Genomic DNA, 121,896 nt, shown 5'->3' with positions numbered 1-121,896 from the left:
TGGTGCAATCTTGGTTCACTGCAACCTCCGCCTCCTAGGTTCAAGCGATTCTCGTGCCTCAGCCTCCCAAGTAGCTGGGATTACAGGCATGCGCCACCACATCCAGCTAATTTTTGTATTTTTAGTAGGGACGGGGTTTCGCCGTGTTGGCCAGGATGGTCTCCGTCTCCTGACCTCGTGATCTTCCTGCCTCGGCCTCCCAAAGTGTTGGGATTATGGGCGTGAGCCACCGCGTCCAGCTATCTCTCCCAGTTTTAAAGCTTTGTGGACAAGGATTTTTTTTTTTTTTTTTAATTTTCGAGACGGAGTCTTGCTCTGTCCCTTGGGCTAGAGTGCAGTGGCATGATCTCGGCTCACTGCAACCTCCGCCTCCCAGGTTCAAATGAATCTCCTGCCTCAGCCTTCGGAATAGCTGGGATTACAAGTGCACGCCACAACGTCTGGCTAATTTTTGTATTTTAAGAAAAGACAGGATTTCACCATGTTGGCCAGGCTGGTTGTGAACTCCCCGACCTCAGGTGATCCGCCCAACTCGGCCTCCCAAAGTGCTGGGATTATAGGCGTGGTCTGCCGCACTTGGACTGTGATCAAAGATTTTTTTTGCCTGTTTGTTTATATTATTTATTTATTTTTTGGAGATAGAGTCTCAATCTGTCACCCAGGCTGGAGTGCAATGGCGCAATCTTGGCTCACTGCAACTTCCACCCCACTGGGTTCAAGTGATTCTCCTGCCTCAGCCTCCCAAGTAGCTGGGGTTACAGGTGCCTGCCACCACGCCCAGCTAATTTTTTGTATTTTTAGCAGAGACAGGGTTTCACCATGTTGGCCAGGCTGCTCTCGAACTCCTGGCCTCAGGTGATCTATCCGCCTCGCCTCCCACAGTGCTGGGACTATAGGCGTAAGCCACCGCTCCAGAGATTGCAATGAGCTGCGTTGTGCCACTTCACTCCAGCCTGGGGGAAAGAGTGAAACTCCGTCCCCGCCCCCACCCCCCAAAAATAAATAAATAAAATAAATAAATAAATAAAATAACTGATATATGATACTGAAAAACTGGAAACAACTTCAATGTCTTGAAAAGGGGATTGGTTTTTAAAAATGATATTGGGGCTGGGCTTGGTGGCTCAAGCATGTAATCCCAGCACTTTGGAAGGCTGAGGTGGGTGGATCACCTAAGGTCAGGAGTTCAAGACCAGCCTGGCCAACACGGTGAAACCGTCTCTACTAAAAATACAAAAATTAGCCAGGCGTGGTGGTGGGCGACTGTAATCCCAGCTACTTGGGAGGCTGAGGCAGGAGAATCGCTTGAACGTGGGAGGCAGAGGTTGCAGTGAGCCAAGATGGCGCCACTGCACTCCAGCCTGGGTGACAGAGCAAGATTCAGTCTCAAAAAAAAAAAAAAAAAAAAAGATATTGACCGGGTGCGGTGGTTCAGGCCTGTAATCCCAGCACTTTGGGAGCTGTGTCGGGCAGACTGTTTGAGCGCAGGAGTTCAAGACCAGCCTGGCCAACACGGCAAAACCACATCTCTACTAAAAATACAAAAATTAGCCAGGCGTGGTGGCGGATGCCTGTAGTCCCAGCTACTCAGGAGGCTGAGGCATGAGAATCGTTTGAACCTGGGAGGCAGAGGCTGCAGTGAGCCGAGATTACCCCCATTGCACTCCAGCCTGGGCGACAGAGTGACATCCTGTCTCAAATAATAGTAATAATAATAACAACATAAATCACATGTCAACCAGACCCGACAGACTCCAGGCCTCTCTGAGTAAGTGCTACATAAAACATACAACAAAGAAAAGACAGGGCCTGGCGCGGTGGCTCACGCCTGTAATCCCAGCACTTTGGGAGGCTGAGGCAGGAGGATCACGAGGTCAGGAGGTCGAGACCATCCTGGCTAACACGGTGAAACCCCGTCTCTACTAAAAATACAAAAAAAATGTAGCCGGGCGCGGTGGCGGGCGCCTGTAGTTCCAGCTACTCAGAGGCTGAGGTAGGAGAATGACCTGAACCCGGGAGGCGGAGCTTGCAGTGAGAGCCGAGATTGCGCCACTGCATTCCAGCCTGGGCGACAGAATGATACTCTGTCTCAAAAAAAAAAAAAAAAAAGAAAGAAAAGACAGGGCTGGCATGATGCCTCCTAGCATTTTGGGAGGCCAAGGAAGGAGGAATGCTTGAGCCCAGGAGTTCAAAACTAGCCTGGGCAACATGGTAAGACGCTGTCTCTACAAAATATTAAAAAAAAAATTAGCCAGCGTGGTGGTGCATGGGCTCAGCTACTCCAGAGGCTGAGGTGGGAGGATTGCTTGAGACTGAGAGGTTGAAGCTGTAATCATCCGGGATCATGCCAATGCACTACAGCGTGGGCAACAGAACAACACCTCATCTCAAAAGAAAGAGAAAAAAGGACAGTCTATTTGCTTGTCCTGGAAAAATGAAAATTTCCCTTGAAAAATAAAAGTTAATGGTTAATATTTTATTAATTTATTAATAGGTAGTAAACAAGGAAAATATATTGAACAGTAAGAATTAAACTCTGCCATCAAAAAATCTTACCATTCAGGAAGGGAGAGAAGAGGAGTGTAAAACTCCCCACGGTGCTACGCGGTAATTTTAAATAAATTGCAATGTGGCAATTGAGTCGAGGCTTTAAGCACTCATAGGATATTCTCCCTCTGATTACTTGCTCAAAGTAGATGATTTGGAAAATATAGAAAAGTACAATAAGGTTTTAAGGCCGGGCGCGGTGGGTCACGCCTGTAATCCCGGCACTTAGGGAGGCTGAGGCGGACGGATCACGAGGTCAAGAGATGGAGACCATCCTGGCTAACATGGTGAAACCCCGTCTCTACTAAAAATACAAAAATTAGCTGGGCGTGGTGGCACGCACCTGTAGTTCCAGCTACTCGGGAGGCTGAGGCAGGAGAATCGCTTGAACCCAGGAGGCGGAGGTTGCAGTGAGCCAAGATGGCAGCACTACACTCCAGGCTGGTGACAAAGCGAGACTCCGTTTGAAAAAAAAAAAGTTAAAAAAAAAATCACATGTAATTTTCCCACCAGGAGAGAAACACTACTAACACTTTAGTGTATACTTTCTCCCATATTTTTCGTCTTTGCTTTTTAAAATAGTTTAAAGTGGTCTGGCGCGGTGGCTCACGCCTATAATCTTATCACTTTGGGAGGCAGAGGCGGGCGGATCACCTGAACAGTCTGGCCAACATGGCGAAACCCCATCTATACTAAAAATACAAAAATTAGCTGGACATGGTGGCGCGCACCTGTAGTTCCAGCTACTCGGGAGGCTGAGGCAGGAAAATCGCTTGAACCCGGGAGGCGGAGGCTGCAGTGAGCCAAGATCGCGCCACTGCACTCCAGCCTGGGCGACAGTGACTCTGCCTCAAAAAAAAAAAAAAAAAAAGAAAAAAGAAACCACTCCCTTAGTAGAGCTGATGCTACTCCACTGCGTGCGCAGTTCCTATAATGTAACCAGAGGGACTGGCAGGTGACGGGGGTAGGTAGGAGACAAGCCATTTCAAGAGGAGGGAAATTAAGGGACCAGATTTGGAGGAATGGGCCAATTTTGCTGGCACTAAAGATATTAGTGAGATGCCCTGGGGCCAGAGGCCAGGATTTTGCACTTCCTTTTTATATTGGAGAGGAATAAGGAAGTCAGTTGGTTTCGATGGAACATGTGTTGTCTGAAGAAGGGTTTAATAGGCTGAAAAGCAGATGTCTACGAGGTAGCTGACACTCGAATCTGGAACTGAGAAAGGGTCTGGGGTTGGAAAAAACGCAGGGCTGGTTAGTTTTCTACACACTTTAACAAGGCCTAGTCACTGCTGCTCCCTCCTCATTTTAAGAAAAGTCCTTTCTTTATTCACGGAGGATTCATTTCGCGCTTTTTTTCCCCCTAGGCCCGGGGCTAGGGCAGGTCCTTTGCGCCCGTCACCTAACAACGCCCCTCAACCCTTTCCCCGCCCCCGCGCAGCCGGAAATCCGAGGTCTGGGCGGACCTTCTACTAGGCACTCTAAGGGGTAGCGATAGGACGCCGCGGCCGCCAATCAGGCCTCCCAGATACCCGGATGTGAGACGGTGAGCGATACAAAGGCAAGTTTCCACCCAGAGGGTCGTCCGTACAATAGCCAATAAGCAGTCTCCAGGTGATAAGTGACAGGAAAACCAACCAGTTACAAGCTAGTTTCTCTCACGCATGTGGAAATTCTCCTGCTTAGTCTAACCCACTGCTAATTGTGATTGGATATCATTGTGAGGAGCGGGTGAACTGTCTAATTAGGAGCGGGAGCGAAAAAACGCACAGCCAATAGGAAGATTCTCAGGAATGGGGCGGGGACTAGGCCTTCGCCTCGGCGGCAGAGGAGACTCGGGGGCCATTTTGTGAAGAGACGAAGACTGAGCGGTTGTGGCCGCGTTGCCGACCTCCAGCAGCAGTCGGCTTCTCCACCCAGAACCCGGGAGTAGGAGACTCAGAATCGAATCTCTTCTCCCTCCCCCTCTTGGTAAGTGGAGAGGGCGGACGCAGGGAAGGCGCTGGGTTTTTCGAGAAGCGAGAGGGGGTGTGGGAGAGAAGATGAGGGAATCCTTCCCCCTAACTAACCGGGCCCTTATTTATTCTGTTTGTTTTGGGGGATTAGGTTGAAGCGGGGGGCAGTTTTACAGCCCTCAGCCTCTGCGTAGGTTTAACCTGGTGTCCTGTAGGCCACGATCGCCAGGGAAAATGTCCTTTTTTCGTTCTTCCTGTGTTAACGGCTGCTTTCCTTTCATTTTCTACGACCGCGAGGACTCCGGGATCATGAAAATGAAGATCGCGATGCTCATTAATATAGTCGAAGTTAACGTAGCGCCGATGCCTTCTATTACCTCCGTTCTTCTTACATGTAAAAAGTGGGGGAGGGGAAGGGGGAAGGTTACCAAGTAGATGTATCGCGAGCCTTTAAATCCTGGATCGTGCCGCGTGGCCTACGAGAAAGGTTTAACAAAAGACTTAGCATTTTACTGATAACTTTTTATTTTATTCCTCTCTATGAGCAAATGATGGAGCTCGAAGTAGTTATTTTCACGTACATTTGTAAAAGGAAATATTGTGATATAACTATATTAATATTTACAGCTGACTTTTCATCTGCAGGTTACAAAACACTTGAAATATATAAGTTAGTGGAACTTTGCTTGAGGTAGGTATTAACTCTCTTTCTCAGACAGAAACTGAGGCAGAAAAGTGTTGGTTGCTAGGGTCATATTAAGTCAGTAGCAGAACTAGTAAGGAATTTGACCACGAGGTCAGTCGAGTGGTTTTTACCTAGTTAATGGAATACCGGGTTCTAAAACTCTACTATGTTGCAGTCTTTGCCAAGAACCTGATGACGGAAACCACGAGGTAACTGGAAATTCCCAAATTGCGCTTAAGAAAAATACTACGAGACTTGAGAATTTTTTAACGTAACTTCCTAAGTGTAAGATGACAAAATTTGACTTTCGGGATATTTTGGCGTTAATTTTCCCATCCACCGAAACTTGGGCAAAAATTCACAGCTACGTTATATTAAGCAAATACTAACAGTGCCTATTATTTGCTGGGTGCTGAAATTTGATAAAAAACTTAAAAGTTAAAAAAATTGTATAGATCTTTAGTGTCACATTGACTTATCTGGGAAATCGCTTTTTTTAATCCTCACATGAGATTTGGCTAAGTTTATTTTTCACAATCTGTTAATCTCAGAAAAACTAAAGCTGTTAAGCACAGTTTAAACCAATTCTGCAGGGCAAGAAATTCATCTGTAAGGCAGCCTATTTGATAGGAAGTAAAATAAGGGTCAAAAACATCGCGACCCCTTTCTTAAGGCTTAAACATTTATATTATTACAGGAACTTAAAACTAAAGTTTATCATTGTGCTGAACTGTTAGAAATGAGGTGAGGGCAAAAATAGATTAATTGGGAAATCATATGTAGTAAAAATGTTGGCAAAGAGAAATGTCAGAAATTAGTATTTAAGAACAGTTAATGGTAGTTGAAATTGATTGACCGGCACTTTTCTTTGAGGTGTTAGAAATATGGGTTCCTTCCGGTCAGCATGTATATCAGCGTACCAAAAATTCCTTGAGTTAATATCCGAAACTGTTTGCCACGGTATTTATATCACAATTCTAGGTGTGTTCTCAACTAGATAGGCATTTAGTAACATTTTCATATTGGCTAGGGGGAAAAGTTGAAGAAGGATGGCCAGGTTGCAGGTTTTCTGACCTTTTTTTTTTTTCCCTCTCATGCCAGTGCCACTCTCGGGAATACTTGGTGGTTGATGTTCCTTCTGTAGAGAATTTAAACAGCTTACGTTTGTAATTAAATCTCTAGAGGATTTGACATGGCATTCGACCTTGTTTTGGATGGAATGGCTGTGCGAAACAAGCAAAGAATAAACTCCAAAATAGCTAGTTGCTCTAATTTTAAAGACTAAGGGGCAAATTATTAAATCTTAATATTTAAGTGTTGAATGTGAGAGGTGTTGGCTGGAGAGTAAGTTTGCCTAGAAGTTAGGAGAAACAGATTTTAATCCTCCTTAGGCAAATAAGGGGACTTAGACTTTTTTTTTTAACCTGTTTGAATTTTTAGTTTCTAATTCAAATTTTTTGTTGCCAGAAGACTAAAAACTGTACAGATTGAGTTTTATTAAATGCAGTGTTTTTTTTTTGTTTTTTTTTTTTTTTTTTGAGACGGAGTCTCACTCTTGTTGCCCTAGGCTGGAGTGCATGCAGTGGCACAATCTCGGTTCACTGCAGCCTCCGCCTCCCGGGTTCAAGCGATTCTCCTGCCTCAGCTTCCCGAGTAGCTGGGATTACAGGCGTGTGCCACCGCACCGGGCTAATTTTTATATTTTTAGTAGAGACGGGGTTTCCTCATGTTGGCCAGCTGGTCTTGAACTCCTGAGCTCAGGGAGTCCTCCTGCCTCGGCCTCCCAAGGTGCTGGTGTTACAGGCGTGAGCCACCGCACCCGGCCCCAGTTTTCTAAATTGGTAGTTATTATTACTATTCTTAACCACATTATTTCAGTCTTCAAATACTTTATTAGTAGTTGTCTCTGGGGAGCATTATTTGCTCTTAATACTCATATTCATGTATTCTCATTGGAAATGGGAAGATTTTGGTTTTGTGCATACTAGATTTACTAGAGGATTGGTGAGAACCAGAACTTTGAGGTGCAGCATAACTACAGGTGTTCTCGATATTGGAAATTCTGAGTTTATTAACATAAAAGGAAAAAAGGTTTCTTTGGTGCATTCACTATCATAGGTTATGTGTTTTTGGATTTATTTATATTGTATCAGGAAACCATTATTTGGTGCTCTAACTTGATTCTGTCACAGTACACTGGAAGGACAGGCACTTTGTTTAAAGAATTGATTTTAGAGGCCGGATGCGGCTGCTCATGCCTGTAATCCCAGCACTTTGGGGAGGCTGAGGTGGGTGGATCACGAGGTCAGGAGTTCGAGACCAGCCTGGCCAACGTGGTGAAACCCCCATCTCTACTAAAAATAAAATTAGCTTGGCGTGCTGGCGCTCGCCTGTAGTCCCAGCTACTCGGGAGGCTGAGGCAGGAGAATCGCTTGAACCTGGGAGGTGGAGGTTGCAGTGAGCCATCGCACCACTGCACTCCAGCCTGGGCGACAGTGAGACCCCATCTCAAAATAATAATAATAATTGATTCTAAACTGGGGAATAGAGAGATTCCCAATTTAAAATCTTCACAGTGGTTCTCAAACGTTAGCCAACACCAGAATCAATAGGGCTAGTTAAAACAGATTGCTATGATCTCTACCACCAGGGTTTCTAATTAAGTAAGTCTGGGGTGGGGCCTGAGAGTTTGCACTTCTAGTAAGTTCCAGGTGATGATGCTCATGCATCACTCATTCTGAGAGGTACCCCTTTAGAAGAAGGGATCCAAACCTCAGGCAGGTTTTGACAAAGAATAACCTGGAGATACTTTTTTCTAAAACTATCTTTGAGCTTTAGGTAAGGATACTTTTTTTTTTTGAGAGCCTCACACTGTCACCCAGATTAGAGTGCAGTAGCGTCATCTCAGCTCACTGCAACCTCTGCCTCCCAGGCTCAAGGGGTGCCCTCAGCCTGCTGAGTAGTGCTGCTAATTTCTTGTATTTTTGGTAGAGACAGGGTTTCACCATGTTGCCAGGCTGGCCTTGAACTCTTGAGCTCAGGTGATCCACCCGCCCCAAGCCTCCCAGAGTGCTGGGATTACAGGTATGAGCCACGCTGCCTGGCCTCAAGGAATATTCTTGATTGAAAATGATGCTAAAGTTGGTCTTTTTATGAGTGGTAGCTCTTCAGTTTAACATAAATAACATCTTGGGAGATATCTGAACTTTTTGATATTGAAAGATAGAATTGGTTTCTTTTCACATTTTTCTTTATTTTTAAGCTCATGTCTTATGGCACCTGAACAAAGGATTTGGTTGTGGTTGAACTATAAAGTTACGTATCTTGAAAATTGATTACCAGGTTTGGGCTGTGGCTCCAAATAAGAAAATGAAATGTTTCACCATGACTGTATTTCATAAACAGGAAAAGAACATTCAGATGTATATTTCTTACAATTCTTCACAAACTTTTTCCGCAGTTTGTACATTCATACAGTTTTCACACATCAAATGTAAAAATTAACTGTCGTTCCTACTGTTCTTCTTTTTAAAAATTTATGGTACTTGCTGCTGTGGTCATTCATGTATAGTTGGCTCAAGGAACACTTCTAAAAGCTCAATTAAAAATTTTTTTTTTGAGACAGGGTCTCTCTCTGTTGGCCTGGCTGAAGTGCAGTGGCATGATCAGAGCTCACTGCAGCCTCGAACTCCTGGGCTCAAGTGATCCTCGCTCCTCAGACTGCTAAGTAGCTGGGATTACAGGCTACCACACCCTGTTAATGTTTTTTGTTTTTAGTAAAGTCTCGCCATGTTTCCCATGCTGGTCTCAAACTACTGAGCTCAAGCCGTGCTCTACCCCGGCCTCCCAAAGTGTTGGGATTACAGGTGTGAGCCACCACACTTGGCATTAAAATATTTTAATTTCCTCAGATTTACAAAGGAGAATAAGACCTCATGGCTAAATTGAAAAGTGAGTGCAGCTAGTTCATTGTTTGCACAAGGAGCTACAGTCTAATTGCAGTTCTTATTTTAGCTGATGAAACAACCAGTTTGTCATGGAAATTATTTTAGTGTGGTATTATGTACCAGATTTTTAGAATCCATAACTTGAAATTAGCTTTACATGCTACATAGTAAACAGTGGACTACAGAAACAAAAGTATTAACATAAGGACCTTAATTTTTTCACCTATTTTATGACCTTAAATATTCAGTAGCCATAATAGTCTTTTTTTATTCCATCTGTATTTTCATTTTGTCAGTGAGTGGAATAATGTGCTCCTTATTTAAAACATCTTTTCCCCTAACAGTAGAACCTATTAGGTCTTGTGGTTTGATCACTCACTGGTTTTGAGAATAGATGAGTCATCTCTAGTATAGATCTTTCATGGTAGGCCATTCACCTTTAGTCTATTACTCATAGCAAAAACTCCACTGACTTTAAGTTTAAAACCCATGAATCTGCTTAGGTTTTATAATCTCAATATTTGACATTTGCTCACTATTTCATCTCTATTTGTTGGCCCGGTTTTTCTGTATTTTCTGTGCCCAAACTGCTCATTATCAAGATGAATATTTGGATATACTCTTTTTGAGACCCTCAAGGTCATATTGACATGGATTTAGTTAATTTTAGTCATCTATTGATGTTGAAAAATTGTGAAGACAGTCACTGGTAGAGGTGATTCTATGGAGGCTATCCCATCCCAGTAGAATGTTAATGCTTTACCAAAATGTGTTAGCTGCAGTAGACAGATGTTTCTGTCTTGGGGGTTTAGGGCACAACATTTCTGAGGAACTCTGACTCAATCTGTCCCTTCTCCTTTCACAGGGCAGCAAGGCGAACCCCATCCCTACTCACTGGAGCTCAGCTTTGATTTTTAACCTCCCTTCCCCACCCTTCCAGAACACACACACATTCCATTCCAAAACTGATTTTATAAAGACATTTTAAACATAATGATGCAACTTGGTGTGCACTACGGCAAATGTACAGGTGTTTTTTTTTTAATTGTTTCCAAAACCGGGACCTGGATTTAAGATGTAATTTTTAAAATTTCTATTTCTATTTTTTCTGCAGCAGTTGGGTTAGAGGAGGAGGAGCCTTTTAGCCTCTCATAAACTGACCTCTCTACTTCCTCGTGTATTTTTAAGATTGATTGATGATGTGGAAAGGGCTTTGCTTGTCTGCTACTGAAAACTTTATCCTTGCGGTTTTTGTGGAAACTGCTTTTGGAAAGAGAAAAGAAATGAACTTTACTGACTTGACATTTTTGCACCTCCCGTTTTTCTAATCTGGGCTATTTTTATTTTTGTTTTTTTACAGTGAGATTTTTTTGATCTTCAGCTACAGTAAGTTATTCCAATTTTTTTTTAACATTTTTCCTGACTTTCCGCTGATTTCCTTTTTATTGTTGTTACTAGTTACTATTACTTATTATTATTATATTAATACTTATGATGGTGATGATGATGATGATAATGACACTGATGATTTTTAACCGGATTAAAATCGAGTTTTTCTGAATGTTTCTAAGAATTTCTCCGGCCTCCTGATTGACTTTGGAGTTTTGCATCTTGGGAGAGAAAGCGAAGGCATTAGTATTTTTAAGTGGTTTGATCACATAAACCTTTTCTCTCCCAACCCCACCCTTGCCCTCATCCCCTTCCCCACACTGAAAAGAATTTTACTGGCTGTTAAGTCTATGACCTTATTTTTCCTGATCTTTAACTTAACTGTTTTAGAGCATCTCTGGACGTCTGTATTTTTAATTTTTTTTATTTTTGTTTTTTTATTTTTAATCTTTCATTTGTTAAATTTTTAAACTGTGCTGCAATAAAATGTGTGTGGTACTACTTAACACTTATGATCGTGATGGCATTTTCCCTGAAAGCCATCTTCCTCCTGTTTCCCTTGAAATCCCATCCTGCTTTTCCTGTACACTACCCTTCACAAACCACAAGCTGCAGCAACATGGATGCCCAGCCTGGAGCAGCAGCAGCCAGGATGACCTGGAGCCAGGGGGGCCTTCGGAACAGATGCACACCCTTCCTGGGTGATGGTAAGAGGTGTGAGGTCCACTTGGATTCATTACAAAGACTAGGAAATAAACCCGTTTAACAGTTTAGCTGATGTGTATAGGTCATAGCCTCTGGAAGTGTTTGGATTAAGCCTTTTGTGTGTGCATCTTGAGGTGTTTCCCAAGGGGGACCACCTCAGTTATTTGTAAACTAGTGGAATAATATGAGTTGCTAATTAACTTGGGCTGATTAGAACATTTTGGATACTTGGAAAGAGCAGCTGAAGTTTAAAATGAAAGTGGCTTGTTTTAATGATTAGCAACAAGACAACATATTGGGGAGTCCTTTTTTTTAGATTATTACAAATTAGTAAACATTTTCTGTCATTTAACATATTCCTTGGATTTGTGACATTTTTGGATTGTATTAGACTTTTTATCTCATTAAAATTTCACAAGAGTCAAACCATAAGAGATACAACATAATATTAAAATGCTGTCTCACTGGAGGGTTTTTAAAAATTTGAAAAAAGGTAGGCTTTTTGACCTCACAAAGCAGGGAAATCTGTTTAACCTCTACATCCAAATCAGGAACCGTCTAAGGCTGACCCCTTTTACAGTGGTGACTCAAGGCCCAGCTAGATTTTGGGAATTCTAATGAGAATTCACAGAGTTCTAATGCTAGATTAGGAACTCTAATGTGTTCTGATGGTAAGAAGGAATGAATTCTGTGTTATTCACAGGAATGGTGTAGAGATTAGTAAAGATGTGGACAGCCAAAGAGTAAGAATTTTAGCAACCTGTAGTATTTTACTCACTACAGCAAAATGTTTTGATAACCGTTTTTAGAGTTGCTCTGATAGGTTTCAAGCTGGGGGATAATTAGATTTTATTTTAAAATATTTCTATTTTTTTGTAGAAACAGGGTCTCGCTATGTTGTCTAGGCTGGTCTTGAACTCCTGGGCTCAAGCGATCCTTCTGCCTTGACTCCCCAAAGTGTTGACATTACAGGCATGAGCCACTGCACCTAACCTGGAATAATTTTTTGAAGGCATATTCGGTACTGTTGTATTAGGGTAAATCACAAACTTGCCCCCTTATACCATACTCGGATGAAAAGTAAAATCTAGTTAAAGTAAACACCAAAGGTACACTCAAAACAGAATGGGAGAAAAAGCAAAAGATTCCTGGAAGTTATCTAGAAAAAGAGTGGGAATCTTTTTATTTTTTAAATAGGTGCAAGTTTTATTGATGCCCTCTATTGTATGAGAGCTATTTTTTCTTTTTTGCTGCTGTCAGTGTATGGAAGCTGTTCACTATAGGTTCAGTTTGATTTATTCCTTGTTGATTCTACAAATTTATTATTTTTATGGGACATGTTCTGTTTGGGGATATAAAAAATAGTTTATTATGTTTAAGGGCTTCGCAGCTTAGTGAGGGAGACACATGAATGAAATAATGTCTATGATGAGAGGTAAACACATATCCTATAGAAGCATGCCGAAATAAGCTGGGGGCATTGGTACCTGCCTGTAAGCCTGTAGTCACAACTAATTGGAAGGCTGAGGCAGGAGGGTCCCTTGGCCCAGGATTTGAGAGGCTGTAGTGTGTGATGTGATTATTCACTGCACTCCAGGCTGGGCAACATGAGACCCCATCTTTTTTTTTTTTTTTTTTTTGAGACAGTCTCGCTCTGTTTCCCAGGCTGAAGTGCAGTGGCGCCATCTTGGCTCACTGCAACCTCCGCCTCCCGGGTTCAAGTGATTCTCCTGCCTCAGCCTCCCGAGTAGCTGAGACTACAGGCGCGGACCACCATGCACGGCTAATTTCTGTATTTTTAGTAGTGACGAGGTTTCACCATGTTGGCCAGGCTGGTCTCAAACTCCTGATCTCATGGTCTGCCCGCCTTGGCCTCCCAAAGTGCTGGAATTACAGGCATGAGCCACCGCACCTGGCCTTAAATTTTTGTATTTTTAGTAGAGACAGGGTTTAGTAGAGATGCCATGTTGGCCAGGCTGGTCTCAAGTTCCTGACCTCAGGTGATCCACCCGCCTCAGCCTCCTGAAGTTTTGGGATTACAGGTGTGAGCTACTACACCCAGCGATACCCCATCTCTTTTTAAAAAAAAGCATGCAGAAATGGTTACCTAACTAACCCTAAGAGGTCAGGGCATCCTTTTTTTATTTTATTATTTTTATTTATAACTTTAAATTTATAAATTTATCCCTTCTACCTTAATCACATAAAGGGATTTTTTTTTTTTTTTTTTTTTTTTTTTTTTAAATAAGACGGAGTCTTGCTCTGTCACTTAGACTGGAGTGCAGTGGTGGGATCTCGGCTCACCACAACCTCTGCCTCCCGGTTTCAAGCAGTTCTGTCTCAGCCTCCCGAGTAGCTGGGATTATAGGCACCTGCCACTATGCCCGGCTAATTTTTTTTTTTTTTTTTTTTGAGATGGAGTCTTGCTCTGTTGCCCAGGCTGGAGTGCAGTGGCATAATCTGGGCTCACTGCAAGCTCTGCCTCCCGGGTTCATGCCATTCTCCTGCCTCAGCCTCCCGAGTAGCAGGGACTACAGGCGCCCGCCACCACACCCGGCTAATTTTTTGTATTTTTAGTAGAGACAGGGTTTCGCCGTGTTAGCCAGGATGGTCTGGATCTCCTGATCTCGTGATCCACCTGCCTCGGCCTCCCAAAGTGCTGGGATTACGGGCGTGAACCACTGCGCCCGGCTATCCGGCTAATTTTTGTATTTTTAGTAGAGACAGGGTTTCATCTTGGCTGGGCTGGTCTTGAACTCCTGACCTCGTGATCAGCTCACCTCAGCCTCCCAAAGTGTTGGAATTACAGGCGTGAGCCACTGTGCCTGGCCGACGGGATCCTTTTAAGAGAGGTAGTGTACTGAAATGAATCTTAAGGCCAGAGAATAAAAGTTTGATTGCTGTACATGCCAAGGAATTTATATTTTATCCAGAAACCAATGTTGAGCCATTTTAGAAATATTCTAAACTGGAAAGTGACATCAGATTTTCCTTTTATTTTCATTTTTTGAGACAGGGTCTTGTTCTGTCACCCAGGATGGACTGCAGTGACATTAACAAGGCTCACTGCAGCCTTGACCCCCTGGGTTCAAGCTATCCTCTGGCCTCAGCCTCCTGTATAGCTGGGACTACAGACATGCACCACAACACCTGACTTTTTTATTGTTTTTTTTTTTGGTGGAGACAGGTCTCATTTTGTTTCCCAGGCTGGTCTCAAAAACTGGAAGATTTTAATTTTTAGGAACGTCTTTCTAATAACAGTATGGAAATGGTATAGAGGAAATGAGATTGGAAGTAGGAGATAAATAAGGGAGATATTAAAATCCAAGGAAGAATAATGACCTGGCTTGGACAAAGGTAATGCTAATGAGATTAGAGATTAGGAGGTAAAATTAGGAGCATCTCAGGACGGATGTGATAAGGTAGACAGGAACACAGATTTGGCATGATTGCTGGTTTCTAGCTTCTGGGATGGGGATAGATATTGGGGAACGAATGAAGGGAGCAGATTATAGTTTGAGGGTGGGAAAAGGAATATTTTAAACATCTTGGAGGTGTTCAAGGAACATTCAAGTATAAGATGTTTTATTAAGTATTTGAGTACTTATTTTGAAAATCATTATTAGGTTTGGGCATATAGGGATGAACAAAACATGTCCCCTGCCCTCTTAGGTATTATAGATCATTGAGGGAAGAAACAAAGTAAACGGCACTTTTCACAGTCAGGATTGATGAAGGGAAAGAACAGCATGGATAAGAAGATAGCAAGGGAACCAAAATTAGAACATGGAATTTGGGGGCTGCTGCCAGGGAAGCTTAGCTACATGGCGATAGCTAATGGTGAAGTTCATTCTGTAAGAAAACCATATGTGAAAGCACAGATAATGTGGGGGAACAAGACCTGGCCTCCAAGTAAGAAATAATACTGGAAAATAATTACCAAGAATACATAGATGAGGGATGGAGTTAGAGAGGTAGGCAAGGACCAAACATTCATAGCACGGGACCTTAGAGGGTCTTGTTTAAGATCCTGTCTTGGGCACAAGTAGAATCTATTGAAGGATTTTGAAGAAGAGGTCTGGTTTATCTTCAGGCTGTTGTGTAGGGAATGTTAGTGATGAGAACTAAGAGGGCAAGTAGGGCAGTAAGTTCGGAGACCTATTAGAGTAGGCCACTGTCTCAATCTCTTGAAGAAAATAATCATCCCAGGCCTAACAATAACTTGCCCTGGTTTTTCAAATGAATTTTTATTGGGTGTATTAATGAGCAAAATCAGTCTGAGTAAGATAGGTTGAGAACTGATCAGGCTCCAGGAAATTTCTAATTATTTCTGTGATACCTTGTTGGGTCATATAATGGCTTTCTGATTTGGCAGAAAAAAGTAGCAGGACATTAATTTCTCTTATGGAAGTATTCTGAACACTTGACTATGTCCACCACTGTCGAAGTTGTGAGTTTGTGTTAACTTAATCATCATCAAAACCTTGAGTAGTAGATACTGTTATTCATGTTTCAGAGGTGAGAATATTGGAGTACAGAATTTAAATAACTTGCCTAAAGTTAGACTGCTTTAGTGGTTTAGCATGGATTCAACCCTGGGATTAAGGGTGCAGATTTCAACACTTAATGATAGTACTCCTTTCGTCACTTTGATCTGTTGAACTTTTTTTTTTTTTTTTTTTTTTTTTTTTTTGAGACAGAGTCTTGCTCTGTCACCAGGCTGGAGTGCAGTGGTGTGATCTCTGGCTCACTGCAACCTCCGCCTCCTGGGTTCAAGCGATTCTTGTGCCTCTGCCTCCTGAGTAGCTGGGATTACAGGCATGCACCACCACACCCAGATAATTTTTATATTTTAGTAGAGATGGGGTTTCACCATGTTGGCGAGGCTGGTCTAGAAATCCTGACCTCGTGATCTGCCCACCTCGGTTTCCCAAAGTGCTGGGATTACAGGCCTGAGCCACTGTGTCTGGCTGAGCATTCTAGAAAAACAAATTTTAGTTTGGTTAAAGTTCCAAAGAACAACTTTGGACTTTTATTATTAAAATTTTAAAACTAAATATGTTTACATTTTTGCCCTTGAATTCCCAACACCTTAAATGGCGTAAAGATGTGTATATGTGCAAGGTAGTAAATTGTTTAGGTAGATGTGTCTTGGTAAAATGTTACCGTGGTTGTGATGGCATTGTTAATAGGGAAGCAAGCACATTTTAAAAGTGAACTTTAGGCCAGATGCAGCAGTTTATGCCTATAATCCCAGCACGTTGGGAGGCCGAAGTTGGAGGATAGCTTAAGGCCAGGAAAGTTTGGCAGCATAGCAAGACCCTGTCTACAAAAAGCTGGGCGTGGTGGCACACAGCTGTAGTGTAGCTCCGTGGGAGGCTGAGGCGGTAGAATTGCTTGAGTTCAGGAGTTTGAGGTCAGAGTGCGTTAAGATTGCACCACTGTACTCCAGCCTGGGTGACAAGAATGAGACCCTGTCTCTTAAAGTAAAAAAAAGTGAGCTATCTTTTTTTTTTTTTAAGACTATTATAAAACAGCAGTGAACATTAGTTGGAAAAAAATTATTTATGGTTAAAAAAAAAAACCACGGAGAGGGATGCGTTAACTAAGCCCAGGGGTCCTTTTTCAATCCTCATCTCACTTGACCTGTTGGTTCCATTTAACCAGATCTCTTCCTTGAAACGTTTTTATTTTTTTTACTTTGCTTCCAGGTTTTTGTTACATGTTTCTGACTGTTAAACCTCTTTCTGTTGGAGTGCCCCATGGTTCAGTCCTTCCACTTCTCTTTTCTGTCCACACTCTGGGTGGACAGATTCATGATTTAATATACCACCTATAAGCTGATTTTGACACTTAAGATCAACAGCCTATACTTTTCTTTTGAATGTCATACCAATTCAGTTACCTGCATGACAACTCTGTTGAATATCCAATATGTCAACTTAAAAGTGCAAAACTGCTCCTGATGTTCATGCCTCAAACCAGTCTCTTGTGTACTGTTGCCTTTTTCAGTTAATGAAACAATTTTTGTGTCTCTTGGGCGAAAGATTTTGGCTAGCCATCCTTGACTTGTATTCTTCTCACCTTTGGCCTATGGGAAAATCATGTTGGCCAGGTGTGGTGGCTCAGGCCTGTAATCCCAGCACTTAGGGAGGCGCATCGCTTGAGCTCAGGAGTTTGAGACTGGCCTGGGCAACATGGTGAAACCCCGTCTCTTCAAAAATATACAAAAATTAGCCAGGAGTGGTGGTGCGTGCCTGTAGTCCCATCTACTTGAGAGACAGGCATGAGAATCGCTTGAGCCCAGGAAGCAGAGGTTGCAGTGAGCCGAGATCGCACCTGCACCATTGCACTCCAGCCTGCGTGATAGAGCAAGACTTACCACAAAAAAAAAAGAAAATCATGCTGTCAGCTCTTCAAAATATACCACTACTCATATTGTCGACACTTGGTCCAATTTCAAGCCACCATTGTCTCCTGTGCATTATTATATATAATGTTTGTATTCCTTTTGTCCCTCCCCACTAGTTTTGTTCTTAAAGTGATAGCTAGATTTAGCCTAAAATGTAATGTTTGAAATTTTTTTTTTTTTTTTTTTTGAGACGGAGTTTCGCTCTTTTTGCCCAGGCTGGGGTGCAATGGTGTGAGCTCGGCTCACCGCAACCTCCGCCTCCCGGGTTCAAACGATTCTGCCTCAACCTTCCAAGTAGTGGGATTACAGGCACCAGACACCACGTCCGGCCAATTTTTTTTTTTTATTTTTAGTAGAGACAGGGTTGCACCATGTTGACCAGGATGGTCTCGATTTCTTGACCTTGTGATCCGCCCGCCTCCGCCCCCCCAAAGTGCTGGGATTACAGGCGTGATCCACCAAGCCTGGCCATTGAAAAATGCTTCACCTGAAAACAAACAACCTAATGGCTGCATTTTTCAGCATTGAAGTCAGTTTTTCTGTGATTTACAGGGCATCCCACATGATTTGTTGTGTCCCTTCCCTTGCTGTTAATATACTGTGCTTCAGCCACACTGGCCTTCTTAACTGTATTGAACACGTTGGATATGTTTCCACTTCAGGGCTTCTCCTTGGAATTTTCTCTGACTCATACAGTTTGGTTCCTCAGTTCTTCTGAGATTTTTACTCAGAAGCTACCCCCCTTAGTGATGTGTCTTCCCTCATTTAGCGCTGAAAGCTCCCCTTCTCCTAAATACTCTTTAGCACTTATCACCAACTGTAGAATTTGTTTTTTTCTATGTAAAGACATAAGAGATAGGTCCAGAAATACATATGCCAAACAATTGACATTGATTGCCTCTGGGCAAGAAGTGGGATTTAGGAGATTTGAAGCTTGTGCACTATGTGCTTAAGACTGAGTGTTATAATGATCAACGTGGTAATATTTTCCTTCTGATTAAAAAGCTTAAAAATGTACATCAATTCTTGTGATTCTGTGTGGGTATAAATAGCATAGCTAGTCTGTGTAATAGGGGTTTAGTAAGCAGTGTTAATAGTTGAAGAAACTGCTTTAAAAGGTTTAGCTGTGATAAAATGAGTCGAGTTAGCATTTGAGCACATAGACTACCGTGTTGCCTGTATCAACATTTGGGAGAACTTGACCATTTTAAAAATATGTATTCTCTACTGAGAAAGCATGGCTATTTGTAAGAGGTAGAGTGAATTAGAGAACTTTTTTATTATTTCTGCCTAATTTGATTCTGACTTTACCAGTCTGAAATATTCTTCCTGTTTTCTAATTATATTGACCTATGGCTTCTGAGTTGATTTTAAAACTGAAAAAACTCCGGGAGTTCATTGAACCAGATTAGGCTTTTCTGGCTAGTCTTGAATAACATTTAGGAGTAGTTTAGTAGAGTACATTTTGAACAAAAATTTTCCTCCAGCCCTCTTAACTAAAATAGGTATTCTGAAGAGGATAAACTAGTCATAATGCATTGTCACTCCCTATATTGATCCTTTAAATAAGATCATCTTCACATAAGTGGGTTTTCTAGCTTCAGAGCTAGAAGAAAAGTTTTCTCTTGCTATTACCCTTAAGTTTGTGGAATTCATGCTAGAGTTATGGCTATGCTGTTTAAAATGGAGTTTTTTGAGACTAGAGTCTCTCTGTTGCCGAGGCTGGAGTGCAATGGCGCGATCTTGGCTCACCGCAACCTCCACCTCCCGGGTTCAAGTGATTCTCCTGCCTCAGCTTCCCGATTAGCTGAGATTACAGGCGCCTGCCACCATGCCCGGCTAATTTTTGTATTTTTAGTAGAGACAGGGTTTAACCATGCTGGCCGGGCTGGTCTCGAACTCCCGACCTCAGGCAGTCCTCCCGCCTCGGCCTCCCAAAGTGCTGGGATTACAGGCGTGAGCCACCACACCTTACTAAAATGGAGTTTTATTACTCCGTTGAAAAGGAATACTAGTCAAGTGACTGAAGATTGATGTGGATTTGTAAGAGGAGGTACCTCATCTTTATCTTACTTTTGATCCCAATAAAGTAATACATGTTCATAGAACATTTTTAGAAAATACAACTATCCAAAGATAACATTTTGGGTGTTCTTCCAGGCTTTTTGGGGCTTATATAATCTTCCAAAAGCCCTGTCATACAGCATATATATTTAAGTAATAATGTTAAATTTAACCTGAATAGCTTATGTTAGTAGATACAGATGTCTGAAAAATTTGTAGTAGTTACATAGTATTATATACTCTATAATAGTACATGGTACATTGCATACTTGTACTATATTTTATTTTACCAATACACTGTTGTTGTACCCTTCCCCATTTTTTTCTTCTGTAAACAAAGCTTTGGACAGTCAAAACTACAGTTGTGCATATCTTTACTTTCTTATAATTAAGCCCCAGAAATATAACTGCTCAAGGCTATGCACATTTTACTTTCTTGCCAGGGAGGTGGGGGAGGTGGGCAGAGTATGCACTTTCTAGCCCAGGCTGGAGTGCAGTGGCGTGATCTCACTGCAAGCTCCCTCTCCCAGGTTCATGCCATTCTCCTGCCTCAGCCTCCTGAGTAGCTGGGACTACAGGCGGGTGCCACCACGCCCGGCTAATTTTTTATATATTTTTTAGTAGAGACGGGGATTCACCATGTTAGTCAGGATGGTGTCGATTTGCTGACCTTGTGATCTGCCCGCCTTAGCCTCCCAAAGTACTGGGATTACAGGCCTGAGCCACCACGCCTGGTTGCACATTTTAAAAAGTTCTTAAGTTTGCTCTCCAGAAGCTAATAAGTTTAGCAATTTATTGGCAGTATTAGTGGCCACTAATACTTAATTTCTAGTTTTGTGAATTACTTTGGATCTTTTGCTTTAAGATTTGACCGTGTATTATTCTGAAGGGTTTGATAAGTTTTTAAGTTGAATAGTAAAAATGTTGATAGATTTTGAGTGAAACATTGATACAATGTTGACTATATTTCTGTGTATAGTTTGAGATTCACGTGTGATTTTTGTTTTCAGGTACATGCACATCTTTGGTGCTATCTTTTTTTTTTTTTTTGAAACGGAGTCTAGCTCTGTCACCCAGGTTGGAGTGCAGTGGCGTGATTTCGCTCACTGCAAGCTCCGCATCCCGGGTTCACGCCATTCTTCTGCTTCAGCCTCCGGAGTAGCTGGGACTACAGGCATCCGGCTAATTTTTTGTATTTTTTTTTTTTTTTTTTTTTTAGTAGAGATGGGGTTTCACCATGTTGGCCAGGGTGGTTTTGATCTCCTGACTTCGTAATTCGCCTGCCTCGGCCTCCCAAAGTGCTGGGATTACAGGCGTGAGCCACCGTGTCTGGCCAGTCTTTTTTTTTTTTTTGTAAAAAAAAGACGGAGTCTTGCTTTGTTGCCAGGCTGGAGTGCAGTGGTGCGATCCCGGCTCGCTGCAACTTCCACCTCCCAGGTTCAAGCGATTCCCCTGCCTCAGCCTCCTGAGTAGCTGAGATTACAGGTACGCGCCACCACGCGTGGCTAATTTTTGTATTTTTAGTAGAGACGGGGTTTCACCATGTTGGCCGGGATGGTCTTGATCTCTTGACCTTGTGATCCGCCGGCCTCGGCCTCCCAAAGTGCTGGGATTACAGGCGTGAGCAACTGCACCCAGCTGGTGCTATCTTTTAATTGTGAAAAAATTTCACATACACAAAAGAGAATCGTATAATGAACTTCCATGTACTTGTCCCACTTTAATAATCCTTGGCCAGTCTTTTTATTTGTATCTACATCTCCCCATCCACCCTCTTCCCATGTTATTTTGAAGCAAATTCTTGATATATTTCATCTGTAGATATTTCAGTATGTATTTTAAAAAGAATTAGGACTTAACCACAATTATCCCACCAAAAACATTTAATAAATTAACTATTTTAATACTAAACACATTTAGAGGCCTGGCATGGTGGCTCATGCCTGTAATGCCAGCTCTTTGGGAGGCCAAGGCGGGCACATCACTTCAGGCCAGGAGTTCAAGACCAGCCTGGCCAACGTGGTGAAACCCTGTCTCTACTAAGAATACAAAAAAATTACCTGGGTGGGGCGGCGCATGCGTGTAATCCCAGCTACCTGGAAGTCTGAGGCAGAAGGATCCCTTGAACTCAGGAGGCAGAGGTTGCAGTGAGCCAAGATACTGCCACTGCACTCCAGCCTGGGTCATATAGTGAGACTTAAAAACAACAACAACAAAAGACCAACAGATCCATTTAGTATCAAAAGTACTACCCTGAGAACTGAGTAAGGCATTCCTCAATGCTGTTTTATTTCTACGGGGATAACATGGTTGGTGGGGTGTTTTTGTGTATTTGTTCTTTTGCTAACATAGTCCTGTATGGAATTTTGGAAGTGTTGTTTACTAAAGGTAGGTTTTGAAATTTTCTTAAGAGTGGGGGTCTTGTGGTTATACTCATTGGTGAGAAAAATCAAACCTTTTACTATTCTCAAATTTAGATACAATTTCCTGTTTTGGCTGTTTAAGAGAATACTGTAATAACTTTAAGTCAGATATCCTTGTTAAAAATTTCTGGGCTGCTAGGTTATTGTTACCTGTCTAAAATCTTTTTTTTTATTGTTATTATACTTTAAGTTTTAGGGTACATGTGCACAGTGTGCAGGTTAGTTACATATGTATACATGTGCCATGCTGCTGTGCTGTACCCATTAACTCGCCATTTAGCATTAGGTATATCTCCTAATGCTATCCCTCTTCCCTCCCCCCACTCCATAACAGTCCCCAGAGTGTGATGTTCCCCTTCCTGTGTCCATGTGTTCTCATTGTTCAATTCACATCTATGAGTGAGAACATGCGGTGTTTGGTTTTTTGTCCTTGCAATAGTTTACTGAGAATGAAGATCCAATTTCATCCATGTCCCTACAAAGGACATTGAGCTCATCATTTTTTATGGCTGCATAGTATTCCATGGTGTATATGGAATCCAGTCTATCATTGTTGGACATTTGGGTTGGTTCCAAGTCTTTGCTATTGTGAATAGTGCCGCAATAAACATACACGTGCATGTGTCTTTATAGCAGCATGATTTATAGTCCTTTGGGTATATACCCAGTAATGGGATGGCTGGGTCAAATTACACCTGTCTAAAATCTTATCCATAATTTAGAAATTTTAAAATCTCTGACAAATTTTGCATTTGACACCAAGACTCAATTTGGCAAAAAAAAAAAAAAAACAAAAAAAACTGATCTTAACTGATGTGAGATTATTTATGTTCTATGTGTGACATTTACTGAAAATTTATATGTATTCCTGCAGAAATATTTGATGTGATAACTGTGCTCTCCTAGATGCTACACAACAAAAAAAGCATAGTGTTCTAAAATCTGAGACTATTTTTCCTAATACATGTGTCTTTTTTTTTTTTTTGAGACGGAGTCCGTTGCCCCGGCTGGAGTGCAGCAGTGCAGTCTTAGCTCACTGCAACCTCCGCTTCCCGGGTTCAAGCAGTTCTCCTGCCTCAGCCTCCCAAGTAGCTGGGATTACAGGCCCCCACCACCACCACGCTTGGCTAGATTTTGTATTTTTAGTGGAGACAGGGTTTCACCGTATAGGCCAGGCTGGTCTGGAACTCCTGACCTCAAGTTATCTGCCTGCCTCTGCCTCCCAAAGTGTTGGGAGTACAAGTGTGAGCCACCACACCTGGCTGCAAGCATTGTAGACCAGAGACCAGAGTAGACTTAAAAGTATACTTTGTTACAACTCATGCTCAGTCTGAGGTCACTGATAAAATTGAAACTTTCTATAAAATAACAAGGAAATGAAGTCTTTTTTTTTTTTTTTTTGAGAGGGAGTCTCTCACTGTCGCCCAGGCTGGAGTGCAGTGGCGCGATCTCCACTCAGTGCAAGCTCTGCCTTCCAGGTTCCCGCCATTCTCCTGCCTCAGCCTCCCGAGTAGCCGGGACTACAGGCGCCCTCCACCATGCCCGACTAATTTTTTGTATTTTTAGTAGAGACGGAGTTTCGCCATGTTAGCCAGGATGGTCTCGATCTCCTAACCTCGTGATCCACCCGCCTCAGCCTCCCAGAGTGCTGGGATTACAGGCGTGAGCCCCCGAGCCCGGCCGGAAATGAAGTCTTGAGAATGAATGTTGGCCCTTTCTATTCAGAAAATAGCCTGTGCTCCAGCATAGCATCATCACCATCTGGGAGCTACCTAGGAAGAGTCTCACCCTACCCCAGTAGTACCGATATGCGCATTGTAAAGAACAAATCTAGAACACTTTTCACTCCTTTTTTATTACTTTGATTGGGAATTACAAATTTTGGTGGATTTTTTGGCAGGAGTGGTTTTTGATGTTTATGGCGAATGTTGAAGACTACAGTGTAGCCACATTTAATTTACATTGGAAATAATACAATATAAAACATGACATTTTATTTGCAAAATTTGAAATAATGACTTCTAAATTACAAAATAGAATTAAAAATTTCGAAGCTGGCAGGCTGGAAATACATATGCTATTCTGAGATACGTGCTTTGAATTATCTGAACTCTTAATGCAGATCATATTATATCTTGGTGTAATATAACCATTCTTGGTTATAAAAGCTGAGATTAACATTCAAAATACCTTGCAAATCAAGGTAGATCTGTCATAGTTATGACAATTTTTTTTTTTCAGCGTTTTAAGGAAAATATGTAAACATACAGAACAGTCTAATGAATTCTTAATATACCTTCCACCAGGATTGCCATGTTTCATTTTAGTTTTTTGCTGAACCATTTGCAAGGAAATTGCTGGCTGAAGACAAAAGACCCCTAAGTATTTAAATGTGCATTTCTTTTTTTTTTTTTTTTGAAGTGGAGTCTCGCTCCTTTGCCCCGGCTGGAGTGCAGTGGTGCTATCTTGGCTCACTGCAGCCTCTGTCTCCTGGGTTACAGCGATTCCCCTGCCTCGGCCTCCCGAGTAGCCTGGACTACAGGTGTGCGCCACCACCCCCAGCTAATTTTTGTATTTTTTAATGGATGTAGTATACAGGTAGACATACTAACCATGCTGTTATTTTCATTCACATAGATTATCAGTTATATTACAAATAAGACCTTCCTGTGTTTTATTATTTTTGCATATTGCATATTCTCTTGATGTTTTAGTTCTCAGTAAAGATATATTGATCTTACTGAAGTCATTTTGAAACATTAAATCTTAACCTAGGTCAAGCATTCTTTAAAATATTCCTGATGTTTGTTGGATACTTACAGATTCTGGAACCTTTTCTTTAAAAAGTGTTTTCAAAACAAATTACTCTAGGTTAGAGTATGATGGACTTTTATGTCGTAACACCCTACAACACTTTAATGATGGCACAGTTAAATGTGAAGGTTGAGAATGTAGAGAGAAATTTCTATGTATCTTGGGACTTCCAATGGCTAATAGACCCCAAAATATGTAATACAATGTTCAGTGAATCTAGAGGTACCCAATTCCTTGATTCTTTTTTTTTTTTTTTTTTTTTTTGTTGGAGACACAGTTTTCGCTCTTGCTGTCCAGGCTGGAGTGCAGTGGCGAGATCTAGGCTCACTGCAATGTCTGCTTCCCGGTTCAAGCAATTCTCTAGCCTCAGCCTCCCAAGTAGCTGGGATTACAGACACGTGCCACCACACCTGGCTAATTTTTTTTTTTTTTTTTTTTGTATTTTTAGTAGAGACGGAGTTTCACCATGTTGGTCAGGCTGATCTCAAACTCCTGACCTCTGGTGATCCACCTGCCTCAGTCTCCCAAAGTGCTGGCAGGATTACAGGCGTGAGCCACTGCGCCCAGCCCCAATTCCTTGATTCTGTTTAGTTCTGAATTGCTCTTGAGGAAGAGAAGGGCCCAATTTTTGCTTAGGGTTTTGCAGAAGAGCTTTCCTGACTCAGTTATCTGTATATCATGATGACTAAGTTTCAGGGTAGCATTTTGCTATCTTTGCAGAAAGAAAAATTACAAAAGCATTATGTATTATTAGTGAAAAGTTGAGAAAAATTTAAAAAACTCAAAACCCCATCCCATCCTTAGATGTCACCTTGGTATGTAATCTTCTAGATAACTTGTACACACTTTGGTTATGCTTCTCCACGTCAATGTCACGTGTCATTTACATTGTATTCCATTGGATTGGTGCACTGAAATAATTTGTGCTCATTCATTGTCAGGCACTTGTTTTCTACTTTTTCACTGTTAATGTGTCCACACCATTGTTTCTTTCAGGTGAATTCTCAAAGGTAAAATTACTGAGTTTTAATAAGTTTTAAAACTTTTGATGAAGTAATCCCATTTTCTGGAAATGCAGTATGAGTTCACACGGACCATTGATTTTGACCGTTGCCTGCAGTAGATACTGTAATTGTTTGCTTGTTTCGTAGGTGAAACATGGTACTGGGTTTAATTTATATTTCCTTGGTAGTGTTAATCTTTTTAATCTTCATATACTTTTAGTATTGTTAGTCACCTGTTTGTGTCCTTGGGCCATTTTTTGTTGGTATGTACCAATAACAGTAAATGATAACAGTAGTAGCAGCAGCACTTGATATGTGCCAGGTACCATCATTTCCAGTGTTTCGTGTACCTTGTTTCATTTATGCTTCATTCCTATCCTGTGAGACAAATACTATCAATGATACTTATTTTACAGATAAGGAACCTGATTTTCAAAGAGATTGACTTCCCAAAGAAAGTGCATGCCACTAGCAAGTTGTTGATCTTGAAACCACGTGTGTCTAGGCTGGTTGCAGTGGCTCATGCCTGTAATCCCAAACTTTTGAAGGCTGAGGTGCGGAGATACTTGAAACCAGGCATTTGAGAGCAGTTTGGGCAACATGGCGAAACCCCGTCTTTACTAAAAGTGCAAGAAAGTTAGCTGGGCGTTATTTTATTTTAAATTTTGGTGGAGATAAGGTCTTGCTACGTTGTTGGTCAGGCTGGTCTCTAACTCCTGGGCTCAAGCAGTCTCCCACCTCAGCCTCCAAAAGTTTTTTGTTTATACTCTATTTAAAATGTGACCTCATTTTAAGGTTCGGTCATAGTGGACATGGCTTGAATTTGTGAGGATACAGGCTTTTTTTTTTTTTTTTTTTTTTGTGATGTAGTCTTACTCCATCGCCCTGGGTGGAGTGCAATGGCGTGATCTTGGCTCACTGCAACCTCCGCCTCCCATGTTCTGGCTATTCTTTCTCATGCCGCAGCCTCCCAAGTAGCTGGCATTACTGGCGCTTGCCACCATGCTTGTCTAATTTTTTTTTTTTTTTTTTTTTTTTGTATTTTTAGTAGAGATGGGGTTTCACCATGTTGGCCAAGCTGGTCTTGAACTCCTGTCCTCAAGTGATCCACTGGCCTCAACCTCCCAAAGTGCTGGGATTACAGGTGTGAGCCACCACACCCAGCCAAGGATAGGTATTTTTGTATCCACTTTCAGTTTACTTCATTTTGGAAGTTTGAGTTACCTAAAATTTTGATTTATATTTTTAAACATACTTACTCAGTTGTACTAAAAACTAAACCAGAGTGTAACTTTTCAGGGTACAAAAAATAGAAAACTAAACCAGAGTATAACTTTTCAGGGTACAAAAAATAATGCAGGACAGCTTCTCATTTGAGATTGACTTTACTAATTATTATTGTTCAAAAATTGAAATATATCACGAAAAACTTTTGTATTGAAGGAAAATTGGGTAATGATGAGACTCATGAGGTTATGTCCTATCAGTGAAGGATACATAATTGAGAGGGGTTGTTTATACTTTACAGCAAAATCAAAGGCTGAAATTTTCTTAACGCTGGAGTTACATGTGATCTTTAGTGATTATGAACTAGGTAGAAGAGGATAAAATATGAACTGCTAAGCCCTGTACTTAATAAAAAGTCCAACAAAAGAGTTGTCAAAACATAGAGGTTCGGATTACATTGATAAATAAGGATTCTTATATTTACAGTTGACCCTTAACACAAGGGGTGTTAAGGCACCAGCTGCCAGCACCCCCCTCAAAAATAAAAAATCCATGTATTACTTTGAACTCTCCAAAAACTACTGATGAGCTACTGCTGAGTAGAAGCCTTACTGATAAACAATTAACCACAGATTCGGTATATTATATATTATATACTGTATTCTTAGAAGAAAGTGAGTTAGTGAAAAGAAAAAATTATTAAGGAGCAGAAGATACATTGACTTTGTTAAGTAGAAGTAAATCATCACAAATGTCTTCTTCATTGTCCTCACATTGAGTAGGCTGAGGGGAAGATGAAGGCTTGGACTTATTGTCTTGGGTGGTTTAGGCTGAAGAAAGTCTATGTATAAACCCATATTGTTCAAGGGTCAGTTGTAATTGATTCTGTATGTGTTGACAGTGCCAAAGTAGCATCTGGAGAGCATCCAGAATATTCCTTTCTTTTCCAAGGGAACTCAAAATTTGGAGTACTGTGTTAAAGGGAAATTGGCAGACTAACTTTTGTTATAAGACAACATTTCATTTTTTTTTTTTTTTTTTGAGACAGTCTCACTCTGTCTCCCAGGCTGGAGTGCAGTGGCGCAATCTCCAGCTCACTGCAAGCTCTGCCTCCCGGGTTCATGCCATTTTCCTGCCTCAGCCTCCCAAGTAGCTGGGACTACAGGCACCCGCCAACACGCCCGGCTAATTTTTTTGTTTTTGTATTTTTAGTAGAGACGGGGTTTCACCATGTTAGCCAGTATGGTCTTGATCTCTTGACCTCGTGATCCACCAGCCTCAGCCTTACAAAGTGCTGGCATTATAGGCATGAGCCACCGCGCCCGGCCTATAAGGCATCATTTATTTTCATAGATGGCTAGGATGGGGAAGAGTTTGAATGAAATGTTTTGTCAAAGAAAAATATAGAGCCATGTGCTGCATAGATGTTTTGGTGAATGACAGACCACATATATTATGGCCCCTTAAGATTATAATGGAGCAGGCCAGGTGTGGTGGTTCATGCCTGTAATCCCAGCAATTTGGGAGGCCGAGGCAAGCAGATCACCTCAGGTCAGGAATTTGAGAGCAGCCTGGCCAACATGGTGAAACCCCGTAGCCAGGCATGGTGGTGCACATCTGTGTTCCCAGCTACTCAGGAGGCTGAGGTGGGAAAATCGCTTGAACCTGGGAAGTGGAGGTTGTAGGGAACCAAGATTGTGCCACTGCACTCCAGCCTTGGTGACAGAGGGAGGCTCCTCAAAAAAAACTAAAAAGTAAAAGAGATTATAATGGAGCTGAAAAATTTCTGTTGCCTAGTGACATCTTGCTGATCCTGAACACCTATAGGCTTAGGCTAATGTTTATGTCTTAGTTTTTTCAAAGTAAAAAAAATTACAGTAAACTAAATAAGGTTAGTATATTAAAGAAAAGAGAAATTTGTTTTACAAACTTAGTGTAGCTTTAAGTGTACCATGTTTATAAAGTCTACAGTAGTGTATGGTAATGTCTTAGGGCATCAAACCCACCACTCACTCAGTACAGTCACCAAAAGCAACGTTCAGTCCTAAAAGCTCCATTCATGGTAAGTGCTTTATATAGGTATACCGTTTTTGAAATCTTTTATACTGTATTTTTACTGTACCTTTTCTTTTTTGAAGTACACAAATAACATTGTGTTAGAACTTAGACTCAGCCCTTGTTTTCTCTTTTGCTTTTTTTTTTTTTTTGAGATGGAGTCTCGCTCTGTCTCCCAGGCTGGAGTGCAGTGGTGTGATCTTGGCTCAGTGCAATGTCTGCCTCCAAGATTCAAGCGATTCTCCTGCCTCAGCCTCCTGAGTAGCTGGGACTACAGGCGCATGCCACCATGCCTGGCTAATTTTTGTTATTTTAGTAGAGACTGGGTTTCACCATATTGGTCTGGTTGGTCTCAAACTCCGTGTTGTGATTACAGGCGTGAACCACCGTTCCCGGCCTGTTAGAACTTCTTATAGTGTTCAGTACTGTGCATGCTATGCAGGTTTGTAGTCCGGGAGCAATAGGCTATATGATACAGGCTAGGTGTTTGGTAGGCTACACTATCTAGCTTGGTATTGGGTAAGTACACTCTTATGACATTAACACAGTGACAAAATTGCATAATGATACAATTCTCACGCATTTCCCTGTCATTAAGCAATGTGTGATTAATAATTGGTTTACTGATGAATGTAATTCCAAGAATAGAGCTAAGGGAAGAATTAAGAGTCAACTGTGATTTAGAATTGTGTATCATTAGATTGCGAGTTCTCTGACTTTGGCAATTCAAAAGCTCCACCATTGGTAAGTGAGAAAGGATACCTTAAATGGAATTTTTATCATCTTTTGAGGGACCTCGGGGGAAATTAAACTACATGAATTAGTTTTTTACATTGAGATGTTTTAAGACCTTAATTTTTTATTTGTTGCATTACATCACTCATTCATACATTGATAGGAAACAATTTTGATTATAAAAGTGCTTTATAGAGAGAACTTGCGGTCAGGCGTGGTGGCTCACGCCTATAATCTCTGCACTTTCGGAACGTGGAGGTCGGCGGATCACCTGAGGTCAGGAGTTGGAGACCAGCCATGGTCAACATGGTGAAACCCCGTCTCTACTAAAAATACAAAAAATTATCCGGACGTGGTGGCGGGCGCCTGTAATCCCAGCTACTCGGAAGGCAGAGGTTACAGTGAGCCAGGATCGCAACATTTCAATCCAGCCTGTGCAACAAGAGCTAAGCTTCGTCTTAAAAAAAAAAAAAAAACAAACAAAAACTTGCAGAAAACATGCAGATAAAAATAGTATTTACTCATTTACTTATGTCATCAGTACTCAGAGGTAGCCACCATCAACATTTTTATGTTTTGTTCTTGTACTCTGTCTTATGTAGCTACAGGTATATATATGTATATTTTACTAATATGTAATTATTGTAGTGTTAGAACCTCTACGTGGCAGATGTTTGTTTTCCAGTCAGTAAGTATTCTACCACGTTTTTGTTGAATGGCTGTCAAGTATCTTTTGTCACAGATTTATATAAAAGATGACATTTTCAGTTCCAAGCAAACATGGGAGTACTTGAAATTGAATATCCTCACTTGCTTACTGAATACAGATACAGGGACCTGCCGTCCCATTGCTTGATACTTTTTATTGAGAATTTTCATATGAGCCTACAAAACATGTACTGGTTTACTTAGTTAAAACAATGGAAATGCCAGTTTCTTTTCCTTCACTTCATTGCATGATCATTGTTACATAAGCAGATTTGACAGAAAAAAAGATGTAATCTTTGGAAATCTGGTGAAGTGTGCAATCTGGTATATATCGTTTTTGGAAATTTGATGAAGTGTGCAATCTGCTATATATCAATTTTGAATCTGCTATATATAGCATCTTAAGAAAACTTTTGAACACAATATATACATACATAGAATAAGCCATTCCTGTGTAAGCCCCACTCTTCGGATAGCAACTGCCATGTTTGCTCTCTACACTTTTCTCCTGAATGATTTCAAAGTTTGTTGACATGATACTTCAGCAAACATGATACGCACTGAAGTTAGGAGCTTCCATGTGGCTGCATCTCCTAAGATTAAAGGAAATATATGCCACCAAAATATTATCAAAACAATAATGAACATCAATTCAGTAATTAAACAATTCATAGTAAAATTATCTAGATAAAAATGTCTCTTTTCCCCAGTCTAGTATTCAATCAGAATTCACACACTGCCCCCCCCCAACCTCCCCCTTTTTTTGAGACAATGAGGTGGCTTGATCTCAGCTCATTGCAGCCTCCACCTCTACAGTTCAAGCAATTCTGTCTCAGCCTCCCAAGTAGCTGGGACTACAGGTATGTGCCACCACACCCAGCTTATCTTTGTATTGTTAGTAGAGTTGGGGTTTCACCACATTGGCCGTGCCGGCACTGCTTTTTTAATCTAGAAAAAGGTGCCCCTAGTTTTTGTTTTTTGAGGTGTCCAAACCAGTTGTATTGTGATTTTCCACAAACTTGAAATTGTCTGATTGTTTCCCCCATATATAGATTCAAGAAAGATAGCTTGCTGAGAATAATGCGTAGGTGATAATGCGTGTTTAAGTGTGTCACATCAGGAGGCATGCAATGTTAGGTTGTCCTACAACTTTCTAATTATGATCCCTTAGTTTAGGTTGAGACCTCCAGGTCTTCGTTGTAAAGGTACATTTTCCCCCTATGTAATTATAGAGAGTAATCTGTTTGCAAATCCTGGTACTCCACTCACCAAGTTTTACCTGGTGCTTTTAGCATACATTGACGGTACTCTCATATGTTAAATTGGTGTAATCCTCACCAATGTAAATAAACGTTAAATAATGTGTCTTAACATCTTTTTGAGATGGAGTCTTGCACTGTCAACCAGACAGGAGTGCAGTGGCATGATCTAGGCTCACTGCAACCTCCGCCTCTTGGGTTCAAGCGATTCTTCTGGCTCAGTCTCCAGAGTAGCTGGAATTACGGGTGCTTGACATCACGCCCGGCTAATTTTTAATATTTTTTGTAGAGATGGGGTTTCACTATGTTGACCAGTCTGGTTTCGACCTCTTGACCTCATGATCTTCCTGTCTTGGCCTCCCAAAGTGCTGGGATTACAGGCGTGAGCCACCTTGCCTGGCCCCACACCTTCTTCTTATATATTATTATTATATTTATGATCCATTTCCTGCCGTTTTTAAATTTGTTACTCTTCCTTTTGAAAATTGTTTTATTTCATTTGGGTTTTGGCCTTTGCGTATGCAGTTTTTTTTACATGATTTGTATTTATGTTAGGATTTAGAGTGAGGTTGGTTCCAATTTTTGAAAAAGATGGCTACCTAGTAGTACCCTTTATTGAATTATTCATTTTCCCCCATGCTGTACAAGGTCTTAGGTATTCTTAGTTCTAATACTTAAACATAGCAGTTAGCATAATGTTTTCTAAAAGTAGCCAACTTTGTTTCTTCATAGGCTGAAAATGTCTTAGTAATATCACCAGGTACTACTGTTTTCTCAGAGATTACTCTCACAGTGTTTGCCTTGAGATACTGTTTTTGATTAAATGAGCTAATGAATGATTCTTGGCAGTTCAGCAAATTAAAATGCACATATTTTTCCAGGCATTGTTGGCCTCTGAAGAGGCCAGAGGGAAGTAGTTGAAAGCAATAAGATCCATAGGGAAGCAGGGTACAAAAATGGTGACCAGACAGAGTAATGTGGGATAGGGTAGCCGGACCTAAATAGGCAAAATAAGACTAGAAGTGTGTTCAACAACTTAGATCAAATGATGATTATCCAAGTATGCAGAGGAATTTATAGTATCCAAAGAGTATTCAGAAACTTAAGAAATTGTGAATGACTGAAAACTTTGGAATACAGAAGATTTAGTAAACCTTTTAGAAAATTGACAACTCATTGCTGCCATCTAGTGTCACTTTTGTCTTCGAAATTCTGCAAAGAAGGGAAATTTTACATATATAGCATATTTAGTATATAGAATTGGCATTTAATTTGAATTGAATGCAGGGGTTAGTTTAGGTTTTTTTTGTTGTGGGTTTTTTTTTTTTTTTTTTTTTTTTTTGGGATGTAGTCTTGCTCAGTTGCCCAGGCTGGAGTGCAGTGGCGCTATCTCTGCTGACTGCACCTCCGCCTCCCAGGTTCAAGCAATTTTCCTGCCTCAGCCTCCCGAATAGCTGGGACTACAGGTGCATGCCACCTTACCCCGCTAATTATTTTCATAGTTTTAGTAGAGATGGTGTTTCACCATGTTAGCTAGGATACTGTCTCGTTCTGACCTCATGATCCACCTGCCTTGGCCTCCCAAAGTGCCTGGCTGGAAATGTAACTAGACTACTGCTTCACTTTTGAAGTATTTAACCTTCTGATTTACAAATAATGGAAGCTGGAATATTTGAACTGTATGTTTGTTTTTGAGACAGTGTCTCCTTCTGTTGCCTAGGCTGGACTGCATTAGCACGATCTCGGCTCACTGCAACCTCCTCCCATGTCCAAGCGATTCTCCTGTCTCAGCCTCCCGAGTAGCTGGGACTAGAGGTGCAGGCCACCACGCATGGCTGATCTTTGTATTTTTAGTAGAGATGGGGTTTCACCATGTTGGCCAGAGTGGCCTTGAACTCCTGACCTCATGTGAACCGCCTGCCTCAGTCTCCCAAAGTGCTGGGATTACAGGTGTGAGCCACCTTACCTGGCTTGGAATATGTGAACTGTAGATTCATGAATTGGAAATGTTATTCTCCATCAAGATTTCAGGTTTTGGTTTTTTTTGTTGTTGAGACGAGGTCTCCCTTTGTCGCCTAGGCTGGAGTGCAGTGGCGCAATCTCGACTCAGTGGTACCTCCACCTCCTGGGTTCAAGTGGTTCTCCTGCCTCAGCCTCCCAAGTAGCTGGGACTACAGGCATGCACCACCATGCCTGGCTAATTTTTGTATTTTTAGTAGAGTTGGGGTTTCACCATGTTGGCCAGGATGGTCTTGATCTCTTGACCTCATGAGCTGTATGCCTCGCCCTCCCAAAGTGCTGGGATTACAAGCCTGAGCCACTGCACCCAGCCCCAGATTTCTTAATGTTAAATCTAGTTCATGTAAATTAGTCCCACTTTATTATCTAACAGCATTATTCGACTATTACATACTAGTAAATGGTGATAGAGTAGGATCCCTGGGTTAGCTTGCATTAAAAAAAGAAAAATTCTAGACCCCTTCAACTAGAAGAGGGGAAATATGATGATGAGGGGCATCGACCTCAAAATGTTTCAGTATATACAGGTGCATTAAGACTTGGATTATTATTACTAATGTGATTAACCTGTTAAAATTTCTACCAAATGGATTTTGTTTTAAAAAATATTTGTTTGGCTTAAATGAGTTTTTCCTACAAAAATTCCAAGCTTGTATGTACATTGTAGTGAATTTGGGAAATACAGAGAAACTGTGAAAATGATTGTAAAGATTAATCACAAGCAGAGTACCCGCAGAACATTTTAAGATATTTTGATGTGTTTCTGTACTGTCCGTTCTTAAATGATTTTTATGTAGTTCATTTGTGTTTCCTATGTATTGTACGTTTTCAGATACTGTCTTTTTGACGCAAATTATAATTTGCACATCACTTGAAGTTGTATTTTTAAAAGACTATTATTGCTGGACATTTATTAATATTGAGTTGTTGTTAGATACTCTTATAAAAATTCATATAGAATATGACCAAGTAATTTAGATCTGTATAAGGCAAGAAGCAAAAGTAGACCTTTTCATTCTACAAGTGGTTTTTACACCTTCCAGATGTAAAGGGAGTAACAAGGCAAGAAAATGGGATCAGGGCCGGGCGCAGTGGCTTTCACCTGTAATCCCCGCACTTTGGGAGGCCGAGGCAGGCGGATCACCTGAGGTCAGGAGTTCAGGATTACCCTGACCAACATGGAGAATCCTGGTCTCTGCTAAAAATACAAAATTAGCCGGGCTTGGTGGCACATGCCTGTAATCCCAGCTACTGGGGAGGCTGAGGCAGGAGAATCACTTGAAACCGGGAGGCGTAGGTTGCAGTGAGCCAAGATTGCACCATGGCACTCCATCCTTGGCAACAAGAGTGAAACTCCAACTCAAAAAAATAGAAAAAAAAAATGTGATCAAGGAGTTTGTTTTACTTATCAAAACTATTGTACTACTATAAAAGGATGCTGGCAACCCGTTACGTGGAAGAACTGAGGGACTGTTCTTAGGATTTCTAACAACAGTCTGCGTAACATGTTAAAAGTGGTGCTTGAGAAACCACACCATACTACCTAGAGAGAAATGGTATTGTTTAAGCATCAATAACACCACAAAAAGGTATTGCCACTTGTAGGACAAGGTAGTCTTGACAAAATATTGCAGATGAGGCTGAGTAAGCCTTTGGTCCCAGCTGCTGCTTTCAGGAGTTACAGAAGAATATGTGGAATTGTAATGAGAGTATCAATTCTGGAAAATACAGACTGGGAAACCACAAGTCAATAATACCCTGGATTCTTAAAACAGATAAATTTTAACCTAATGCAATAGAAGCGGAACTTATCTACAAAAATGCCTTAAATGCATCATGTTTATTTTTCTGGGAAGACTGGAATGTCTACAGTTATACATTTAGGCATTAGAATTATTTTAAAAGTAAGAAAGTGCTAGTAAAGTCAGAATGGTTGTTACCTTTTGGTGAGAGGAAGGGGGATTGGCAGTGGAATCAACCACATAGGGTTTGTTTACTTACGAGACTTAAGGGACGCAGCTGTTCTTGCACCTTCACACATTTTTATTGAAGTCCCTTGTGCTCACCCACTATTGGAGCAGGTAAACCTTCCAAGTTTTAACTGCTTTTCTAAAATTTCGTTCCTCTTGCTTTTCGATAAAAAACTGCTGGTTATTTTGGTATTCTTGTATTTCTAAGTCTTTTATTCTCCAAGTTGCTTATATTTTATTTCTCCCACAGTCAGTGAAACCATATATGCTGGCTTGCCTTTACTGCCTTGCACTTTGGAATTTTGATTTAAATGCTGTCTGTAGGATAGTGATTTTGCCATCTTGAGTCTTCTTTTGGGAGTCAGAGATTCAAAAACTACTCTGCTCTTGCTGCCTGCTTCCAAGAATCCCAGTTCTTTTCCAGTAGTTTGTGTTACAGTACCGTCCTCCCTTTATGGAAATTTCGCCTGTATGATACCTTAAAATTTTGAAGTAGGATGAAGCGTGACTTGACATCATTTGGTTATTTCTAAAACTTCAGGAAATGTACCTCTTCCATAAAATTTGAAATAGCAATACCGCTAGAATTTAAGGAAGCTCTCAGGACGGTCTTTGTTACTATTTGTTCCCTGGATTTTCCCCGGAACGTGGTACTCAGCACATGGTTAGTAAATATTTGACTCCCAAAATGAATGAATGAATTTGTAGTGACTGTTCATTCCTTAGGAGGACACGTTGCTAAGAGTGGAATTAATCAGTATTTGTGAGTACATCTGTCTTTACTGTTGCCCCCATCTTGAATTTAAATCCTTATAGTAAGTATGATATTTTATTAATTTTAGGCAACCTTTGGAAGTTGGGATTGTATTTTTAAAATAAGTAGTTCATGATTTTTGTAGCAAATTTAATAACCAGACCATAAAGAAAATGAGAAATCATATCCTTAAACTCAGAGATAACAACCATTGCTAGCATCCTTTTACTTGTATGCCTGGATGCTTTTCTACAGAGTTTTTCCTGTGTGGATCTTTGAGAGAATTAAGCCCTGATACACATGAAAAATGCTGTGGAGTATGAATTCCGTGCATCTTGATTAGTACTAGCTATGTACTGAGACTTGTGAAAATTGAGAAAATGGTCATTTAAATCCATTTCTGTCTGTGATTCCAAAGGGTACCCCTTTCAATCACATCTTCTTTTTTTTTTTGCAAATGTCCATTTGGAACATTGGACTGTGATTTGATGGGTTTTTTCCCTTATGTTCAGTATTCTGCATTGGCTTACAGAGCCCCTCACCCCTGGTAATTTCTTCTCATTAAACCTATGGAGATTATATTTTCTGTTGATAAACCTATTTTTGAAAAATAGTTGCTTAAAACCAGATTATACTTCCACTTGTAATAATAGGAAATCTTAATAACCAGCAGTAGTATCTGAAACCAGTTAGGCCTCAATGCAGATTATTGTTTTAATTCCTCTTTTTAGTATCGGACTTTCTGGCATACTTAATAGCTGAAAGGCTGTTGGTGGATTTCAATGGCTACTGTTTGTTAATTTTTATTGCTTAGTGTTAAAATATTAAGAACTTTTTGTAAAGATATACTTTAGAAAGTAACAAAGACAGACTTTTGAATTTCAGAAAGATTTGGAAGGAAGTGAAGTTTTGTTTGAGCTTTTAAATCAGTACTGCCTGTTAAATGACTGTATTAAGCATCAGAATGATAGGAGTCATGTATATATGAAATGGTGTTATACTGCCTGTTTTTATGTACATATATGTATACATTAGACTTTTTTACATCATCCGTGAGAACTAGTTTGTCATGATTCACTTGAGGATTGGAAGGATAACAAATACTGGAATCTTTTGAGATTCATCAGTACCTTTCAAAGGGATGAAGGGGAAATCTGAATGTTTTTAAATCTTGTTCAGGATTGGGGGTTGGAGTGGGAAGAGGCAGGAAACAAAATGCTAAAAGAATGAAATAAAACATTTTTGCTTATATAGGACCTGAGATGGTATTGTGAATCTCCGTATTGTTATGATAGAATTGAGCCTCCATCACATACATAAAGACAGATAATTTTTGGTTTTAAATAATGCGTGAAAAGTTGTGTATTTTTCTTTAATTCCCCAATCCTTAATTTGATTCATGCCATGTTCCACTGGCTAGTTTTATCATCATCACCATCCGATATTATTAAATGTCCTATATTTTAGGTTATATAAAAAGTAGCCTTGGAGTCATTGCAGTCTGTAAAAAGATGGTATTGATACTTATGTATCTAAAGCATACTTCAGATAAAAGTATCTGGAAATAGGTGTTTCCAGTGTAAATGAATTGATTCTATTTATTGCCTTTTGAAGAAAATTATACTTAATGGGTAAGTGTAAACTATCCATATTAATCTAGCTAATGAACGGCTTGGGACAGAATTTGACGTTTGCTATGCTGTGTGTATATATACAGAACCGGTGAAACTCAATAAAAGCAGCGTGAATCAAGATTATTGATGGCAGGGAATAGTTAGCATGACCTGTAATGTGAAAAACAGCAGAAACTGGTGTCAGAGAATTTAGGCAATTCTAATTTGCTTGAGTACTTAGAGGAGGGCCACTTGGAATTATGTCCAAGGAAATTATGTTGCCAATGATCTGCCAGGGAGAATTTTTTTTTTCCTGAGAATTTAGAGTTTAGTGCTGCTGAAATAGAATGAAGAGGAAGAAGTTGAGTTTCTAGAGTATATTCAGAGGCTGGAGTCTCTGAAATTATTAGCAAATACATACTTAATGCTGTGAGTCCCTTTAAGTTGCCTGATACTCTGGGCAGGTAACAGTGATTCAGAGTGAGAGTGGAGAATGTTTTATCAAGGAATATTGTTTTTAGCATCTGTTCACCTGTATACTTTTTTTTGCTTTACAGTTTTCGGCTTTGTGAGAAACCTTACCATCAAACACAATGGCCAGCAACGTTACCAACAAGACAGATCCTCGCTCCATGAACTCCCGTGTATTCATTGGGAATCTCAACACTCTTGTGGTCAAGAAATCTGATGTGGAGGCAATCTTTTCGAAGTATGGCAAAATTGTGGGCTGCTCTGTTCATAAGGGCTTTGCCTTCGTTCAATATGTTAATGAGAGAAATGCCCGGGCTGCTGTAGCAGGAGAGGATGGCAGAATGATTGCTGGCCAGGTTTTAGGTAAGGTCTTCGTTAAGTGAATTTTTTCATTGATGATCTAATTCAGGCCTGAGTTTTTCAATTCATGTTTTTTTTGTTGTTGTTTGTTTTTTTTTATGTCTGTAAAACTGACAGCCTGAGATATTCTGGATATTGGGACTGTTCAGCCTAATAAAAATACATTAGGCTTATAGTTATAATTGGCTCAGTAAAGGATATTCTTCATTGTACCATTTTGTGTAGTAGAGCTAGGACAACTCTCATTTGGAAATCGTGAGTAGAGGGAGCTGGGAATGACACTTCACAATGTAAAACGTTTCCTAAATGGTTGTGTCCTGCCCACAGCAGAGTGGAGGAGCCCTCTAGTGTTGTTGACTGCTTGTCTCCTCATTGGGGTTTCACTCCATCCGTTGGGCCGACTGCAGTTTGGCTCAGTCTTAGATTTTCTTGTCTTTTAAAATGTAATGACACCTCAGAGTACTTATTACCTGTGATTTGGTTTATTCAAGCCAGAATCAGTGTCCACATGTTTATTTGATTAGTTGTACTAGATGTCCGTTTTAACTTCTCATTTTATGTGTACTTTATGCCTCAGTTTCAAAATAATCTTACCTTTGTTTTTACAAAGTTAAGATGATTATTTTTAATTTTATATTTGTGATTTGGTTTATTCTTTGTATACATTCTACTATGTATATTGACTCAAAGCATGGTAGGTTAGAGTTACATGAAACAATTCTTTGATAATATTATGTAACCAACCAGATACATAATTTGGGTCTATTTCATTGTTTTTACATCTTACTGGATTGCTTTTTCAGAAATTTAATTCTATCTTTAGTTTTGAAACACTTCATATGGTTTCAAAGTCAGAATTGTAAATGAGGTTAATGTACCAAAACCTGAAGGTTATTCATGTAATGGTGTTCAGCAAATAGACAATATATTCAATCCTTTTTTTTTGAGACAGAGTCCAGCTCTGTCGCCCAGGCTTGTGTGCAGTGGTGCAGTCTTGGCTAATTGTAACCTCAGCCTCCCGGGTTCAAGCGATTGTCCTGTTTCAGCCTCCCGAGTAGCTGGTACTACAGGCATGTGCCACCACACCTGGCTAATTTTTGTATTTTTTAGTAGAGATGAGGTTTCACCATGTTGGCCAGGCTGGTCTTCAACTCTTGACCTCAGGTGATCCTCCCGCTTCGGCCTCCCAAAGTGCTGGGATTACAGGCGTGAGCCCCTGGACCTGGCCTCAGTCAGTTTTCAGTTGGTCATTTGATGAGCTCCTTTTGTATAAAAAGGGAAGATAAAAAAAGATTAAGTTTAAGATATCCACATTTGGCCAGGTTCGGTGGCTCATGCCTGTAATTCCAGCACTTTGGGAGGCCTGAGTTGGGCAGATCACGAGGTCAGGAGATGGAGACCATCCTGGCTAACACCGTGAAAAGCCATCTCTATTAAAAATACAAAAAATTAGCAGGCCATGGTTCTGGGTACCGGTAATCCCAGCCGCTCAGGAGGCTGAGGCAGGAGAATTGCTTTGAACCCAGGAGGCAGAGGTTACAGTGAGCTGTGATTGCACTCCAGCCTGGGTAACGGGGCAAGACTCTGTCTAAAAAAATACCCACACTCATCTAGTTAATGGTTTGAGGTGGAATTTGGAATTTGTATATTTTGGGGCATTTGTATATTAAAATGAAGCTCATTTTAATAAAAGCAGTATATATGAAAATGGAGTTACTGTTGACTGAGTGCTTTAGCACGACTGGGAAGGTAAACTGAATTTTGGAGAGTTTTTGGCTTTCTGACATGGGCTTTTTAGAACAAGGAGAAGATAAATTCTTGCTTGGTAGGCAGTGGGTGGCAGGGTAGGTAGCTGGGCATACGTGTTACAAACTGTATTTGAAAACTAGGGTTGTTTCCCTTTGCTCTTTTATTTTTTTGGTGTATGTAAAGGTTGTTTAAGCAATTGATGAATTATTCAGAAAGAGTCATTAACACAGGATATTTTACGTGCAGTACAGCTAATTCTTACTTTATAAGGAAAATCTGAAGTTGCCTTTGAGGATGATTTGAGGTTGTCACACTTCACTATGTTAATTTGTGAATTGGCATATATTTTAATATATTTCGTTCTAATATATTTGTAATAATTCGGAATGAACTGAACCATTCTTGGAAAGGCAACCAGCGATAGTTTTCTCTTGTAATAGTAACTGAGTGAACAGTCAGTAGCTTGAATGGGGAGAGTTGAGTTAAAGTGGTATCTGAGGGTGGAGAGTACCACAGACAGACTTAATGTTACGTCTCAGGAACACTTGAATGGTACAGAACAGACTACAAAGAAACGGAAGATGAAGTCTTAGCCTTGTAAAAATTTGTGGGCCTTTTTAATATTAAAAGGAGAGATGAAGCTGAGCATGATAGCTCACATCTGTGATTCCAGCACTTTGGGAGGTCAAGGCAGATCACTTGACCCCAAGAGTTCGTCCCTGCAAAAAATAGAAAAATTAACCAGGCGTGGTGGTCGCTGCTACTTGGGTGGGAGGATCACCTGAGCTTCGGAGGTCTAGGCTGTATTGAGCCATTATTGCATCACTGCACTCCAGCTTGTATGACAGTGAGACCATGTCTTAAGGAAAGATGAGTTGTTTTGTTCCAAATTTTCTAATTTATGTGTCTGTGTGATTTACTAAACTTTGTAGTTTGTATTAGCTGGGCATGGTGGTGCCCGCCTGTAGTCACAGTTACTCTCGAGGCTGAGGCAGGAGAATCGCTTGAACCGGGAGGTAGAGGTTTCAGTGAGCCGAGATGGCACCACTGCACTCCAGCCTGGGCGACAAAGCGAAACTATGTCTCAAAAATAAAAAAAATAAACTTTGTAGTTTGTTTTACCCAGATACAAAGTTGTCATTAACATTTTTGCTTTTGTTTTTCAGATATTAACCTGGCTGCAGAGCCAAAAGTGAACCGAGGAAAAGCAGGTGTGAAACGATCTGCAGCGGAGATGTACGGGTCAGTAACAGAACACCCTTCTCCGTCCCCTCTACTCAGGTCCGGAACTTTATTATTTATAACTGCATTGTGTCCATCAGTGGGCATCTTCTTTCTGTTTTCTGGATGTGGGGAGGGTTAAGTGTACTGTGTTTTATCTGTGTATAAATAAGGTTTTATTATTTTTGTGTTAATATGTCTCTTTTTTGCCCTAGAGAAAATTTCTAGAGAATTAAAAATCCCTGAGGTTTTTGCTATTGATATTAAAGAGTAGTTTGATATTTATAGGATAACCTGAAATACTTCTACAGGATCGTTGAGCTTCTAAGACACTAGAGAGTAAGAGAGGGAAGAAGTGTGGTATAAGAATGTTTAGTTTACCATTCTGTTTTTCAGTGTTTAGTTTAGCTATGTCATATATGGAAATCTTAGCGAATTTTAACCTGAATTACCAATTTGACCACTACATTTCCAGCGGTCTAAGGTGATTGGAATTGAGTGATTTATTGTATGAATGATTGGGGATCATTCAGTGCTAATCTTGTTGATCTATTTGTTGTGGTTTATATGGCATGGTTCTCCCCTCACCTGATGTCGTGAATTAGTAGCAACATTTCCAAATTAACCCTTTTCGGTATTTATTTTTCAGCTCCTCTTTTGACTTGGACTATGACTTTCAACGGGACTATTATGATAGGTATGTTAAAATGTTTTGTATTTCTACTAAACAGCTATTTAGTGAGAACCATTTTCTTTTTCTAGTTTGTGGTGATGAACATCAAAGATGTTTTCAAACATATTCTCTTCCCTCCAAAACAAAAAACACCTTTTTCTAAATCATCAAGTAGATCATTAGGTAGGGTGATACTGATTTTAATGCATTATTTCGTAATGCCTGGCTAACGTGGTGAAACCCGTTTCTACTAAAAATACAAAAAAATTCGCTGAGTGTGGTGACTAGGGACTGGGTTATGGGTGGCTTTGGGTAATAGATTTAGAAAATCTATTGATAGCAATACTTAACAGGAAATAGGATGATGTGCTTAAGAGTGTTATCACATTGACATTCTGATAACATCAGTCTCAGTTAACATGAAGGAAATGTTAGACGTATTTGGCTTTTCGCGTTCAAACTCATGCAGTGTATGTAAGTATATGGAGCAAACTATTGTATGCAATACACTTTAAACATGCAATATATAAAGCATATTACTTTATATACTATTTGTCTTAGAATGCCAGCATTCCCATCATTAGTATTTTAATGTTATTACTGTATATAACAATTTGGTCTGATTTTGGAATAAAAATTACTGATTGGGGAATGCTTAATATTTGAACTGAGTTAATCAGTCATGCATGGGAGTTGTAAAGGAATCAAGTCAGCCGTTAAATACCATAAAGTATGCACTGAAAGTGTCAGACATGAAAGTATATATAGACTTTCTGTTTGAAAAATAACCTCATAGCATATGGTACGTAGTCATTAAAAGGCCAGAAGAGTAAGGCCCGAAAAAGAATTCAAATCCAGATTGTAAAGGGCCTTGAATGCCATAATAAGATGATGTGGTTGAGCATCCTTAATGCATCATCAAAATGTTTTTTTGATTTGACATTAGCAGTTTCCTCAGATTATTATTATTTTTTTTTTTTGAGACAGAGTCTTGCTCTGTCACCCAGGCTGGAGTGCAGTGGCGCGATCTCGGCTCACTGCAAGCTGCGCCTCCCGGGTTCACGCCATTCTCCTGCCTCAGCCTCCCGAGTAGCTGGGAATACAGGCGCCCGCCACCATGCCCGGCTAATTTTTTTGTATTTTTTAGTAGAGATGGGGTTTCACCGTGTTAGCCAGGATGGTCTCTATCTCCTGACCTTGTGATCCGCCCGTCTTGGCCTCCCAAAGTGCTGGGATTACAGGCGTGAGCCACCGCGCCTGGCCTGATTTTTTTTTTTTTTTTTTTTTTAAAGATGGAATCTTGCTCTCATCACCAGACCTGGAGTGAAGTGGCGTGATTTTGGCTCACCGCAACGTCTGCCTCCTTGGTTGAAGCAATTCTCCTGCCTCAGCCTCCCAAGTAGCTGGGGTTACAGGCATGCACCACCACTCCCGGCCAATTTTTGTATTTTTAGTAGAGGCTGGGTTTCACCATGTTGGCCAGGCTGGTCTCGAACTCCTGAACTGAGGTGATCTACTCGTCTTGGCCTCTCAGAGTGCTGGGATTACAGGTGTGAGCCACCATGCCCGGCCGTCTCCTCAGATTTTTACAGTTATGTGTGAACATTTTGAAAACTAAGGAGTTTTGTAATTCTTTATTTTTATTTTTGTTGAAATTTTTGAAATTCTTAAAAAATAAAAATCGGCCAGGCACGGTGGCTCACACCTGTAATCTCAGCACTTTGTGAGGCCAAGGCAGGTGGATCACAAGGTCAGGAGTTCAAGACCAGCCTGGGCAATATGGTGGAACCCCGTCACTACTAAAAAATACAAAAATAGCTGGGCGTGGTGGCGCACGCCTGTAGTCCTAGCTACTCAGGAGGATGATGTAGGAGAATCACTTGATCCCGGGAGGTGGAGGTTTCAGTGAGTTGAGATCGCGCCACTGCACTTCATCCTGGGTGACAGAGTGAGACTCCTTCTCAAAAAATAAAATAAAAATCAATGCAGAACTTCCAGTTGAAAATAAATCAGGACATTTCTTTACTAGTGAACTTCACTCATTTATTCCTGAGATTGCAATTTTTTGAATTTTTGCAATCAGACCTTGGTAATGACCTAACGCAGTAGGATATAAATAACTCCGACAAGCCTAGCATTCCAGTAATGGAACATTAGGCATAGATGGGTTAATTATTGGTCAGATGTCTTGAAGGCACTGAAACCCAGTGAGTTTGTCTAAAGCATCTGCCCTTTTACCCTTCCCGTACATGGTAATTGCTTGACCACATTTAAAATACACTCATGCCAACTTCTCCTATAGGGATTCTTACACAACTGGTCTTATGCAGACTTTCTTAAGTACTAGTATATTTTTCAGTGCTTTCTATGCGTTCTTTTGTCCAGTCAGAGTTGAGAATCATTAATAAAAGATTAAGGACGTAGTTGTGTTTCTGTGTATTATTATCCTATTTCTTTGTCATGGCTCAATTCAGACCAGTTTAGTAACTCACACTTTTGTTGGTATAATTTCAGGGATGTCATGGACTCTTGGTTGATGTTTTTTATGAGTGTATCAAGTTTTAGCAGTATACAGTGACAGTCTTCCTGAAAATAGTTCTCATTAAAAAGTCTTTTCTTGGCAAGGCACGTTGTGAATGGGGAAATTTGAAAATTTGAGCAGGGAATTTGGAAAACATTAGTTGAGACAATGAGAGATATACTGCAGAGAATCTAAAGAAATCACATGTTTGCAGAAATATCTTCACACTTCTTACCAATGCAATCGGGTCTTAAATTGGTGGCCTTTCAGTTTTTCAATAGACAACAATATATTAGGTTTGAGCAAAAGTAATTCCGTTTTTGACATTTCTTTGAACGGTAAAAAGCAAAACTGCAATCATTTTTGTACCAGCTGATACTAGTAGTTATTGTCTGATATATTGCTGCATATTATTGTCAGTGAAAAGTAATGTCTTCTGTTGTTCTAACGTCAGCCAGTAGATAATGATTACTGATAACTAGCGGAGCAGCTAGGTTAATAGCTGGCAAAGAGCTGACTTTTAGAGTACTGAGATCTTTGGGAAAATGAATTTTAGGTGTCCGCATGATGGGAACTTACTCAAATTGGGTTGGAGAATTGAGGAATTGAGTCTGTGTCTTATATGATAGATGTTAATGAAGATGAAAGGAGGAGGAGTGTTTGGTTAGTGGGGAGAGGGGCAGATACAGGAGTTTTTTGCTGGTTTGGAAAATGTTAGGTCAATTTGGACCTGGGAAGTAGGTTGGGTATGACCTGGTGGAATAATAACTTAGAAAAATGGTATTAATATCTTCTAAGAAGTCATTCTGAAGATTCATTATCATAAGGTTCAGATTTTTATTCTAAATGGTAACATAGCGATACTGCATTGACTATGTGAAATTGTTTAATAAAAGTAGATGGGAAATTGGCTCTGAGTGAAAGCTCTGGGTCTTCATACGTAAATCGGAGTCAAAATCACTGTCCCCCCCCCCCCTTTTTTTTTTTGAGACGGAGTCTTTTTTGGCACTCAGGCTGGAGTGCAGTGGGTTGGTCTTGGCTTACTGCAGCCTCTGCTTCCTCCTGGGTTCAAGCGACTCTCCTGCTTCAGTCTCCCAGGTAGCTGGGATTACAGGTGTGCACCACCACAGACAACTAATTTTTGTATTTTCAGTAGAGACAGTGTTTGTCCACGTCGGCCAGTCCGGTTTTGACCTCTTGACCTCAGGTGGTCCACCCTCCTGAGCTCAAGGGATCTTCCTGCCTTGGCCACGCAAAGTGCTGAGATGACATGTGTGAACCACTGCGCCTGGCCCTCTTTTAATATTCATTTGAAGGCGCTGGTTTTGTTTTGCAATAGGTGTTGTAATAAAAGTGAATTTTTATCACAATGTTGGGAATGCACAAGTATTCAAAGCCATAGTTGTTGAAGAGTCTTTTAAGCTAGATTGGGAAGTACTCTAAAAATAGATCTGTAAGTCCTTAGGTCGGCTGGCATATACATGAAATTGATGTTCGTCAACGGCTACCCTGGTACTATTCTTTTTTTTTTTTTTTTTTTGAAAAGTCTCGTGCTGTCTCCCGGGCTGGAGTGCGATGGTGCATATCTCGGTTCACTGCAACCTCCGCCTTCTAGGTTCTCGCGTTTCTCCTGCCTCAGCCTCCCGAGTAGCTGGGGATTACAGGTGCACACCACCACACCCAGCTGATTTTTTCTATTTTTAGTAGACATGGGGTTTCAGTATGTTGGCCAGACGGGTCTCAAACTCCTGACCTGACTTCATGGTCCACCCACCTTGGCCTCCCAGAGTGCTGGGATTACAGGTGTGAGCCACTGCGCCTGACCCAACCTGGCACTATTCTTATAATTCTTTAAAAAATTCTCATAAAAGGCTTGATCTATATGTGTTTTCCGATTTGTGCCACAAATACTACAGTGTTTTCATACTAAAACTATGTCTAGATATAGATAAACTAGATATATTTTCTTCAGATTGTAATAAATTGGAACCCCACTTTCCCTTATAATTGATCACCCATGAAATTGTTCTCAAATTAGATAGTGGTGATATTGCAGAACTAATAAAAACCACGGAGTGGCACCCTTTTAAATGGTGAATTTTATGGTATGTGAATGACATTTTGATTGAAAACGGATGCGACATTACAATTGAAAAAGGATACATCACTGACTTATGGACAGTCATTCTTTTTTGTCATATCTCGTGGACCCTACATCAGGATACTTGCCAGTTAGAGACATAGATGAAACACCTCTGGTGCTACCAGCCTCAAAAGGTAACTCTTACGCCTGAGGATGGATACCTTTTAGAATTAAAAGAACTCTCAGTCATTGTGGGACATCTTGCTAGCCTTCACAGAGACTAATTTACTGTCAGCTCTTTTCTTGAGTCTTCTCATCTCTTTTTTTTTTTTTTTTTTTTCTTTTCCTTTTTTTGAGACAGAGTCTTGCTCTATTGCCCAGGCTGGAGTGCAGTGGCACAATCTCAGCTCACTGCAACCTCCACCTCCCAGGTTCAAGTAATTCTTCTGCATCATCAGCCTCCCAATTAGCTGGGGTTACAGGTGCCTGCCACCATGCGTGGCTAATTTTTTTTTTTTTTTTTTGTATTGTTAGTAGAGACGGGGTTTCACCATGTTGGCCAGACTGGTCTCAAACTCCTGACCTCAGGTGATCTGCCCACCTTGGCCTCCCAAAGTGCTGGGATTACAGATGTGAGCCATCGCTCCTCGCCTCTTTAATTCTTATTTGGAGAACTTTGGGCAACACGAAATAGAAACTGCCAATAAATGGCAGGTTTGATAACAGGCTTTATTATGACAGCGGAGACATGGTGAACACTTGGTGAGCAAGAAACCTGGTTCAAAAAGACTGGTTTAGTTCAGTGGTCTTTCTGAGGACTTTTTAAACTTAGCACATTTTGTATATGGTGCATGACTAGTAATTCAGTATATAAGTAACTGGAGTATGAAATTCTTAGAGGTTTTCAGAGTGCTGTTGTTACTCCATGGCTAAATATATTAATATGTCGGTGCATTAGAAATAGACAGATCTTCAAGAACTCACAGGTCAAAGATGACACATGTAACAAAGATTGAGTTGTGAGGGGACTTGATGTGTTTGGCGAGCAGCCAGCTGTAAAAGAAAATTGTAAAGAATGTTAGTTGTAAAGGGCTTTGTATTACATGTTCTGGGATTGTGTCCTATAGATGATATTTTAGAAACAGCCCTGTGGCTGGAGGAAAAAAGATGTGTTAAATGGTTAAGTTAACATTGTAAATGTTGGAATGGAGAGGAGGTTGGGAGAATTTCTGAAGTAGATTGGTCTTGATGTGATTGGTTGGACTAAAGGTATGAAAGTAGGTGCTTGTAGGAAAATAATAGTCAAAAGCTGAGATTTTATCTTTGTTACTAGATGATAGATTATGCCATTAGTGGTTACATGAAGGGAGGTTTCACAGATTTTGTGCTGTCAGAATTTCGAGGAGACAAGCAGTTTTGCTGCTGGTTTTATTCTACCTGACTTTTCTAGGAATGTATCTTGGTGGAGAGAGAAAATTAGTTGAAATGAAACCATTGAAATTCAAGACAGAACCGTCAAACCATCATTTCTTCAACTATTAATAGTTAATAGCCCTAATTTTGTTCTGGGCACACAAAGCCTGAGGCTTTGGATTAACAATATGGGTTGAAGGAGAACCTTCATCTTACTGAGTTTAGATTAGCAGACACTTTGACCTCCTTTTCTATTTTTCAGATGTTTTTGAGTAACACTGTACCTGAGAGATGGGTTTGTTTATATATATGTATGAAGGGAGAGAGTGCCAAAATACTTAGGTTATTTGAAGTTTGAAAACTGGGGACATTCTGCATTGAAAGGCATGTGTTTCAGAGAGCAGGAGACTTCTAGGCTACTTTGAAAAGCTAACAGATGACTCTGAGAGGTGTCATTTTAGGTGGAGAGGGCACACTGGGCTTGGAAGTTTTGGATTTGCTCACAGCTCCACTGTTAGTTATATCTTTCTTTTGGGAACCGGTGTATCATACATACAGGTGCCAGAAGGATTTTAGATGGTGACATAGATTAGTGTACACTTCCGGAATAAATCAGTTATTAGTCTTTTTTGTTTTTGTTTTTTGAGACCTGATGTGGCTCTCTTGCCCAGGCTCGAGTGCAGTGGCACTTCATGGCTCACTGCAACCTCTGCCTCCTGGGTTCAAGCAATTCTCCTGCCTCAGCCTCCCGAGTAGCTGGGACTACAAGCACGTGCCACCATGTCTGGCTATTTTTGTATTTTTAGTGGAGATTAGGTTTTGTCATGTTGCCCAGGCGATCTCGAACTCCTGAGCTCAAGCGATGTGTCCACCTTGGCCTCCAAAAGTGCTGGGATTATGGGCTGAGCTACACCATCTGGCTGGGCTTAAATTTTGCTAAATATTTATTTCTTAGCATTCCTTTTAGATTAGTTTCTTATTGTGTCCTAGACTCGTTTAGTAGGTGGGAGATATTTCTTTGTAGGAGAGGCATTTGGGTCTGAATCAATCTGCTGTATGACTGTATGAGTGGTCTTATTCCATTTTTACGCAACACTAAGGTGTCCTGGTGTTTTACGAATCTTCTTGAGGGCATTCCTCAGGTAGATTTTGTTAGCCTCCTTGGTGTTGCTTTTCTTTTTGAGATGGAGTCTCACCCTGTTTCCCAGCCTGGATTGCAAGGGCGAGATCTTGGCTCAGTGCAACCTCTGCCTGCTGGTTTCAAGTGATTCTCCTGCCTCAGCTTCCGGAGTAGCTGGGATTACAGGCATGCACCACCACACCCGGCTCTTTTTTTTTTTTTTGTATCTTTAGTAGAAATGGGGTTTTACCATGTTGGGCAGGCTAGTCTCGAACACCTGACCTTGAGATCTGGCCGCCTCAGCCTCCCAAAGTGCTAGGATTACAGGCATGAGCCATCATGCCCAGCTGGTGTTTCTGTTTTGTTTTTGTTTTTGTTTTCGTTTTGAGACGGAGTCTCACTCTGTCGCCCAGGCTGGAGTGCAGTGGCTCAATCTCAGCTCACTGTAAGCCTCCCAGGTTCACGCCATTCTCCTGCCTCAGCCTCCCGAGTAGCTGGGACTACAGGCGCCCGCCACCACACCCAGGTAATATTTTTGTATTTTTAGTAGAGACAGGGTTTCACCGTGTTAGCCAGGATGGTCTTGATCTCCTGACCTCATGATCCGCCTGCCTTGGCCTCCCAAAGTGCTGGGATTAGAGGCGTGAGCCACCGCACCCGGCCTGGTGTTGCTTTTTCTTTCCTTAATTTAGCTTTATTGAGATTTAATTCATATACCATAAAATTCATCCATTTAATGTATACAGTTGACTTCAGTAAATTCAGAGTTGTGCAGTTAGGAACATGATCTGATTTTAGAATATTCTATCACACTACAAATAAATTATTTCTGTACGAATTTGCCTATTTTGGGCATTCATATAAATGGAATCGTACAATATGTGTCTTGTGACTGGCTTTGTCTGCTTAGAATATTTTCATGGTTCATCCATGTTGTACCATGTATCAGTACTTCTTTCATTTTATGGTTACTACATTTTGTTTATTCTTTAGTCAGTTGATGCACATTTGAGTTTTTTTGGTACATATCTTTTGAGTATATATACCTAGGAGAAGTGCTGGGTTGTATGGTGATTATATGGTAAACGTGACCAACAGCCAAAAGTGGCTGTACCCTTTTATATTCCCATCAGTCATGTGGAAGGTTCCAGTTCCTCCACTTACATTCATGTCTGTCTTTTGCTTTTATCCATTCTAGTCTAGTGAGAGTGTAGTGGTATCTCAGTCAGGATTTAATTGCATTTCGTTTAAAAATATTGAATGTCTTTTCATGTGCTTTCCAGCCTTTTTTTTTTTTTTTTTTTTTTTTTGAGATGGAGTCTCACTCTGTCACCCAATCTGGAGTGCAGTGATGTGATCTCAAGAGCCCCGTCTCCTGAGTTCACACCATTCTCCTGCCTCAGCCTCCCGAGTAGCTGAGACTACAGGCACCCGCCACCACACCCGGCTAATTTTTTTGTATTTTTTAGTAGAGACATGGTTTCACCATGTTTGCCAGGATGGTCTTGATCTCCTGACCTTGTAATCTGCCTGCCTCGGCCTCAAAGTGCTGAGATTACAGGCATGAGCCACTGTCCCCGGCCCAGCCATTTGTTTACTCTTCCACAAATGTATTCAGATTCTTACCCATTTTTGTATTAGGTTGTAGGATTCGTTATATATTCTGGAAACAAGACTCAGTACAACATCTGATACTGTTTGAAAATTTTAACTATTTCTTATAATTCCACCATCCTGCTCTGTATTTATAGGAGATATGTAACTATCCATTTGTGCTAAGTCGTTTTACAGAGTTTTTAAGAATTATGGGTTTTTTAATAGACTGAGTAAATTATAGATTACTGGACTCTGGTAATTACATATAAGCGGTAGATGGAAGTTTGTGGAGGCAACCAACTAGAACATTGGTTGCTGTTCAATAGAACATTTAAGTTCAGTGGCCACATGTGACTGGTGACTACAGGATTGGATAGTGCAGGTCTAGAATGCTGCAAAAGTCAGTTTTACTGGGTAGAATAAGTCTAGAGTTGTGTAAGTTATAAGAAATGTAATGACTAAAGCCTACTCTTCAGGAAGGAAATAACCCAGACTGCAGTTGTAGAGCGAATGTTGAAAGAGTAAATAGGAGAAAGTCACCTGTAGAAATAAACTGGTGTTTGTGATGTCCTTACAGCAGGCATATGATTTCAGCTCCAAATTCACATTCATCACAGGCACAATAGCTGTGTTTTTTGCATGTCTTTTGTTTTTTTTGAGACAGGATCTTGCTCTATCGCTGAGGCAGGAGTGCAGTGGCACGATCTCAGCTCACTTCACCTTTTGCCTCCTGGTTTCGAGGAATCCTCCTGCCTTAGCCTCTCCTGAGTTCCTGACGCCACCATACCTGACTTTGTGTATTTTAGTAGAGACGGGGTCTCACCATGTTGCCCAGGCTGGTGTCGAACTCCTGGTATTAGCCACTGGGCCTGGCCAATAGCTGATTTTTTTTTTTTTTTTTAATAAATACCTTGAAAATAGATTGAATTTTTTGGTAAAGTATGATATTCAACTTTTATCTGATTTTCATTGGGAAATCCTCTGCTTTGATCTTTATCAAGCTAGAAAATCAAAACACCAATCCTGGCTTTTCAGCTGTTATATAGATAGGGTTCGGTTTGTTACACGTTGTTGATTGTGTGATTCATGGATCATTATTTCCTAGAAGTCAGTTGGGAACTTCATTTATTTACTCAACAAATAGTTGTTATGATCCTGCTGGTGAGGCATTGTATATAGCAGGAATACTATAATAAGAAATAGAGGCCGAGAGTGGTGGCTGACGCCTGTAATCCCAGCACTTTGCGAGGCCGAAGCGGGCGGATCACCTGAGGTCAGGAGTTCGAGACCAGCCTGGCTAACATGGTGAAACCCCATTTCTATCAAAAATACAAAAAGTTAGCTGGGCCTGGTGGTAGGCGCCTGTAGTCCCAGGCTGAGGCAGGAGAATCACTTGAACGCAGGAGGTGGAGGTTTCAGTGAGCCGAGATTGTGCCCATTGCACTGCAGCTTGGACAACAAGAACAAAACTCCGTCTCCAAAAAAAAAACAAAAAAACAAAACAAAACAAAAACAGAAATAGATGGCCTCAGAGAAAAGGGATTGGGTTAAAGACATCACGTGAAGCATAAGGCATAATGTCTTCAGCTTTTACTTTGAATGAGACGGGAAGCTATTAGAGGGCTTTGCGAAGAGAATGGGAGGGTCTTATTCATATTTTAGCAAGATCACTCTTACTGAGAAAGATAATGGGTGGCTGTTCAGAGAAGCAGTGATTTTTGGTGGGACCAGAGAAATGGCAATGGGAGTGATGAAAAGCAGATGGATTTTAAAGGTGTTGCTGAGAAATTTGCTTATGTTGTGAGGCCTGAGAGAGGAATCAGAGATGTAGCCAGCGTTTTTGTCTGGACAACTGGAATTATGGAATTTACCGTGACAGTGATTGGGAGGAGCTAAGGTGAGGAGCAAATATCATAGATCAGTTGTGGACATGTTAAAGTTGATCCGTTTGGAGAGATACTAAGTAAGCAGTTGTTTATATGGTTCTAAGGGAGTCATCTGCTTAGAGTTTATAAAACAACAATACTGGGTGAGTGGAAACAGAAGAGAGATTCTGGGGGTACTGTGACCTTTAAAGAATGTGGCGATAAGGAAGAAATGAGCAAAGAAGATTGAAAATGCCAAAATGAAAAAAATGGAGAAGCATGAAGTATCTTGGAAGCTGTATGAATATATGTCAAAAGAGTAGAAAGGCAAACGAGGTCTTTCATGTCACTAATAGTTGAAGTAGTATGAGAATTTAGAAAACGTCTTTTTGAATTAGCGGTGTCATTGGTGGCCTTTGAAAAAAGTAGGTACTGTTAAAGGCAGAAATCTTACACAGAGATTTCAAGTGAATGGAAAGATAGAAATTGGAGTCAGCATAGAAAACATACAATAAAATTCACCCTTTTGGTGTATAATTCCTACATCAGATTTGGTTTACAAAATGCATAGTCATATAACCATAACTATAACCAAGATAGAAATAGTTCCCAATTCTCTGAAATGCACCTTCACTCTGTTCCCTAGCAATCATATCTGTTCCTTAAAAGGAATTTTATTGTAAGTGAAAGAGCTTTTTACTCTTCTATGTTGATAAAGTGAGAATTAATTTCTTTTTCTTTTTCTTTTCTTTTTTTTGAGAAAGAGTCTCGCTCTGTTCCCAGTCTGGAGTGCAGTGGCGCAGTCTTGGCTTACTGCAGCCTCCGCTTCCTGGGTTCAAGCGATTCTCCTGCCTCAGCCTCCCAAGTAGCTGGGATTACAAGCACACGCCACCATGCCCAGCTAATATTTGTATTTTTAGTAGAGATGGGGTTTCACCATATTAGGCAGGCTGGTCTTGAACTCCTGACCTCATGATCCGCCCGCCTCTGCCTCCCAAAGTGCTGGGATTACAGGCATGAGCCACTGCGCCCAGCAATTTTTTTCTTTGTCTCACGGGCTGGTCTCGAACTCTTGGGCTCAAGCGATCTGCCTGCCTTGGCCTTCCAAAGTGCTGGGATTACACATGAGAGCCACTGCATGTGACTCAATTTCAGTTTTTTTTTTTTTTTTTTTTTGAGAGAGAGTTTCGCTTTGTCTCCCAGGCTGGAATGCAGTGGTGCGATCTTGGCTCACTGTAATCTCTGCTTCCCAGGTTCAAGCAGTTTGTGTGCCTCAGCCTCCTGAGTAGCTGGGACTATAGGTGCATGCCACCACACCCTGCTGATTTTTTTGTATTTTAGTAGAAACTGGTTTCACCATGTTGGCCAGGCTGGTCTCTTAACTCATAATCTCAGGCAATCTGCCTGCCTCGGCCTCCGGAAGTGCTGGGATTACAGGCATGGGCTACCACGCCCAGCCTCAATTTCAGTTTTTTAAAAAATAAAATTGCACCACGTTGTCAGTTTAAAATTTTATCTTTGGTAAGGATCGACACTGACATATGGGAGTATGCGTATTGTTGAATACCATGACAAGTGAGTAATGTTAAAGTTCTTTGGGGCTGCACACGGTGGCTCATGCCTGTAATTGCAGCACTTTGGGAGGGTGGGGCTGGTGGATCACTTGAGGTCCAGGAGTTCACGACCAGCCTGGCTAACATGGTGAAATCCCGTCTCTACTAAAATTACAAAAACTAGGTTGGCTTGGTATCGTGTACCTGTAATCCAAGCTACTTGAGAGACTGAGGCATATAAAGAAGAAAAGCCAGGGTTTTTTTTTTCCCTTTCTTAAAACAGTCTTGAATCCAGTCAAGTTTCTGAATTGAGGATTGATCTAGGACTCAAGCAACCTGCATGTTACAGACTAGATTCTGTTTGACTCAGAAAGTTTTCAGGTGCATTTTCAAATTGTCTTCCCATGAAATGTCTGGTTTTGTGTTAAGATAGTTTCCTAATGAAACGAAACCATCAAGACACACCACTTTTTCCCTTAATATGCAACATTTCATTAAGATGTCAAATTTTATTCCTCTTAAAATAAGTATGTACATTTAATGTATTTTTTCTTCTCTCTTTCCAAGTTGTCAGTGGAGCCATTTTCAATCAAATGGCTTAGAATTTACAAAAATATCCCTAAATACTAATATTTGTAATTCTTTCTGATAGAATATTACAGAACCAATTATTGATTGATGCCATTGGCTCAGTATAGGAGCTGTTGCTACCTATTCTTTGGTAGTAGGGATGTTTGTGGTGTTCCCCAACCCCTATCAGTGATCTTTGGACAAGGCTAACCCAACAACGTGGTAATAACCTATTTCCATTTTTTCCTCCTTAATTACCAGAATTATGTTTTCTTTAAAAATTATGTTAGAGTTTCCCCATGTGGTGAATACCTTGTATAGCTCCACTGGTGAGCAAATAAGCATAGTGGTTTACCATTTTTAATCGTTTTATATTTTAAATGAGTGGTGCTTGCAGTTAATAGTATCCGGGTAAACTGGTGCTAGACTAACCAAGACAGCATGTTTGTGGTGAAGTACTTGCAAATAACATTAGAAATCATCTATTTCAGTTTAGAAATAAAACACAAGCTACAAAAATTTTGCTGGTTGATTTATTTGTAAGCACAAAATCAAGAATTCCAACTACGTTACGAGCATTTTCAAGGCAAGGACTACTTCCTCAGATGTGAATGAGAGTCCATTTCTGCCTGAGAAGCGTTCTTTGTAACTAAAAGCCCTACCGGCTGAAATATTTTGAAATATTTTTCTTCAGAAAAGTAGAGAATTTGACTCCTAATTGTGTTCATGGGACTGTTAACATAGATTCAAAACAAAACTGTATTACTTGCTTCATTTTGGCTATGGTCAGATGAAATAGTAGGTTTTAAAAGGAAATTCCAGTGATAGTACGGAACTAGCTAGCTAGCTAGTTTAACAAATTTTATTGTTTTCAGTCACAATTTGACATACTGTTATTTAAATTTTAATGTAAACCTGTGTTAAACTTTTTTGTATCAGTTTTTTATCTACATAGTTAAGTTTGAGGCAGATGTCTGTCATCAATTGGTAGTTCATTTAACTAGTATTTACTGGAGATAGAATGGAAAAAACTGCTCCTTTGGTTCTCTTAATTTTTGTTTTGTGGTGAAGTCTTACTTTGTGATCATGCTGGAGTGCAGTGGTGGGATCTTGACTCATTATGAACTCCGCCACTTAGGTTCAAGTGATTCTTGTCCCTCGGTACCTGAGATTATAGGAGTGTGCCACCACACCTGGCTAATTTTTTGTATTTTTAGTAGACACTGGATTTCACTATGTTGGTCAGGCCAGTCTACATCTCCTGGCCTCAAATGACCGCTCGCCTTAGCCTCCCAAAGTGCTGGGATTACAGGTGTGAGCCACCCTGTCCGGCAAAACATTATTTCAATCTGTTCACATTTTTAAGATGAGAATCAGCTGTGGTCCATTATATGATCCATGTACCAAATGATAGCTTCATTATTAATAGATTAATTCTACTCTGGTATAGTGTTGACATGTATTATTAGTCAGGTTTTTTGAGACCCAGGAAATGTCACTGTTTGCAGCTAATGTCTTATGGTCAGAATTTCCATTTAAGCAGCTTCCCTTTGAAAACCTCTTCTTAGTACATGTCTTGTAATGCTTTTACTTTGGAGATTGGGGTAGACATTCTTTGTCTTTTTTTTTTTTTTGGTGGTGGAGGAGACAAAAGTTCTTACTCTGTTGCCCAGGCTGGAGTGCAGTGGATGTCTGCAACCCCCGCTTCCTTCCTGGGTTCAAGCAACTCTCTTGCCTCAGCCTCCTGCGTAGCTGGGATTACAGGTGTGCCACTGCATCCAGCTATTGTGTTTTGTCGTTTTTTTTTTTTTTCCTTTTTCTTTTCTTTCTTTCTTTTTTTTTTAAAGACGGAGTCTTGCTCTGTCACTGAGGCTGGAGTACAGTGGAATGATCTCAGCTCACTGCAACCTCTGCCTTCCAGATTCAAGCAATTCTCCTGCCTCAGCCCTCCTGAGTAGCTGGAATTACAGGCGTGTGCCACCATGCCCCGCTAATTTTTGTATATTTACAAAGACGAGGTTTCCCCATGTTGGTCAGGCTGGTCTCGAACTCCTGACCTCATGATCCGCCTGCCTCCGCCTCCCAAAATGTTGGGATTACAGGCATGAGCCTCCACGCCTGGCTGGTATATTTTGTCTTAATCTGTTCAGGTAATTAATGTCTCTAGAGTGTTTTAATTTCCTAATCTGACTAGATTTTATACCAACACCATCAAGTTTGATTATGGGTGCAGTTACAATTCTCCTAGAGTTTAGTCCTTGTTCCCCTGGTAAAAGTTTAAACAGCCTAGCCTCAATCAGTAAGTAATCAGCAGCTATTGTTGCCTCATCTATTGTATAGCTTTCTCATAGTGAGAATTTCTGCTTAATTTTTAGCTGGTGCTTGAAGTAGTCATACTGAGCTTCTTAATATATATCCCTTTTAACTTAAAGGTTGTCACACTATGTATGTTTTTTTTCTATTTTCACACTTAACCTCCTCAACATTTTTCGAAACAAGGACTACTTTCTCAGATGTGAATGAGAGTCCATTTCTGCCTGAGCAGCATTCTGTGTAACTAAAAGCCTTAACCAGCTGAAATATTTTGAAATATTTTTCTTCAGAAAAGTAGAATTTGACTCCTAATTGTGTTCATGAGACCTCATTACATAGATTCAAAACAAAACTGTATTACTTGCTTTATTTTGGCTATGGTCAGATGAAACAGTAGGTTTTAAAAAGAAATTCCAGTGATAGTACGGAACTAGCTAGCTAGCTAGCTCGTTGGTTTAGATACGGGTGCCGGTGAAGGTTTGTGGCTTAGGAGGTAGATTAGATATTTATTTCCATTGGCCTGGGGGCTTAAGCTCAGTTTAATGCTCAATGGATATGGATAAGTTATTTTGATTTACCTCCAGAAATTGTCGTTACGCAATTTGTGTTTGTGCAAGTGTTACCATCTCTCACAAAGGATATCAGTTTCTGAACACTGATATTTTATAGTTTCTGTATCATTATACTTAGAAAGATTTTGGTCAAAAAGACCAAAAGCTTTATGTCAAAATGGGAAAGTAGTGATAAAAGTTACTCAGTATCTTTTTCTTTGCATTAATTCTCATGAATGGATTAAACTAAGAGATTAACCATACTTAGGGGAAATGCAAACTTTTTTTCTGGTTTTTTTTTTTGGAGACAATGTTGCTCCGTTCCGCATTTTCCGAGTGCAGTGGTGCAGTCATGGCAGTCATGGTTCTCTCACCTCCTGGGCTCAACCTGTCTTCCCACCTCAGCTTTCCTTGCTCTTTATTAATTTAGGAAAATGTTCCTGTCCATAGCCACTCCTGGGACAAGATTAAACATTACTTTGTTGAAATAGTGTGGAAACACTTTAAGTTAACTGAGGAGAGAATTAGCAGTGAGATCTTGTAAATGTTTTCACTACAGGAAGATGGGAGATATTACAACTCAGAATAACTTGCCACCGTTGTATATATAAGAGGGAGAATCATGAGAAAGGTGATTAATAATATTTTTAAAGTTCTTGACTTATCACATTTGTTTTTTAAGAAATCTTTGGAGTTAGAACAGTTGGTAGGTGTATTTTTATAGAGTACCTGGGCCTTTGCGTTAAGTTAGTTGCATTTTTAAAAAGCTTGTAGAATTGAAGACCTTTTCATATGTTGCCATAGGTTCTTATATGGAAATGACAATGTGGAATGTAGAAAGTTTAGAACTGATGTCCATGTAAGAAGTATTTCGTTCTGTTTTGAATTTTCTCTTTACAAATGTGAGTGTACCAAGCCACTGCTTTGGTGTATCTTTATCAATCACTAGGATACTAAGTTTAAGACATTTGAAATTAAGATTTCTAATAGAAACAGCAATTGGTTGAGCAACCAGTGTTTATTGAGTGCTAAGTGTGTACTGGCCAGTGAATTTAGACACAGGTGAGTAGTGAACAAGATAGACAGTGGTCTCTGCCCTGTTGGAATTAAGCGTAAATTTAGTTAGAAATGATACTACCTGTTTTTATATGAGATATTTTATATCAGTAGTATTTATACCCAGCCAACACATTTTGCTATGATTTCCTCAGTTACATGAAATTGCCCTGATTTTATAGATCTGAAATTTTATATGGTTCAACCTTATATCACTAGTTGTAATAATTTGTGTGCTTCTGTGGGTGAAAAGAATCAGAGATTTCGCTAATACCATATACCACTGTTTATATACCCTTTTAATTGGAACATTTTAAAGAGTATTTGACCTTATGCGAATTGTTTATTGTATATATGAAAATAATAAGATCCAAACAAAGGCTATTCATTATAATAAATGCCCTGTTAATACTGCCACTAGTACAGAGGAATCATTTATATCCAGTGCCAAAGGCCAGCCAACCTTATGATTGGATATATGTATTATTTTCCTGAGGAAAAGTTGCTACAGTATTACAACTGTTTTATGTGCCTAGGTAAAGAAATAATGGGATAAGATTTATAAACCCCACTATGGAGGTTTTTGCTGGCCTTCTTAATGAAATTTAATAAAAGGAAACGACTAGAGACAATATTCACTTATTATTTATCATAAGGTCTGTTGAATTGTGCTGAGTTAATGTTAGGTTTGAATGAATTCCATTTTCTTTTTATCCAATAGGATGTACAGTTACCCAGCACGTGTACCTCCTCCTCCTCCTATTGCTCGGGCTGTAGTGCCCTCGAAACGTCAGCGTGTATCAGGAAACACCTCACGAAGGGGCAAAAGTGGCTTCAATTCTAAGAGTGGACAGCGGGGATCTTCCAAGTCTGGAAAGTGTATGTACTATTTCATTTTGTGATTTTTGATATCTCGTGTTTTGAAATAGGGAAGCTAATGCAGTTATAATATTTTTGTGCCACATGACTTTGTGTATTCAAAATAATGGAAGAGGCTGGGTGTGTGGTGGCTCATGCCTGTAATCCCAGCACTTTGGGAGGCCCGGCGGGTGGATCACCTGAGGTCAGGAGTTCAAGACCAGCCTGCCCAACATGGAAGAACCCCATCTTTACTGAAAATACAAAAAATTTGCCGGGGATGGTGGTGCGTGCATGTAATCCCAGCTAATTGGGAGGCTGAGGCAGGAGAATCACTTTTACCCAGGAGGCGGAGGTTGTAGTGAGCCGAGATCGTGCCATTGTACTCCAGCCTGGGTGACAAGAGCAAAACTCCATCTCAAGAAAAAAAAATAAAATCCAAAATAATAGAGGAGACAAGATTGTGATTGAGTGGCCAATTCTAGACTGCAACAGCTAGGTAATTTGAAAAATGTCATTTGACTTTATGTAGTTGAGGTGTCTGTTAAGTTTGAGATTTTTTTGTGTTATTTAAAAACTAAAATTCAGATAGTGTTCAGTATGTTGATTTTTTAACTTTTCTGTATTGAACTCCTCCTGTTAACTGGAAATATGGAAGGCAGTAAAACATTACAGAAGGTCTGATGCAGTGGTGTGTGCCTGTAGCCCCAGATGCTTAGGGGGAGGCTAAGACCCTGGGGATCTAGGCTGTAGTGGGAGGATTTCATGAGGCTAGGAGTTTAAGTTCACTGTGATCATACATGTGAATAGTCACTGCCCTCAGGCCTGGTCAACATAGCGACAGCCCAGATCTAAAAGACATTAAAAACAATAAAAACCATTACAGAAAGTGCTTTATAATAGAATCAAGGGCCTTTATTACCAAGAAATCTGTACTGGCTCTGTTTCTCCCTGGGTATCTCCTGTGAGCTCCTGATGTAGTCTGGTGCCAGTGTATTTGCTAACTCATATCTTCGGTACATTTGATTTTAATCCAGTATTTTGTTTATATTAAAGTGAAAGGAGATGACCTTCAGGCCATTAAGAAGGAGCTGACCCAGATAAAACAAAAAGTGGATTCTCTCCTGGAAAACCTGGAAAAAATTGAAAAGGAACAGAGCAAACAAGCAGGTAAATGGGTTTTCTGCTTGCCCTGGGTATACAGTTGGGTTAGTTACATAAGGCACTTGAAAGTACATGTTGGAATAGTGGAATATAAAGCAATGTGATATGAAACTTGGGGAGTGTGAATTGGGAAGGGCATTTGTGTGGGAGGATTTAGATTCGTGCTGCAGTTCTGTGATCCTTAGTGGGGATTGTCTACATCCTGTGGACATTACTGCCCCTAGACAGACTTGTCCTTCTCATCCCCAGTAGAGATGAAGAATGATAAGTCAGAAGAGGAGCAGAGCAGCAGCTCCGTGAAGAAAGATGAGACTAATGTGAAGATGGAGTCTGAGGGGGGTGCAGATGACTCTGCTGAAGAGGGGGACCTACTGGATGATGATGATAATGAAGATCGGGGGGATGACCAGGTGAAAACCACGGGAAAGGAAAGAAAAAGGTGGTGGAGGGGGGCTCAGGGACACATGGAGTGCCTCTAACTCCATCCTGTTTGTGTCTGTTTCTCACAGCTGGAGTTGATCAAGGATGATGAAAAAGAGGCTGAGGAAGGAGAGGATGACAGAGACAGCGCCAATGGCGAGGATGACTCTTAAGCACATAGTGGGGTTTAGAAATCTTATCCCATTATTTCTTTACCTAGGCGCTTGTCTAAGATCAAATTTTTCACCAGATCCTCTCCCCTAGTATCTTCAGCACATGCTCACTGTTCTCCCCATCCTTGTCCTTCCCATGTTCATTAATTCATATTGCCCCGCGCCTAGTCCCATTTTCACTTCCTTTGACGCTCCTAGTAGTTTTGTTAAGTCTTACCCTGTAATTTTTGCTTTTAATTTTGATACCTCTTGATGACTTAACAATAAAAAGGATGTATGGTTTTTATCAACTGTCTCCAAAATAATCTCTTGTTATGCAGGGAGTACAGTTCTTTTCATTCATACATAAGTTCAGTAGTTGCTTCCCTAACTGCAAAGGCAATCTCATTTAGTTGAGTAGCTCTTGAAAGCAGCTTTGAGTTAGAAGTATGTGTGTTACACCCCCACATTAGTGTGCTGTGTGGGGCAGTTCAACACAAATGTAACAATGTATTTTTGTGAATGAGAGTTGGCATGTCAAATGCATCCTCTAGAAAAATAATTAGTGTTATAGTCTTAAGATTTGTTTTCTAAAGTTGATACTGTGGGTTATTTTTGTGAACAGCCTGATGTTTGGGACCTTTTTTCCTCAAAATAAACAAGTCCTTATTAAACCAGGAATTTGGAGAAAAAAAAAACCCTGGTTTTTTATTTTTGTATTTTATTATTGTTTACTTCAAACTTTGTTTTACAGCGTCCTCCACAAAACCTCTAGAATGCACTAGATATATTTTTCTTGGAGTCATAATCATGATGCATACCACCAACACAACACTACTCAAATTATATTTCATTGAGATGCATGTTGCATTGAGGAGTCAACTTAACATAGAGTGGAGACTTTTTCAAAATGGCTTTTACATCCTAATGAAAGTTTGGGAAGTATATCCTCTCTGCCTTTTCATCAGTGCTTTGTGGTCCAGCTGGCACCCTTTTTGAGGTTTTTGTTGTGTGCTAAATGGTTTTGTCCTTAAATAGGAGAGGCTCAAAAACATTAAGATTTCAGGAAAATTGCAACAGCTGGATAATGGAACCCCCTGCTTCTATTTTGTTCTTTTAATTACTGTTTATAACCCCAGTTACCTTCTGAATTCTGAAGTGTATACATCCATGTTCCTGAAAACAAGAAAACTCTTACTTCCTGATATTCCATAGACTGCCTTCCCAGGTGATTGAGAACATAGAGAATGTTACACATTTATTTTACTCTAAATGATCTTTTACCCCATTAGCTAATCTTTGTGTTTTCCTCAACTTTATTAATTACAGTGATTGCATTTTTAGCATCCAGTCTTAAGATAAATATATTAAACAGCTACCAGTGTTGGTGATACCTCATCCTTGAAAGGCTTAGTTCATTTGTGTTTTATACTTAGTTTTTCCAGCACAGCAGAAAATGGCGTTTATAATTTGTGTGTACACAAACCTTGTATTCCCCTGTAAAGTTGCTATTGTTTCATAGCATGCAGCACTGGCCTTTTTTCATCCTACTCACTACGGGCAAAACTCATGTCTTATTTATGAGGATTTTATAGATCATTTTCTGTAACAGGTGACAAAAGCAGAAAAGAATGAAGAGGCTGAACTATGAACTACCCTTGGAGCCCATATACATGATATAGGCAATTTCTTTTGTATGTTAATTCGGTCAAAAATACTACCCACTTGATGTTTTCTAATCTGATGTGAGCTCATGTTACACAGACTTTTAATAAGTAACCCATGACTAGAAAGTAAACTGGATGCTTAGGAGAGAGTGTCAGATGTATAAGATGCTAATAAAACCTGTTTAATATTATGTTGTTAGCTGTAAGTTTTTGGGAAATACTGGACAAATTAGTCCACAATCAAGTGTCTACTTTTCCCTTCACTGTAGGGCCCCTTTCCCTGCCACAGAGCAGTCTGTTTAGCTGTGAACACCACAATCTGCAGATGCTCAAGTCCCTCACATAAAATGGCATAGTATTTATATGTAACCTATGCATATTCTCCTGTATATTTTAAATCATCTCTACATTAAAATACCTGATAAAATGTAAATGGTATGTAAATAGTTGTAACTACTTTTTTATTTGTGTTTTTGTTAACTTTTTTTTAGTTTTTTTCTTTGCTAGTATTTTCGATCTATAGTTGGCTGAATCTGCATGTGCAGAACCCATGAACATGGAGGGCTAACTATACATTTAATTCTAGGAAAGCAGGTATTGAATGAAGCTGTGGAGAGCACTTTTTAATATTAGGTTGGTGTAAAAGTAATTGTGGCTTTTGCCATTACTGTTAATTAGCTGCAGTTACTTTTGCAAATAGCTGTAGAGCATGATCACACATTGAAAATCTATACACACATATGGTAGGGTTATTGTTGGAATACTGACATGTCTAGTTTGTGTTGATGGGGAAGTCATTTCACGCTCTTGGTTTTAGGCTACGCTACTGTGCTTAAATTTCCTCATGTGTTTAAGACAGCAGTACTCTAAGTTTTCTATAATCACAGGTGTACTCATTTAATACTTTGACATTTAGGTTCCTAGGCCAAAACTGTAGCAAAGAGACCAGGATTGAAATACCATATGGTAAAAGGCTTTTTGAAATCAGATCTAATGCAGATAAGTACAGGCTTTTTGGGAAAGGGGCTAGTGTTTTTTAAAGGCCATTTATCAGATGATATGCTTATAGTCAGTGTGACATTACTTAACCCTGGGCCCTGCAAAGTAAGAATTGAGTTGGCTCAATAGAAATTCAGAATAGTAGGCATGGCAGTGCAGGTAAAGGGGTTAGATCTGACGGTAATAATTGAGGGATTTCTGATTTAATAATTGAGGGATTTCAGATTGATAGTCTGATGACACTGCACTAGTGGAAGTAAGATTTAAAAGTAAAAACATTTTAATTTGGGATAAAATTCAGAGCACAAGTTTCTCAATATGCCATGAAGTCTAAGAAAATGTCCTGCAATCATTCAAGAATGCAGTTTTCATTCAGGGTTAGAAAGCAGGAGAGGAGGTAGATAAATAAAAAATCCTTAGTAACATTTTTTTCTGATGCTGCATAACGTATAATTGGGAAACTTTGGAGCCCTCTGCCTAGGGTACTTAATAAATTGCTGCTGTCTCAGTGGGATGAGCTAACTGAAAGCTGTCAGGTGGGAATGGATGCTAAATTTGGGATTCTCAAAAAGAGGGCTCCTCTTACATTTCACTTCTGATGTTAATATTACGCCAACATGCAAAGATTGTGTGATTAGTACCTATTAACTTACGTGGTTTAAAGCCTCTTTCAGAGGGAACCGGGTGTAATAGAAAAGGAAAATAATGTAAATGGGAACAAAAAGGTGGTAAATTGGAAGGAAATGAACAGGTGTCAAATTAGGATTGGGAAGAATGTTAATAGTACAATAGACATAACCATCATTTAAGTCATAAGATAACCATGAAGTGTCAACATACGAATCTACTATAACTTGGCAATATGTTTTATTCAAGCGTTAAGGGACGCAAAACCCAGTGTATAATATAGAAAGTACAGAAGTAGAACAGATGATACACTATATACAAGTACTAGTGTTTTGAGATAACCTTGATGAAACAATGTGCTTTTGGAAGTAGTCGCAGGATAGAGAAATCGTGTATATTTAATGAGATCAGCTCAGGAACATATGCCTGGCCTGTCAGCATTGACTGACCAATTTTATTTCAGGGAAAAACCAGAAAACATACTTACTCCTACTGACAGTTGACCTTTTTATTTATTAGGAGAATTCAGCTACACTGATGTCAAATGGAGTTTCAGTTTCTGGACCCTAGTTCACATCACATTGACCAAGAAAATGCATTTCATAGGAATTTAGAAGCATCCAAGAAAAAGTATCCTGACCAGAAAACCAGTCGACAGTAGTAAACAAACGATGTAGAAATGATTGGCCAGTGAATGAGTTACATATAATATGTGGATTATTGTCTGAGTACCTCATTCACACTAAGAAGGAGCACTCTGTTGGAGAATTCTAGTGTTTGGAGAGAACTTGGTATAAAGTAAAAATGTAGCCAGTTAAACTGCAGAGCAAAAGAACGTAGACATACCTGACCAGACAAAAGCTTTCCAAATGTTAGGAGACAGGAAGTAAATAAAGTAGAAAACTGCAGAATTTGTGTTTGCATTAGTAACTTTTAAAGTTAAATCTCAATTTTGAAAAGCAGGGCTTCTTTAAAGAGTATTGGAGTTAACACCCTTTGTGAGTAGAACTACAAAGCATAGTAAGAGGAAGCGGAGAACAGTGTAAGGGGGTGAGTGCAAACGACAAAGGGATTAGTAGGAAGGAGTTGGAACCCAAGATAAATGCAGCTAGGAAGAGGAGAGCATGTTTGGATTGTTTTTTCAAGTGGTACTCAGAAATAAAAGTTTGGAGAAACATGGCCCTGAAGCTCTGACAAATTTGCATTTGCAAAAATAACTCTTAAAAGACTTTCAGAAGTCTAGGAAAATTGTTGCTTTTGGATTATTACATTACCAAATTTGTGGAGTTGTTTAATAGGTTTCAACTTTGAATGTGCATTAAAATTTCCTGGGAGCAGGGGGATGGGCTTTTAAATTCTGATGTCCAGGTGTGCACTCCAGGCCTACTGAATCTCTGGGGTTGGGACTCATCGATGTTTTTTAAGTTGCCATAATTCCCAATTTTTGGCCCAAATTGTGAACCACTGCACCAAAGGCAAAACAAAACAAAAAACCCCGGTGATAAAGAGGGGTGAGGATTAGGAAAGGACACGGGTTTCAGGAAATGGTGGCTGGGTGGCTGGCTAATAAGTTTAGTAAAAGGATGACTGTATATGTCAGAATTAAGTGCAGTAAGAGGAAGTGTGACTGGTATGTTTTCATCAAAAAACTGAAGGCAGCTGAAAGGGCCAAGGTCTACCTTCATTAACGTCTAGGCCCCAGAGTAAAGAAGGCACCCAAAGAGTCATCTGATGGTTAGAGAGGGAGGGGAAAAAATTCCTTGTTCTTTATCAACGCATGTTAAAGTAAGCTGTTAAAGCTATAGTACTGTCAGTAAAACTTTGTGGTGATGGAAGTGTTTGATGATGCATTGACCAGTATAACCACTAGTGACATTACTGAGCCTTGAGATGTGGCTAGTGTGAAGAGTTAGATTTAAATTTTTACTTAGAGACACGTGACGTGAGACTGCTTTATTGGATAGTTAAGTGCTGTAGAATATTGAGAAGTTTCCAGCCAAATACTGCTAGTGGTTACTAACTCAAACGTACATGAACAAATGTGACTCCAAGATTTTGTGTGTCCTGAGTTCATCGATGTTTTCCTTCCTAGACCTTTAAGGCTTTAATATCGAAGATTTCCCTAGTGAGGGCATCTTCAATGGGATGATATTGCAGGCTTAATCCATGTTGCTCACATCTTCGTATAGCAGTGCCTCTTACAGAATAACTATTGTTAAATAGGAACCCATCTTGTCAATCAGTTGCTTCATTCCCAGGGAAGAGAGTATGTTTTACAGGCTTTGTATGTGTGCAGCCTGTTAGGCCAGCGTTTAATTGACAAAGACTTGTTTCTCAAACAACAGTTCTATTACGTACATATGCAAGTAATTTCTGTGCTTCAAGGAGCTTCAGAGAGATTGCCTTGTTCAAAGCCCTATGGCTATTCAAATGGTAGAGCCAAAAATTTGATCTATGTTCTGACTTAACTCCATGGGCTTTGGACCTTGGCAGAGGAAATGGTGTCTTTGAACTGTAGTCTGTAGTCCTAGAAATTGAATAAACTATTTCCTACATAGAGTTAAGAGACTAGGATCCTAGCAACTTCTCTCTTTAAGTTAACAAAAGGGGAAAAATAATCCCCATACCATTTTTCTCTTCATTCTGTTAATGAGGGCTAGAGTCATTCATAGAATAGTTTCAGGAGCATATTGAGAAGTGCCTGGCTAACAGCTGAAAGTCTGTCATTTCATGCAACTTTGTTAGGCTTTAGAAGTGAAGCAGGAATATAAAGAAAATACAGCTTCTCCCACCCACAACGTGTATTTTAAGCCATTTCTTCTAGCCCAGAAGACAAACTTTTCCAAATATCTTGGAAAAACCACAGAGTTTCTACTCTTTGGAGACGAGTCTCACTCTTTAACACCCAGGCTGGAGTGCAATGGCGCAGTCTCAACTCACTGCAACCCCTGCTCTCAGGTTCAAGTGGTTCTGCCTCAGCCTCCTGAGTAGCACTCAACGCCACGCCTGGCTAATTTTTTTGTGTTTTTTTGTAGAGATGGGGTTTCGCGTGTTTGTCGGGCTGGTCTCAATCTCCGCCCACCTCAGCCTCCCAAAGTGCTGGTATTACAGGTGTGAGCCACTGCGTCTAGCCGAGTTTCTACTCTTGATGCCTGCCATGGACTATTACAAGCACCTGGCAGTGACATTGCACGAGTTCTAAAAAACGACTTGGTCTTTCCCACAGGGACATTAATGTGAAAGAGGTCCAGTGACAAAGATTCAGTCACTTTTGCAGACCCTCACAAACCACAATAATGAAGTTGCAGTGAATTTGGGACATAGCCTTCCCTCCCCAAAATTCTCGATCCAAGAATCCACCTGTCAAGTTCAATGACTCAGACTCCATTTCTAGTGTGGTCGTTGGTTAACAACTTTACTAGTTTCCATCCAGGCTTAACCTTTCTATGGACCATAATGTCTTGGTGTCTGCTGCATGTATTGTCCCTCCCTGTTTTAAGGATACTTAAGTTTTTAAAGAGGCATAAACACTTCAAAGTCCCTATTGGCCCTCCTGGGGGAAATTACCTCAAACCACAGGGTAGTCTGCTAAATAACCAGCTAGAGCCAGCTGCCAGCCCAACTTTGCCCAGATCTATGATACTATTCTCGTTACTTTAGTTTCCTCATCCCCCCAAACTTAGCTTTCCTCCAGAACTTTATATCCACTCTCCATAAAAGCTTCTGTAGCACCAGCTTGGTCAGTCCCAAGGTCCCAGGTGCCACTGGGGTCTAGTTGACAAAATTGTTGGTATGGTTTGGCTGTTTCTCCACCCAAATCTCATCTGTAATTGTAATCCTCATAATCCCCATCCCCATGTTGAGGGAGGGACTCGGTGGGAGGTGACTGGATCATGGGGGCAGTTTCTCCCATGCTTTTCTTGTGATAGTTCTCATGAGATCTGATGGCTTTATGAGGGGCTCTTCCCCCTTCGCGTCCTACACAAACCCTGTCTCGCCTGCTGCCACGTAAAACGCGCCTGCTTCACTTTCCGCCGTGATTTTAAGTTTCCTGAGGCCTCCCCAGCCATGCAGAACTGTCAAACAAGATCCTTTATAAATTACCCAGTCTTGGGGAAGTTTTATACAGCAGTATGAAAGCAGCCTAAACAGTTGTTTACATACGTGCTGGAAATGCTGTGCTCTGCCCTGCCTTTGTCCCCATCCTGGACTGACCCTCAGTATTTTTCCTTTGAGTGGTGACCCAGCTCTTTGCCTTGAGCAGCAGGAGTAGCCCTTGGTAGAATCTAGTTCCCCAGGGGAAATCAAAGCAGCTTTATCTTCTCACTGTTAGCCAACCACCTCTGGAGACAGCCTTAGTGTTTGCTCTTATTTATCCCCTCTCACCTGGGAATACAATTGCCCCTGCAACATAATGGCCCTACTGTTCCCTCACCAACTCCCCCAGCATGGGGATCAGGAATATGGCAGTACTCCTCAGTGAAGTATATGCTGCCTTGTTTTAAACACTCAACTGAATGTGTAAGGACATCTTTCCTCAAGAGCTTCTCACTTCCTGAGGAGTCTGCAGTCTTCATTCAAATGTCTTGATGGTTCATTTTCCAGAAATCTCTGTAGGTCTTGAGAAGCATTGTCCTAGCTTTGGTTTATCTGAATAGTCCTATTTAAACTTTTCCCACACAGATAGCAGCCTCTTGCTTGCCCTTCTGTTTGTACACTTGTCTATTTTCTCTTTCTTTAAATGCCTTTTGGGTGTTAATACTTCATTGGTGGTTGCATAGCCTTGTCCCCCTTTCTTTTGCAACCTGAAGGCAATTCTCAGTTCTCTTCTTGAGCACATTCATACTTAGCAGCTTCTGAATATCCCACCCACAATTAAGGTACAATCTGGTCACATAACTTTTTCCCTAGGAAGAAATGTGCTACTCAAGACTAATAGCCAAGGTTAAGAACATGCATACTCCTGTATCTGATGTAAATGCATTAGTCTATTTGTTCTGTTTAGAAATAAAGATGGAACATCGTATTTTATAGCTACTGTTAGTGCCCATGTGCCTTCTAAATATCTTTTGAATAGTTTTACTTCTCTCCATCTTGACAGCTACCATGCCAATCCGAGCTTCCATCACCTTGCTCCTGGCTTACTGCAGTATCCTCCTGTCTACCCTTCATCCACTTTTATCTCTTTCCAATCACTTGTTCATACAACAGCCATATTGGGTTTTTTTCAAAACACACATATAATCAGGGCACTTGTCAACTTAAAACCATTTTTGGCATTACTTGCCCTTAGGATAATGACAAAACCTTTTAACACAGTCCACAAGGCCAGAGATAGCCTGACCCTTGCTGATCTGTCCAGCCTCTACTATATGTCCCCTTACTTTCTCTGTTCCAACAACATTGGACTTTGTTCCTCTTACTAGTCATGCTCCCCACCTATTTGGTTCCCTAGTTAACTTCTCTTCATCCTTCAGATTTCAACTTGTGTCACTTCCTCCAGAAAGCCTACCCTTTCTTAACCAGGCCGATAGGCTGTCAAAACCAGGAATCTCTTCTTCGTAGCACTACAATCATACTCATTGATTTGTGTGATTATTAATGTGGGTTTTTTAAAAAATTGGAATGAAACTCAGAGCAGGGACCACATCTATTACTTGTAATTAATATATTCCTAGTGGTTAGTAAAGTGTCTAGACAAATATATGTTGAATGAATAAATAGAAAAGGGAGAGGAAAAACGGGAGGATTGACCCTCTGTGAGGCAGTCTTGCAAACGGCAGAAATGAAAGCAAAGCTGAAGAACTAACTATTCAACACACACCTAGAGGAGCGTTGTAATGTCTTGTGCCTGTCTCAAATGGGTGCATTCCTTATGGGTAAGTTTTACTAGTCCAGCTTTCACTATAATAGTTCACATTCCTCTCCTAGTGTCAGTCTCCAACAAATCCCTCAGTAATTCGTAATCAGTAATCTCATGCCAAGGATGAGAGAGGGGCATTATCCAAAAAGTTGGGTGTTTCCATTTTTTTTTGTTGAGTCTCGCTCTGTTGCCCAGGCTGGAGTCCAGTGGCATGGTCTTGGCTCACTGCAACCTCCGCCTCCCAGGTTCAAGCAATTCTGCCTCAGCCTCCTGAGTAGCTGGGATTACAGGTGCCTGCCACCTCGCCCAGCTTTTTTTGTTGTTGTTATTTTTAGTAGAGATGGGGTTTCACCACGTTGGTCAGGCTGGTCTCGAACTTGTGACCTTGTGATCCGCCTGCCTTGGCCTTCCAAAGTGCTAGGATTATGGGCGTGAGCCACCGTGCCCAGCTGTTCATCTGTTTTTCAATACCTTTAAGTTCAGTTTCCCTTACAAAGCCCACTTTTTTTAGTGGGAATCTCTTGTACCACTTAACACCTGCATTCCTTAATTTTTAAAGTTAAAACATGTATATACTATAAAATGGACACATCTTAAGCATACAGCTCAATGAAGATTTACAAAGTAAACATGCCTGTTGAAACACCACTCTGATCAGGATGTGGAACATAACCAGCACTCCAGAAGTCTCTCTGCTATCATTACCACCACTGGTTATCCTAGCCACTCTTCTGACTTGTATCACCATAGATAGGTTTTACTTGTTTTGAAGCCATCTGTAAATGGAATCATGGAAGTTTGGGCTTCCCTGAGAGCAGATCTTCAGAGAAAAAAAACCTTAGTGCAGTAGTTTATTTGGGGTTTGGCTCCAGGATGCAGGAGTGGGAAAGATGGTAGAGAGAGACAGAAGAAAAATCAATAGAAAGGTATTACGGAGGTTGGATATATAATGCTTCCCAGAATTGTCTGACCGAACAGGAGGCTGAAATATTTATCTGCTGGCTCCTGTTTCCAATTGATTGAGGGATGCCCCCAAGGAAGTTAACTTCACTGCAGTTCTGAGCTGTAATTGACCTTAATAAGCTCCAACAGCACTGAAAGACATTTGGATTATTTTCAGTTTGGGATAATACTACTATGAACATTCCTGTACATGTCTTTTGAGAACATGCATGTGTACATTTGTGATGGGTATGTAATGGGGTGGAATTGCTGGTTCATATAATATGTGCATATTCACCTTTAATAGAGGCTGCCAACCATTATCTAAAGTGATCATACTAATTTATATTCTCACTATCTGTAAATGAACATTTCTGTTGCTCCACATCCTTGCTGGCACTTGGTATCGATTGATTTCCCTTTTAATTTTAGGCTTTTTAATGCGTGTGTAGTGATATCTCACTTGCTGTTTGTTTGCTTTTTGGTAAATTTTTTATTGAAGTACAATTTACATACAGAAAATCACACAAATTGTGTACAGGTGTGATTTTTCACACAGTGAATACATGCAAAAACTAGTATGAAATTAAGAGTTGGAACATCACCAGTACTCCAGAAGCCCCATGCATGTTCTCTTCCAGTTACTATACCACTATCCCAAGGATGGTCTATTAATTCAACAGCATAGATTTATTTTGCCTGTTTTTCAACTTCAAATAAATGAAATAATATATTATGTACTCTTGTGTCTGGCTTCTTTGACTCAACAATATGTCTATACAACTCATCTGTATTGTTGCATGTTGTAGTTCCTTCATTCATACTGTTGTATACAGTATTGAATTGTATAAATATACTCTACTCATTCTGTTACTATGCATTTGGGCTGTTTCCAGTTTTGGCTATTATGAATAAAGCTGCTATGAACATTCTAGAATTGTCTTGTTGAACATATGTATTTCTGGGTATAAAGCTTAAAAATGAAATTACTGGAAAATAGAGTATTGTCTCATGTTACCTACCTGCTATTTTCACTGTAATTTCATCCATTCTGGTTGATGTGTAATAGTGTCATATTAACATTTTTCTTTGCTTTTATAAAATAAATGTTTTTATGTTGGAATAATGTTAGATTTACAGAAAAGTTACAAAGACAGTACAGAGTTCCTTATATACCCTTCATCTAGTTTCCCCCTTATGTTAAATCTTAATGTTAACATGGTAACTTTGTCAAAACTACGAAACCAACACTGACTGGCACACTACTATTAACTAAACTCCAGATCTTATTCAGATTTCACCAGTTCGTGTGTGTATGTGTGTGTGTATGTGTGTAGTTGTGCACTTTAACCACCACCATAATATACAGAATTGTTCCATTGCCACAAAGGAACCCTTGTACTACCCGCTTATTGTCACACCTTATCACCCATCCTTTCATCACCTTCCCTAACCCCTGGAAACCACTGATCTTCACTGTAATTTTGTCATTTCAAGAAGTTATGAATGGCATAATATATGTGATACAAACATAGCATATGTAACTTTTTGAGAATGGGTTTCCCCTCCACAGTATGATGCTCTTGAATTCCATCCAAGTTTTATTATATGTACCAACAGTTTTTCGTTTTTTAAAAAATTGCTGTGGATGTACCAGTTTGTCTAACTGCTCACTCATCTATTGTAGGACATTGGGTTGTTTCTAGTTTTGGGCTATTAAAAATAAAGCTGCTGTGAACATTTGTGTATAAGTTTTTGTGCATAAATTTTCATTTCTCTGGGATAATTGTCCTGGAGTGTGATGGTGGATAATATGGTAAGTATATGTTTAATTTTATAAGAAACTGCCAAACTGTTTCCCAGAGTTGCTATCTCATTTTACATTCCTACCAACAATAAGAGATGCAGTTCCTCTGCATTTTTGCCAGGATATAGGATTGGCACTAGTTTTTATTTTCACTGTTCTATCAGAGATGTATTGATACTGGTTTTCATTTGTTTGCATTTCCCTAATGGCTAATGATGTTTAACATGTTTTTGTGTGCTTATTTGCCATCCATATGTCATCTTTGGTGAAATGTATCTGCATGCCTCTTGCCCATTTTATAATTGGATTGTTTTTAACCACTGTTTTGAGAATTCTTTATATATTCTAGATTAAAGTCCTTTGCCATGTGATTTGCAAATATTTTCTCCCAGTCTATAACTTATCTTTTCATCTTAACAGAGCCTTTTGCAGAGCAAAAGTTTTTAATTTTTATGAAGTCCAGCCTGCCTTCCTTCCTCCCTCCCTCCCTTCCTCCCTCCCTCCCTCCCTCCCTTCCTTCCTTCTTCAGACGAAGTCTCACTCTTGTCCCCCAGGCTGGAGTGCAATGGCACGATCTCGGCTCACTGCAACCTCCGCCTCCTGGGTTCAAGCAATTCTCCTGCCTCAGCCTCCCAAGTAGCTGGGATTACAGGCGCCTGCCACCATGCCCAGCTAATTTTTGTATTTTAAGTAGAGACTGTGTTTCACCATGTTGGCCAGGCTGGTCTTGAACTCCTGACCCCAGGTGATCCACCCACCTCAGCCTCCCAAAGTGCTGGGATTACAGGCATGAGCCACCACGCCCGGCCTATTTTATTTTATTTTTTTTGAGGCGGAGTCTCACTCTGTTGCCCAGGCTGGAGTGCAGTGGCACGATCTCGGCTCACTGCAAGCTCCGCCTCCCGGATTCACACCATTCTCCTGCCTCAGCCTCCCAAGTAGCTGGGACTACAGGTGCCTGCCACCACGCCCGGCTAATTTTGTGTGTGTGTGTGTGTGTGTGTGTATTTTTAGTAGAGATGGGGTTTCACTGTGTTCGCCAGGATGGTCTCACTCTCCTGACCTCGTGATCCACCTGCCTCGGCCTCCCAAAGTGCGGCTATTACAGGCGTGAGCCACCGTGCCTGGCCTCCATATGAATTTTAGAATAAGCTTGTCTATTTCTAAAAATATTGATTAGGTTGTAAACTAACAGCCCCACAGGTTCATCTTGCCCGCTGCCTAGACGGAGCCGATTTATCAAGATGGGAATTGCAATAGAGAAAGAGTAATTCACACTGGAGTTTTATTACTCATCAGTCTCCCTGAGAATTTGGGGATTGAAGTTTTTAAGGATAATTTGGTGGGTAGGGAGAAAGTGAGTCTGAGTTCAGACAGGGAGTTCTGATTGGCCAGAGATGAAATAATAGGGAGTCAAAGCTATCCATCCTCTTGTGCTGAGTCAGTTCCTGGGTAGGGGCCACAAAACCAAATGAGCCAGTTTATTGATCTGGGTGGTATCAGCTGATTCACTGAGTACAGGATTTGCAAAATATTTCAAGTACTTATCTTAGGTTTTATAATAGTGTTGTTATCCACTGGATCAACTTGGGAAGAGTCAGAATCTTGTAGCCTCTAGCTGCGTGAATCCTAAACCATAATTTCTGATCTTTTGGCTAATTTGTTGGTCCTGCAAAGGCAGTCTAGTCCTCAGGCAAGAAGGGGGTTTGTTTTGGGAAAGGGCTGTTATTATCTTTGTTTCAAACTATAGACTGTACATTAAGTTCCTCCCAAAGTTAGTTTGGCCTACTGTCAGGAATGAACAAGAGCAGCTTAGAGGTTAGAAGCAAGATGGAGGATAGGTCAGATCTCTTTCACTGTCTCATTTATAATTTTGCAATGATGGTTTCATTATAATAGGAAATATGTTAGATCTGTATATTAATTCGGGAGAATTGAACATGTTTGCCATGCTTAGTCCTCCAATCCATGAACATGGTATGTCCTTCCATTTATTTTGATCTTTGATTTATTTTATCATTGGTTTGTAGTTTTGAGCATACAGATCCTGTACAGGTTTTGTGAGATTTACACCTAAGTATTTAAGTATTTTTTTAACGATTGCAAATGATACTGTGTTTTAATTTCATCTTCTCCATGTTTATTACTGGTCTGTAGAAATATAATTCATTGAGACCAGCCTGAGCAACATGGTGAAACTCCGTCTCTACAAAGAATACAAAAATTAGCCAGATGTGGTGGCACATGCCTGTAGTTCCATCTACTTGGGAGGCTGAGGTGAAAGTCTCCTTTTAGTTTGGGATGCAGAAGTTGTAGTGAGCTGAGATCATACAACTGCACTTCAGCCTGGGCAACAGAGCAAGAACCTGTCTCAAAAAAAGAAAAGAAAAGAAATATAATTCATTTTTATATGTTGATCTTGTATCCCACAACCTTACTGAACTCTTTTACTAGTTTTACTGTTTCTTCTACCACTCTTTTTACTGGAGTACAGTGGCATGATCTTGGCTCACTGCAACCTTCAACTCCTGGGCTCAAGCAATTCACCTGCCTCAGCCTCCCAAGTAGCTGGGATTACAGGCATCCACCACCATGCCCAGCAAATTTTTGTATTTTTAGTAGAGATGGGGTTTCACCATGTTGGCCAGGCTGGTCTCGAACTCCTGACCTCAGGTGATCCACCCACCTCAGCCTCCCAAAGTGCTGGGATTACAGGCATGAGCCACTGTGCCCAGCCTTTTTTTTTTTTTCTTTCTTTCTAAGAGATGGAGTCTCCCTACATTGCCCAGGTTGGTCTCGAACGCCTGACCTCAGGTCATCTGCCCACCTCGGCCTCCCAAAGTGCTAGGATTAGAGGCATGAACCACCGTGCCCGGCCCTGTTTGTTTTATAATAGCATCCTAATGAGTGTGAAGTGGTATCTCAATGTGGCTTTGATTTGCATTTACCTAATTATTTATGATGTTGAGCATCTTTTCATGTGCTTATTGACCATTTGTATATCTTCTTTGGTGTAATGTTTGTTAATTCAAGTTCTTTGCCCATTTCAAAATCAGGTTGTTTGTTTTAATGTTGTTGAATTGTAGCAGTTATTTATATAGTCTGGATAGCAATTTCTTATGAGATATGTGACTTGCAAATATTTTTTCCCATTTTGTGGATTGCATTTTCAATCTGTGGGTAGTATTTTACAGTGTTTTTGAGGGTATCTCTTTTTATAGTTGTTTTGAGTGGTTGCTCTAGGTGTTACCTTATACATACAAAATGGATTACAGTATACTACTATCGTTTTACCATGTCAAGTGAAATGTAGAAAATTTACCTTATTTACATACCTTACCCTCCCCATTCATAATACAATTGTATTAAATATTTCCTCTACCTATTAGAGAACCTCATTAAATAATTTTATGATTTTTGCTTCTACTGTTAGCGGTGGCAGAGATCTGAGTTACCGCAAGGTACCGGCAGCCTATCTGTATGGGTCCATGGCAAGTTCCAGAGCAGGGATGGAAGTTTATTTTAAAAGGCCTTAGAATAGGAAAGAAAGGAAGGTGCGCTTGGAAAAAAAAAAAAAAAGCAGGCACATGAAGTTTAATAGAAAAGGTCAAATGCCCTGTTTAACCATGATCCTAGGACTTTTGTAAGTTTGCCTCTTTCCCATGATTCTTCCCGTAGGGTGGGCTTTCCGCATGCCCAGTGCTTTCCTTACCCTTTGGAATCGAGCCTGTTCAGTGTGTTTAGGGAGTTACATGCATGCCCAATCTGAGGCTTTCTTCCTTTTTCTGGTGGAGCGTCCCTAGAAAATCATACTTCACCATTTTTGTCTCTTAACATCCATGCCCAGGAAATTGCTTCTCTCTGGAACCTGCATTCAATTAACAGGTGTGGACCATCAGGAAATGGCCTGTCCTTGGCCCTGCCACAGTATCATTTTTAGAGAGGCAATGTGATAATTGCCAAGCCATCGCCAGACATTTCTAATGGGTGCAGGGAGAGCCCTCTCCTGCGCCACTCATGCCTGACTACCTGTAACACTACCGTCAAACGTAATCTTTTTAAAAATCAAGAAGAGAATTTTGTTGTTGTTGTTAACCATGTTTTTACCCTTTCCATTGTTCTTTTCTCATTACTGCTATTTAAAGATTCCTTCTTTTATCATTTTCCATCTGTTTCGAAAACTTCCTTTGGCCATTTTAAAGGATAGATTGGCTGGCAAAAGTTCTTAATTTTCCTTTATTTGAAAATGTCTTGGCCAGATGCAGTGGCTCACACTTGTAATCCCAGCACTTAGGGAAGCTGAGGTGAGCAGATCCCTTGAGCCCAGGAGTTCAAGACCAGCCTGGGCAACATGGTGAGACCCTGTACAAAATTAGCTGGATATGATGGCACACGCCTGTAGTACCAGGTACTCATGAGGCTGAAGTGGGAGGATCAATTAAGCCTGGGAGGACAAAGCTGCAGTGAGCTGTGATTGTACCACTTCACTCCAGCCTGGACAACAGATTGAGACCCTGCAAAAAAAAAAAAAAGAAAAGAAAATGAAAGAGAAGAAAGAAGAAGAAGAGAAGAAGGAAGGAAGGAGAAAGAGAAAGAAAAAGAAGAGAAGAAGGAAGGAAGGCGAAAGAAAGAAAGGAAAGAAGAAAGCCAGAAAGAAAAGGAAGAAAGGAGAAAGAAAAAGGAAAAAAAAGAAAAGAAAGAGAGAAAGAGAAAATGTGTGTAACTGAATTTCCATCCTGAAGGATATTTTATGCACATAAAATGTTGGGTTGACTATTCTCTCGGCACTTGAAAACTGTGCCACTTCCTTCTGGCCTCTATGATTTCTCATGACATTTGAATTGTTGTTCCCCTCTGCTTCGAGTTGGTATTTGAATTTAAAAAATAATAAAATTAAATAAAAAGAAAAATAAATGGATTGTTGACCCCTTATAGGTAATGCACCTTTGGCTGATTTCAAGATGCTTTCTTTCTCCTTAGTTTTCAAAAGTTTGATTATGATGTCCTTGTTGTGGATTTCTTTGGGTTCATCTGTCAAGAGTTTCCTCAGCTTCTTGAATCTACGTTTACGTCTGTTGCCAAATTTGGGGAACATCCAGTCATTATTTTTTTGAAATTTGTTCATCCCCACTCTCCTTCTCTTTTCTAAGACTCTGGTCACACAAATGCTAGATCTCTTTTGTTATTTTCCCACGGTACCTAAGGCTCAGTTCTTTTTTTTTTTTTTTTTTTCTCTTCCTGTTGTCCATGTAGGGTAATTTCTACTGTTCTGTCTTTATATTTACAGGTCCTTTCTTCTGTTATCTCCATTCTATTTTTTTTTTTTTTTTTTTGAGACCAAGTCTCACTCTGTTCCCCAGGCTAGAGTACAGTGGCATCATCTTGGCTCACTGCAACCTCCGCCTCCCAGGTTCAAGTGATTCTCCTGCCTCCGCCTCCAGAGTAGCTGGGATTACAGGTGTGCGCCACCACACCCAGCTAATTTTTTGTATTTTTAATAGAGACGGTGTTTCACCATGTTGGCTAGGCTGGTCTCAAACTCCTGACCTCAGGTGATCTGCCTGCCTCAGCTTCCCAAAGTGCTGGGATTACAGGCATGAGCCACCGCTCCCAGCTGCAGCTCTCCATTCTATTTTTTAGCCATCCAATTCGTTTTCAATTTCAGTTATTGTGTTTTCAAATTTTAAAATTTCCATTTGGTTCTTATGTCTTCTATTTCTTTGCATAGATTTTCTATTCTTTCATTTGTTGTATGCATATTTATAATTGCTCATTGAAGCATTTTTATTATGTCTACATTAAAATCTTTGTCAGATAATTACGAGATTTGTGTCATCTTGGTGTTGGCATCTGTTGCTGTTACGGGATCCTTGGGGTGTCAATTTTCTGGCCTGAAACCTCTGGCCAGTGGTGCCTTTGCCTGAGTTTTGCTCAGTCCTGCTGGGCTCATTCTGCCCACTTGGATTTGCAGGCTGCACTCAGCTCACACTACCAGCATGGATCCCACATCTGCCAAGGGTGAGTCAGGCATGGAGTGGTGAGGGGTGTGTGAGCAAGCATGGGGTCCAGCCACTGCTGCAGTCAGACATGCTAGCTGCTGCAGTGGGGCTGGCAGCTCCAGGTGCTGGTAAGGGCCCTGGCTCTCTGCGAGACTGTGGCTGGACCAGGCGCGCTGCAAGCAGCTTCCCTGGCTAGCACCAGGAAATGCAGTGGTGTCTGGAAGCTTGGAGACGCCAGGCACTGCAGGACCCCAAAGAGGGAGTCACAGTCCTGGCTTGGGGAGCTCCCAGGTCTGGGCTCCCTGAGGAGTCACAGCTCTTCTCTCCTTCTCTTCACCTGCAACGTGGCAAGCAAGGGGCATGTTTCAGCCCTGTTTGTGTTATAGCTCTTTTAGCTCCACCATTCGGTGGGTCCCGAGTTCTTGTCCTGTGACCAGGAAGAATGGGGTATGCAGACAAGTGGAGGGTGAACAAGATGAAGAGGAGCTTTATTGAGCAATAGACAACTTACCGGAGACCCACAGCGGGGTCTGCAGCCAGGGTGTCCCAAGAGTGTTCAGCTCCTAGTAGAAAGGAGGCACTAAAGTGGGTTTCTCCTCTCTGCAAGCAGGTCTTCCAGTCCTCTTCCCAGCTCTCAGTAGAGAGGAGGACTTGGAGTGGGTAGCTCCTCTCTGCAGCTGGTTGTCCTGTCCTCTGCTCAGCTCTGGCTGAACCCAGGGCTTTTATGGGTTCATAAAAGCCCTTAGAGGGGAGGAAGTGTGCACTATTGGTCCATGGGCAGCCATGGGTGACTGGGAAAAGGTACCATAAGTTCCCACTCCATGGGTCTGGCAGCCCAGCCCCCAGTCCTCCTTGGCCTGAAGGTGGGGTCTCACCAGGGACCCACCCCCTTCCACCCAGGAATCTGTCTGCCTCCTGCTGTCATTTATGGTATCCTCCCAGACTTTGCCCTGAGATGGGAAGGGGGAACAGCAGGGAGAAGCCAGGCAGTGAGAGCAGGCGCTTCCAAGCCTGCGAAGGCAGGGGGGCATTCCCGGGCCCCCAAGAGTTCAGGGATGTCTGAGTCTCCAGCCAGGGTTTGGGTGGCGGCAGCTGCGTGTCGGGCTGGGGGGAGGGGGGACAGGACTCCTGCCTGCTCTTCTGAGTGGGAGGCCCAGGTCTGCAGCTGCAGTTTTGGTGGCTGCAGCTGTGCCGTGGAGGACAGGGATCCTGCCTGCTCCCAGCCCCGAAAGAGCGCAGGGAGGCTCGGATCTTCAGCCACAACTTGTGCAGCTGCAGCTCCGCCCAAGATGGCGGGGCTCCTGTTTCCTCCACGAAGTGGGAGGCCCGGTCTGCAGCCACAGTTTGGGTAGCCGCAGCGGCACCCAGGGACCTCCTGCCCCAACTCAGAAGGGGCGGGGCTCCCGCTTGTTCCCTCCGGCTCCACTAAGCATGTAGCCCCAGGTGCCTCCCTGCTGCAGCTGGTGTGATGGTAGTGGCAGGCCATCTGGAGCAGCCGCTGCCATCATTGCCTCATTCAAATTGAGGTTTTTCTGGGTTCTTGGTATGACAAGTGATTTTTTTTTTATTATATCTTGGACAACATACTGGTATTATTTTATGATTTTCTGGATCTTATTGAAATTTTATATTGTAGCAGGCCTCCACTGACACCTTGCTAGTGGAGGAAGGAAGGGGACACCATCTTGGTTTTTTCTTTTTTTCTTTTTTTTTTTTTTTGAGACAGAGTCTTGCTCTGTTGCACAGGCTGGAGTGCAGTGGCACGATCTTGCTTCACTGCAACCTCCACCTCCCTGGTTCAAGAGATTCTCTTGCCTCAGCCTTGCGAGTAGCTGGGATTACAGATGCCCACCACCACACCTGGCTAATTTTTGAAGTTTTAGTAGAGATGGGGTTTCACCATGTTGGCCAGACTGGTCTTGAAATCCTGACCTCAGGTGATCCATCCGCCTCAGCCTCCCAAAGCGCTGGGATTACAGGAATGAGCCACCATGCGGGGCCTGGACACCATCTTGTTACCACTGGGTGGAGGTGGAAGTCCATGCTCCTCCCTGAGCCTCTGCTGACATGAGGAAAGGTGCCTCATTTTTGCTGGGTAGGGGTAGAGATTTAGACACCCGATTCAGCCTCCATTGCTACCACCGGTATAGGGAGGAGGGCACTGTTGCTGCCAGGCAGGGGTGGAAATCTAGACACCCAGCTCAGCTTCTGTGGACACTGTAGGAAGGGAGAATGGTGTTTCATTATTGCTAGGTGAGGTGGAAGTATAGGCTCCTCATTCAGCTCTGACTGCAGTTTTTGCCATGAAGTTTGGCTGGAGTAGTGTAAATGTTGTCAAAAGATTTTCTGTCCTACTAGGCCACCCATTTTCCAGTTCTTTGGCTGGAGAAAGAATTGGGGTTTGGGGGACAGTTTTATCTACCGTATAATAATCAGCTGGCAATTTTAAAAAACAAGCTGCTGGGATTTTAAGTGGGATTGTATAAGCAAAATGGAATAAATCTTTAGAATTCTGATTCTTCCAATATATGAAAATGTTATAACCCTCCATTTGTTTAGGTCTTTAATTGTTTTAATATTATTTACTCACTTTTAGCATACAGATCTTGCACATCTTTCATTAGAATTAATTTATTTCAGATACTGATGTAAATGCTATAATTTAAGATAACTTATTTTCCAATTATTTATTTTTTAACAATAATTTATTTTTATGTGTTGATTTTGTATTCAGGTCCTGCTAAATTTATTTGTTAATTCTGTAGATTCATTTTGAGGTTTTTTTATTTTTTTATTTTTATTTATTTATTCTTTTGAGACGAAGTCTCCCTCTGTTGTCAGGCTGGAGTGCAGTGGCCCTATCTCGTCTCACTGCAACCTCCGCCTCCTGGGTTCAAGCGAATCTCCTGCCTCAGCCTCCTGAGTAGCTGAGACTACAGGGACCCACCATCACACCCAGCTAATTTTTGTATTTTTAGTAGAGACGGGGGTCTCACTGTGTTGGCCAGGCTGGTCTCGAACTCCTGACCTCATGATCCACCCGCCTCGGCCTCCCAAAGTGCTGGGATTACAGGCATGAGCCACCGCGCCTGGCCTCATTTTGAGTTTTTTATGTTGTCTGTGAATAATGAAAATTTTTTCTTCTTTTCCAGTACTCACATACTTATTCCTTATTGCCTCATTGTACATTGTTTAATATAAATTGTCCAGTTTAATGTTGAATCAAAATAGTGACAGAGGATAAACTCATTTTATTCCATATCTCAGGGGGAAAGCTTTTTTTTTTTTTTTTTTTTTTTGAGACGTGGTCTTGCTCTGAAGCCCAGGCTGGAGTGCAGTGGCGCAATCTCGGCTCACTGCAACCTCCGCCTCCTGGGTTCAAGCGATTCTCCCGCCTCAGCCTCCTGAGTAGCTGGGACTACAGGCGCCCACTACCACACCTGGTATTTTTTTTTTTTTTTTTTTTTTTTTTTTGAGACGGAGTCTTGCTCTGTCGCCCAGGCTGGAGCGGGATCTCGGCTCACCGCAAGCTCCGCCTCCCGGGTTCACGCCATTCTCCTGCCTCAGCCTCCCGAGCAGCTGGGACTACAGGCGCCTGCCACCGCGCCCGGCTAGTTTTTTGTATTTTTAGTAGAGACGGAGTTTCACCGTGTTAGCCAGGATGGTCTCGATCTGCTGACCTCATGATCCTCCTGCCTCGGCCTCCCAAAGTGCTGGGATTACAGGCGTGAGCTACCACGCCCGGCCAGTGGGAAAGCTTTAAATATTTGGCAATAAATATTTTGTTTGCTATGCTTTTTTATGGTAATCTTTTCTCAGATTAATTAAGGAAATACTCTTTCATCACTCCTTAAAAAGGTTTCTAAAAAAGTTTTTATTTATTTTGTTTCTATTGCTGCTGAACAAATTCATAGCAAAGATTTTTTTTAAAAATCCTGAATGGGTATAGCATTCTATCAAATGCTTATTCTCCATCAATTGTGACAACTGCATTTTTATCCTTTAATTTAAATGTTAAATCAACTTTATATTTTTGGAATAAACTCAGCATCATATAACATTTACCCTTTTATAGATTGCTGGATTTGTCTTGCTAATATTTTATTTAGAATTTTTGTGTCTATGTTTATGAGAGCAATTGACCTATAGGTTTCTTTCCTTTTAATGTTCTTTTCCAGGTTTTGGTATCAAGGTTATGCTGGCCTCTTAGTATGAATTGGGCAGTATTTTCTCTTTTTCTAATCCCTGGAAGATTTTGTGTAATATAAATATTATTTATTCTTTAAATGTTTGGGAATTTTTACTTTTTTTCTTTTAATTTTTCTTTCATGACACAGACTTCAGGGGGTCCTAAGAACATGTTCCCCTGGATTTTTTTTTTTTTTTGAGATGGAGTTTCACTCTTTCGCCCAGGCTGGAGTGGAGTGGTGCAATCTCAGCTCATTGCAGCCTCCTCCTGCTGGGTTCAAGCGATTCTCCTACCTCAGCCTCCCGAGTAGCTGGGATTAAAGGCGCCCACCATCATGACAGGCTAATTTTTCTATTTTTAGTAGAGAAGAGGTTTTGCCACATTGGCCAGTCTGATCTTGAACTCCTGACCTCAGGTGATCCACCCACCTTGGCCTCCCAAAGTGCTAGGATTACAGGTGTGAGCCACTGGGCCCAGCCCTCCCCTGGAAATTTTAGTGATAAACCTACCAGGACCTAGAGGTTTTTTGTAAGATTTTTTTTTTTTTAAACAGATCTCACTCTGTTGTGCAGGCTGGAATGCAGTGGTGCAATCTTGGCTTACTGCAGCCTCTACCTTCTGGGCTCAGGTGGTCCTTCCACCTCAGCCTCCTAAGTAGCTGGGGCTCCAAGTGAACGCCACCATGCCTTGCTCATTTTTTGATTTTTTGTAGAGATGAGGTCTTACTGCATTGCCCAGCCTGGTCTCAAACTCCTGGGCTCAAGCAATCCTACTGCCTTGGCCTCCCAAAGTGCTGGGATTACAGGTGTGAACAACTTTGCCTGGCCTGTAAGGAACTTTTAGATAAAGGATTGAAATCTTTATTAGGTATAGGATTATTCAAATTATCAGTTTATTTGTCTGTTTTGGTAAGTTATGTTTTTCAAGAATTTTTAAATATTTTAATTAAATTCTAAACTTGACATAATGTTGATAGTGTTTTTATCTTTATAATCTTTGTAGCATCTTATGGCCATTGTGATTGATTGATTTATTTAACAGTGAAGAATTGTGATTTAATTTTGACTCAGGCTATACAGTAGTTTATTACTTAATTCTATGCAGTTGGGGATTTTATAGTTATCTTGGTGATTTACAGCTCAATTTCACAGTACTCATGAAGAGAACATAGTCTGTATTATTTCAATCCTTTGAAATTTTTGGAGACTTGCCACAACAGATAGATGTATGCTCTATTTTGATAAATATCCATAAATCTTGAAAAGAACATATATTGTAACATATATTAGATGCAGTGTTCTATGTATGTCAATTATGTCAAGTTTATTAATTGTGCTGTTCATATCTCTATATCCTTACCAATATTTTTGTCAGATTGTCCTATCAACCTATCGTTTTCCAAGGGAGAGGTGTTAAACTCCTCGACTATGATTGAAATTTTGTCTATTTCTCCTTTATGTCTGGTCGGGTTTTGCTTTATATGTGTTTGAGGTTATGTTATTAAATATATATGGTTTTATGATAACTATATCCTTCTGTTTCATTGGCCCCTTGATCATTATAAAATGTCCTTCTTTGTCTCTAGCATTGCTCTTCCCCTTTATGTCTACTATGATTGATATGAGCATAGCTACACTAGCATTCTTTTGGTTAATGTATGCATTTTATATATATATATATATATATTTCATTCTTTTACTTTCAATCTTTTCCTTTATATTTTAGATGCAGTTTACAAAAGAAATGCAGGATACATGTTTAATCCTTTCCTTTTTCTTCTTTTGCTAGTTTTCAAGATATTAAATGCATTTCCTATTATCATCCACAGCTGACCATGGTAGCGAGCACCCCTTGACCCTGACCAACCCTAAATAGGGTTGAGCTGAGAACCAATAGGATATTGCAAAAATAACTACGTGTGCCTTCTGAGACTTCCAAGGTCATAAAATACATTGTTACTTTCTATGTGGGGAGGCAGTTGTCATGTCATGAGAAGACTCAGCCCTGTGGAGAAAAGCTGAGGCCTCCTGCTGACAGTCAGCACTGACACCAGCCATATGAGTAAGTTATCTTTTAAACATATCCTTCCTGTTTTCAACTGGCTGCAGCCCCAGTTGACAACTTAACTGCAACCCCATGAGACAGCCAAGGCACAATATCCTAACGATATGCTCCCAAATTTCTGATCCATAGAAAACTGTGTGAAATAGTAAACGTTTATTGGTTTTATTGGTTTTTTTTTCTTTTGAGATGGAGTCTCGCTCTGTTGCCCAGGCTGGAGTGCAGTGGCGCGATCTCAGCTCACTGCAACCTCTGCCTCCTGGGTTCAAGCGATTCTCCTGCCTCAGCCTCCTGAGTAGCTGGGACTACAGGCACCCAGCTAATTTTTGTATTTTTCGTAGAGACGGGGTTTCGCTATATTGGCTGGGCTGGTCTCAAACTCCTGAACTCAGGATGACCTGCCCTCCTCAGCCTCTCGAAGTGCTGGGATTACAGGCATAAGGCCAATGTTTTATTGTTTTTTAGAAGCTGCTAACTTCTAGGGCAATTTGTTACATGGTAATAAGTAACTAATACAGATTTTGGTACATGGATGTGAGATGCTGCCATAGTAAAAATCTAAAAAGTTGGAGTGACATTCATAGTGGGAGGAAGCTGCAAGAACTTTGAGGAAAGTGTCACTGAAAGCCTAAAATTTCTTGAGGAGACTGTTAGTTAAATTCTGATAGCCTTTGAGAAGGCTACAAGTGTGCACTTAAAGAAACATGAGGAAGGTGTTACTGAAAACTGGAGACCAGTTTAAAGCTCATAGGAATGTGCTTGCCTCTTTTAGTGAGTATTTTGGTGTTATCTACAGAAGCACTTCTGAGAATAATGTCTTTTTGATCAGAATCAGGCTGATGAATTTCAGAAACAGTCGGAGTTTACATACATAGAGACATTAAATCTTGACAGAGATATGTAGCATTACTGGAAACATTGAATTGAACCAACAGACTTGTCTTCTTACTCTATTGTAAGATCGTAATAATTGGGAGAAATCAAAAGTATCTACAAATTTAGTTCAGGCAAATCCTGAACAAGAGGTTTTGGCAAAGAAGTCACCTCAAACTAAAAAGAAAAAGAAGTCTTTCAACTCCCAGAAGACAGAATAGAATAAAACAGTGTAATATCTCAGTGACGTTTTAGAGAATGCATCTATTGAATTATTCCTAGATGCAAATAAATTGTCCACACCCAGAGTAGAACAAGTTGCACAAAGAAATAATTCAGAACTTGAGCTGACATAAGCTGTGGAAAATTCTTTTCTAGCACAAGATGTGCAAACTGTTACAGTGAAACAGAAATGTGGAAAATCACAGCCAAGCTGTGCTCTGAAAGAACACTCATGTCTAATATAGCCAGTGCACAAGATTATAGTAACCAAAACAACATGGTATAAAAATAGACACATAGATCAATGGAACAGAATAGGGAACCCAGTAATAAAGCCATATACTCATAGCCAACTGATTTTTGACAAAGTTGACAAAAACATACACTGAGAAAAGGACGCTCTTCAATAAATGGTACTAGGATTTTTTTTTTTTTTTTTTTAAGGACATAGTCTCACTCTATTGCCTAGGCTGCAACCTCTGTCTCCTGGGTTGAAGAGATTCTTGTGCCTCAGCCTCCCAGGTAGCTGGGATTACAAGTGTGTGCCACCACATCTGGCTAATTTTTGTATTTTTAGTAGAGATGGAGTTTCACCACATTGGCCAGGCTGGTCTACTCTCCTGAGTAGCTGGGATTATAGGTGCCTGCCACCACGCCCGGCCAATTTTTTGTATTTTTAATAGAAATGGGGTTTCACTATGTTGGCCAGACTGGTCTTGAACTCCTGACCTTGTGATCTGCCTGTCTCGGCCTCCCAAAGTGCTGGGATTACAGGTGTGAGCCACCGCGTGTGGCTAAGAACATTTTATATATATATGTAGTGTACATACCATGGAAGACACACACATATATATACACATACACGCACCTACATAACATATATGTATCTGTTATAAATATATATGTAGTGTGTATATATATACACACACATATATACATACATACACACACCATGGAGTATATACATATATATAAAACTTGTGTGTATGTGTGTGTATACATACATACCATAGAATACTAATCAGCCATAAAAAAGAATATAAGCATGTTTTTGCAGCAACATGAATAGAACTGGAGGCCATGATCTTAAGCGAAATAACTCACTACCAGAAAGTCAAATACTACATGTTCTCACTTATAAGTGGGAGCTAAGTAATGTGTACACATGGACATAGTGAAATAATAGACATTGAGGACCAGAAAGGTGGGGAGGGTACCAGAGAGTGAGGGATGAGGAATTAACTAATGGGTACAGTGTACACTATTCAAGTGATGGCTACACCAAAAGCCCAGACATCACTGCTATATAATGTATCCATGTAACAATATTGCACTTGTACCCCTTAAACTATAAAAATAAACTGGAAAAACTAGAAAAACATGTATTCTTGTCACCTAGTGGTAAAAAGTTTAGCACCACTATAATCTGCAGTAAAATGGAAGGCAGAAAATGTACCTAGTGAAATGGGTGATCTAAGAAGGTTTTCAGGATGGATGTTAAAAGCATTTCCTGATTCTTCTGGCTTCTTAGAGTAAAATATGAGAGAAGAGAGATAAGCTATAGAAAAGACCTTATAGAAAACAGTCTTTTTTTAAAACAAAAAGGAGCAATAATTCATGGGTCAAAAAATGTCTAGCATCTACAGATGGCAAGTAAAGCTAACACTAACAAATGACAAGTGGGATTCCATCCAACAGCAGCAGAATACACATTCTTCTCAACCACATATGGAACATTCTCTAGGATAGATCATATGTTACACCACAAAATGAGTTTTAACAGATTTATGAAGACTGAAATTATATCAAGTATCTTTTTTGACCATAATGATATGAAAGCGACAGTCAGCAGAGTAAACAGACAACCCACAGAGTGGGAGAAAATCTTCACAATCTATACATCTGACAAAGGACTAATATCCAGAGTCAACAAGGAGCTCAAATTAGCAAGAAAAAACAAACAATCCCATCAAAAAGTGGGCCAAGGACATGAATAGACAATTCGCATAAGAAGATATACAAATGGCCAACAAACCTATGAAAAAATGCTCAATATCACTAAGGATCAGGTAAACGCAAATCAAAACCCCAATGTGCTACCACCTTACTCCTGCAGTAATGGCCATAATTAAAAAATCAAAAAATAATAGATGTAGATGTGGATGCAGTGAAAAGGGAACACTTTTACACTGCTGGTAGGATTGTAAACTAGTACAACCACTGTGGAAAACAGTGTGGAGATTCCTTAAAGAACTAAAAGTAGAATTATCATTTGATCCAGCAATCTCACTTCTAGGTATCTACCCAGAGGAAAAGAAGTCATACAAAACAGATACTTGCACACACATATTTATAGCAGCACAATTCACAATCGCAAAAATAAGGAACCACTTTTCATCAATCAAAAAGTGGATAAAGAAATTGTGGTATATATATACATGATGGAATACTACTCAGCCATAAAAAGGAATAAATTAATGGCATTCAAAGCAATCCTGGACGGAACTGGAGACTATCATTCTAAGTAAAGTAACTTAGGGATGGAAAACCAAACATCATATGTTCTCACTCATAAGTGGGAGCTAAACTTCGAGGATGCAAAGGCATAAGAATGATACAATGGACTTTGGGGACTCAAGGGAAAGGGTGGGAGGGGGGTGATGGATAAAAGACTACAAATAGAGTTCAGTGTATACTGCTCGGGTGATGGGTGCACCAAAATCTCACAAATCACCACTAAAGAACTTACTCATGTAACCAAATACCACCTGTTCCCCAAAAATCTATCGAAATAAATTTTTTTTAAGAAAAGAAACTAGAAATCAATAACAAGGGATTTCAGAAAATTCACAACTACGTGGAAATTCAACAACATGCTCCTGAGCAACCAATGGGTCAAAGAAGAAATTAAAAGAGAAGTTTAGAAATATCCTTCCTTTTTGAAATCCCGTCTCTGAAAATCTTGAAACAAATGAAAATGGACGCAAAACATACCAGCCCTTATAAGATGCAGCAAAAGCAACTCTAAGAGGGAAATTTATAGCAATAAATGCTTACATCAAAAAAGAAGATCCCAAATAAACAACCTAACATTGCACTTCAAGGAACTAGAAAAAGAAAAACAAATTAAGCCCAAATTTAGTAGAAGGAAGGAAAAAATAAAGATTAGAGCAAAATAAATGAAATAGAGACTAGAGAAACAATAAGAAATATCAACAATATTGAGTTGGTTTTTTTTTTTGGCCAGGCAAGGTGGTTCACGCCTGTAATCCCAGCACCTTGGGAGGCTGAGGTGGGTGGACTGCTTGAGCTCAGGAGTTTGAGACAAGCCTGGGCAACACTGCGAAACCCCGTCTCTACAAAAGAATGCAAAAATTATCCAGGTGTGGTGGCATGTGCCTATGGTCCCAGCTACTCAAGAGGCTGAGGTAGGAGGATAGCTTGAACCCGGGAGGTGGAGGTTGTAGTGAGCTGAGATTGTGCCACTGCACTCCAGTCTGGGTGACACAGAGAGACCCTGTCTTAAAAAAAAAAAAAAGTTGATTTAAAAAAAAGTTATAATCAACAAACCTTTTTCAAGAACCTACAAGTGTGAACAACTAGAAGCAGAGAGTAGTGTGGTGGTTACCAGAACCTGTGAGGTAGAGGGACTGGGGAGATATTGGTCAAAGGACACAAAATTTTATCTGGATAGGAGGAAAAAATTCAAGACATCTATTGTATATCATGGTGACTATAGTTAATAACAATATATTGTATACTTGAATATTGTTAAGACAATAGATTTTAAGTATTCTAGCCACAAAAAATGATAAGTATATGAGGTAGTGAATATGTTAAATAGCTTGATTTAGCCATTCCACAATATATATATATATCAAAACATTATGTTGTACATCATAAATACATACACTTTTTAGTAGTCAATTTTTAAAAAACAGCAAGTAGGAAATATTAAATTTAGGGTACTTTTAGGAAAACTGTCTAAAGATGAAGCTGAGAGTGATGGTAAAATCTTTTAAGACACAAATTTATTTATGCTAAGTAAGGGATCTGAGAAATTAACTGCATAAAGATACCTGCATAAAGAAGATGCAGCAGTACTCTATCAATGTGGCAATTATTCTTGGCTTTCAAATCTTCACAAAGGTGTTCAGCTGCCTGTCATACATCTGATTGAAGTGAAAATTCCATTCCATCCTTAAGAAAGTTTTCTTTCATAGGGTTTGTTTTATCTCTGCCTAGTCATACCGGCTCTTTTAATAAAGCCTCAGAGTATTTCTGAATGTTTACTGTGAGGCAAGTTACATCTGAAATAAATGTTTCATCATCCTAGAAGAAGCAGATTTCAGGTCTGCTTGGGGAAATTCGGCAAACATAATGGCATAGGAAAGCTGAACATGAAGGAACAGGAAAAGACGTGTCATTCAAATACTCGCCAAAACAGGCCGGGTGTGGTGGCACACATCTGTAATCCCAACACTTTGGGAGGCCATGGCAGGCGAATCACCTGAGGTCGGGAGTTCAAGACCAGCCTGGCCAACATGGCAAAACCCTGTCTCTACTAAAAATACAAAAATTAGTCAGGCGTGGTGCTACATGCCTGTAATTCCAACTATTCGGGATGCTGAGACAAGAGAATTGCTTGAACCCAGAAGGTGGAGGTTGCAGTGAGCTGAGATCGTGTCACTGCACTCCAGCCTGGAGACAGAGCAAGACTCCCTCTAAAAACAAAAAGAAACAAACAATAAAACCTAACCAAAATAAAGCTAGTGTAGCAATATTAACATAAGACAAAATATAACTTATCATGAAAATCATTACTGAGAAATCAGTAAGAGATAGACATCTGGCATGACAGCATGAGGCGCTCTGTTGACCTTGTTTTCATTGAAACTGATGAAAATTATTTAAATGGCCGGGCACAGTGGCTCACGCCTGTAATCCCAGCACTTTGGGAGGCTGTGGGCGGATTGCTTGAGGCCAGGAGTTCGAGACCAGCCTGGCTAACATGGTGAAACCCCATCTCTACTAAAAATACAAAAATTAGCAGGGCATGGTGGCACACGCCTGTACTCCCAGCTACTCCAGAGGCTGAGGCAGGAGAATCGCTTGAACCTGGCAGGCAGAGGTTGCAGTGAGCAAAGATAGTGCCACTGCACTCCAGCCTGGGTGACAGAGTGAGACTTTGTCTCAAAAATTAAAAAAAGAAAATTATTAAAAACATACACACACACACACACACACACACACACACACACACACACACAAATGAGCCATATGAAGCCTCTGGAAATGGTCCTAAGGGTAAGCAGGAAATGAACAAATATCTATTTGAGAAAATGTACACAAGTTTGGTAAGAAAGGCAAGAGTTTGTGGTATCTGAAGCAAGACTGCTCTAGAGAGGAATATTTGATTCCGGAGTACTGCAGCCAAGAACACATGCCTCTCTCTCCTCTTCATTTCCAGCCAGTGCTGAACGCTGACTTCACACCAAAAATTAACTCAAAATAGACCAAAGACTTACATGTAAGAACAAAAAGTATAAAACTCTAGAAGAAAACATTTAGAAGGTAAATATTCATGACCTTGAATTTGGCAAAGAATTCTCAGATATGACACCAAGAGCATGAGCAACAAACGAAAATACAGGTAAATTGGACTTCATCAAAATGAAAACCTTTGTGCTTCAAAAGACACCATCAAGAAAGTGAAAGACAACTCATATAATGGGAGAAATATTTGTAAACCATCTATATCTGATGAGTGACTTGTATCTAGAATATATAAGAAACTCTTAAAAGTCAATAATAGAAAAACACATAACCCAGTTTTAAATGGGCAAAGGATCTGAATAGATATTCCTTCAAATAAGACACACAAATAGCAAACAAAACAAAACAAAACAAAACCACATGAAAAGATGCTTGACATCACTAGTCATTAGGAACAAGAGTGGGACACTGCTTCATAGCAACTAGGATGGCTAGAATAAGAGTCAGAAAAGAACAAGTGTTGGTGAGGATGTGGAGAAATTAGAACCCTCTTTTTTTTTTTTTTTTTTTGAGACGGAGTCTCACTCTGTCTCCCAGGCTGGAGTGCAGTGGCACAATCTCAGCTCACTGCAAGCTCCGCCTCCCGGGTTCATGCTATTCTCCTGCCTCAGCCTCCCGAGCAGCTGGGACTACAGGCGCCCGCCACCACGCCCGGCTAATTTTTTGTAGTTTTAGTAGAGATGGGGTTTCACCATGTTAGCCAGGATGGTCTTGATCTCCTGACCTCGTGATCCGCCCGCCTTGGCCTCCCAAAGTGCTGGGATTACAGGCGTGAGCCACCGTGCCCGGCCAGAAATTAGAGCCCTCTTACACTGGTAGTGGGAATGTAAAATTATGCAGCTGCTTTGAAAAACAGTCTGGCAGTATCTCAAATGATTAAACAGAGATAGGATATGACCCAGCAATTCTACTCCTAGGTATATACCCAAGAGAAATGAAAATGCGCACATGGACACTTGGGCATAAACGTTTATAGCTGCATTATTCATATTAGCTAAAAGGATAAAACATCCCAAATGTCCATCTCCTGAAGAATGGATAAACAAGATATGGTATATCCATACAATGGAATACTATCTGGCCATAAAAAGAATGCAATACTAATCCATGCTACAACATGGATGAACCTTGAAAACGTTATGCAAAGTGAAAGAAACTGGCCACAAAAGACCACAAACTTTATGATTTCATTCAGATGAATGTCCAGAATAGGGAAATCTACAGAGACAGAAAGTTGATAAGTGTTTCTTTAAGGCTGAGGTGGGAGTAGGGGCAGAGGGATAAGAAAGTGACAGCTAAAGGGTATGGTGTTTCTCTTTCATGTGATAAAAACGTTCTAAAACTGGCTGTGGTGATGGTTGCACATATATGTAAATATATTTTAAAAACCGTTTCTTAAAAAATTTTTTCTTTCCATCCACGCTGAGTTAATCTAAAAACCATTGTTTTGTACATTTCAAGTGTGTGAATTGTATCATACATGAATTATACCTCAAAGCTGTTTTTACTTTTCTTAAAATTTTTATTTTAGGTTCAAGGATACATGTGCAGGTTTGTTATATTGGTAAACTCGTGTCTTGGGGGTTCTTTTGTACAGATTATTTAGTCACCCAGGTACTGAGCCTAGTACCCAATAGTTATTTTTTCTGATCCTCTTCGTATTCCCACCCTCCACCCTCAAGTAGGCCCCAGTGTCTGTTGTTCTTCTCTTTGTGTCCATGTGTTCTCATCATTTAGCTCCTACTTATAAGTGACAACATGTGGTATCTGGTTTTCTGTTCCTGTGTTAGTTTGCTTAGGATGATGGCCTCCAGCTCCATCTGTGTTCTAGCAAAGGATATCATCTCATTTTTTTAAATGGCTGCATAGTATTCCATGGTGTATATGTACCACATTTTTTGTATCCAGTCTACCATTGATGGCATTTAGGTTGATTCCATGTCTTTGCTATTGTGAACAGTGCTGCAATCAACATATGCATGCATGTGTCTTTATTGTAGAACGATTTATATTCTTTTGGGTATATACCCAGTAATGGGATTGCTGGGTCAAATGGTTGTCCTGTTTTTAGCTCTTTGAGGAATAGCCACACTGCTTTCCACAATGGTTGAACTAATTTAGACACCCAACAACAGTGTATAACCATTCCCTTTTCTCCACAACCTTGAAAGCATCTGTTATTTTTTGACTTTTTAATAATAACCATTCTGACTGATGTAAGATGGTATCTCATTATGGTTTTGATCTGCATTTCTCTAATGATCAGTGATATTAAGCATTTTTTCATGTGCTTTTTGGCTACATGTCTTCTTTTGAAATATGTCTGTTCATGTCCTTTTCCCACTTTTTCATGGGGTTGTTTTTTTTTTGTTGTAAATTTAAGATCTTTATAGATGCTGGATATTAGACTTTTGTCAGAGGCATAGTTTGCAAATATTTTCTCCAATTATGTAGGTTGTCTGTCTACTCTATTGATAGTGTCTTTTACTGTGCAGAAGCTTTTACCTTTTTGGGTTTTTGTTTGTTTTTTTGAGACGGAGTCACACTTTGTCACCCAGGCAAGAGTGCAGTGGCACAATCATGGCTCACTGCAACCTCCGCCTCCTGGGTTCAAGCGATTCTCCTGCCTCAGCCTCCCAAGTAGCTGGGACTACAGGCTCCTGCCACCATGCCCGGCTAATTTTTTTGTATTTTTAGTAGAGACGGGGTTTCACCATGTTGGCCAGGCTGGCCTCAAACTCCTGACCTCAGGTGATCCACCCACCTTGGCCTCCCAAAGTGCTGGGATTACAGGCATGAGCCACCACACCCGGCCTGCTGTTACCTTTAATTAGATCCTGTTTGTCAGTTTTTTCAATTTTTTTTTAAAGAGATAGGGTCTCGCTATGTTGGCCAGGTTGGTCTTGAACTCCTGGCCTCAAGTGATCCTCCTACCTCAGCCTCCCAAAGTGCTGGGACTACAAGCATGAGCCACCATGCCCAGCCTTTGTCAGTTTTTGCTGTGATTGCTATTGGTGTCTTTGTCATGAAATCTTTGCCCGTTCCTGTGTCCATAATAGTATTGCCTAGTTGTCTTCTAGTGTTTTTATAGTTTTGGGTTTTACATTTAAGTCTTTAATCCATCTTGAGTTAATTTTTGTATATGCTATAAGGAAGAGGTCCAGTTTCAGTCTTTAGCATATGACTAGTCAGTCAGTTATCCTAGTACCATTTATTAAATAGGGAATCCTTTCCCTATTGCTTGTTTTTGTCAGGTTTGTTGAAGATCAGATGGTTCTAGGTGTGTGGCCTTATTTCTGAGCTCTCTATTCTGTTCCATTGGTCTGTGTGTCTGTTTTTGTATCAGTACCATGCTGTTTTGGTTACCATAGCCCTGTAAGTATAGTTTGAAATTGGGGAACGTGATGCTTCCAGCTTTTTTTTTTTTTTTTTTTGGTTCATTTGTTTTGTTTTTTGCTTAGAACTGCCTTGGATACTTGGGCTCTTTTTTGGTTCCATATGAATTTTAAAATAATTTTTTCTTCTTCTGTGAAAAATGTCATTGTCAGTTTTATAGGAATAGCATTGAATCTATAAATTGCTTTGGGCAGTATGGCCATTTTAATGATATTGATTCTTCCTATACATGGGCATGGAATGTTTTTCCATTGTTTATGTCATCTCTGATTTCCTTGAACAGTGTTTTGTAATTGTCATTGTAGATATCTTTCACCTTCCTGGTTAGCTGTATTCCTAGGTATTTTATTCTTTTCGTGGCAATTGTGAATGGGATTACATTCCTGATTTGGCTCTTGGTTTTGCTGCTGTTGATGTATAGGAGTGCTAGTAATTTTTACACATTAAGCTTGTATCCTGAGACTTTGCTGAAGTTGTTTATCAGCTGAAGGAGCTTTTGGGCCAAGACTGAGGGGTTTTCTAGATATAGAATAATGTCATCTGCAAACAAAGGTACTTTGACTTCCTCCCTTCTTATTTGAATGCCCTTTACTTCTTTCTCTTATCTGATTGCTCTGGCCAGGACTTCCAATACTGTGTTGAATAGGAGTGGTGAGAGAGGGCATCCTTGTCTTGTGCTGGTTTCCAAGGAGATTGCTTCCTGCTTTTGCCCATTCAGCAAGATGCTGGCTGCGGGTTTGTCATATGTGGCTCTTGTTATTTTGAGTTACGTTCCTTCAATATTTAGTACATTGAGAGTTTTTAACATGAAGGGATGTTGAATTTTATCAAAAGCCTTTTCTACATCTGTTGAGATAATCACGTGATTTTTGTCTTTAGTTCTGTTTATGTGATGAATCACGTTTATTCATTTATATCAATAAATGTGTATGTCAACCCGATCTTGCATCCCAGGGATAAAGCCTACTTCATTGTGCTGGATTATCTTTCTGGTGTGCTGCTGGATTCAATTTGCAAGTATTTTGTTGAGGATTTTGGCATCAATGTTCATCAAGGACATTGGCCTGAAGTTTTCTTTTATTGTTGTGTCTCAGGTTTTGGTATTGGGATGATGCTGGCCTTATAAAATGAGTTGGAGAGGAGTCTCTCCTCAATTTTTTGGGATAGTTTCAGTAGCGGTGATACTAGTTCTTCTTTGTATATCTAGTAGAATTTGGCTGTAAATGCATCTAATCCTGTGCTTTTTTGTTTGGTAGGCTATTTATTACTGACTCACTTTTGGAGATTGTTATTGGTTTGTTCAGGGAATCAGTTTCTTCCTGGCTCAGTCTTGCAAGGGTATATGTATCCAGGAATTTATCCATGTCTTCTAGGTTTTCTAGTTTGTGTGCATAGAGGTGTTTACAGTAGTCTCTGATGGTTATTTGTATTTCTGTGGGATCAGTGATAGCATCTCTTGTTGTTTCTGATTTTGTTTATTTGGATCTTCTCTCCTTCTTCTTTATTAGTCTAGCTAGTGGTCTATCTATGTTATTATTTTTTTAAAAACCTAACTCTTGCGTTTATTGATCTTTTGAATGGGTTTTTTCATGTCTCAGTCTCCTTCAGTTCAGCTTTGATTTTGGTTATTTCTTGTCTTCTGCTAGCTTTGGGGTTGGTTTGCTCTCGCTTCTCTAGTTCTTTTTGTTGTAATGTTAGGTTGTTAATTTGAGATCTTTCTAACTTTTACTTGGGGAGTTCAGTGCTATACATTTTCCTCTTATCACTGCCTTAGCTGTGTCCAAGAGATTCTGGTATGTTGTATCTTTGTTCTCATTAGTTTCAAATAACTTGATTTCTGCTGTGATTTTATTACTTACCCAAAAGCCATTGAGGACTTTTAATTTCATGTAATTGCATGGTTTTAGGTGATTTTTTAAAGTCTTGATTTCTATTTTTATTGCTCTGTGGTCTGAGAGTGTGTTTAGTATGATTTTAGTTCTTTTGCATTTGCTGAGAATTGTTTTATGTTCAATTGTGTGATCAATTTTAGAGTATGTGCCATGTGGTGATGAGAACAAGGTATATTCTGTTGTTTTTGGGTGGAGAGTTCTGTAGCTGTCAATGAGATCCATTTGGTCCAATGTTGTGTTCAGGTACTGAATATCTTTGTTAACTTTCTGCCTCAGAAATCAGTCTAATACAGTCAGTGGCATGTTGAAGTCTCCCACTATTATTGTGTGGGAGTCTAAGTCTCTTTGTAGGTCTCTAAGAACTTGCTTTATGAATCTGTGTGCTCCTGTGTTGGGTGGATATATATTTAGGATAGCTAGGTCTTCTTGTTGAATTGAACCCTTTATTGATTAATATGGTTTTGTTCTGTGTCCCCACCCAAATCTCATCTTGAATTGTAGTTCCCATAATCCCCACATTTCACGGGAGGAACCCGGTGGGAGGTAATGGAATCTTGGGGGTGGTTTCCCCCATGCTGTTCTCATGATAGTGAGTGAGTTCTCATTAGATCTGATGGTTTTATAAGCGTCTGGCATTTCCCCTGCTGGGACTCATTCTCACCCCTGCCACTCTGTGAAGAGGTGCCTTCTGCCATGATTGTAAGTTTCCTGAGGCCTCCCCAGCAATGCAGAACTGTGAGTCAATTAAACCTCTTTTCTTTATAAATTACCCAGTCTCAGGTATTTCTTCATAGCAGCATGAGAATGGACTAATACACTGATGTAATGCCCTTCTTTATCTCTTTTTTGATACTTGTTGGTTTAAAGTCTGTTTTGTCTAAAATTAGGATTGCAACCCCTGCTTTTTTCTGATTTCCATTTGCTTGGTAGATTTTTCTTCATTCCTTTATTTTGAGCCTATGGGTGTCACTGTGTGTGAGATGGGTGTCTTGAAGATAGCCTACCATTGGGTCTTGCTTTTTTGTCCAGCTTGTCACTTTGCCTTTTAAAATGGGGCATTTAGCTCATTTACATTTACGGTTAGTATTGATACGTGTGGATTTGATCCTGTCATTGTGTTGTTAGCTGGTTATTATGTCAGCATGTTTGTGTGGTTGCTTTATAGTGTCACTGGTCTGTGTATGTAGGAGTGTTTTTGTATTGGCTGGTAGCGGTCTTTCCTTTTCATATTTAGCGCTCCTTTCAAGATCTCTTGTAAGGCAGGTCTGGTGGTAATAAACTCCCTTAGCATTTGCTTATCTGAAAAGGTTCTTATTTCTCCTTCACTGAGGAGGCTTAGTTTGACTGGATATGAAATTCTTGGTTTAAGATTTTTTTTTTAAGGATATTGTATATAGATCCCCAATCTCTTCTGGCTTGTAGAGGTCTGCTGTTAGCCTGATGGGGTTCCCTTTGTAGACGACCTGTCCTTTCTTTCTAGCTGCCTTTAACATTCTTTCTTTCATTTGGATCTTAGAGAATCTGACAATTATGTGTCTTGGGGATAGTATTTTTGTGTAGAATCTTGCAAGGATTCTGTTTTTCCTGAATTTGACTGTTGGCCTCTCTAGCAAGGTTGGAAAAGTTTTCATGGACAATATCCTGAGATATGTTTTCCAAGTTGTTTGCTTTTTTCCTGCCCCTTTCAGGGGTGCCCGTGAGTCATCCATTTGGCCTGTTTGCATAATCCTATATTTCTTGGACGTTTTGTTCGTTCCTTTTCATTCTTTTTTCTTGATTTTTGTCTGACAGTCTTATTTCAGAAAGCCAGTCTTCAAGTTCTGAGATTCTTTCCTCAGCATGATCTGCTGTTAATACTTGTGATTGCATTGTGAAATTCTTTTAGTGTGTTTTTTAGCTCTATCAGATCAGTTAAGTTCTTTTTTATACTGGCTATTTTGTCTGTCAGCTCCCGTATTGTTTTATTGTGATTTTTAGTTTCCTTGGATTGGGTTTTGCTGTTCTCCTGAATCTTGATGATCTTCATTCCTGTCCACATTCTGAATTCTATTTCTTGTCATTTCAGTCAACTCAGCCTGGTTAAGAACCCTTGTTGGAGAACTAGTGTGATCATTTGGAGGACATAAGACACTCTGACCGTTCGAGTTGCCAGAGTTCTTGCATTGGTTATTTCTTATCTCTGCACGTGGGTATTCCTTTAACTGTGGTGTAGATTGAGTACAGAAAATTGACTTCTTTTCTGGGTATTTTCACAGGTCTGAGGCTTTGTGCAGGGTCATTATTTGTAGCTGACTTATCTTTGGTTTCACAGAGAGGTAGGTTAGTGAGGTACTTTTGGTGTCGAAACTTTGGGGTGTGATCCAGTAGGTGGCACTTAGGCGTAGTGGTCAGTTGGTAGGCTCTTGCTCAGTCCTGTGGCTCCCCTATATTTCCTCACAGTTGCAGCCATGCTCCCTCTCAATGCTCTGAAAGTGTGCCCTCCTCTCCTACTTGAGTGCTGCCTGTAGACTGTGGCTTGACACTCCCAGGCTTCCCACTGCAGCTCTGGGGTGTTCTTAGCATTTATGTTTCCTCCCTAACTTGGAGGCATCAGAGGAATGAACTTTAGCAGTGGTTGTGGCTGAAAGTCTTTCACTTATCTCCTGGGGGCCCTACCCCAGAGAGATACAGGTCAGCAATCACTTAGTGCAATCAGCCCTGAATGGGGGCTGTGGGCCCAAGCTGAGGGCTCCCTGATGGGTGATAAGTGTGTGGGGTAGGGGAAGGTGAGGGGTAGGTGGGACCCATGGGAGATGGACTGGCCTCCTCTCCTTGGGTAGACTGCTGCTTGTTGGAGGTGTGGATAAGGTACTTAGGGTCTTTGCTCCTTCATTAGTCTCAGGATAGCAAGGGCAGTTCCACTGCAGAGGCACTGGCAGAGGGGCTTTCATTTGCCTCTGAGGGCTTCACCTCTGAGGGATGTGGAGCCACTGTTACTGGGAGTGTTCAGCCAGTGGGATGGGGCAGCTGAACTGCTGGCATAAGCTTGGAGCTCTGCTTGGGAATCGGGGGTCAAGGGCTCGCTTGGAAGAGAGACTGGTCTCCTCTTCATATGGTTACTGTGGTGTGCTGTAAGCTCAGGTGTAGCCCTCAGGCTCTTTGTTTCTTCCCCAGACCAAAGGCAGCAGGGATAGAACTGCTGCTGTGGTCGTGGCAGAGGGGCTGTTGGATGCCTCTGGGGTTCTCTCCCCAGGGAAAACCCTAGGCCACTTCCAATGGGTATAATCAGCTGTGGGTGGGGCAACTGTTCTGCAGTCATGAGCTGGGGGCCCTGCCTAGTGAAGAATGGGGGCCAGGGGTTCCCAGGGAAGAGGGCTGGACTCCTCTCTGTATTGTGGCTGTGGCGTGCTGGAGGTGCCAGTGTAGTGACTAGGCCCTTTGTTCCTTCCCCAGCCCAAGGGCTGTTAGAGTTGTACCACTTCAACTGCAGTAGTGGAGGGGTTGTGGGTTGACTCTGGGATTTCCTCCTTGGAGAGATGCTGGGCTGCCTTTGTGATTGAAGTGGTCAGGCGGGAATAGGTTGGTTGTGCTGGAGTCCCAGGTTGGGTGGCCCTGCTCAGTGAGGAGAAGTGAGGACTGGGACCTGGGTGGAGAACAGCCCAGCCACTTTTCTGCAAGGTGGGTGCTCTGTGCTGGCGGTTTTGACCAGCCTCTGGTCCCCACAGACTCTCCCGGGCCTGGAGACAGTAAGGATAAAGGCTGCAAGAGAGCAAAGATAGCAACCCACCCTTCCCACTGGGAGCTCTGTCTCAGGGAGTTTCAGAGCTGCTACTGGCTTTATAGCCCCAGTGGGGGGTGGCTGGAAACCCAGGCCAGGAGGACCCACCCAGTAAGGAGTTATGGGATTGGGACCCACATAACAAATAGTCTAGCCACTTTTCTGTAGGGCTGCTATAATATGCTCGGGGTCCATTCCAGTCCCTAGTCACCTCATATTTTTTTTAGTATCTGAAGGTATTAACAGTGAAGGCTGCAAAACAACCAAGACGGTGGCCCACGCTTCCCTCTGGGAGCTCTGTCCCATGGAGGTTTGGAATTGCTGCCAGCTGGAAAACACCTGAGGGGGTGGATGTAGACCTCGGTCAGGAGGTTCAGCCAGTGAAGAGAAATGGGATCCAGGACCTGCATGAAAAAGCAGCCTGGCCATCTCTCCATAGAGTTGCTGTGCTGTGCCAGGGGACTGCTCCAACTTGACCTAATTGGCAGTTATAGATAGAACACGCCACTCAACAAAACAGAATATATATTCCTTTCAAGTGGACGTAGAACATTCTCCAAGATAGGCCCTATTCTGGGCCTTAAAGTAAGTCTTAATAAGTTCAAAAGTATCAAGTTATACAAAATGTATTCTCTGACCATATGCTTTTAAATCAGAAATCAGTAACAGAAAGAAACCTAGAAAATTCTCAAATATTTGGGAACCACATAACATGCCTCTAACTTTACTGTAATCTTGAAGGGCAGGAAGGTCCTCAGCTTTAATCTACAGCACAAATGTACATTGGGTAACTGGCATAGAAGAAAGAAAAACCTGGTTTTCCAGTGTTGAGGAAATACAGATAATCACGTAAGAGTTAAGTTTAGAGTGAAGGTGGAGTAGTGTTTTGGGGCGAATGAGCAGCATATTTGCAGGGATCTGTGTGGATCTAGTCCCCTCATTCCCTGTTTCCCAGCCACTTGTTTCCTCATGGGTAGACTCTCAAAGATGCTAGTAACTTTTCAAACACTTTAATGGGCCTTCATGGGGCTAATTAGTCACACTTCCTCACCTGCCTTTTAAACTTTAATCAGTGAACACATCCTCCTCCCCAGTGGTGAGCTGCTGGGCTGCCAGGGGAAAAGATGGCTCTGGGGTGGCTCCTGCCAGCACAAGATCAGCTGTGAGGAGCTCACAGGGAGTGGGGCTGCCTCACACCTCTGACAACGTGAGAGGCTAAAGTCAGTGGCAGGCTCTGATCCCCAGACTCAGTCTATGAATACAATGAGTCTGGCTTTGTCTTTGCTGTGTTTCCATGGAAGACTTGTGTTCTGACCCCCACAGCAACAGCTCTGACATCAAGCCAGGCGCTTTGCTGGAATTACATGGTTTGCTGAAGGACATCTGAAGCAACTTTGAAGGAGGAAATGCTCTGGTGTTAGATTATCATCAGGTAGTAACCCAGATTTCCGGAAATTGTTAACCACAGATAGGTCTTCTGGAGGGAAGAGCATGTCCAGGATGACCATCCTACCCACAGGCTGATTTCCTAGGACATGGACAAGTCCAGCAAGCTAGGAAGAGATATGTATAAACATGTGGCTCAGGAAGATCTGCCTGCTCCTGCAAGTACCCCATGGTTTAGTGTTTCTCAGAGTGAGGTTCAGAGACCTCCTGTCTCAATCAGAATCACCAGACTTTGGGGCCAAGCTATAGACCTATTGGATCAAATTTTCTGTGGATTGGGACCTGGAATCTGCACATATAACAAGCTTCTCCTGTGAACCTTGGGCAAGGCAGCTTACTGTTTAAGAACCATTGTTTGGGATCACTGTTGCTCAAGGAATCTCACTGGCTGCTTTCCTTGGCTGCCTGCCCTTCATAGCCACATGTGCTCTCACTGTGCTATCCAAGGGATGGGGGCAATGAGTCGGGTATAAACAGAGCTTCTTTCCTACGCCTCCCTCATCCAGAGACCCCAGGCATTTGCTCTCACTCTTATGCACTCCACTCCATAATCCATTCCCATATGATTAGATCACCTTTAAGTTTTCCTCCTACATTTCATTCACAGGTACAAACTATAGCCAATAGAAATAGTGGTAATTACAGAATCCTTTGAACAACTGTCAGAGATGCCAATTTCTCCATAATCCTTTCCTTGAGTCATTCTATATTCTGAAGAATTTTGAATTTAGTGCAGATTAGAGAAGAGAGATGAAAGAGGAAAGGGGAGCAGAAGAGAGAGTGCGAGTTTAAAGTAAATGATAAATCTGGAGGCTCTGATCAGCTGTATTACCCACCACCCTACCCCATCCCATTCCATCACTCCACCCCAGTGTATGCTTCCTGCCTCATCCACACTGTCCTGAGCATTGCACATATTCCTATTTTTCTCTTCTTTTGTTCTTTTAATCAGAGGGATACTTACAGATCTGTTACCTAAACTGAAACAGCCCACCAAGGAAAGAAGATGGGTAGCTGGGTCTCAAAATCCTGCTCCACTCTTAATGACCACTTTCTTAAAGTGCCTGCAAGTTATTTCCACTCTGGGAGTTTTACAGTCATTTATCTGAATTCCTCTAATTTGCCTTGAAGTCGAATTGGCCTTTGTCACCAATGGCGCCAAAGACATTTGCAACCCAAATCTAGGACTGCCCATGTTCTACAATAGTGGGATTTATTATAAAATGGCAGCTTTTAGATTAAGGATAGCTGAATGTTACATCTAAGTGACATGAAATAAGTCACAGAATTGCATTCCATGTGTTCTAGAAGCAGTTGCTAATGTTCTGTGTTCAAATTTGCATTTATATTTTGTGTCTCAATTTTATTAGGGCATATTACCTCTTTGGGCATTTCTAAAAGCTTTTTTCTTGTCACTAGTCACAGTATTCTATCAACACAAATGGCGCCTCATTCCCTGCCTGACAACTAAATTTAGTTATACATATGTCCAGAATCTTCTCCTGCCCAGGTAGTTTGATGATTCTGGAAATTATGTCATTGGAATTAGTCAGAATGTTTACTTGCTCAACCCAGCTCTTTCCTCTCCAAATTCTCCCAACACTTTTCACAGGTGTGTTATTTGCTTACTCTTCTCAGGGCTGGATAAGGCAGCTCACTTTTGCCCCTTTTTGTCCTACTCAGCCACATCTGTTGGCTTCAAAGTCTTTATAACTGAGAGTCTTCACCCAAAAGCACAGGGTGCTTAAATGGCTCAGCACCCAGAGGTAACTTGGGAAGACATGTGGTAGAGAAGCCAATGGGACAGAGGAGAGTGTGGTGTTTAGGTGATGCATTCAAGCTTTGTTCACTCTCTAAATAAAAAAGGCATTTTCACAAAGCCTCACTCACTTCGTTCCTTTCCTACTGGCTGTAACATCCCCTGAGTCCAGGGTGATTTTGTTCTCTGGAAATGATGGGCAGCTTTATGGATGATGAGGAGACTCTCCCGTTGGTGGAGGCTCCCACATGCAGTCTTACACTACCTCCGTCTCTCCACACTCTCAGCCCTTGTTACCTTAAGTATTCACATTATTGCCTGGGTAGTGCTGATTTCACAGGGCCAGTTTTATAGCTGGCCCATCAGCCCTCTACAGCCTCTCTGAAGGCCTGTTTAGTCACACTTGTGTAGCACGTGTGTCTCTGTCTGTACTGTTAGATGGTAGGTTGCTTGCTAAGCTTTGTTGTGGGTTCATCTCATTTATCATGTTTATTTAGGTTTTGGGTCTATCTTCTTAGTCAGAATGCTCATAGCTAACCTTCTTTGAACTTCCTCAACGTGCTGGAATTTGTTCAAATTCTCTGCATGAAATAACTCATTGAATTTTTATAATAATCTTTATAGACAGTTGCTATCATCCTTATTTCACAGATGGAAAAATGGAAACTCAGAAAGGTAAAGTAACATTCCCAAGATTACACAGCTAGTTAATGGCAAAGTCCTAACTTTGAACCTTAGCAGTCTGACACCACAGTACGTGTGGCTTAAACACAAAATATACTGTCTGTAGAATATAAGCTTCCCAAGGTCAGGCACTCTTGAATTCCTGATAGGGAGAACACAGAGCTAAGCATATGGAAAACTTCGAATATATACTTGGTGAGTGACTGTTTCATTACTTAGAATTTTTAAGATCCCCAAGACCAATCGTAGATATTTCCTTATATTTTCCATTGCTGCTTAAGTAATGCTTACCAACTAACCAACGAACCAAGGAGAGAAGATCCTCTCTATGACAGAGTTTCATCTACAAAGCCAAATGCCCTCAATAAGACTCATCTTCAGAAGGCTGTCCTTAGGCAGAATCAAACCCAGTCAGAGCCCCAGGTGTTCAACCTCATTTATGGTGGTGCCTTCTTTCTCCACTGCAGAGCACTGGAGAAGCATGAAAGGGGCAAACCTGAGCCAAGGGATGGAGTTTGAGCTCTTGGGCCTCACCACTGACCCCCAGCTCCAGAGGCTGCTCTTCGTGGTGTTCCTGGGCATGTACACCACCACTCTGCTGGGGAACCTGGTCATGTTCCTCCTGATCCATGTGAGTGCCACCCTGCACACACCCATGTACTCCCTCCTGAAGAGCCTCTCCTTCTTGGATTTCTGTTACTCCTCCACGGTTGTGCCCCAGACCCTGGTAAACTTCTTGGCCAATAGGAAAGTGATCTCCTATTTTGGCTGCATGACTCAGATGTTCTTCTATGCGGGTTTTGCCACCAGTGAGTGCTATCTCATCGCTGCCATGGCCTATGACCGCTATGCCGCTATTTGTAACCCCCTGCTCTACCCAACCATCATGTCTCCTGAGGTCTGTGCCTTGCTGATTTGGGCTCCTACAGTGCAGGATTCCTCACTTCTCTTATCCACACTAGCTGTATCTTTAGTCTGAAATTCTGCGGTGCTCGTGTCGTCACTCACTTCTTCTGTGATGGACCACCCGTCCTGTCCCTGTCTTGTGTAGACACTTCACTGTGTGAGATCCTGCTCTTCATTTCTGCTGGTTTCAACCTTTTGAGCTGCACCCTCACCATCTTGATCTCCTACTTCTTAATTCTCAACACCATCTTGAGAATGAGCTCGGCCCAGGGCAGGTTTAAGGCATTTTCCACCTGTGCATCCCACCTCACTGCCGTCTGCCTCTTCTTTGGCACAACACTTTTTATGTACCTGCGCCCCAGGTCCAGCTATTCCCTGACCCAGGACCGCACAGTTGCTGTGATCTACACAGTGGTGATTCCAATGCTGAACCCCCTCATCTACTCTTTGAGAAACAAGGACGTGAAGAAAGCTTTAATAAAGGTTTGGGGTAGGAAAACAATGGAATGATTTCTCAGTGCATTACCGCATATCTTTAGAAAGTCAAGGGAACTTTATCTTAGGTGGTATCACCCAGAGCACATCCCCATGCCCGCCCCTGTGAATATTGGGCATGCCCTCTGGTCTGCAGGTGCTTCTGCATCCACCTGCCACAGAAGAAATGATGGTGTCCTAGAGACTAGGAAGCGAGAAGGGTGTGTCTGCTTGTTGCATAATTCAACCTGTTGGCAAGATTTAGTAATCCATGTTGAGATGCTTCATTCATTTTTCCCAGTTAGTGTATTTCCTTTCCTTTCCCTCCCTCCTCCCCGCCTTCCGTCCTTCCTTCCTTCCTTGCTTCCTTCCTTCCTTCCTTCCTTTCTTCCTTCCTTCTTTCCTTCCTTCCTTCCTTCCTTCCTTTCTTCCTTCTTTCCTTTCTCTGTCTCTCTCTCTCTCTCTCTCCCCCGAGGCTGGAGCACAGTGGCATGAACATTGCTCAATGCAGCCTCAACCTCCTGGCCTCAAGTGATGCTCCTGCCTCAGCCTCCTGAGTAGCTGGACTACAGGTGCATGCCACCACACCTGACTAAATTCCTGATAGGGAGAACACAGAGCTAAGCAAATGGAAAACTATGAGTATATATTTGGTGAGTGACTGTTTCATTACTTAGAATTTTTAATATCCCCAAGACCAAATTGTGGATATTGCTGTTATATTTTCCATTGCTGCTCAAGTAATGCTTGTCAGCTAACCAACCAGCCAACCAAGGAGAGAAGACCCTCTCTATGACAGAGTTTCATCTACAGAGCCAAATGCCCTAAATAAGAGTCATCTTCAGAAGGTTGTTTTTAATTTTTGTAGAGATGGGGTCCCCCTATGTTGCCCAGGCTGGTCTTGCACTTGTGAGCTCAAGTGATTCTCCCACCTTGGCCTCCCAAAGCGCTGGGATTACAGGCATGATCCACCATGCTGACCTGTCATTCTTCTTCTTTTTTTTTTTGAGACAGAGTTTTGCTCTTGTTGCCCAGGCTGGAGTGCAATGGTGTGATCTCGGCTCACCACAACCTCTGCCTCCCAGGTTCAAGTGATTCTCCTGCCTCAGCCTCCCGAGTAGCTGGGACTACAGGTATGCACCACCATGCCTGGCTAATTTTGTATTTTTAGTAGAGATGCGGTTTCTCCATGTTGGTCAGGCTGATCTCGAACTCCTGACTTCAGGTGATCTGCCCGCTTTGGCCTCCCAAAATGCAGGGATTACAGGCATGAGCCATCACACTAGCTGTCTTCTTTTTAATTATAGGCATTTAAGACAAATTTTTTCAAATTCTATTTAGCCTGCATCCCATATGTTTTGAAATATGGTGTTTTTAGTATTAAGTTCTGTGTATACTCTAATTTTTATTATCATTTATTCTTCAATCCATGAGTGGATTTTTAAAAATTTCCTAATATCTGGGGCATTTATGAAAAATCTACACCCAACATTATACTTACTAGTGAGATAATGCTTTCCCCTTAAGATTCGAAGCAAGGCAAGATGTCTGCTATTGCCATCTCTATTTAACATTGTTCTGAAGATTGTAGCAAGTACATTAAAATAAACAAACAAAGCATCTAGATTGGAAAGGGAGAAGAAAAATTGTGTTTATTTGTAGATAACATGATCTTGAATATAGAAAGTTCCAGTAATCTATTAAAAAACTCCACTGGAACTAATAACCAAGTTCAGTAAAATTACAGCATATAAAAAATATATCAACATTAATTATATTTTTATTGGCAAGAAACAATCCAAAAATGAAATTAAGAAAACAATTCTTTCACAAAAATGTTGTGATTTCCATATACTGGAAATCATAAAACATTACTGAGAAAAGTTAGAGAAGATCTAAATAAATAGAGAGACCTTCAATATTCATGGATTGGAATAATCAATATCATTAACATGCCAATACTTCCCAAACTGTTCTATAGATTCAATATAATCCTTAGGAAAATATCAGAGGCTGTATCTTAAAAATTTGACTAGTTGGTCCTAAGATGTATATGCAAATACAAATAAACCAGAATACCTAAACAATTTTAAAAAGAAGGACAGGTTGGGCTTGGTGGCTCACGCTTGTAATCCCAGAACTTTGGGAGGCCAAGACAGGTGGATTGCTTGAGGCTAGGAACTCGAGACCAGCCTGGGCAAGATGGAAAAAACTCCATCTCTGCTGAAAATACAAAAATTAGCTGGGTAGGGTGGTGCACACCTTTAATCCCAGCTACTCGGGAGGCTGAGGTGGGAGGATCACTTGAGCCTGGGAAGTCGAGGCCTCAGTGAGCCGTGATTGTGCCACTGGACTCCAGCTTGGACAACAGGGCAAGATCCTGTCTTAAAAATAAAAATTTAAAAAAGTTGACTAAGTTGGAAGAATACAGACCCAAATTTAAAACTTTCCATACTGCTATAATTATCAAAATAATGGGTGTAGTGGCATAAGGATGAGTATTTAGGTTAATGGAACATAATTGAGAATCAAGAAATAATCCCTTGGATTATGCTCAATTGACTTATCTGAAAAAAAAATCTGACAAAAGTATAAAAGGCCTGTATATTTAAAACAACAAAATACTGTTTAAAGATATGGAACACCTAAATAAATGAAGATATATACCAACTTTATTGGTTACAAAATTTAATATTGTTAAGATGTAAATACTCTGCAAATTGATCTTGAGATTCAATTCTATCCCAATCAAAATCCCACCAGCTTTTTATAGATACTGACAAATTGATTCTAAAATTCATATGGAAATGCAAAGACTTAGAATAACCAAAGCAACTTTGAAAAAGAACAAAGTTGAAAGTCTGACTACCTGATTTCAAGAATTATATGGCTACAGTAATCAAGACAGTGTGATTGCTGTAAAAATAGATCAATGGAACCGAATAGAGAGACCACAATTAGACCACAAACAAATATGTGGACAGCTGATTTTCAACAAAGGTACCAAGGCAATTTAATGGGGAAAGAATAGTCTTTTCAACAAATGGCATAGGAATATTTAGTTATCTATATGCATAAAAATCAACTTTTATTCATAAGTCACACCAAATAAGAACAATTATGAATGGATCGTAGACCTGACCATAAGACCTAAAACTATAAAACTTCTGAAAGAAAACATAGGAGAAACCCTTTGTGACCTAGAGGTAGCCAAAGATTTCTGAGATATGACGCAAAAAGCATGATCTATAAAAGAACAAATTAATAAATTGAGCCTCATTCAAACTAAAATACATCAAAAGAGACTTACAGTAGTAAAAAGGCCAAGTGCAGTGGTGCGTGTTTATAGTCTTCACTATGAGAGGTTTAGGCAAGAGGATCACTTGGGCCCAGGATTTAGAGGAGGCTGCAGTGTGATAATCTCACCTGTGGATAGACACTGCGCTTCAGCCTGGGCAACATAAAGAGACCCCGTCTCTGAAAATATATATGTACATGCACACACACACACACACACACACACACACACACACACACACACTAAAAAGACAAGCCACAGATTATAAGAAAATATTTTCAATTGTATATGTGATACAGCACTTGCATCCTGAATACATAGAAAACTCCCTAAGCTCTATAAAAACATCTCAGTAAGAAAAGAGGCAAAAGATTTGAACAGCCACTTCACCAAAGAAGATATACAGAAGGCAAAAAGCACATGAAAAGATGTTTAACATCATAAGCAGATGCAAATTAAAATGCAAGTTAAATTAAAATGCAATGAGACAACAAAACACCTAAAAAATGGGTAAAATGAACAAGATTGACGATAGCAAGTGTTGGTGAGGATGAGAAGCAACTGGAACTCTAATACACTGCTGGTGGGAACGTGAAATGGTAAAACCATGTTGGAAAATGTGGTGGAAAGTTTGGTGGTTTCACAAAATGTTCAATAGATACCTACCATATAAAACAACTATTCCATTCATTATATTCTACCAAGAGAAATAAAAGCATACGATATATATGCTTTATGATATGTGCTTTTGTTTCTCTTGGTGGAATATAATAAATGGAATAGTTGTATATGATAAACTATACAAAAGACTAGTGTTCAAATGTTCTTAGTAGCTCTATTTGGAATACTCTAAAACTAGAAATAACCCAAATGTCCATTAACAGGTAAATGAGGGGAAAAACCCACGGTCCCTACAAGGAAATACTACTCAGCAGTAAAATGAATTAATTATTATTTACATGTTACAACACAAAAAAATCTCAAAATATGCCAAATAAAAGAAAACAGACAAAATGTATATATTGTATATTTCCATCTGTATAAAATTCTAGAAGACCAACAGGTCAGGCGATGGTGATGGAACCTGAAGAGATATGAGGGGAAGAAGGGAAAATTACAAAGGGACACAAGAAAACTGTAGGAGATGACATATATGTTTATTATCGTGATAGTGGTGACGGTTTCATGGATATACATGTGTTAAAACTTAACCAAATTTTACACTATAAATATTTGTGTTTATTTTATGGCAATTGTACATCAATCTAGATGTCAAAATAGGGCCACAAACTCTTTTCTGTTGCTTTCAGTAAGAGATGGATTTTAATTCTCTTTCCCCTGAGTCTGGGTTGGCCTTAGTGTCTGGTTTGACCATTAGAATGTAGCAGATATGAGGACTTCTGAGCTTAGGTCATAAGAGGCTTTGCACCTTTGGCACAGCTGTCTGGGAACACTCTCTGGGATCCCTGAGCTGCCACATAAGAAGTCTGGCTACCTTGAGGTTGTGATGCTAGAGAGGCCACGTGTAGACACTCCAGTTATGCTCCCAGCTGAGCCCAGCCTTCTCCATCGAAGTGCCAGATGTGTGGGTGACCAGCTTACACCAGCCCAGGTGCCAGCTGAATACCACAGAGTAACCTTTGTTACTGTCATATGGAAAAAAATATCACCCCAATTGAGCCCTGTTTGAATTCCTAACTTCTGAAATTGTGAGATGTGTTACAATAAAATCCCTGTTGTTTAAAGTCATTGGAAAGTTTTGGAGCAGTTTATTACACAGCAGTAGATAACAAAAAATGAATTAGTCACTTGGAAGTCGGGAGTGCTTTTGTAACAAAAATATGTGGCACTGACATTGGTATTGGGCAGTGGGCAGAAACTGGAAGGGCCATGAAGAGACTGATAGTGAAAGCTTGAAGGACAATAAGGAGAATGTTATTGGAGCTGGAGAAGATATGACACATTATGTGGTGATAAGAAGTTTTGTGAAACTGTTGATTTTGGTAACATTGAAAACAGAATGTACTTAATGTATCTAATGAACTGGTAGATCCAACAAAGGAGATTTTCAAGCAGAATGTTTAAGGTGCCAAATGGTTTATTTGGCTGCATATACTAAGAGATACGGCTACACTAGATTCACACTCGAGATATGGCTACACTAGAGATATGGCTAAAAAAAGATGAAATAAAAAAGAAACTGTTCAGTATTCAAAATTTAGAGGGAATATAAAGTAGCCAGGGCTTGCTAGGATTAAAACTAAAACTGGGCCAGGTGTGAAGGCTCATGCCTGTAATCTCAACACTTTGGGAGGCCGAGGTTGGAGGATTGCTTGAGGCCAGGATTTCAAGACCAGCCTGAGCAACATAGTGAGACCCCATTTCTACCAAAAATTTTTTTTAATTGAAAAAAATCCAAAAACTGTTTCTCTTTCCCATCTTATTCAGATGGCAAAATGTTCTCAAACTAAAAACAAAAACAAGCAAAAATAACTTGAAGTCAAGACAATCTTAAGGGTGTAGCTGAGAGGCCCTTTATTAAGACTTTAATCAGTTCCTTACAGACTCTTTTAACTAGAAAAAAAAAAAGACTTTAAAGAATCTTAAGGACACCTTGCAGCCTCCTGACCCACAGTCCAAACTAGGAATGGCCTGTCTAGAAGAGATTGGTGAATATGGCTTTTGACTAATAGAATGAACCCAAACCAGATTCTAGGAACCCCACAAAGTTTTTAGAAAGGATTATATTGGTGGGAGGGTGATCTCTTGGGCTAAAAAGGACAGAGTTCAAAATTAAAAGAGCCTTCAAGGCTGCCAAACTTTTACGGTCGGGAGGCAGCGTGATAAACCTGCAAAATGGGACATTTCTAGTGCAAAAGGTAGGTGACGCAGGGCTCTTCCATTAAAGTCTTTGATCAATTTTGAGTTGATTTTTTTATATGGTGTGAGATAAGGGAAAAACTTCATTCTTTTGCATGTGGCTATCCAGTTGTCCCGGTACAATTTGTAGAAAATAATATTTTCCACATTGAATGGTCTTGGCACCATTGTCAAAAATCAGTTGACCATAAATGTTTGGGTTTACTTTTGGATTCTCTATTCTATTCCATTGATCTATCTGTGTATCCTTACCCCAGAACCACACTGTCTTGATTCCTGTTGCTTTTAGTAAGTTTTGAAATCAGGAAATGTGAGTCCACCTACTTTGTCCTTCTTTTTCAAGATATTTTTGGCTATTCTAGCTTACTTGCAATTCCATGTGAATTTTTGAATCAGCTTGTCAATGTCTACGGTGAAGTCAACTGCTATTTTGAAATGGACTGTGTTGAATCTGTAGATCAATTTGGGGAATATTGCCATCTTAACAATATTAAGTCTTCCGATCCATGAACATGGATTTTTTTCTGTTTATTTAGATATTTAAGTTTTGTCAACAATGTTTTATAGTCTTTAAAGTTTTGCACTTCTTTTGTCAAATGTGTTACTATAGTTTTTGATGCATTATAATAAATAAAATTTTATTTTATTTTATTTTTGATACAATGTCTCACTCTGTCACCCAGGTTGGAGTGCATTGGTATAATCACAGCTCACTTCAGCTTTGACCTCTTGAGCTCAGGTGATCCTCCCTCCTCAGCCTCCCGAGTAGCTGGGATTAGTAGGCATGCACCACCATGCATGCCTTACTAATTTTTCGTTTTTTTTTTTTTTTTTTTTTTTTAGAGACGGGGTTTCACCACGTTGCCCAGGCTGGTTCCAAAGTCCGGGACTCAAGTGATCTGCCCGTCTCCACCTCCCAAAGTGCTGGGACTACAGGCATGAATCATTGCACCTGGCCGAAATTTTCTTAGTTTCATTTCATATTGTTCGTTGCAAGTCTATAAAAATTTGGCCTGCTGCTATTTGCTACAAATTTGCTGAACTGATTTATTAGTTCCGATAGTTTTTTTACCGGATTCCATTGGATTTTCCATGTGTAAGATTATGCAATCTGTATATAGACATAGTTTTGTGGGTATTTTTGCCTTTCCAGTCTGGATAACTGTTATTTCTTTTTCTCGCCTGATGATAGCCCTAATTAGAACCTCCAGTACAATGTTAAATGGAACTGGTGAGAGTGGACATTTTTGTCTTGTTCCTGATCTTAGGGGAAAAGTATCTGGCCATTCACCATTAAATATAATGTTAGCTGTGTGGTTTTATCAGGTTGAAGAAGTCACTGTGTAGTCATAGTTTATCGAATGTTTTAAAAATGTATTTTATTTTATTTTTAGAGACGGGGTCTCACTGTTGCCCAAGCTGGAGTTCAGTGGCATGATCATAGCTTACTGCAGCCTCAAACTCCTGGGCTCAAGCGATCCTCCTGCCTTAACCTCCTGAGTAGCTGTGTAGCTGTGACCACCGGCATGCACCACCATGCCTGGTTAATATTTTATTTTTTGCAGATATGGGGTCTCACTGTGTCATCCAGGCTGCAGATTTTTTTAACAAGCTTAATATATTTTTATTATTATTATTTTTTATTATACCACAAGTTCTGGGGTACATGTGCAGAACGTGCAGTTTTGTTACATAGGTTTACACATGCCATGGTGGTTTGCTGCACCCATCAATCCATCATCCACATTAGGTATTTCTCCTAGTGCTATCCCTCCACTAGCCCCCGACCCGCTGACAGGCCCTGGTGTGTGATGTTCCCCTCCTTGTGTCCATGTGTTATTGTTCAACTACCACTTATGAGTGAGAACATGTGGTGTTTGGTTTTCTGTTCCTGTGTCAGTTTGCTGAGAATGATGGTTTCCAGCTTCATCCATGTCCCTGCAAAGGACATGAACTCATTGGTTTTCAATATATTTGGCAATTTTCAAGATATTTGGCAATTTTCAGCCATTATTTCTTTAAAATTGTTTCTGCTCCTTTCTGAGTCTGCTCCTTTTTGTATTCCCGTTACACATATGTTGGTAAGCTTAACAATGATGTCCCACTTTTCCTTGAGGCTCTGCTTATTTTTCTCCATTCTTTTTTTCCCTCTATTCTTTGTTTTGCATAATCTCTACTAATCTAATTGTTTCTGCCAGTTCAATATACTGAACTCATACTTTCAGATATTAAAACACAATTGACGAGAAAGACCCAAATATTTAATAATTATTAGGCTGGGTGCAGTGGCTCATGCCTGTAATCCCACCACTTTGGGAGGCCGAGGTGTGGGGATCACTTGAAGCCAGGAGCTCGAGATCAGCCTGGCCAACATGGTGAAGCCTCATCTCTACTAAAATATACAAAAAATTATCTGGGCAAGCTGGTGCGCGCCCTTAGTCCCAGTTGCTTGGGAATGGTTCATGTCTACAATCCCAGCTCTTTGAGAAGCTGAAGCAGGAGGATCACTTGAGACCAGGAGTTTGAGACCAGAATGGGCAACATAGTGAGATTCCATCTCCACAAAAGTTAAAAAATTATCTGGGTGTGGTGGCACATGCTTGTAGTACTAGTTACTTGGGAGGCTGAATCAGGAGGATCCCTTGAGCCTAGCAGTTCAGGGATGAAGTGAACTACAATTATGCCCCTGAACTCCAGCCTGGATAGCAAAGTGACACCCTGTTTTTTAAAAAAATAAAGAAGAAAAAGAAAGAAAGAAAGGGAGGGAGGGAGGGAAAGAGAAAGAGAAACAAATAAAGGAAGGGAGAGAGAAAGAGAAAGAAGGAAACAAAGAAAGAACAAAAGAAGGAAAGAAAGAAAGAGAAAGAAAGAAAGAAAACATTGTCTAACTCATTCTATGAGGTCAGCATTATCCTGATACCAAAGCCAAACAAAGACACTACAAAGAAAACTACAGACCAATAACCTTTATGAACATTGATGCAAAAATCCTCAACCAAATACTAGCTAACTGAATTCAGCAGCATATTATTAGGATTATACAGCATGACCAGGAGGGATTTATTCCTGGAATGCAAGGATGGTTCACCATACAAAAATTGGTTAATGTAATGTACCATATTAACATAAGGAAGGAAAAAAACCATATGATCATTTCAGTTGATACAGAAAAAGCATTTGACAAAGGTGAACACCATTTCATGATAAAAACACTCAACAAACAAAAAATAGAAGTAGCCTACTTCAACATAATAAAATGTATATCCAAAAACCCCACAGCAAACAGCATATGTGATGGTGAAAGACTTTCAAAGATCAGAAACAGGGTAAGGCTGCCTCCTTTCACTGCTTCTGCTCGGTATAGTACTGGAAGTTCTAGACAAAGCAGTTAGGCAAGAAAAAAATAAAATGCATCTAAATTAGAAAGGAAGAAGTAAAATTACCTCTATTTGTAGATGATACAATCTGATTTGTAGAAAACCCTAAAGATTGCACACACGCACTCAGAAACTGTCAGAACTAAAAAGCAAAATCAGTTGAGTAGCCAAATACAAAGTCAATACACAAAAATTAACTGCATTTTTCTACACTAATGATGAACAATCTGAAAAGAAAATTATGAAAACAATTTCATTTACAATATCAGCAAAAAGCATAAAACACTTAAGAATTAACCAAGGAGGTGAAAGACAAACAAAACTACAAAACATTTCTGAAGGAAATTAAAGAAGACAGCAATAAATGAAAACATATCCCATGTTTATGAAGTGGAAGATTTAATAGTTTTAGATGTCAGTACTACACAACACAATCTATAGATTCAATGTGATCCCTATCAAACTCCCAATGATGTTTTTGTTGAAGTGAGAAAACCATTTTAAAGTTCATATGGAACCTCAAGAGAACCTAAATAGTCAAATGAATCTTGAAAAAAAAAAAAAAAGAACAATACTGGAGCACTCACACTTCCTGATTTCAACAGTACTGGAGCACTCACAATTTCTGATTTCTGATTTACTACAAAGCTACTTTTATCAATACAGTGTGGCATTGGCATAAAGACAGACATATAAACCAACAGTGTAGATTAGACAGCCCATAAATAAATCCTCACATATACGGTAAAATGATTTTTTTTTTTCGAGACAGAATCTCACTTTGTCACCCAGGCTGGAGTGCAGCTGCATGATCTCGGCTCACTGCAACTTCTGCCTCTCAGGCTTAAGCAATTCTTGTGCCTCAGCCTCCTGAGTAGCTGGGACTACAGGCGCCCATCACCATGCCAGACTAATTTTTGTATTTTTAGTAGAGACAGGGTTTCACCATGTTGACCAAGCTGGTTCTGAACTCCTGGCCTCAAGTAATCCACTGCCTCACCCTCCCAAAGTGCTGGGATTACAAGCATGAGCCACCACGCCCAGCCTGGTAAAATAATTTTTGCCTAGGGTACCAAGACTATTCAGTGAGGGAAAGGACAGTTTTTTTTTTTATTATTTAAATAGTGCTGAAGAAACTGTATATCCACAAAAGAATAAAGTTGGAGCCTTGCCTAATGCTATCAACAAAGACCTAAATGTAAAACCTAAAATTATGAAACTCTTAGAAGAAAATATAAAGAAAAATATAAAGAAAAATATTCACAACGTTGGATTTGGCAATTATTTCTTGCATATGACACCAAAGGCATAAGCAACAACAAAAACAAAAAATAGACAAACTGGTCTTTATGAAAATTACAAAATTTTGCCTTAAAAGATAATATCAACACAATAAAAGGCAACCCACAGGATGGGGGAAAAAAACAATTGCAAATCCTATATCTGATAAGGGCTTAGTATCCAGAATATATAGAGAACTTGTAGAGCTAAACAACAAAAACAACAACAACAAAACCCAAACATGGTGGGAATGTAAATTAGTAACCACTATGGAGAACAGTCTGGAGGTTTCTCAAAAAACTAAAAATAGTGCTACCATAGAATTCAGCAATACCACTGCTAGGTATATACCCAAAAGAAAGGAACTCAGTATATCAAAGAGATATCTGCACTCCCTTGTATGTTGCAGCACTGTTCACAATAGCTACTTATACACAATGGAGTACTATTCAGCTATAAAAAAGAAAGAGATTCAGTCATTTGCAACAACATGGATGGAACTGGAGGTCAGTATGTTAAGTGAAATAAGCCAGGCTCAGAAAGACAAACATCATATGTTCCCACTTATTTGTGGGAGCTAAAAAGCAAAACGATTGACCCATGGAGATAGAGAATAGAAGGATGGTTACTAGAGGTTGGGAAGGGTGGTAGTGGGTGGGGGAGGTGGGGATGGTTAATGAGCACAAAAAAATAGTTTTAATAAATAAATAAGGCCTAGCATTTGATAGCACAGCAGGATGACTGTAGTCAATAATAATTTAATTGTACATTTAAAAATAACTAAAAGAGTATTGTTTGAACATGAAGGATATTGGATTGGTTGTAACATAAAGGATAAAAGCTTCAGGGGATGGATACACACTTTTTCCATGATGTGATTGTTATGCATTGCATGCCTGTACCAAAATAGCTCATGTACCCCATAAATATATATACCTACTATGTACCCACAAAAATTAAAACAAAACAAAACAAAAAATCCCAAAACCTATTTTTAAATGGGCAAAAGGGCTGGGTGTGGTGGCAGACACCTGCAGTCTCAACACTTTGGGAGGCCGAGGCAGGAGGATCACTTGAGCTCAGGATTTTGCGACCAGCCAGGGTGACATAGTCAGACCTCATCTCTACTAAAAATAAAAATAAAAATTAGCCGGGCAAGGTTGTGCACACCTGTAATCTCAGCTACTCAGGAGACTGAGATGGCAGGACCCCTTGAGCTGGGAGGTCTAGGCTGCAGTGAGCTATGATCACATGACTGCACTCCAGCCTTGGTGACAGAGTGAGACCCTGTCCGCCCCCCACCCCCCCAAAAAAAGGCAAAAGATTTGAATATAAGCACATGAAAAGTTGTTCAACATCACTAATCATTAGGGAAATAAAAATCAAAACTACAATGAGATATCACCTCACATGCATTAGGATGACTACTATCAAGAAAACAAAATAAAAAGTGTTGGCAAGGATGTGGAGAGATCGAAACCCTTGTGCACTGTTAATGGGAATGCAACAGGTACAACTGCTATGGCAAACAATATGGCAGTTCCTCACAAAATTAAAAATGCCATTACCGGCCAGCTGCAGTGGTTCATGCCTATAATTTTAGCACTTTGGGGGACCAAGGCAGGAGGATCACTTGAGCCCAGCAGTTTGAGACCAGCCTGGGCAACATAGTGAGACCCTGTCTTTACAAAAAATAGGAAAAAAAATTATCTGGGCTTAGTGTCACATGCTTGTAATCCCAGCTGCTTGGAAGGCTGAGGTGAAAGGATCGCTTGATCCTGGGAGGTCAAGGCTGTAGTGAATTGTGATTGCGCCACTGCACTCCAGCCTTGGTGACAGAGCAAGACTCTCAAAAAAAGCAAAAACAATTACCATATAATCCATCAATTCCATTCCACTTCTGGATACATAGCCAAAAGAATTGAGAGCAGGCTTTGAAAGAGATGTTTATACACGCATGTTCATAGCAGCATTTTTTGTTTTGTTCTGTTTTGTTTTGAGACAGAGTTTCACTTTTGGTGCCCAGGTTAGAGTGCAGTGGCATGATCTCGGCTCACCGCAACCTCCGCCTCCCAGGTTCAAGAGATTCTTCTGCCTCAGCCTCCTGAGTAGCTGGGATTACAGGCATGCGCCACCAAGCCCAGCTAATTTTTTTTGTATTTTTAGTAGAGACGGGGTTTCTCCATGTTGGTCAGGCTGGTCTCGAACTCCTGACCTCAGGTGATCCACCTGCCTCGGCCTCCCAAAGTGCTGGGATTACAGGCGTGAGCCACCACGCTCGGCCCATAGCAGCATTTTTTACAATAGCTAAAATGTGGAAGCCACCCGAGTGCCCAACAACATGGATGACCCTTGAGGACATTATGCCGAGTGAAATAAGCCAGTCACAAAAAAGACAACTGCTGTGTGATTCCAGAAAGCTATAGAGACACTCTAGGGGTGGAGGGAGGGGAGAATAGGCAGCTATTGTTTTACAAGATGAAAAGAGTTCTGGCGATGAGCAGTGGTGATGATTGTACAACATTATTTATGTATTTAATACCAATGAACTGTATGCTTAAAAATGGCTAAAATGGTGAATTTTATGTTTTTTTTTCCACAATAAAAGTAAACCAAAAAAATAGCAAATTAAATACGGCAATACATAGAAAAGGATAATAAGTTATTATCAAGTGGAGTTCACTTCAGAAATGCATATTGGTTGGACATTTGAAAATCAGCAATGTAGTGGTGCGTGACTGTAGTCTCAACTATTTGGGAGATTGAAACAGGAGGACTGCTTGAGTCCAGGAGCCCAAGACCAGCCTGGGCAACATAGAGACTCCATCTCAAATTAAAAAAGAAAAAGAATAAGAAAATCAACGGTAGCAATCAGTTACATTAATAGTATATAAATAAATACATGAGCGTATCAATAGACTTAGGAAAGTGATAAAATTCAATATCCATTTATGATAATAAATTATTTGAAAGTTAAAATATGCGGTGGCTCATGCCTATAATCCCAGCACTTTGAGAGGCTGAGGCGGGTGGATCACGAGGTCAGGAGATCGAGACCATCCTGGCTAACACGGTGAAACCCTGTCTCTACTAAAAATACAAAAAAATTAGAAGGGCATGGTGGCGGGCGCCTGCAGTCCCAGCTACTCGGGAGGCTGAGGCAGGAGAATGGCGTGAACCTGGGAGGCGGAGTTTGCAGTGAGCCAAGATCGCGCCACTGCACTCCAGGCTGGGTGACAGAGCAAGACTCCATCTCAAAAAAAAAAAAAAAAAAAAAAAAAAGAAAGTTAAAGTAGAAGATAATCTAATAAAAAAATGTATAAAAAACATATCTATAAAAATCATTGCAATAGACACTGGGACCTACTTGAGGGTAGAGGATGGGAGGAGGATGAGGATAGAAAAGCTACCTATTGGCTACTATGCTTACCACCTATATGACAAAATAATTTGTACACCAAAGCCTAGCAACATGTAATTTACCCATGTAACAAACCTGCGCTTGTATCCCCTGAACCTCTAATAAAAGTTGGAAGGAATCATCACACACAATTATTAAATACTAAAACCTTTTCTTTTACGATCAGGAACAAGAGACGCATGCTATAATCACATTTATTTATTTATTTATTTATTTTTTGTTTTTTTTTGAGGAGTCTCACTTTGTCACCCAGGCTGGAGTGCAGTGGTGCGATCTTGACTCACTGCAACCTCCGCCTCCCAGGTTCCAGCAATTTTCCTGCCTCAGCCTCTCGAGTAGCTGGGGTTACAGGCACGTGCCACCGTGCCCGGCTGATTTTTGTATTATTAGTAGAGATGGGTTTTCAACATGTTGGGCAGGCTGGTCTTGAACCCCTGACCTCAGGTGATCCACCCGCCTCAGCCTCCCAAAGTGCTGGGATTACAGGTGTGAGCCACTGCACTCGGCAATCCCTTTTATTTAATAT

The 121,896-nt window shown here is 40.6% G+C and overlaps 2 protein-coding genes and 1 pseudogene across 27 annotated transcripts; all 3 read left to right on the top strand.

The window, feature by feature from the left end:
* Positions 1-4,105: 4,105 nt before the first annotated feature.
* On the top strand, positions 4,106-63,852 carry HNRNPC (heterogeneous nuclear ribonucleoprotein C). 26 transcript variants are annotated; one of them, XM_063715181.1, is made up of 10 exons: positions 4,257-4,518; positions 5,148-5,193; positions 10,495-10,520; positions 38,843-39,119; positions 42,032-42,107; positions 42,736-42,783; positions 60,122-60,279; positions 61,315-61,428; positions 61,672-61,832; positions 61,932-63,852. In XM_063715181.1, exons 4-10 carry the CDS (start codon positions 38,879-38,881, stop codon positions 62,013-62,015), a joined length of 882 nt encoding a protein of 293 aa, XP_063571251.1. In that variant the 5' UTR covers positions 4,257-4,518; positions 5,148-5,193; positions 10,495-10,520; positions 38,843-38,878; the 3' UTR covers positions 62,016-63,852.
* Positions 63,853-86,093: 22,241 nt separating this feature from the next.
* Positions 86,094-107,149, top strand: LOC134759960 (olfactory receptor 5AU1). The gene is given in 3 exon segments (XM_063715323.1): positions 86,094-86,148; positions 106,201-106,647; positions 106,650-107,149. Coding segments are annotated over 3 exon segments (951 nt in total). The 5' UTR covers positions 86,094-86,144.
* Positions 86,853-87,488, top strand: LOC134760107 (myoneurin-like; annotated as a pseudogene).
* Positions 107,150-121,896: the final 14,747 nt, after the last annotated feature.

The sequence above is a fragment of the Pongo abelii genome, chromosome 15, assembly GCF_028885655.2.
Source record: "Pongo abelii isolate AG06213 chromosome 15, NHGRI_mPonAbe1-v2.0_pri, whole genome shotgun sequence".
Taxonomy (NCBI): domain Eukaryota; kingdom Metazoa; phylum Chordata; class Mammalia; order Primates; family Hominidae; genus Pongo; species Pongo abelii.
Note: the sequence above shows the minus strand (reverse complement) of the source record. Positions and strands in the feature narration are given on the sequence as shown.

Excerpts from the sequence above, each read along its gene's own strand:
- HNRNPC (XM_063715167.1), top strand. The coding sequence starts at position 38,879 with ATGGCCAGCAACGTTACCAACAAGACAGATCCTCGCTCCATGAACTCC. Across the intron at positions 39,120-42,031 it reads GATTGCTGGCCAGGTTTTAG|ATATTAACCTGGCTGCAGAG; the intron begins GTAAGGTCTTCG and ends TTTGTTTTTCAG. Across the intron at positions 60,280-61,314 it reads ATCTTCCAAGTCTGGAAAGT|TGAAAGGAGATGACCTTCAG; the intron begins GTATGTACTATT and ends TTTATATTAAAG.